Raw genomic sequence first — 144,179 nt, forward strand, 5'->3', positions numbered from 1 at the left:
AGTAAAAATTACAATTAAAACTGCTTTTAAATTTTGACACTTAAAAATTATTCATACTACACTTAACAATTTTAACGAAGTGTGTCTTTTAGTATGCTGCTTTTTTTCCTTACCACAATAGAGTTCCTCTCTTGACTCAAACACTCATTCTTTTCCATAGTGTGATTTTGAACTACTTCTTGATTTTTTGGTTTTGAGAAGAGAACAATCTTTTTATTTGCTCTCATTACACCTTTTGGTTCCACTGACATAAGATTTCTTTTTTCCAGAATACTTTTTTTCATTTTTACTACCAACTCTTAGGTAAGGGTATATTTATGAATTTAATCTGTTACTTTTTGTACTTTATCCTAATACTACATTTACTTTTTCAGAACAATTTCATTGAGGGAATGAGAAACCACTTTCATACATCTCGGACCCTAAACCTACCATCAATTCCCCAAATGAACTCCTTTAGTGCCATGAGAAGGAGGAGGGTTGAGAGAACTTGAGTTTTTGCAGATTTTGACATTTATGCTTCTTTTACTCCGTTTTTGGTTTTTGTCTGATTTGTATCACAGCAAACTTTCTGTAGGTCATGACTGCATTTTCTGGTTTCCCACTTGGGACTGCTTCTCAATTTCTACTTATCCACATGTTTCTGATCTAGGACAAGAGAATTCTCAGAAAGGGCTGTTTCTTCTCTGGTTAGTCCTCCACAGGAATAAAGACACAGATATGGTAGGTCTCAAGAGAAGTCCATCAAAGCTTTCAATTTGAGTTCACTTGTCTACCATGAGCAGCGGCTACAGAAAGGAGCCAACCCATATCTTTTCTGAATGAAAAGACACTCCGCAATCCGTGAACATCCACCCTTGCCAACAAGATGTAGAACCTCCCCCCACTTCAGGACACATCTTTCAACTTCATAGGTGATTATCTTCTTTTGAATTCTCTCAATTGGATTTAGAGACATTATTCAAAAGCTGAAGGAACCAAGTGGAAGAATACTTGCTTCTTGCAAACTTTCTTTCCTCAAAAAGGCTCTGGATTTCTTAACACAGCCAAGGGAGTCTAAGTTTTAATAGAAAGTTTTCAGAATTGCTACCCTTGGGATTGATTGGCTTTTCAAGGTCATTTCTTTGGATATAAAATAGAGCAGAGTCTACAGGAATCCTAGTACCTTCCCATGGGTTTAGAGTAAGTACAGTAACTCCAGGGGACCAACAAATCATTATTTACTGGTTTTCAGTATTTTTACTGAACAAATTTGAATGTGTATATTAAAAAAAAACCATTGAAGTTCCTAAACAGGAATTTCTTAAGGTGAGGATGCTGATGTTTATAAAAAATCTTTTTGCTTCCAAAATTATTCTTCTCTGGAATATTTATAAATGAGTACATACTCCTTTTGTAATTATAAAAATGAGTAAAGTTATTAAAATTTTAAATACATTTGGCCCAAATACATTTGGCCCTTCCTCTATTTACTGTCATTCAGGAGAATGTGTTCAGTCCTTGCTGGTCTAAAATATATGTTAAATGAACAGTACATCCTAACTAGACTGAAGAATGGAGAAAAGATTGATGTGTATACCCTTCACCTGCCCAAATGTCTTAAGTTCTCTTCTGTATGTTCTAATTTTTCTTATACCTTCTTTGCACCTAGTCACTCTGGTCAGCAACATAGTGGCACAAGGATTTTCTAACATGAAAATGAAATAACTTTCCAATACTGCTACAATAGGTGGTCAGAGCAGCAAAAGGATTACACAGATTACTTCAGTGGAGTGCACAGAACTAAAAATGGTTAAAATTCAGTAAAAGTTCAAATTTATATGTGATTTGAAACCATGCCATATGTGGGTTGCTGATGGACTGGAACAGACAGACCCCAGCCTCTCCCCGTGAGTCAGCACCATTTGCAGACTTGGGGTAGAGAAAACAAAGCCACACTAGCAAGCAAGCCCAGTCTGGGAATCAATGCTATGTGTGAGCTGCCACAAGACTGTAGTTGACAGACCCCAGCCCCGTCCAGCATGTTGGCTGGCAAACAAGAAGTACAAACCTTGCCCCCTCTGCCATAGTGACCAGCTTATCCAGAGAAACACAGGCTGTGATGATAACTATGGTGATGAAATGCAATTGGATGTCTGTAGTGCTTTAGTGCTTCACTAACATTGCAGATCTATGGTCAGTGGTCGGATCATAGGTTCAGAGGATAGTGGTACACAGTGTGACCTCTAGGGGGAATCTTCTTCTGAGTGTTGCAGTCATCGTTGAGTCCCTATGGTCTTATTTTGGAAGTCCTATATCATTTCCACTGTTTTTTGGGGGGAGTTGAGTTTTATTCTCTTTTGTTTTGTTTGATTAAGCCAAATCCAATGGCAGGAACAGCTATTTCAAAGATAGCAAGATATATTTGGTAGAAAATTTGGATTTATTATAGGTTTATTTTGAAATCTTTTATTAAATTCATTGTTTTGTTTTTGTTTCTATTCTATTCTGTTCTGTTTGATTTTTACTATGTTTGAAGTTATCTGCAGCTATTTTGAAGACATCAAAAAGCGATATGGTAACTATTGTTGATTTTTTAATCTTTTGAAGTTCTATATCTTTTTTTGTTGTTGTTGTTGTCTTTTTGAGACCAGGTCTCACTATGCAGTTCAGGCTGGTCTTGAGCTCATTTTGTAGCCTAGGCTGGTCTCACACTCCTGCTTCAGAGTGCTGCTCCAGAGAGCTGGGATTACAGGCATGTGCTACCATGTCTGGCAATAAAGTTGTGTATTTTTTACACTGGTTTGTTTTGATAGATTTTACTCTGCTTTATTTTCTTTAAAATAAAAAATTTTTTAAAAAGATATGGTCTTTAGTCTTTGTCTCCTTTCTAATCAAAATGTCTCCTATATGTGAAAAATTAAAAAGGATTTATTCTGTACCTCTTGAACTGTTCACTCAAACATACATTTAATAAATGGACTAGAGGGGAAGAAGGAAACTGATAAAATTTCTTTAGTGAGAATATGGCTGATCACCCCATCTCTATCCCCAAGGGATTTATGTGTTGGGGATAAGGGTGAAGTGGGGTTCTGGTCTCTTCCTCTCTCTGACTCTGAGCTTGCAGAGCAAACAGAAAGCCAAAACCTCACCCAACATTTGGAGGCAGATTTATTTATGTCATTGGGCTCTGCTAGGGATTCATTCCCCAAATACCAGGCCCAGAAGGTTCTGGGAGGGAGATTTTTATGCAGTAGCAGAGTGGATGTAGAAATGCAAAGTGCTTGTCAATTGGGATTTTGTTCTTACAGTGTACAGCATAGTGACCAGCTGTTCCTGGAAGTAACAGGAACTGTAACAGGAACTGAAGTAAACTGGTAGTTACTTGGGCAACTAACAGAAATATCTTGGTGGAGGAGGGCTTTTCTGCCACAAGCTGAACAGTTTTCCATTAGTATGTCTCACCACCGTGCACTGTGCTGCCACAGGCCAAAAGGACAAGGCCAATGACCACAGACTGAAGCCTCTGAAACTGAGAGCCGAGGTAAGACCTTGTGTAAGATACTTACCTCAGGTATTTTTTTTTTTAACAAAAAAGGCCCAAAAAGAATAATCTGGATAATCTGAACTATGGGTCTCAGATAAAATAGATGAATAGGTTAAAAACCAAAACACCATAACCAAAATTTGCACTTTTAAAAAGACTACAACTTCTGAGCCTCAGTTGAAGTTACTCAAGGTGATCCATATCAGCATTCCCTTGTTTAAATTTAGGTTCCTTTCCTTTCAGAACTACGGCTGTTTGTAGGGGACTGACTCCTTTGGGGACAGAAAGAAGGGCAAATTTCTTTGATGGCGGAGTTACTTGTTGGTACAAGGTTACATATGGCCATTTCTAATGAAGGAGATTTAACTTGTGGAGAGAATGGGAAGAAGTAGCCTATGCGTTGTCTTAGACTTTTTCTTCCAACTATGAGGGCTCAAGAAGAAGAATAGAAAACAAGCAGGAGGAGACAGAAGTATATCTCATTATTCCCTGGGTCTAGGAGAGGATTCTGATATAGGGGAAAGAAATTCGCAACATACCAGATGTCCCATAGGAGTTCATGTTCTCTAAAATCGAAGAATGAATTTTAGGAAAAATGGAGGTTAAGAGCAGGATATATTTATAGAGAGAAAGAAAATTTCTAAGAGAGAGCTGGAAGGGGTCCTGAGTGGCTTGCTGAGGACTCTGCCTTTTCTAGGAATTTTATAGAGCAAAGCCACGAGGTGAGGTGGGTCCACGGTGGGGAAAAATGGGAACTTGCAAAATGGCTACGAGGTAGAACAGAATTATGGTCAACCAATAAGATCACAAGTATAATTGCTCATGTAAAAGTGATTAAATCGGTATGAAATGGGAAAGAGTCACGAAGCACATTGGTATGAATACAGAAAAGAGCCTTTTCCTATAGGAGTTTGGGCTACTGCCTCCTTCTAGCTTCCTCAGAGTGATTGATACCTGTCAGCTCCTGATGTTTACCTTAGGAAGTATGTGGGTGCATTTTTTTATCTTTTGTCTGAGGCCTGGCCCACAGCTAAGGAGTCTGTCTCCCCTAGTTGCAAGTTATCGGGTCTTCTGAACCGGCTCCTTTGAGGGCCTAGCTCTGTGTGACTATCTATATATTTCCATGTAACTCAGTTACTTATAAGAATCCCTCTGTAACAGGTAGGATACTAGGAGGTGACAAATTGGCTAGGGAAGTGGCTGTGACCTGTCAATCACAGTTTCAGGGTACATTCAGAACAGTTCCCAAAACCCTACATCGGGAACCAATGAGTGCTTCCTTCAATTCTTGCAAGAATTAGAGTTTTTTGAGAGGATGTCCTAGACTTGATGTCAGCCTGAGGAGTGGGAGTCACAAAAGACCTCTTCCATTAAGCTAGTGGCAACTTTTATTCTTTCTTCGCGGCTCAAACTGTAGTTTGCAGGGTGTACTTCCTGTCCTACATTTAATTGGCTCGCACTTGCTCTGCAGAACATGTTTCTTTTCATGATTTTAATACATGTTAAATCCCTCTACATTTTACACTTGTCTTGACCAATTCTTTGTTCATGTTGGAAAGAATATAGAAGCCACCTTTAGATTTGAGCACTTCAAAATCCAAAAACAACAGGGAGGCAATTTCAAAATTTTTGGGTTTAGAGAGCTTGATAATAGTTAATGATGGTGAGGTAGGACAAAAGAAATTTTTAAAAAATAGGCAGAAAGGAGACCAAAAAATCATAATTTTAAAATTAAACTAAAAACTCTTTTCTCAAAGCCTGGGAAATTGCCTTTTGCTTACTACTGGGGCTGGCAATCCTTTCAGCAGTAAAATAAGCATGTCCCCAAGAATAAATCATTATCTTTCTTCCAATGGGCCATCCTCTCCCACCCACTGAATGAAGACCAGACACTGTAGACTGTCACATTTAACAAATTTCCAAAAAGACAAATATTCTCAACTTTGAACTCTCTCTCTCCTCACCCCACATTCCACTCGAGTGTGCATTTAAATTTCTGCCTAGCAAACTCTTCCTGTGCCTCTTGCTGACACATCCTGAAAATTCTTTTTCTTGATAGACGTCAACAAACCTCCAAACAGTCTGTGTATAGGGTAAATTCCTCATCTCTGTTTCAGAAATCTAGTTAGATCCAGTGTGGTGATAATGGCATCAGTTCACATTAAAAACTGAGTTCTCCGATTTTTTCTGTTCAGTTCTGGTGATATGAGGGAATGAAACTCCGGACTTACTGTATGTCCCATACAAGTTCATGTTCTCTAAAATCAAAAATGAATTTTCGGAACAATGGAGGTTAAGAGCAGAAATATTGAGAAAGAAAGCTTCTGTCTGAGAGAGACACAGAAGGGACCCTGAGTGGGTTGCCAAAGATTCTCTCTTTTCTAGGGACTTTTATAGAGTAAAACCATGAACTGAGGCGAGTCTAAGGTGGGGTAAAATTGGCAACTCGCAAGGCAGATGGGCATGAGGTGGGTCAGAACTATGGTTAATCAGTAAGTCTAATTGTTCAGGTAAAACTCACCAAGTCAGGGACAAATGAGGAAGCAAGTCACCTAGCAAACTAGCATTCTTACAGATCAGTGACTCTTCCGGTAGGCGTTGGAATGGTGACTTCTGGCTTCTCAAGATGATCCATACCTAATCCCTAGTGTTTGTACTTAGGGAGTGGTTGCATTTGTTTTGCCTTTTGTCTTAAGATCTGGCCCACAGCAAGAGGTGTGTGTCTCCTCCAAGGTCACAAGACAATTACTCTCTGTGCCAGCTTCCAAGGGCCTAGCCTTTGGAAGGCTATAATATTTGGAAAGCTATTAATATGACTGCCTATAATATTTTTAACTAGCTCCGCCAGCTGCCAGTAACACTAGCATAGATGACTAGTCTATCCTTTAACTACAGCAGGCTTCGAGCCAGGTTTGGGTCCTAAGTAAGGCATAATAACATCACTCCACAATAAACTGTAGAGACGTGATATTCATCATAAAATTATGTTTTTACTAACATCCACAAGCTATGCTAGATCAATTTGGAAGGTAGACAGGTTCCAACACTAGATTTAGGCAAGCCACTGCTTAATTTTCTCTTTGCTTCTCTCAATGCCTATAGAAGCATCTATTTTCTTTCTAGGCTGACTATTCCTAAGCTATTAAGAAGATTCACAGGCATAGATCTAAAACAAAGCCACATCACGTCCTGAACAGAGTCCAGGCAAGCAGTTCACAGGCCCCGGGCACCCGCACCAGTGAAAGAGACAAAGGTCCATTTTCCCTTGAACACTAGGAACAAACTATTCTGGGGAGGCGAAACCCCTAAAACTCCTGGATTTCTAGCCCATTAAGTTCCTTAGAAAAGAACTCCCTAAATCTCTGCACCCTCAACCGGCCCCGCCCGCGGAGCCCGCCGCGCCGAGTGCGCGCGCAGCGTGATGACGTCACGGAGTCCCGCCCCTCCCGGCTAGTCGCCAGGGGACGCTCGCGGGTCGGGTCTCCTGGGCAACCGTTCGCTCCGCCCCTCCGCCCCTTTAACCTTTAGGGTACTAGGGCTGCGCGGGCCTCGCTCTCTGCCCTCTCCCCTCCCCTGCCCGCCCTTTCCCCACCCCCGGCCTAGGTCCCGGCCCGACCGGAAGCGAAGATGGCGGCTGCGACCGCGGGCGCGGCTTCGGCCGAGCTGGTGATCGGCTGGTGCATCTTCGGCCTCCTCCTGCTGGTAGGGGAGGCGCTTGGAGAGTCCCCAGGGCTGGCCTGGTGCGCGGAGGCGGGTCGCTTGCCCTCCCGGGCCTCTTGGACCGGAGACCCTCGCGCCCCGCCTCTCCCGGCGGACGGGGCCTAGGTGCGGGGCGGTGGCGTCCTCGGCCCCGCGTGCTGGGGCCCGTGGTGTCCGCGAGCTTTCAGCTTGCCCGTGGGAAACTCGCTCGATCCTGACTGGGTTGGGGCCGAGAGACCCTCGCGGGGAACCAGGGCGTTGCGGCTGTGGACCCCGTGAAACTCTGGCTCGCCAAGGGGTGCGGCATGGGACTCTGCAGAGGGCCCGAGTGACGGACGCTTGTGCCTTGGGGCCCTGGCCGTGGGGTTGCTGTCAGTGGATGCCCACCCTCTGTGCCCCGGGGCCTGAGTCCGCCGTGACTGGAGCGGCTCCTTCGGGCACTGTGGCACCTTTCTTCCCAGTTCTTTCGCTAGGCATAGAAAAAGTGGAAGGCGGCGCTGTAAGGCGCCTCTTTCTGGTCGAGGTCAGGGGATGCTGGACTCTCCTGTCTACCTCGGCGCCACGTTGCCAGTTATCTTGCTTCTAGTGAGTGAACAAAACGTGGATTGTCATGACCCGGGGTAGCCTGGTCATTACTTCCCAACCCCTGATGTAAACAGTTTGTTTTCCTTTTTTATTTCTACCCCTCCACATTCTCAGAGGTGTTCCCTCATTCTCTTCATCCTCTTGTTACTCCGTGTTCCAAAGTATTTTGACTTCTTCACATTACAAACAAAAAAGAGCAAAAATCTTTAGTCCTGGTAATCAGATTATTAGTTTATCTCACATGGAGTGTATAACATCTGTGTAGTCTCCTTCTGCTAGTGAAATTCTGCAGCAGACAGCCTAGCACACAAAGATTGAAAAAATAGGGAAAGGATTCTCTTGCTACCTTCACTCGTCCAGATGCTTTTGCACTGGAACTGGAACCCCTAAAGGTCTCCAGAGCCATCTTGTTCTGTAATTGGAAAATTCCGTTGCTTTCTCAGTCTACCTGCTTGAGATAAGACTTTGGATGGGTGCAGAAGGAGAACTATTGTACTGAATTTACAGCAGCAACAAATGGAAAGAGTATTAAGGAGTTAAGAAACTTGGAGGTTGGAGTGGGAGAAAAATTAAGTAATAAGGGCTATTTCTGCAAATCTCTCTAATTCCTAGTTTATTAAAAGACAGCCGGATTGTCGTGTCTACTTTTTCATTCGGCCTTTTGAGATAAATTATTTCGGTTGAAGTGTATGAAGAGCCAACATAAGTTGAAAAGCAGAAGGGTACTTTTCAGATCCTTGGATGTTCTTTGCTACTTCATGAAAGCTTAACAAGTGAAAGTTTCTTAAACTTGCAATATGGAACTTAAACTTTTACCAATGAAATTTCATTCTGTTACATTAAAATCCATTTGCCCATCTCATACTTTAAAGTAGGCCTTTTACTTAAGGTTTTACAAAATGATGTGTTAGGTGTCTAGAACATGCTGGCTGAGTCATGCCTGGCTTTTTGAGCTGGGGACATATTACACAATTTAAAATGCTAATTTCATTAAATCATTGCGGAAAAGTGTCTAAAATTTTTTGGTTTTTTGTTTTGTTTGAGACAAAGTTGTTGAGAGACATAAAAGTGTCTTTATGTAGCTCAAGCTAGCTTTGAATTCATTTTGTGCCTCAGGCTGGCCTCCAATTGGCAGAGATCTTCCTGCCTCAGCCTCCCAAGTGCTGGGATTGGAGGTGTATACTGCTATATTGAGTTATTTATTTATTTATGGCACTGAGGATTGAATCCAAAGCCTTGTCCTTGAACTATATCTTCAACCTTTTGAAATTTCTTATCTTAAAAGCTCTAAGCTTTTAAGTTATTAAACTCACAATAGTGGGTACAAGTTTTCCAAAGTTTTAATTTTCATTTGAAAGATTGAATTTTATCATTGATGACAAAATATTGTTAGTTTTTCTTCAAGTAATAGTTTTGTTTTTCACTTGATAAAATCTGGTAACTACTCAACTGTGAGTCACTCTAGTTTCAGATGTATTTTATTAGTAAAGTGATGTTGATTTAAAAGAGTGGCTGATTTGGCTTTCAAGTTCCTGGTAATAGCTATTATACCTTGGTATGCAGCAGAAGAACTTTGTGTGTGCTTCATAGTTACTCGAGTATTTAAGAAATATATGGATCAATTTTTACTAAAATTATTTTTTAACTGCTTTGTCAACCATGCTCTTTAAGTTTCCTCCTTCCCTTTTTGTCTTCTCCCTCCTACCTTCTTTCTTCCCTCCCTTTCCCAGGCGCATTGACTTGGTGAGTTTGGTGCCATTGTCTTAATTCATGACGGTGCAACCGGCAGTTGTACCCATGGCTGTGAACCCACAAATGCAAATATCAGCTTGATGAAACATGCAGAAGACAGCATAGTGTTATCATGATGATAGCGTTCAATTTAGAATCTCCAGGAAAAGTTTCAGGGGCAGGCCCAAACCCCTGGAAGAGTTTTGGGGGCAAGCCAACTGGACTTCAGTTTCTTCTAAATAAAGAGTGATTAGATTTGGTTCCTCTTGCTTATAATCTGTCTTTACTCACTGCCTCAAATCCAAACTGTTCTACTGTTCCTGGTTACCAGTCATCAGTAATTTGGTTGACACCACTTTTCAGGTTTATTTTTCATTGTTACAGAGATAATCACCATTTCTATAAACCAAGTTAACCCTTTTCTCAAAATCTGGGCATCACCTGGGAACTTGTTAGAAATACAAACTTTAGGGCTTCTCTTAACTGAATCAGATTCTGCAGTTTAAAGTCATTTCAGGAAGTATGTATGCTTAAGCAGTTTATTAAGCACTTCATATTCACTTTGTCTTTTGATTCACTGGTTCTCAACCATGACCACTCATTTAAAACGACCTAGGAAGTTTTTAGAAGTCCAATGTCCAGACATTTCAAAATCTCTGCAGTGGGTTAGGGATTATTTAAAAACTTGTTAACAAAGTTATATGTTAGTTTTTTAATAAAATGCTCTATTATTTCATTCAACATTTAATAAGTTATTATTACTGTTTGTTAGGCAGTTACTATGGTGGAGCACTGTACTAGATCCTTATAACTTGCTTTCAAAGTGCTCCTATTCATACTTTATAAATGAAGAGATTTGTTTTATTTTCTGATACAGTTACTAATGTCCACTGAAGAATGACCTCTATAAAAAGCTCTGTGGAGCTGTCTTAAAACTAAAGAAATTCTAAGGGCAGAAAGTAAAAATTTGTGACTTAAGTGTTCTCCATGGTTGTCCTTTTTTTTTTTAGCTTGTCTGATGCTGATACACTTCTTTTGTGGTAATACACATTTCTTTGTTCTTTTTCTTGTCTTTTTTCTTTTGTGTCAGGAATCAAGCTCAAGACCTTGTGCTTGCCAGGCAGGCACTGTACCACTGAGCTATATCCCCAGCCCATGATAATACTGCTTTGAACTTTGTAAAAGTGTAGATACTTCATTTTGAAATTCAGCAAAATTTAATCAACACTGATACTACTAAGGATAGAAGGATAAGACTCAAAACTAATCTGAGGATTTTTTAAAATGTTAATTCAGTTTAAAAGAAACCCACAAAATGTTAATATGAACAACATTTTATGATTACTGTGTTTCTCAGTACACAATATTAGTAAACAGTAATATCAGAATTGTACCTAGGTAATGTTGTGCTTTTTTTGCTCCAACCTGTAAGTTCCAGTATTTTTCCTATTCTGACACCAGTTGAAATAACAATATGAAGGCATGACACAACAGCTCCGAAAGGAATTGCTTTTCAGATGCATTATTCCAAGTGAAAGAAGCCTGATTTAAAAAGACAATACTACAAGGGGTGATTAAAAAATGCAGTTGATGTTTACATTGAAAGTTTATTCCAGTGAAAAACATTGCCATGAATTCTCCTCAGAGTGCTTCCACTTGCCTTGAACACACTTATCACACCTCTTGCCCCTTTCTGGAGGTCCTCTTGTGTCTTTGCAAGGCGGTGAAGAGGAGTACAGTGACTGGGCTGCAGAGTGCTACCCAGTGGAAAGCAAACTTGCAGAAACATTAGTGTGTCCTCGTCCAGCTTTTCTATGGCACCTGGCACTGAAACTTCTGGCTCTTCCCCAAGGTCAAAGTGACCATGATAGGGAAGTGTTTTTGAATTGATTAAGGACTTAAGGCAGTCAGGAGAGCTCCACTAAAGACACTCAGAAAAGAGGACTTCTAGAAACTGCTTCAGAAAGCATCAAAATCCAGGGACAAGTATGTTCAAAGTAAGGAGTATTTTGAGGATGATTAATGTCTTTTAATACAATGCATTTTTAAAAGTTTAAGTCCACACCATGTTTTTTAAATCACCCCTCCTGTGGGTACATAATGACATTCTGGAAGAGACATATAAGGACAGATAACTAATAGAGGTTCAGAGGCTGGGGTGGAAGGGGCAAACTTCTTACATCTTGATTGTTGTAGGGCTGTTTGGAAACTATAAGACTACGTGCTACATGGACTTACTAGTTCCATTCAGGCTTTCTGCTCAGAAAAGAAGTACTGTAACATAAACCTTGAGAGTGACAGTATAAAACAGGACTTTATTTTTTATTTTTCAAAACAGGGCTTTAATTCCAAAGCTTATTTTAAAACGTGCATCTCAGGTTTGGGTCAGACTGAAATCCTCAGGCATTTGAGGTACTGTTTAATTGACTGACTTGATGGGGAGTAGGAGATGCACTGATGATGTATTTAAAAACTACCCAAGACTTGCTTCTAAGAACCACTGATTCATTGTCTGTTTGCAATTCCTATTATTGAGCAGAACAGAGTTTCTCAAAATATTGTCAGCATAGCTCAGACCTTTATCTGCAGCATCTGGCAGTCCATTATAAATGTAGGCTTCAGGCCCTTGTGCCTGAAATGTGAAATTCTGGGGGTGGGGCCCACACCTGCTTCAAGATCTCTACACCAGATTCTGATGCTCCCTAAGTTATGGAATCCCTAAAGGCCTGTCCTCTGTATTAGTCACTAGAAAGACCTGGATGAATAAGAGTTCCTTGTTGATTAGTAATGTCAACCTCAGTATATGTAGAAATACTTTTTTCACTGAAAAGCTCCATACTATATACATAAATCCATTTTTAGTTTTGACTTTTCTTAATTAACACACTCTAACACTTGAATTATAGTAATCATGTGTTAATTATTGACAGTTACCCTTCAGCTGATTGGTATTGAACCAGCTGGTCATAATGAGGCAAAAGTTAATTTCCATCTGAGTTATACTCTATGATGCTTCAGTAATTCGAGATAGAAAAACATGTGTCTTCCTTAATACAGATGTGAGGGGACAAGATTTGAAGTTAGTTATAGTTATGACGCTGTGTGGGACCGTTAATGTGTGGTTGCCTTTGGTATGATCATTAACATTGTGTTTGGCAAAAATGTATGTAAGTGAGCAGTGTTAATTAATAACAGATGTGTATTTGTACCTAAGTGGGGTTTTACTAGATTGACAAAAGAGACTTTTGTCAATCTTGAGAAAGTTTATGAGGAGTTTTGGGTTTTCTTTACATATGTAAAAGAAAAAAAGTCTTTTTTGCTTGATGGAACGTTTCCAGTTGGAACACATACTAAAATCAGTATTAGAGAATACTTCAGATAGTAACAACCATTTATTTTTGCTTTATTTCAGGCCATTTTGGCATTTTGCTGGATATATGTTCGTAAATACCAAAGTCACAGAGAGAGCGAAGTTGTCTCCACCATAACAGCAATTTTTTCTTTAGCAGTTGCACTTATCACATCTGCCCTTCTGCCAGTGGATATATTTCTGGTTTCGTACATGAAAAACCAAAATGGTACCTTTAAGGTAAGTTTTATTATCATGATTTTTTTCCCTTTTCAAATTGTTAGCAAATAAAAATTTAAGTTTAGCAGATCAGTGTGTCTTGTGTTATGTCTCTGGAAATAAAATGTAGCATAGGCTGAGAACGCAACAGGGTAGACTAGAAGCAGACTTTTAACTTTGATAACCCTGTGCATAAAGGTAATCTGGAAATGTTTTAAGTCATCATAGTAGGTTTTGTGCCTCTCATCACTTCCATGAAGATTGTTTGACTTGATTTGCATTAATGCAATAAATAAATAATTTACAAAGACCTTCGTTTGTGGCAGACATCTTTTATTTCATTTTCATATCGAGTACTTTGAAATCAATGCAGTATAGTGAGAAGACTGATAGACTGGGAATTACAAGACCTGAATTGTGGTTGTAGCTCTTAACTATCTAGATAATTTAACATTGGCCAAATCACTTACATTTTCTGGGCTATAGTTTCCTCATTTTAAAAGGTAAAGGACAGAGACTGGAAGATTGCCAAGTTCCCTTTTAATTGTGCACGTTAGTTCCTAGCTCACCTTTGTACAAGCAGGAGCTCTTATATCTTAGCTGTTGGTCATGCGGTACTTATTTGAACAAAGTAATATTTCAGTTAATCTCAGTAATGCCTTATACCTTGATAACTCTGAATTTGGTCCAAATGACGCAAGTAATTTGATAATAATTTTTGTAGTTGGATATGTTCTGACTGTTGTGAAAACTGTATCTTCAATAGGTCCTGTATTTTCGATAGGTCAGTCACCCTTTTAGCAAGTATGAATTGAGCACCCAGTATGTGCCAAACAGTATAGTGTTATGAAGATGATGCTTAGTATCTATTGAACATTTATTGTGTATCCATTCTATTGTAAGTGGCATATGGTACAATACTTCTTTGCTCTCTCAAACTACCCTGCAGACTTAGAAAGTACTAGCTGAGGTAGACAGGTTTAGATTGTAAGTGGTGTTGTGGAATTTGAAGCTCTGTAATATCTGGCTCCCAAGCTTTTTTTTTTTTTGATTCAGATAACTTCTTAACAAGTATAAGATACTTTTAAGTAGCTTGGTAAATAGATTGTCTACTGGTGAATATGTATTTCTTTGAGTTTTAAACTTAATTTGTATTTCATGGGTCAGGATGAAACATTTTAAGGGAAAGTGACTTTTTAGTCATACTAGATTTTCTGATTATTATTGGGCAAGAAGAAATATACCTTTAATAATACTAGATATGTTATTAATGTTTAATCTTAACATGATGAGATTATTTCCTTTGAGAAATTAAATTACATAAAAATATTTACTTCTCATGACTGTGTTTGTAGTGTTTTTTGGAAGGTTTTGGCATTTTAAGTGTGTTTGGCTATTCTTTTTATTCCAAATAGTATGGTGTAATACCCAGTGTATAATAGGTAATTATAATCTTTTAGGATATTTTTCTCTCTGAAAACTGTAAAATTTAACAAACTATGTATAAGGACTACTTTGATGTATAGCAATGTATTCATCCCTTGTGTTTATTTATAAATGGGAGGTTTTTTAGTTTTGAATTTAAAATGCTTGATTTGTTTAAATTTTGTGGTGAAAGGTTTTCATCTTGAAATTTCTAAAATAATATTTTCAAGAAATTATGAACATTCTTTTAGATTAAGTAGTTGTTTGATGCCCTGTTTGATGCCCATGCTTAAGTTGTAGTCACTTTCTTAGTCCTAGTTGTTTTTTTTTTTTTGTCTGTTTTTATTTTGTGAGATTGAGTTGTACTTGTTTGAGCAAAATTTTAAGAATTCATCCTTACAAAAAAATGGTGTTGCTTATGAAAAACTTTGGGTACTTTTCTTACTAAGTGGCCCCAAATAGAAAATAAACAAAACACATCTGTAAACAATATGGTTACTTTAGAAATAAACAAAATCCATGATAGTATTTTTTCTTTTGTTTTTTGAGACTTTAGTTATGTAGTTCAGCCTGTTTTTGAATTTACTGTGTAGCAAAGGCTGCCCTGGAACTCAGCAATCCACCTCCCTCAGCACTTTCTCCATAGTGCACGGACTACAGGCATGCAGGACCACACCAAGCATAATAAGATTATTCTACTTTATAAACAGCTTTTTGAAAATTATTACAAGATATTATTTAGCAGTTGTAGGTTCTTTTTGTTCTACTTTCATTTACTTTGTTTTTTATAGTTCTGTTTACTTTCAGCCTTTTCAATTTAGGTATTTATTTTAGACATTTTGGGGAGGTGTGTTTTGGAGACAGGGTCACACTGTGTAGCTGGAGCTGGCCTTGGACTCACTTTGGAGCCTTGGCTGGCCTTGAACAGGTGGCAGCCATCCTGTTTCAGCCTCCTGAGTGCTGGGAGTATAGGCATGTGCTACCACACAGGGCTGTTTGACACTTTTTTGATACATTGAAGCATTCTTGTGTGTGTCTCTTTTGCCAGCCTTTTCTCCCTGTACCCTTTCTCTTTGATTAATGAAATTCAGTTTCCACTTGAAGCTAGCCTATTTACTGTCAAAAACAGAACTGAAAAGACTTTTTGGTTAAACTCTTTTCTGTAGAAACTTAACTGCTGAATTGTTTACAGGTACTTAGTGAAAAACAAGTGCAAATACTTAACAGTTGCTTCTTCAGTGTTTGTCACAATGGTAAATCTAGTCATGCTAGAGTAAAGGTATGCCACCATGGCTTTAATCTAGTTCAGTTTTATTAGATGGTGTTACATGTACAAGTTGGCGTTGGTCTCTATATGATACTGTATGTACCTTTATTTCTAAACATGTCTGACTTTTGCCATTTCTGCATTAGCCATTGTGAAGCCCCTCAATTCCTACAAAGTGAAGTTCTTCGGAAGCTCCTTCAGTAATGTACCTGTCAGTCCTTGCTAGCGTTAAGCTTACGCACAGAAGGTGCCCAGCTTTCTGTGGGCAGTCAGTCAGCACTGCTTTCTTTTTTTTTTTTTTTTTTGCTCCTGGCTGTCTCTGCCTTCTTATGGGTGTATTGTTAAGGCTGATAGCACTTTCTATAACATGTCATTATTTAGTTAATTTCCTTGTTTCTAACTTTAAGTGAAATAATAAACATTATAGATAAAGTGAGAACCTTAAAACATAAGTGCCCCATTAAACAATCCTGTGTAGTTGACTAAAAACCTTGGATTGTGACAGACAGAAAACACACTGATAAATGTCATAGACTAACACAAATGTGAACAAATAATCTTTTTTGGTTTGTTTGTCTTTGTGCTTTACAACATGTAAGAATTTTTGAAAAGATATAGCACCAAGACATTTAGTGTCTCAGTGTTTTCTCATATCTTATCTGTCCCCTTTCCCTAGGGCTTGGTCTCTTTATGGCATTTATTATCAGGTCTTGGCTGAACTTCACTATGCCTCCTTCCTAGTTTCAAATGATAGTAATTATATCTTAGAGGATTTCATTCCTTACATACATTTATTTAACTAATACTAAGTACTAAGCATGTACCTGAACAAGGTAGGTGCTGAAAGGTGACGGTGGAAATGAATGAGGCTGCTCTTCTCATGCAGAGCTTACAGTATGTAAGGCGAGCCCAGTGGTGAACAAATAAATATACCAAGGTAACTTCATAGTGATAAATTCTACAGGGAAATGTCATAGATTAAAGGAGAGTCCCATTAGTTATGGTTAATTCAGAGATGGCTACACAGGCCAGATTGCTGAGGTTACTTAAACATGAAGGCTAAATGAAAACCAACTAGAAAGAGCCTGTGGAGGACCTTTCTGGGAGAAGCAGGTGCAAATGCAAATGCAGAAGCCCTCAGGCAAGACTGCATTTGGTTTGTTTGGCTGGAGTGTATGTAGAACTCAGTGCTCTGCCTTGGTGTAAGCTAGAAAGCAGGGCAAGGCAGGGGGCAGACTGTGTATGACTTGAGTTGTGTTCATGAGTTAGATTTTCTCCTAACTACATGGAGATTCAGGTGATAAAGAGTGGCACCTATGGAGAAAACTGATTACAGCAGACATACTTTTATGGTAGGACTGTTTGCATTTAGCAATGGGTTAGGTATGAAAAAAGGAAGGAAAAATACTTTGAGCACTAAAGCCCCAGGTTTTTCTACATCGTAAAGAAGTCAGGAAACCTAGAGGAAAACAAAACCACTGAAGGAGCAGAGATACCAGACAAGGAGCATTTTGAGCAAATTTCTTTCGAAGTGCCTATTACATATTTTCAAGTGAAAGTAACAAGTAGCAGCTGAAACTATGAAGAGAGCATCAGGTTGGAGAAATATGTTTTGCAGTAAACATGCAGATGGCGTTTAGAGCTTCAGACTGACTGGTAGCTGGGGGAAGGGGTCAGGCAGTCAAGACTGACGCTGGACTGAGGACTGAGTGCTGTACTATGTAGAGGCGAGCCAAAGAAAGGAACTGGTGACCCGAGTGGAAAGAAAAACAAGAGAAAATGAGAAGAATGTGTTTTAAAAGAGAACATTATTTTTTTTGAATCATGTTGAGAAGTGAAGTAAGAATGTAGAGAAGTGACTGCTGGCTGTGGTCATTGGTGACCATGAAGAGTACATTTAGCCTGCCAGGGGGACAGTCAGGTGTGAGTGGGTTAACGCGGGGTGCCCAGGGACAGTCATGTTGGAGTGGCTGACCCCGTAGTTTCCAGAGGACCATCGTGAAGACTAGGAAAGAGAATTTACATATGTGACCCACTACACAGAAATGCCCTTTTCCTTTTGTCTGAAATATTCTTTTGTAAGTGTGTAGTATTAGTTTTTGATTGTCTCACATTCCTTTGTGTCTTAAGTGTGTGGAGTTCTTTTCAGTTTGTACTTTGGAAAGCAGTAGTTTATAAAATACATTGAGAACATAGTTCTCAAATGTGGAAGGAGGAAACTTTCATAAAGTAAGCTCTCTTGACAGTTCATGAAATACTCTGCAGGCGAGACAGAGTATAAAAATACACTAATAGCACTTGAATGATTTTGTATATTTTACACATATCCGTAGCTTTAAAATAGTAACGGTTTTACTCTCCATTGCCTCGAGAGTTGAGTAGGCAAAAGAACCTTGTAGAATTCCAGGTGTTGAATTTTAATGCTTATTTGGCTTTAAGTTACCTTTAGACTTTCTGCTTTTAATTTGATGAAGCTCTTGTCTAACTTTATTTTTTATTTTATTTTTGTTACTGGGAATCGAACTCAACTTGCCAGGTTTTTTCTGACTTTAAAGGCAAACTTTTAAATGGTTCTCAGTGAGGCCATTACTGCCTCCTGGATCCTCTTGGAAACTCAAGAGGACTTTGGGAAATGTGTAACAAGTAAAAAGAGAGAGATACAGTAACACCAGAATTGTTTTTAAACTTATTTCGATTCATACACTGTCACTAAAGGACAGTTCTTATGATCTGAAACTTTATGTAAATAAGCATTTGGTTACTATTTGATAAAAAATTTCTAGTCATTGTGTAGAATTCTTCACATCCTTCTAGATAGTAAGCATTATTTACCTTTTCATTTTTCTGTGTGTGTTGGGCTGTTCCTGTCATTACATTTTTTTCTTTTAGTTTTAGTTTTAGTTTCTCAGACACAAGTTGGGAGTGTTAAAACACCTGGTTCCATCTTGTTCTGTTTGGCCCTGCGAAAGTTCTTGGATATTCATCCATGCCAGTGTTTGTAGGTCTTCCTTTACACCTAGTACTGGGGCCTTTGCACTGAACTGCATTCCCAGCTCTTTTTTGTTTTTATTTTGAGACAGGGTCTGACTAAATTGGTCTGATTGGGCTTGAACTTGTGATCCTTCTGCCTCAGCCTCACAGAGTGTTAGGATTACAGGTGTGCACGACTGAGCCTAGGTTAGATGTCACTGTACTAATGTCTGCATGGTATTTTATGTTATGAACCTGTGTTACTGTCTTTCCTCTGGACCCTTAGATTGTCTCTAGCTTCTTTTAAAACATATTTTAAACAGTACTACATTGAATAGCTTTGGGTGAAGAACTCGTAAGTAGAAACCAGCCCTTGCTGCTGAACTGTGAAGGTATAGGCCGGTCGGCACCCTAGGACATTCTGCCTGAGTGACCGCAGGTTTTGGGCTCCTTGGTCCAGTGAGAATAGAAGCTGAGTGCAGCTCCCTGTGTGTGGGAAACGGAGACCCTGTTTAGACTACCTGATTCCCAGGCAACTAGGGTCGTGCACTGAACAGTCAGTAGTACTTTCAAAATACCTGTGTACTGATTGCTGTCAACTTACACTAATACTGATTTTTAGGCTAGATCCAATAAAAAATGTGATCATAGATTGTCTTACTATTACTATGTAGGAGCTGGCTTTTCTTCTGTATTTTTTCACTATTACTGTTTTACATTATGTGAATTAGGTAGGTTAAAGGTCACTACAATGATAAGTTTCATGTTTTTTAAGTAAAGTATAGTAGTTGAAAGATTCCTTATTGTTAGTATTTTTCCTGGAAGTTGCCTGTTTCTTCAGATATCTTTTAGACTCAACATGTCAGTATTCCTTACCCTTAGTATAGCAGGATTTTTTTTTTTAAGAGACAGCATCTTGCTTTGTTGTCCAGGATGACCTGACCACAGATTTCTGGTCTCAAGCAGTTCTCCTGACTCAACCTCCCAAGTAGCTCAGATTGAAGGAACATTCTTACCGTGTCTGGCTCATTGCATTGAATTCTGATTGGCCATGTATATTTTATAGATTAATTTGGAAGGAATTTATATTCTTTTCATGTGGGAACATGTAGCTTTTCATTTACTTAGATTATTTTTGATATTTTATGTTAGAATGTGTTAGCACATTCTTTATTTGTCTTTTTTTCATATTCTTTATAGGTAGTGGAAAATTACTGTTGTACATTTTATGTCAAAATTTTGCATTTGTGCAAGTTTGGACTTTTTGCATTCTTATTTTATTAGCATCAAACTCATAAGTGCTAATCAAAGGTATTTGTAGACAGAAAGATCTCAATGTTTTAAAAGAGCTAAATATTGATTTTTTAAAGAGTTCTTAAATGTTCATGAAAATTAAGTTGGAGTAAGGCATCATTACATATGGCTGTAATCCTAGAACTCTGGAGGCAGAGGCAGGAGGATCACTATGAGTTCAAGGCCGGCCTGAGTTACACAGTGAGTTCAAGGCCTGACTGAACTACATTGTAAGACCCTGTCTCAAGAAGAAAAAAAAAAGGCTTGGATTCTAACTTAACAATTTTTGGTAGATTAATAGCAATTAATCATGATAGTTAGTAGCAGTGATCAGTTCTGTAGACTCTCCAGGTTTAATTTTTCATGTGCACAGAATGTATGCTATTAAACAAAATTCCCCACTACACCTCATTTCTGACTCAGTGTATAGATTGTTTTCTATTGAAAATATTAATTTGAATTATATTTTCTAAGTAAGTTTAAAGAACATTTTTTATGGGGTGCATGCAAAAGATTTTTGGTCAACTTTTAGATATTTTTTAGAAACTTGTAGTATTTTCAAGTCTTCTTTCTAAATTAGGTTTCTCAGTCTCTGCATAAATGTTCATTGCCTTGAGGATAAACCTTACTGTGACTCCCAAGTCTGGCAGACACTTATACTGTCCCTCCCGCTCCACCTGCTTTCTCAGAGCTCCACGGAATCTACATTTCACCTTTTGGCAGTGTTTTAGAACCTTCCATTTGTATTCCTTTCTGTTTTCCCTCAGTCCTTTTCTATCTTTCCTCCTTTTCCCCAAAAGTATTTTGTCTGATTTAAATGTTTTTTGGGAAACTGTCCCTGATCCTCAGCCTGAATTAGGAGCTGTTATCTTCATTTTCCCCCAGAACTGTGTTGTTAACTTATCTCAGCTTTTGGGTATTGAGTTTGTCTGCCCACCTCTTGTTTCTCTAAGACGTAGCCCATGCCTTATTTAATGATAGACTGGAAGTGACATTCAGCCATAGTAATCCTTAACTATATTTTTAGGCACATAGATGTTAAAATTAATATTTATATTGTTTCCTTTTTATCCCAGGACTGGGCTAATGCTAATGTCAGCAGACAGATTGAGGACACTGTATTATATGGGTACTATAGTAAGTATCTTTCACTTTCATTTCCTGTTTGAGCTGCTAACCAAAACAGAGGTTGAAGATACGCATAAACTTCAAGTTTTGATAATACGTATGAACTTAAAAGATTTTTTGTACCTGGAATAATAAATAACTTGCATTCATCCTCAGTATTCTAATTTGATTTTAACGTGCTTTGCTTCATTTAAGTTCTTTTCTGACATTGCTTTGTGGTGGTTCAGTCAAGTTACAGTGCATCAATCATGGGTAGCGCTACAATTCTCATACTTGTACTCTTGATTTAAAATCTCATTTTCTAGAAATTTTCCTCCAAATTCACAGTGTAGAGTGTACTTTCTGAGAGACTTTCACTGTCAGTTTTATTGTGCTCTCCAGAGCTATTTAATCTAAGAATTTTGGTCGATTGGCCTCTCCCTCTCTTTTCCCTTCCCTTTCATCCTGGTATTAGATTACGAAAGCTTTATAATAAGCATCTAAATGTTATTTAATCTTTGAATACTCGTGAGACTTGTGCTTTTATGAAAATGTATACTTACTGATTTTTTTTAATCAGTAAGGTGTTAAATAAGATTTCATGCCAGGCGTGGTGGTGCACACCTATAATTCCAGCACTCGGGAGGCCGAGGCAGGAGGATCACCATGAGTTCGAGCCAGAACTGCATAGAGAGACTGTCTCAAAAAAAGAAAAATAGTGTTAAATGTAAGATTTCATAGGACATTAAATTGAAACTGAAAAATTATACAAAATTTCTATTGATAAAATTATTTTTTAGAGGTTTCCTTGGATTTTAATGTAGCAGTTTTAGTTCTAATGTTTCCCTTTCCTCCTGTTTTAAAATCTATAAGACCTGGGAAATTTTTTTCTTTGATACAGGTTTTAGAAAGATTGTTATTAAATTTTAATACAGAATTTAATATTTCTAATTAATATATTAAGTTTAAATTCTAAAATACAATTTTGAAACTGTTGAAATGGTTCAGTATTAAGTAGAGTGTTACCGTTTAGTACTGTTATAAAAGGAATGGAAATACCACAAAAATTTTGTGGAAAGGTCTGTCATGTGCATAACCCTGAATGAACTGAGATTACCCCATAAAGCATGGGACAGGACAGGCCAGCTTATTCTTCAGTGAGGCTGACATTGAATGCAGAGCCCGCTAATCACTCATCACTAAAGACGTGGAAGCCAGAATATTACTGCGTCCAGTATTACAGCATTCACTTGGTTCCATGGAAGGAATTTTAGTGAGTACTTTTCTGAATTCTCTCTAGCATAGATTATTCGCATTCCTCATAAGGATAATGTGTTCTTAGTATAATTTTAAATATATGGGAAATAAATTAATGACTGCAAACAGTAGATGCCTTTGGGGCTTTGCATTTAATTTCATGTAGAGCTGAGATTGTGATGAAGACTATAACTGCTTTGGGATAGGATAATTGACATTTGTCCTAGAAGGAAATTTGTATAAAAAGCCAGATTATGAATAGATTTCTTGTTGAATATTAAGTAAACACAGAAAAAATTAATGGGTGTTAATGCCAACATAAAGTTAGCCATGTCCATAACAACTATGACTGCTAGGCCTTTTGTGTTGACTCATAATGACCTCCATCCAGATACCTGAAAGGACTGTGTAACTTCTATACAGTTACTATCCTCAAGGCCAACTCTTTCTCTTAAAATGTTGAGTACTCTAGTTTCCTGTTAGAAGTCTTCTCCAGGATTCTGAGAAAGAAAAATTCATAATGTTGTTTTGTCCATTGCCTCTGTCAGATCTTTTGGCTCTTTTGACTTCTGAACATGTCAGCTTTATACATATATATATATGCATAGATGTCTATATAAATGTGTGTGTGTGTATGATTTTACTGTCTAAATCAAGGTCTTTTTAATTTTCATGCATGTCCCTTCCTATGCTTCACTTTGTTTTTGTATTTTATCTTTTCCAGATGAGGAAATTGATGTTAAATTGGTGTTAAAGATCACCTGCTTAGGGGGTAGCAGAGGCTGAAATAGATTTTACTTCCTAAACTGGAGTTATTCATCCTCCAGTGAACTGCCTTTTAGCTAATGCTTCTAGGGATGTTTTCCTATGGGAATGATTAGCTTCCCAAACCATTTGGGGATCTTTTAAATAATCCAGAATGCTAGCTTGTGTCCAGAGAGATTCTGATCTCTCTTCATAGGCAGCTTGGTACTCTTACTAAAAAGTCGATGGTGCTGAGTCTGATTTCAGCAGAGGCAGATTTAGGAACCAGTGTCCAGGTTAGTGGTTTTCGTATGATGTATCTTTGGTGAGAGAGAGGTTTTGGGTGTAAGGGTAAGCATTCAATGCTTGAGGCCATGCTATGTTAATCATCATCTACATTGAGATCTCATGTGTGTGTTTTCAGGGGAAAAACTTTCTGCAAACAAATAAAAAAATTCTCTTAAAGTAGTTTTAGTTGTCTTCTTCATGAATGTTTAGGAGTATTAACTACCTTTGTATTATGGATTGGAATTTATGCTTTCACTGTATTTTTATTGCTCATTCCATTAAAATCCATTGATTTTTTTTAGGTTTTTTTGGTTTAAATAGGTCTTTTACCTGTGTATGATTTTTTGACATTATGCCTATTCATTGAGATTAAGATCTGAATCCACTGAACGACATAAATCTTTAAAATTTAACACATATCCTTATATATTGAAGAGACAATACTGTCACCACTATTTAAAATACAAAAGTCTTTATATATTGAAAGATTGTAAAACTCAAGGTAAATTCTATTTTTAAACATAGATACGTTATATTGTTTTTCAAATTCCTTTCATTTTGAACTACAAAAAAAGAATTTCAAAACACGTCAATCAGGGGACAACAGTGGTACATATATTGCTCATTGTCATCCCTAAATCATTCAGCCAGAGCACAAGACATCTACATTCAATTGTCTGAATAGTACCAGCACAAATGTTTCTCTTCATTGAACTCAGAAAAATAATAGTAAACTATCTTAACTAATATATGTATGTGTGCATTTCCTTCAGCTCATACCAGTGAGACAGTATGTTTACACATATATGTCTTATTTATTTCACTTACAACTATGATCTCAAGTTGCATCCATTTACTTATAGAAGTCTCCTGTTTATTCTTCTTTATGGCTGAGTAGTACTCCGTTGCATAAAAGTACCACATCTTTTTCATTCATTCCTCAGTTGATGGGCATTTTGGTTGTTTCTAAGATGTGGCTATTACAAATTGTGCTGCCACAAGCATGGGTGCACATAGATCACTGTGGTATGATGTTTTTAATTCTTCTGGGAAGATACCTACAAGAGGAATAGGGATCAAATAGGACCTCTAGTCCTGGGATTTTGAGGAATCTCCACACTGATTTTTACATTGCTTTCCACAGTGTACACTCCTACCAAAAGTGGAAAAGGGTTCCTTCCGCTACCCACACAGCCCTTCCAGCACTTGTTATTGGTTGATTTCTTGATTATAGCATTGTTTAGGTGGGATGGAATTTCAGTATTGTTTTAATTTGCATTTGAGTGACCATCGATGTTGAACATATGTATTACATATTTTATTTTCTATTTTGTTTCTACCTCTGAAAAGTGTGTCTTCATATCAGATGCCCATGTTTGGATTGGATCTTTGAATTTGGGGGTTCTGATTTTTTTCAATTCTTTGGATAGAAGTCCTTTGAGGGACAGCAGGCTATAGGTTTTTCATACTCTGGGTTATCTTTTCACTCTGTTGGTCATTTCTTTTGCTGTGCAAAAGCTTTTTAATAAGGTGAAATCCAGTTTGTTTATTCTTTGGAGTGTTTCTCCCGTGTCCTCTGGGTTTTGTTCATAAAGTATCTGCGTACACCTATGTCTTCAAGGTTCCTACCAATTTTCTCTTCTAGTAGATTTAGTGTTTCTATTTTAATACTTAGCTCTTTGATCCATTTGACTTTAGTTTAGTGCGTGGTGATAGACATGGGTCTAGTTTTAGTCATGTGGAAAGCCAGTTTTTCTAACACCACTTATTGAAGAGGCTATCCTTCTTCCAGTGAACATGTGTGGCTTTGTCAAATATAAGATGGCTAAATGTGTTTGTAGTTGTGTGTGCATCTTCTGTTCTCTACTACTGATCTTCAGGTCGGTTCCCCCCCCCATCCCATGTCAATTTTATCATAATAGCTTTGTATATTTTCAAGTCAGTATAATTTCAAGTCAGAAATTGGGATGCCCCGGACTTGCCTTTGTTGCCTAGAATTGCTTTTGCTATTCTAGCACTCTGTGGCTCCATGTGAATTTTAGGAATGCTTTCTATAATTTTGTGAGGTGTGCTAATTGCATTAAATCTGTACAATAATGTTGGGAATATGGCCATTTTCATTATGTTGGTTCTTCCTATCCATGAGCAATGGATATCTTTCCATTTTCTGATAGCCTCTTTAATCTCTTTTTTCAACTTAGTGTAATTTTCAGTATATAGATGTTCTACTTTCTTTGTTAGATTAATTCATAAATATTTCAGTTTTTGGATGCTATTATAAAGGATGTGGTGTCTTTAATTTCTCTCTCTGTGCCTTTGTTGCTTGTATACAGGAAGGCTATTGATTTCTGAGTATTGACTTTGTATCTATCTCCACTACTGAATTTGGTTATTAAATCTAGAAATTTTTTGGTGGAGTTTTTGGAGTCTTCTATGTAAAGTATAATGTCATCTGCAAATTATGATAATTTAACTTCTTCCTTCACTATTCTTGCTACTTTTATTTCTTCCTCTTACCTAATTGCTCTGGCTAACATTTCCATAACTGTTGAAGAAGGGTGGTGAAAGTGGACATTCTTGCCGTATTCCTGATTTTAGAGTGAAAGCTTTTAGTTTTTGTCCATTTAGTGTTAGCTGTTGGTTTGTTAGAGATGGCTTCTATCAGATTGAGATGAAACCTTGTATTCCAGTTTTCTATAAGGTTTTATTTATAGCATGAGTGGATGTTGGAATTTGTCACATGCTTTTTCTGTGTCTATTGAGATGATCGTGTGATTTTTTTGTCTTTGGCTCTGTTAATATAGTGTATTGTATTTATTGACTTGCTTATGTTGAACCATCCCTGCATCCTTGGGATGAATCCTACTTGATCATAGTGTATAATCTTGATGATTTGAAATATTCAGTTTGCCAGTATCTAATTAAAGATTTTTGTAGTTGTGTTCATTAGGGGCATTGGTCTGTAGCTTTCTTTTCTGGTTGGGTCTTTCTCTGGTTTAGGTATCAGAATAATACTTCCAGGAATGATTTTGGCAGTATTGCATTCTTTTTCAGTTTTATTAAAGAGTTTCAGTACTGTGGAATTAGGTCTTCTTTAAGTTTCTTGTGTAATTCGGAATTCAACAGTGAATTTGTCTGAGCCTGGGCTTTTCTTCATATGTAGGTTTTTAATTACATTTTCAGTTTCATTGACTGATATCAGGTTATTTAGAATAGTTATATCTTCTTGGACAAAGGTCAGCGCTTCCTGAGAATCAGCCCGGCTGGGACTGGGAGGATCCAACAAGAAGCCAACCAGCTAGCCTTTCCGGTAAGCCATGGAAGCTGCACAGCTTCCAGGAAGAAAAATCAGCGCCTCCTATGAGCTGGGCTGAGAACCCCCCCTCCACACACACACCGTGTTGCCCCCAGCAACCTACTGGTTCAGAGGACAGGCTGAGTTGATAGCCTCTAAGGTACATAAAGCTACTAAATGATTGTATTGTCTGGTTGACTTGAGCATCTCTTGGGAGGATGACACTGTGCAATTAGCAAATATGGGGGATTTCCTTCTATCTTGTCTTCGAAATCCAATATTGTTCTCAATGTTTTGGTTTGTTCTAATTGTTTTGCTTTATTCAATATTCTGTTTTGCTTGGTTTTATTCTGTTTTGTTTTGGTTTGATTTTTGCAATACCTGATGGAATGGACAACTGTTGTGAAGGCAATAAGATATACTATGGTAGCTATTGTTTTTCTAGTATCCTGCCTTGAGGTTCTGTACCAATTTTGCTACTTTGTTTTGATTAACTTTGTTGTGTTTTATTTTGTTGAATTTTACTATTTTTAAAATAAAAAGTGTTAACAAAGAATATTTGTATCTTCTTGATTAAGTTTCAGTAATTGTTATATGTTTGGGAATCTGTCTATTCTGTGTTTTCCATCTTATTGGAGTGTAGGTTCTTAAAGTAGGTATTGATGATCTTCTGGATTTCCACAAGATCTATTGTGATTTCACTCTTTTTATTCCTAATTGATTGAATTTGAGTCTTTTTCTTTCCTTTTGATAACATTAGCTTTATCAATTTTATTTAATCTTTCAAAGAACCAACTCTTCAATCTATTGGTTCTTTGTATTATTTTTTCATCTCTATTGCATTAATTTCTTCTGTGATCTTTGTAATTTCCTTTATTGTATGAGTTTTAGGTTTGATTTGTTCTTTCTTTTCTAGGAGTTTGAGGCTCAACATTAAGTTGTTTATTTGAGCTCATTCTATTTTCCTGATGCAAGAGTTTACCACTATAAATTTTCCTCTTACGACTGCTTTCATTGTGTTCCATAAATTCCTCTATGTTGTACTGGCATTTTCATTGAATTGTAGATTCTGTTTAGTTTCTTCTTTAATTTATTTTTTTTATTTTCTTTTCCTCTTGGATTGGTCCCTTTACAAGAATGTAGTTATCTTCTTTTTCTCTCAATCAGTTTGACTTGAAAATCACTTTGTCTGCGAGTAGAATAGTAGCCCTGCTTTTTTCTGGGATCCTGTTGTATGGACTATTGTTTATCATCCTTTGATTTTTAGTCTATGAGTTAAATGTGAATGTAGAATTGTTGAATCTTGCTTCTGAATCCATTCTGCCAGTCTGTCTTTTAATTGGTAAGTTGAGTTCATTTATATTGATGTTTACAACTGGTATGTATTGGCTTATTTCTCCATATTGTTTTCCTGTTAGTTCCCATTTTTCCCCTCTATTTAATTGCTTACCTTGCTTGGTAGCTTCTTTCTGTTAATGTTCTTATGGTTGAAGTCTTCATTTTCTCTTTGTAATATATGCTTCAGAGCAGTGTGAAGAGTGTTTTGTGGTCATGAATTTTCTCAGGTATTCTTTGTCATGGAAGTACCTATTTTTCCATCAATTTTGAAAGATAGCTTTGTGGGATATATCAACCTGGGTTGGTGATTGTTTCTTTATGGCTCAAAACACCTCACTTCCAGTTATCCTTGATTTGAGGATTTGTGCTGTGATTCTGATGTGCTTTGTTTTGTAGGTGATTTGTTTCTTTTCTTGAACTGCATTTAATATTTGGTTCTTGTTCTGAATTTCTGAAATCCTGGTTATTACATGTCTTGGTGTAGTTTTATTTTTGTCATGGTTCTTTGGAGTTCTAGCTGCTTTATTTGTATGTCAAATTCTTTATCCATCCTTGGCAAGTTTTCTGCCATTATTTCTGTGAAGAATTATTTTTAATGGCATTTGTGCTGTCTCCAACTTTCTAACTGACCCCAGTTAATCTTATGTTATTCTTTGCTTTATCTTGTAGCTGTTGGATTGATTTTTCATGGTCTCTTGTTATTTTCAAGATATCTTTTCATGGTAACTAGCTGCATTTATGTCTTCAAGATCTGATATTCTATCCTCTCCTTTGTTCAGTCTGTTTCATATATTTTTAATCTCTTGGATTTCTGTTTGGATCTGTTCCATGGGTTCCATTTATTTCTTACAATGGGCATTTGTGGTTTCCATCATTTTTTTCTAAGCTCATCTTTTATCTATGTCTACTCTAAATTTTGATTTTAAGCATCATTTCTTTTTGTATCTGAGATTATTTTCTCTATAGCCTTTTCCACTTGTTTTTTTTCACTTCTATTGCTGTCATTTCAGAAAGTTCCAGTGCTTGACTTCCAATTTTCTTTATCTTATTGTGTTCCAGGTTTGTCCTGGTTGGGCTGGTAATCTGGAGTTGCATTTTGCTTTTGAGTCTTGTCATTTTCTATATTGATGCTTGCTGATTTCTGATGGTAGGTAAATTTATCTCTAGTACTGATGCTTCCCTAGATGTCTCTTCTTTAGGGATGTCTTCTAGATGTAGGTTGTTCTTTGTATCTGTCCCAAGAATGTGCTTTCCCAATTTGTAAAGGATGTAAAGTTACTATTTGGCTCAGCACCCAATCTTTTGGTACTGGACTGTGCTGATGGTTATGACCCATGCAATCATAGTGTTGTCATAGAAGGGGGAAAAACTTACTGTAACATGTACAACCATCCTGGTTAAACTAGGACAGTTATTATTAATAACAATATTTATTATTAATAACAATATTTTCAAGTACAATTAAGCTCCTGACAAACTGTGGTGACTATTAACCTGATATCTTTAATTATAAAAGCAAATTCTAAAGTTGTGTAACAAAATCAAACATATACCCTGTATTTATGTGCCGTGATTTTCCCCATAGTGGAGTGATTTTACCCTGTTGTGGGGCAAGGGAGATTAAGGTGGGTGGGGGCCAAAATAAAGTGATGAATCAGGTCAAATACAGTAGAATCAGTGTTGGAGATCAAAGGATGCTCACCTGAGTTTTGGGAAACTGGAGGACACAGGAGAGAAAGAATGAAAGAGAAAGCAAAGGAGTAATCAGAAAGGAAAGAGACAGTAGTTACTCACTTGAAGGTATAAATTTAAGAGATAGTTGAGAATAGAGAGAAAGAGGATCAGTAGAAGAAAACAAAAAAGAAAAATAAACCTAAACAGTGGGGGGGGGGAAGAAAGAGAAGATAGAAAAAGAAAAGAAAAAAATGAGACTAGAAAAAAAGGAAAAAGCCTAAAACAAAACCACAAAATGCAAAACAAGACAAAATCCAACCAGACAGGAAAAGGATAGCCAGTCAGACAAACAAGGGAAAATAAAAGTAGTAAAATTCCTCTGGCATTCACAGTTCTGTGATAGTGTCCAAATCATGTCCCAGAAATGTGCTTTGTACTGCAGCCAAGTTTGCCGTGGAACTTGTCCATGGAGCTGACTTGTATGGAGCTGATCTTGGCCTCTGGATGTGGGGCCGGAACTGGTCTTCTCTTGGTGGAGTTCACCAGAGCCCAGCTGCTGGTTCCTCACTGCTGCTTCAGATACTTCCATGTTGCTGGTCTTGCTGATTACTTTGCCTGCCAAAGGTGTGTGTGCACAAGGAGCTATCTTCTAGGTGATTTGCCTAGTAGCCTCAGTGTTTATTTGTAAATGGAGACATTAGAGAAACAAATGGTCTTTTGGACTTACAACTAGTATGACTTGTGCATTGTGTCACTAATTTGTCACTTATATTCACTTATATTACGACCCTTTATACTTCAGAGTTTGGAAAAAACACATACTCTCAGGATTTTTTATACCTCCTTAGTGTACCTTTTGAGTTTGTTTTTCTGGTTCCTTTTCTTCTTAACCTCTCGGATCCTTAAATGCCCAGTGGCTTCATCTTTGAATCAATTCATGATTGTAATCCTTGGTTATTTTATACCGTCCCTTGATTGTAAATATCATTGATTTACCAAACTCCCAGATTCAGTTATTTCTAGAACTTCATATTCCTGTGTACAACTCTCACGGGAATTTCTACAAGTAAGTTGAAAACATTTCAGATTCATGTGTCCAAATCAGCTGACCCTCAGTCACCTGCACTCAGTACTCTTCTTACAGTAGAGAATAGCCAAAAGGAAATGTTACTCAGATCAGAAAGCTTGGAGGCATCCTTGGAAATTTATTTTTCACATTATATGTCAAACTTCTTTTAGGCTCGATTTTGAAAATTTAGAATTGACTACTTTCACTGCCTTTTGGCTATTGTCCTATTTAAGCCACCATTGTCTCTTTTTTCAGTTCTGTTAGGAGCCTCTTTTCACATATCTTTTCTTTAGTAAATTCATAACAGCCTTTGTAGTGATTCTTTAAATACATCACAAATGCTGCCATTTATCTGCTTAAAATCCAGTAATACCATTTTCCTCACGGTAGAAGACAAGATCACTGCTAGAACTCACAGAACCTCATGTGATCTGGAATTTTTCCTTGACCTCCCAAGCTTCTTGCACTGCGTTTTCTGCTATTCTCTCAGGGTAAACAGACTCTGAACTCCTTGTGTATTCGCCTTTTCTTGCATAGGTGCCTGGCCTAATAGTTTGCTTTTAACAAAGAGAATAAGGCAGAAAGGTTTGGTTGTCCCTTCAGACATGAGGTTATGAAACACTATGATTTTCACCTCGCTTGCACCCTCTGCCCGTGTTCTGTTGCTCACTCCTGTGGAGTGAGTTGCCATGTGTTATACAGCCTGTGGAGAGGCCTACATCACTAGCAAATGAAGGTGGCCTCCAGCCAGCAGCCAACAGTAAGGAACAGAATCTTGCTGGCAGCTGTGTGAATGACCTTGGAAGCAAGTTCTGCTCTAGGGGAAAGTTAAAGATAGCTGCGAGATAGCCATTGCCTTGATTGCAGCCTTGAGTGTATTCTGGTGGGTGGCTGATTACAACCATGGTTCATAGCTGTACTAATTTGATTATCAAATAGTTTTTCATTTTGGGGGAACACCAACCTTCAGTACACAACTGGGAATAATAAAGAACAGATGCTATCCAAGTGTTGACAGGAATGTAGAGAAAGTGGAATTTTAAGGTGCTACTCTGTGGGAACAGAAAATCATACCATTGTTTGGGAAAATAGTTTGTAACTTTCTCAAAAATCTTAAACTTACTAATGGCCCAGGAGTTTCCACTCTTAGAAATCTTCATAAGAGACATGAATACAATGTCCACACAAAGGGAAGTATGCAAATGTTCATAGTAGCATTTTTCATAACAGCCTCAAATTCATAGGAACCCAAAAATGTAATAACTGTGAAGATACATATATAAATGTAGATGTAGATATAGATATAACTTTTGAGACAGGGACTCATTCTATAGTTCTACCTGGTGTTAAACTCCCCGGTGCTGGACTTGAACCTGTGATGATCCTCCTGCTTTAGTCTCCCAAATGCTGGCATGACAGGTGTGTGCCACCATACCTGGACAATGAATCCCTGTATCCCTGGACAATGAAATATGTGCTTAGCAATCTAAATTAGAGATAAGCAGGTCATGGCAAGGAAAATGGTTCCACCTTAAATGTAGTCAAGCCCGTTTGTTTACCTTTTGCCAGTGACTGCTTTTGCTGTATAACAGTCCAGTTGAATGACTGTTAGAGAGTTGATAGACTGCAAAACAGAAGATTCATTATCTGATCCTTATAGAAAAAATTTCCACTGTTGAGATTAGTGAAAGCAACCAGAAGAAGACTGAATCTTGTGCAATTCCATGTATAGAAGTGTCCAGAAAGGGAGATTTCTGAACATGGAAAGCAAATTGTTGGCTGTCTAAAGTTGGGGCAGCAGTGGATTTTATTTGCCAGCTGGAAGAGGCCACCTTTAACGGGTAGTGTCAATGCTCTAAACCTGGATTATGGTGATGGTTACATGCCTAAATTTACTAAAAGTCATTCAATTTATAATTACAATGTTTTGCATTAGTAATTTATCATTTAAAGATTTTTTTTAAATTATTACTATTAAAAAATTTAAAGAATTTAAATTGCTATTTGAAAAATCTACAAAGTTGGGACGAAAGTATTGAATGAGCTAACTTGGAGAGCTCCTTGTGGATAGAGTGTAATAGTTCTGTGTAATATATAGTCAGTACAGAACAGGTTATTACCACAGCTTGAAATTCAGAGAACTTGTGCGGCAGCTTGCACCAAATATACCCCGGGGCACACGAATTAAGGGCTTGGTCCCAAAACTGCTGTTACTGGGCGGTGCTGTGGACACTCAGGAGGTGTGGACACTCAGCACTCAGGTCTGTGTACTGGAGGTCCTGAGGCCCCTGGGCTGTGCCCTTGAAGAGCGCTGTGGGTTGCTGGTTGGTGCCATCCCTTCTCCTCGGTTGCTCTGGGCTCTGAGGTAAGCAGTTGGTCCCCATGTACTCTTTGCCATTGCCGTCTTGTTCATCTGCTCCTCCACCAGTGCCCCAAGTGCTGGGTCCACTCCTCTGGGACTTGAGTGTCAAAACAGCTAGCCAAAATAAACTTTGTAGATTTCTTTGCAGTAAGAGGAACTTAACATAACTTAGGTTTTTATAAGTTCATTTAATTTTCTAGGGTTAGACTCTTACCCCACAACTACAGATGAAAAAATAAAAAGTGAGGCTAAGAAAACATGAAGACCAAAGCTTACAAATCAGAATGTGGTTCTTTACATACGTTACAGCCGGCCTACAAGAATAGTCAGCTTGCAGTGCTCCTTGCCTTTCATGTTTTCCGTCTTCTGGTACTTCTGTATTTCTGTATAGCTTTGGCTGGGGGGAGGGGTCAATGTTCTGGTCATCAATTGCAACTTTTATGAATTATGTAATCCTTTCTGTGGCCATTTAATTTAACAATTTATTGTTATAAAAATGGGATTGTAGCATTAACCTTGAAATGAGTACCACAAAGAAGGGCGACATCTACAAAATTTTGTAAATAAAGTAACCATTCTTCGGAATATAAATTCTAAGTTAAGTCTACAAACAGTTTTATTCTCCAAGTGGTATACTTTCACCATATAAATTCAGAACGTTTGAATCACCCTGTGGTATAATCAGAAGTTCTACTAGTTATCTATTGTCATGTAATAGACTTCCTCAATATTTAGCAGTTTAAAATGACACACATTATGTGGTAGTTTCAGTGGGTAGGAACCCAGATGCACCTTAGCCGATCTCCCGGTTCAGATTTCCTTGCAGTGAGGGTGTCTGTTGGGACAGCAGTTGTCCCCCATTCTGCTGGGGAACACTTTGCTTCCAGGCTTCCTCACAGGATATAAGCAAGCTTATTTGTTGACCAGCAGTGTCAGTATTGTACTACTTGAACTCATAATAGGGTGTTTCACCACCTGGCACCAGGGTCTCCCCGAGCAAGAAGGGGATCAAGTGATCAAGATGGAAGCCAGAGTGTTTTTGTCAACTAATCTTGGAGTGACATCCCAATATCTTTGTTACACTCTCTTCTTTAGCCGTGCGTCACTAAGCCCAGCCCATGCTCTAGGGAGGGGATTGCACAAGGGCATGAATACCACAGGTGGCACCAGCAGAAGTCACTATAGAAGCTGCCTGTCACAGCAGTCTTGCAGATGATAACAGCTTTGATGTACACTGAACATTTAATGCTTTACACTTACAAAATATTTATAGAAGGTGTGAAATTTGAGGTAGGTAGTTTGAAGTCCCTTGTGTACCATTGCTGATGCCATTTCAAGAGGATTGCTGTGAATTCAAGGCCAACTTGGGCCACACAGTGAGTTCAAGGGCATCCTGAATTACATAGTGAGACTCAAAAAGACCAAAAAAAAAAAAAAAAAGGCTTTCAGAGTTCCCAGAATATCTTTATACTCTGACCCTCTAAAGCACAATGTTTTATGATGACTATTCTTTCACAATAATGATTAGGATATTTTTTATTATAGTGTTTTGTTTTAAAAGTTCTTCTGATTAGTAGTTAGCAAGAATATGTTTTTTGAATCTTAATGATTCAGAAGCCTAATGTATATATGAGTTAATTTTCATGTGAATTGTAATGATATACAGTACTTAAAAGGTAGGTTTTTGCTTTTTGTATATATTAAAAATCAGGGATGTTAAGTATTCTTTGCAACAGTGTTTTATCATGTCCTTTTAAAAATTTATGGTTCTTTATTCACTTATTTTTGCTAGTTCTTGATAAGTTGTTTTTAAAAAGGAACTTAACTTTACAAGTTTAATCCTTTGTCTTTCCGGAGAAATGAGGTTTTTAAAAGTTTTCATAGTATGTTCTTGACTATAATAAGATCTGTTAAACTGAAAATCTGTGTATCTTTTATTTGCTAACAGCAGTATTTTAATAAAAACATAAGTAAAAGCATACTGTATAAAGAGGTTAGGATATGAATATGGCATGGCATTGGAATGAAGACTAATTTTCCTTTGAAAATAGCTGTGTGTTTGAGGTAGGACTTTAAAAGAAGCACGGTAGTAATAGTAGCAACTTTTTTTTTTAACCGTTATACCTCTTGTTATCTTCAAAATAGCTGCTCGTACTTTCAGACATAGTAAAATCAAACAAAACAGAAATAGAATAGAACCAATAAAACCAAAACAATTAATGCAGTGTAGAACTTCAAAACAAGGTAACAGCAAATCCAAAATGGCTACCGTAATATTCTTGTTATCTTCAAAATAGCTGCCCATGCTCTAAGATACAACAAGATGAAACCAGATAAAATGAAGAAAACCCAACCAAACAAAACAACGAGAATGATACAGAATTTTGAAACAAGATAATAGGGAATTAACAATGGCCACCACCTTCAGAAGGAGATCCCACATATATGCTACATTGCATATTGTTATACTATTAATAGGTGATCAAACTACTAGCTTGAGGCCTACAAAGTCAGTGAAACATTAAACACTACCGGTATTGAGTTGTCTTTTACCTTTTAAGCTAGTATAGCCTGTGTTTCTCCAAATCAGCCAGTCGCATATGGGGGCAGGGAGGGGAGTACAGGGGTATGCCATATTGGCTCTTGTCTCCCTGCCTGCATGCCAGAAGGGGCTTGCATCTGGCTGACCCCAGTCAGTCTGTGCATGGCGCTGACTCACAATTGGTCTTAACTTCTTATTGACTTCTTGTTCTCCCCTGCGGTCTGCAAGTGGTGCCAATTCATGGGAGAGGCCTGGCATCTGGTTCTCCCCCAGTCACCTGAGCATGGCCAATAGTAACATTTTTCTATTTACCGATTCATAAGCCCAACGTTGTATTAGAACTGTTCCCAGTCATATAGAAAAAGTTAATTAAATTCAATCTTTACAGTTTTTTACATTTATGAATAAAAGGAAGAAATTTTTATGAAGGGACACTGCCAAAAAAAAGCTCATCTGTGCTACATGTTTTTTATTGCACCATGCCAATCTTGTATGAATATATCATTCTGTTTGTGTCTTGTCTTGGTTACTTTTCTCTCATTGATGGGACAAAATACCCAGCACCCCAAATTAAGGAAGAAAAGGTTTAGCTTAGTTTTTGAAGGTTTCAGTCCATAATCAGTTGGCTGCAAGGCAGGGTGGCATGGCTTTGGAACAACACTTCAAGGCAGCAGCCAGAGCAAAACGGGGAGGTGGCTTGTGTACAATGTAAGGGAAGAGAAGAGGCTTGTTCTGCCTTTTTGGCTCTTGAACCACATGGTCAGGTATAGTTGCAACGACCCTACTCCTTTGGTACTAAAGTCTGTCTTTGAGAATGGCTTGTGGGAAGAGTTTGGAAAGATTCTGAGGTGGCACCTGAAAGATTGGCACTGGAACAGTTTAAGCTATTTTGTGTGGGAGATTCCAGTCAGGACTCAGGAGTCCAGAAGGCTGATAGAAAACTTGCCTGTAAAGACCAGACCTGGAAGGTTTCTGCTGGGAAAAAAGACTACATTGGTTGCTGGATTCCACACAATGTGTGTTATAGTTTTGCAGAAAGTGTCTGCATTTTGCTCCTGTCCAGAGACTTCGCCTATGTCTGAGACTAAGGGTGGTGAACTGATTAATTTGGCAGAAGAAATTTCAAGGCAATTGAATGTTGAGGCAGTGGCATGGCTTGTTCGGAGCTTTTAGCCAGATTTATGTTGTGAATCAAGAACAAAGAGCCCAGAAGATTGATTTAAAATGTGAATTTGACCAGAAAGGAAGTTTCAGGAAAACTGCAGACTGTAAAGATAGAGATCTCAATTGCTGAGAAAGAACCAAAAAAATAAATAAATAAATAAAATAGGAGCATCACAGGAAGAGACAGTGGATCACCACACCTTGCAGCCTCAAAACTGCAAAAGTGAGTCTTTACTTGGAGGACAAAGCAACAAAGCGCCATGTTCCAGAATAGTGGTGGCAGTTGCACCAAGTTCCAGAATGGCAGTGGCGTAGAAAATCTGTTCCTCAGACTCGGGTTCGGAGTGTTCAGTCTCTTGATTCCTGTAGCCAAGAGAGAGGAAACCCTGGCTATTGCTCCATCTAGCAGCAGACTTTGGCAGCTTCCATGTGTTGCTATTTTTAAGTGCATAGAGAATGCATGAGTTCTGAGGTTAAGGTTTCCACCAAGATTTCAGAGGACCTGGGAGGCCAGACAGTGTACCCCTGAGAGGGCAGTATGTGCTGTGAGTATGACTCTAAAGGTGCAGTGAAGACCCCAGAATTTTGGAAAATTTGGAAAATTTTGGGTCATCTAAGGAAAGTTGCAATGACAGGACAAAGCCAGCCCAAGAAAGAAACTGTGGGATTGACAGCTACCAAAAGTGCTGGGGTGGGGTGGGGGGGAGGTCTCACAAGCACTTTGGAGCTCACAGTTTGCCACATATTGGCTCAAATGTTACATATGGAACTACAGGATTTAATGTTTGCACTGCTGGATTTTGGACTTGCTTTTGTCCCAGTCCTTTGTATTCTCCTGTTTGTAACTTTGGGGATAAAAATGTTTATCTTGTGCCATTGTATGTGGGAAGTGTTTAACTTTGTTTTCGTTGGTACAGAGGTATGCATCTAAGAGTTTGTCTTTGTTGGAGTAGACTTGGGACTTGGACTTTTCAGTAATACTGAAACTGTTAGGACTTTGGCAGCTCTTGAAGATGGACTAAATGTCTTTTACATAAAAGAATGTGTATGAGTCTTTGGGAGGCCAGGGGCGAAATGTTATGTTCTAATGTAATACAGTATTGATAAATTCAATGCTGGTTCTTAAGGATTGTTAAGCTGTTGTTATGTTCAAGTTGCAAAACATTAAGAATAAGCAAGCCTTTGTATCTGGAGGCTGGTTTAAAGAAATATGTCTGGTTGCCAAGCTGACAAGGGGTGGATTGTTATGGTTGATACATTGTGTCAACTTGAGAAGTTTAGACCTTTAACTGAGAGACTCAGACAGGGAGCTAGGATCCTTACTTTGTAAAAATCCTCATCCTGTGCAAGAGGAAGACACAGAGAGTTAGTGAGTGCTACACGCCCTGGAGTGGGAGGCGGCCGGTGTTCAATATAAGGGGGGAGAAGAGGCTTGTTCCTCCCTTTTGCACCGTGGCTGTTGCCTTGAAGTGTTGCCCCAGTGCTGTGCCACCCTGCCTTGCAGCCAGCTGATTATGGACTGAAACCCCCCCAAACTATAAGCTAAATAAACCTTTCCTTCCCTAATTTTGGGCATCAAGTATTTTGTCTCAGCAACAAGAGAAAAGTAACCAAGACTCTTATTTTCTAGGTGATAGACATTTGGGTCACATCTGGTTTTTGATTATTGTATGAGGGTATGAGCATCCTGTTGGGAAAGATTTAATGCTGTCTCAACTCTTGGCTATTTTCAGGAGGACTTGCTTATATTGCTGATCCTTGACCAGCTCTTTTTATCTTGTAAAACTGAAACTGTGCCCAGGAAACTGCCCCATTCCTTTCTACCCCCCCCCCCCAAGCTTTTGATAACCACTGTTATGGCTTGTGTCTAGATGTCCCCCTAAAGCTACATGCAGTCATAAGTTGTTTTTTTTCAGAGGTGGCTAGTTCTAGGTTGTGTGCCAGGATTAAAGTTGCTGGGATTAAGGGTGTGTTACCTGTCCTTAGGGATAGCAGTGGATACAGTATAAGGGACAGAAAGAGACTTGCTGCTAGTTACTTGTGGTTTGTCACTTGCTTACTTTTGCTGTCTTCTGGCTGCCATGAACTTTTTCATCTGTACTGCTCTTCTGCTGTGCCACCCTGCCCTGGAGTCACCCAATTATGAGCTGAAACGTTTACAAACTGAGCCAAATAATAAACCTTTCCTTCTTTAACTTTGAGTGTCAGGCATTTTGTCTTAGCAAGAAAAGTAAAACAAACAACCACCTTTCTTTCTTAATGATTTTGATCTCAAGTATAATCAAACAATATTTGTCTTTTTGTAGCTGACATATTTGACTTAGCAAGATGGTCTCCAAGTTCATGCTACACCACCTGTCAGAATTTCCTTACTTTTTAGGCTGAATTCTGTTTAATTTTATGTATCATATTACATTTTGCTTCTTCATTTATCTATCAGTAGACATTTGGGTTACTTCTACATTTAACTATTGTGAATAATACAGCTATGAACATGAAACATTTTTTTTAGCTCTTTTGGATACATACTCAGAAATGGAATTATTGGTTTGTATGATAATTGCTTTTAATATTTTGAGGGAACATTATACTGTTTTCCACAGAAGCTATAGTGTTTTATTTTCCCACTGATAGTGAGCCTGTAGGATTGTTTCAGTTTCTTCTGCAAACACTTTTTTAAAAATCATCCTTATGAGTCCCTTTCTTGCTGTTGTTTGTTTCCTTTTTTTGTTGTATACTCATAGCTTTTCTCTTACACAGATCTCACAGAGTTGCCAAGTTGCCCAGGCTGGCCTTGAACTTGCAGGCCTGCTTCCAACTCTGAAGTCCTGGGATTACAGGCATGCGCCCCCATACTTTCTTCCTTTTACAAAGAAATACAATGATTATCATTTTATAATTGGTCAGTATATTTATACTGGTTCCATTATGTTTCATAAATTTTTGTATATGCAAGTAATGAAACCTAGATTTTAAAAACACATTTCTTGGCCTATTAAGGCCCCCCAAAAGTTGTTCACCTATTTTTACTGTTAAATACACTATACCTCTGGCTACTTTTGACTTTTTAATTTAACCTCTTATTCCACATTATTTTAAAACAGAAAAATAGTAATTCTTAACATTTGATCTTGAAATTAATGTTCTTGCTTTTTTAAGCCTTCATTTTGCGTTGTGTAACATCAGTTTCATAATACTGCATATTTTAAATTTAGCATGGGGAATTATTTATATCCAAAGGACCATATCATTTATGGCTGGCTCTTGAACTTACCAGAGTGGCTCGCAAATATTGGGTCATCTGTGTCAGTTTTAAGTTGTAATGAATAAGAAAGGTAATTTAAATTAGGTGATTCAGAGGAAGTTTAATATGTGCTGAGTTTAGTGCACAGCAAGGGCTCAGAGGGTAGCTGCCACAATATTATTGGCACACTTACTATCATCGTGTTTATTATAAATTCCCTATAGTTAACGTGTTATTCTAAAAGTGCTATCAATTTCTCTCCTATCAAGTAGGAGAGAGCCAAGTCTGTCTGAATATGACACAAACAGATAGGAATATAGGAAATTGGATGGGGAGTGAATTTGCCAAGTAAGTATATAAACATACATGTGTACATATAGGTAAATGACTATGGAAAATACATACATGATCAGTAGAACTCAGTGTATGATTTATTTCCACAGCTTTATATTCTGTTATACTGTTCTGTGTGTTCTTCTGGATCCCTTTTGTCTACTTCTACTATGAAGAAAAGGATGATGATGATTCTACCAAATGCACAGTAAGTTATCTATTTTAGAGATCCCATTTTAGTTGAAAAGAATTCTTTCCTTTTCAAAGAATAAGATTCTATTGGAGTTTATTTTAAATCAGTGTTGTCTAATAAAAATACAGTGCTATTCACATGTAAAATTTGAAATTTTCTAGTGGCCACACTAAATGAAAAACTATTGAAATTAATTTTAATTAACATATTTACTATCATGTTTAAGTACTATCATGTAAATTTTAGCCCAAACATACCAAGATATTACGTTTTTCACACAAGGCTTTTGAAATTTAGATTGTCTTTGACACTTAGCTATTAGAACCGCACATGTTTCAAGTTCTTGGTGGCCCTATAATGGGACTGTTGATTTAACAAAGGATTTGTAGAGCAGGCATCTGCAGACTTTTTCTATAGAAGGCTGTGTAGTCAGTCAGTGGTCTAAGTTGCCACCATTCAGCTGTCTTTATAGTGTTCAGGTATCCAAAGGTAGCACTGAAGTGAGCATTTGTGATGCAGTGAAATGGGAGCCATGCCAGATGGGGAACAGAGGGTGTGATTTACGGCCCCTTTTCTAGTGCATAAAGGAGGAACACTAGCATGCACTGTATTTTGTGCTAATGTGAGATAACACTGATACATACCCTGACATACACAGCATACAGAAGTGTTCAGAACTGCATGTCAGTATCAGTGAAGCATTGGCATAAAATTTTTGATTAAATATAAATGAATGTAATTGTGGGACACCTTAAAATATATCGGTGCTGTATGATCAAGTTGAGCCTGTCTCTGGGTAGTATACATGGTTGAAAATCAGGAAATTTATTAGTATACAATAATTAACAGGACAGAAGCAATTATTGAAAGGTCTTTGTCAAAGCAGAACATCTTTAAATGTGAAAAAAGCAGTATAACAGTAATGTCTTTTTATTGAGTTGCAGAAATTTATGTCTTGTTTATTATATAAATACAAAAATGCACTCATTTAGAAAATAGCATCGTTTGCACATGTGTAAAGCCTTACAAACATTTGCATCTTACTTATAGAGTTAGAATTTTGATTTTCAGATAGTGTATTAACTTTATATTTGGGAAGTGTGTAAGGTAAGGTTGCTGGTTGTGCATTTAATAAACTCTCAGGGAGGAGATACATGTTACTGCTTCCCCATTCTGCAATGTTTTGGGATCCTTGTTATTTTTCCTCAGACTGTCTTATTTCCTTCGTGGATAAGACCTTTTCATATGAAACATGGATTTAAATTTTAAAGGATGACTTTTTTAGGGGCTTGATTAGTCTGAGAAGATCAATGTTATTTATGACTAATTTGTCTTTGAGAACACTAACTTCTATCCATACTTTGTGTGTTTCGCTTTGGCTTGTTTTACCTCTGAATTACCTTACGGGCACAGAGCAAGTACAGCCTTTGAAGTCCCATGTTTCTGGTTTTAAGTGTTTATTTAATTATTTATGACCTATATGGTCACAATTTAGGACAAATTAGTTAACCTCTCTGGGCCTTGACTTCCTTATCTCTTAAAATAAGGATGATAGCATGTATCAGAGTGTTGTTATGAGAATTAACTAAATTAACATATGTAAAGTTTTGGGAAGGTGCCTGGCATGGTATATGTTAGGATATATTTAAAATAGATATCAAAGTATGTATATATATACAGGTATACAATTATTATCTATATATGTATATATTTATATGTAATATATATATATATATATATATATATATACACACATGGATTTTAAAGGTTTATTATCATAACCCATTTTGGTGAGCTAGTATTGTAGGCTTTGATTACTACTTTTGTGGGAGAATATTTCATTAAATATTCTGATAATTTATTAAAGATGACCATTAAATAGCTGTATCTCCAAACTACTACATATTGTAAGATGTTGACTATGGAAAAAGTTTTAAAAGCTTTTGTATTTTGTAAGGATACTTAAAATATAATGTACTGATTATTTCATTTTAAATTTTAATATTTTTCCAACAAATGAACCTACACTTTTCATTCTGTTATGTTTAATATAAAATATAAAAATATAAAAAATATAAAATTTTATAAAAATATAAAAATACTGTTACACTTTAGTAAGAATTTTTATGTAAGCATGTCTACTGATATACTTTTCTCCCTTGACATCTAGCAAATTAAAACTGCCCTCAAGTACACTTTGGGATTTGCTGTAATTTGTGCACTTCTTCTTTTAGTTGGGTAAGTCTTGATTTTTTTTTTTTTACTCTTATAATAGAAACAATTATTTAATAGTAAAAGGTTCATTCAGGCAGGATAAACAAAGTGGAGGTAAAAATACCAGAATTCCTTCGATATCATCACATAGCCACAACTGACATTTTGGTGTAATTGTTCTGTTTAGACATTTTTATGTGCTTAAATGAATGCGTAGTACCCTTCTTCCCATTGAATGCACCTTTATGCTTCAGTTTGTGCTAGTGTTTTTGTATATTTTCTAGTTCTTGGTAATCTGCTCATCGCAATATCATGGTCATCCCTTTAGCATAGTAAATGTACAATCTGTCAGTTGTATTATAGATCCTTCTTAGGTTTTGTGACAGCATGTTTGCAGTATTCTCACTATTATAAACAGTACTTAGATTTTAAAAAAAAATCCTCTGTCTCTATCTCTTTAGAGTTGATCCTCCACTGTAATTTTTGCCAATGAGTTCTTTCCTTAGATTTTCACTTTTATACTAATATCAATAAAGCTTTATATATTACACATCTAAAACTTGTCCTTACTAAAGAAGGTAATGTATTTGTCTGTTAAAAATATGGCTAGATTCTTTATGTTGGAATATATATTGTATGCTAATTTTTAATAATTTCTGTTTGTAATTTGGTATTATAAATTTCAATAAATAAATAAAACATTTCATTTATGCATTATAGTTTGTGTTAGTGAAATTGGTCAGTAACTTTTTATAGTTTCAGGAAGTAGAATGCAAATGTTTCATGGTCTAGTAAGGGTTCCAATTCCTACTGGCTGTCTTAAAATGTCATGAAAAAGAATATTTGTTGGGAGGGTATTTTAAAACTGTTTTTACTGTTTATTTTAGCTACCAAATACATTTTAAAATAGTTTTTGACTTTTAAAGAAAACTCATGTTGATTAGCGTTGATAATTTGGAGGTCCATTGTAAACCTAAAGTATCTAGAACAGGGATCAGCAAACTTCTTTTAGCAGGGAAGATAAATATTTTAGGTTTGCAGTATATTTGGTCCGAGTGGTTTAGCTGTCTCTTGAAACACTAAAGTAATCCTAGATGACAATATATACACAGAAAACTGTTACAAAAAACCTGGTAAATACCAGCAGCAGTAATTTGCCAATTCTCAATTTAGAACATGACTGACAACCATCACAAATACTATAGATTTTTGCTGCAATCAGAGTAAAAGAATAGTGTACTAAAGGCTACTTATGATTTGGTTATCCACTACACATAAACATTTGAATGAGGCAGAGTTAGATTAAATGGTTGTCTAAATAGCTTGACTTTTTTTGCTGGTACATACCTTAGTTTCTTTGATGTGAGGTATTTTTTTAATACTGGGCCCTGTTATAATGTCCAGGTTGCCCTAGAACTTGTCATCCTAATGCTTCAGACTGTTGAGTAGCTGAAATTATGAATGTGCACAACCATGCCCAGCTTCAGTGATTTTTTTTTTTTACTTTACAAAATTATGGATAATTTTAAGGCAAAAATAATGGTATAGATTTAATATTCACACATCTTACATATTTTGAAGCACGTGTAAATTAGGTACTCTGCTAAGTCTTGGGAACAGAAATGGGAGGTCTTAGGCTGTGTTCTCAAGGTTCACATAAGGAGACATGTAAATAAGTAAGTTATGAGTACAGTGTTTTATTGCTCCAATAGGAGATCTAGGTGTTGATGGTGGAGGAGTAAGTTCTTATTCTGCCTTGCAGAATTAAAAGGCCCAACAGGAAGTAATACTACCAAAGTACCAGTTAAACAACTTATTTTCTCACTATTCTGGAGCTAAGAAGCCTATGGTCAAGATACAGGAAACTTTGGTGTCTTCATTGGTGACAGATGGCCATTTCTCACTCTGTGCTCATGTGAACTTTCCTTTGTGCTTGTGTCTAGACAGAGCTCACTAGTGTCACTTCCTCTGCTGATGAAGAGATAGGATGAGGGTCCCTCTTATAAACATAGTCTTAATTACCTTCCTTAAGATACCTTAGCCAAATACCATCACACTGAGGGGTAAGGCTAAAATGTATGTTTTGAGAGCCTAGGAGATACAATTCAATTCATAAAACTATTAGCAGAGAGGCTGAACTTAGCATGAAATATTTGAAAAATGACATAAAAAGTATAATTAAATTTAAACCTTCCCTTCTCAAAAAAAACCTTAAAAATGATGTGCTGTTATAAGTAGTCACATGGTCCAGTGACAAGATTGAACATTAGCTAGGTAATGAGTTTTTACATGCAATGTTAAAGAACTTTTGAGTTTTATTCTATACAGCATCCAGAAGACTTCAAAGATACATGCATATTTCTACATAGGAATACAGCAAGTTAAGTATATATGACTTCTTCAAAAGTTACGGCATTGTAAAGAATGCATTGAAAAGGCAATTGGGGTACTGAGTAGGAAAAGTAATATATTAAATGATAGGTAAGGGATCAGTTGGATAGCTGTTGTAATAATTTGGATGAGAGATAAAAGTCAGAACTAGAATAGTTATGAAGACAGCAGAGAGAAAGAAACAGGCCATTTAGGAGATAAATATGACGAGTTGGTGATTGAGGATAGCAGGTGAAAAACTTATTTTCAGTTCTACTGAATTCATCATATCAATTTCATATCTCCTGGAATTCAGTACCCTTTTTTTTTGTCTCTTTCTGAGGAGATAATCTATTAAGGTAATTCAGTCAGTCAGACTGGTGTAAAATACTTTTACTAAGAAATTTTTCAGTTTTATTATTTTCAAGGGCTTACAGGAAAACTATAATCTCACTAGAATGAAATTCTTAATTTTGTCTAGTACCGTGTCTTTGGAAACTAAAGTTCTCTGTATTCTTTTTTTTTTTTTTTAGGACTGGGATTAAGAAAGTACATGTATGTTTTTGCTGTATTAATCCCAACATACTATAATTCTTGATATTGTGGTGTCATCATCATGTAGTGTCTGAGAATCTTATTAAGTGCTCCTTTCCTCTTCAACAATGTATCTGAAATCTTTTGCTGACTTCAGTTGCCTTTTTATTGCTTGCTAGGAGGTTTTCCTTTTCCTCTATACATCCTAGGCTTCGAGGCTGACATATGGTCAGTGAATAGTTGGTTTTTCCTTCTCTTGTTGGTCAAAGGTTGAAATGCTTCCCCCAGTCAACTGCTCTCTGCCTCCTCACTTTAGATGATATTCTGTAAACATACAAGTTTTACTTTTGCTATGCTCACAGATTAGTTCTTCCCAGCTAAAAAGTTCAAAATGCACTTTCTGGGAAAAGTGCAAAATGTACTTCCTCTCTCACCCTTGTCCCATTTAAAATGGAAAGCCTGGTTCTTGACAGTCCTCCAGAGTTAAGGCCAGCATGTGTTCATTGATAGGAACGTTCACTATGTCGGTGGTTAAATGTTTTGAATGTTATTGTTCAGGATTTATGGGTTTATTTAGTTGTAATTGTTCTGGGTTCTGCTTATGGACATTTCTGTTACTTTATGTGAAAATATTTGAGGTCTGCTTCTTAGATTATAAAGCATAGTGGATAAGATAATTAAGGAATGTGCTTTGAGTTTGTGCTCTGGTTTCTACCTAAAATAATAAATTCTCAAATATTAACTTTCTGATGGATTTCTTCAAAAGTATTTTCCTGAAGTCATTTCGATAATAATTTAAATTTAAATTTAAAAAAATTTTTTTAAAGTCAGATGTGATTTCCTCTGGTGTTGCTCTTTCTTTAATATTTGAATTGGTGAGTAGCACTGCTTAGAAATTTGAATTTGAAAGTATAATTACCAGCAATGGTTAGTTAATTTTCTTTTACTATTGCAGAATACCTTTAATCAGCTAAAACTGACATCGACAGTGAACTTTCTGAGTATGAATGCTACTTCTAGATATTTGCAATACTTATATTTTAATATTACTTTAGATGATATTCTAAACATAGAAGTTTCATTTTTGCTATACTCACAGATTAGTTCTTCCCAGCTAAAAAGTTCAAAATGTGCTTTCTGGGATATCCAGAAAAAATATGTCTAAATGTTCAACATTACTTAATTTTTAAAATTTTGTATATCACTTCTTTCATTTATTTGATTTTATTATAACTTGGTAACTATACATTTGATTAATCATATTTCTAAAAGCACTGAGAATTAAGTCTTTAAGACTTAAGAAGAATGGGCTAGGGAAATGGCTAAGTGGTATTCTTGCCTTGCATGAACAAGGCCCTAAGTTCGATCCCCAGCACCCCCCGCCCCACATACATACGACTAAGAGAGTAGTAAACTGAAATAAGATTTAAATAAGAAATTTAGATAACCTGCTGACATACTCTTGTAATTCATTGTTTTATAAATATATCAGTAGTACCAAACACAGCAAAAAATGCAGCTCCAGCCATTATACTTCAGTTACCCAGGTGATAGTTCCTGTTCCAGTTCTGCTTCTGTCTCTCAGAAACAACTGGTCACTGTGATGCTTACCTGGTCACTATCATGCATATTGTAAAAACCAATCCCTAATTGACAAGTCATTCTGCCTCTGTACTTCCTGCTTGCTTATCTCATATAACCCTTAGACCACTAAAGATCAAGACCTGATATTTTGGGAATGATCTTGATCAGTACCAGTAAACAATTCTGTAGATATCATTTCGGTGTTTCTGCTTGCCACAGCACAAGGAGTAATGGTTTTTAAAATTTAAAATGAAAATTTTACAATAATTACATCATTTTACTTGAAAACATTATCAGAACAGATACCTTTTTAGAATATTATTGAAGCCATTGAGCATTTCTATTTTGCAAAAGTGGTTGAGTCTTAACTGCTTTGTTTATAATTAAAATTGGGCTAGTAAGTCTTAACAGTTACTTGTTACCTTCCATTTTACTTTTCCACATACACAGTCTGAAGCCCTTTACCTTAATCTCCTAATTATCTTTTTGTTTATTGATCTGGATTAGATAGTAAAGTACCACTTATTTATTATCTTTTGTGTTTTCCCCAGTGTGATGTTAGAACAAATCCCTCTCTTTTCTTTTTTTTTGGTACTAAGGATCAAACTTACGATCCTGCACTTACCAGGCAAGCACTTAAGCCACTGACCTAAATCCCCAGCCCTGTTAAAGTGGATCTTAAGAAGCTAGCTCTCTCTTATTTCGACAGTCTCCCTTTAGTTGTCAACTAGAAAGTAGATATTATTTCTGGTACTGAGGATACCTCGCACTTGCCAGACAAGCACTGTACTGCTGAGCGTAGTCCCCAGCTATTTTCATTATTTATGTTGCATACATTTTGAAAGATACAGAAACATAGTAAGGAAAAATAAAAATCACCCATAAGTTCACAGTGTGACATTTTTTTACTGTTTATTATGATGTATTTACCCTCCATTCTTTTTAATGCATATAAAAATATTGAATTAGTTGCATATACTTGTATTGTTTTATGTATTTGACACATAATTCCCAAACCTTTTTTTGTGTCATCTTAGTCTTTTTAAGGATTATAAGAAAGGACTATAGGATTAAGATAGTCTTTTTGACTTTCTTAATCCTATAGTCCTTTCTCAAAATATTTACTTATTTTTGTTTTAATTTTCTCAACCTACTAAGGTGTAGTTGACAAAATGTAAAAATAAAATATATGGAGTTAGAAAGGATACAATCTTACTAAATGCAGTTATAAAACTAAATTTTTGATCAAGTGAGTATGTAGGTAAGAAATTTCTAACATCTCTTCTGTGTGCATGATGCAAATTATTCTTTTAAGGTAAAGTTGAGATTTATTTTAAAAATTCAGTTTCAGGTAATTTTCGTTCAGTCCAAATTATTTTGTAAAGCCATTAAGCCAAATTATTTTTTTCCATTTTAGTGCTTTTGTTCCACTGAATGTTCCCAGTAACAAAAATTCTACAGAGTGGGAAAAAGTAAAGTTCCTGTTTGAAGAACTTGGAAGTAGCCGTAAGTATTGTATACTAAACAAATTAGGAGCTTTGTGTTTATTGAGGCATCTTGTTCTTATAATGGCATGTTTCTGGAATTTTGTGTAAAGTCATTATGTTAAAAAGAATTTAAGTTTCAAAGTGCTTTGTCATCAAATATTTTTTCCTAATTTCTTTCTCAATGAGTTCATTATAGACCTTTCCTTGTTTAACGATTGAGTTCATCCAGTAACAAGGTTGTTAAATGAATTGTTTGCTAAATGCAGAATTGTATATAGTATGTACATTACAATATTCAGAACAAAGAAATGGTCAAAGGAAACTCCAACTTGATGACTTTACTTTTATTTATAAAACTCTTAACATGCAGTACCATAATGTATAACATAAAATTACAGTATTGTACTGTACAGAAGAATCAGAAAAATTACAGTTCTGTGTAAACAAAGTATACTGTGCAAAGACAGACATTGACGTCCTGTAAACAAGATGTACAGAACTCTAGAGAAAGAAACAAGGTGTTAAGTGTGAGTGGTAAGTTTGAACAGTTGTTAAACAGGTAGATCTTAAACAAGGAATATCTATTTATGTACAAGAATACTATTGCTTTCTGTGTTCTGATTTTGCATCCTGCTACATTACTGAATTTATTTTTCTTAGATTATTAATTCTAGGAGTATTTTGGTGGGTTTTTGGGGCCTTTATCTAGAGGATCTTGTCATATGTAAATCACTATAATTTGACTTCTTTCCTAACTATACATATCCTTTTTTAATGTGGTTTTTGTGTGTGTGTGTGTGTGTGTGTACTAGGAATCGAACTCATGACCTCACACTTGTCAGGCAGGCAGTTATGCTGCTGAGCTAAATCCCCGGTCCTCAAAAGTCTAGATTAGATGTTGATTTTTGTGTGTGTGTGTGAGTGTGTGTGTGTGTATCAGGGATCGAATTCAGGACCCTTTGCTTGCAAGGCAGATGCTCATGCTCCTGAGCTAAATCTCCGGCCCCTTTTTTTATTTCTAAAAGAATAAAACTAAACAAAATAAAACATAATAAAGCCAATTAAAACAAAACAGTGAAGTAATACAGAACTTCAAAACAAGATAATAAGGAACCAACAATAGTTGCCATAATGCCTCTTGTTATCCTCAAAATAGCTGCCCATACCATCAGACATATTAAAATCAAACCAAATAAAACAGAAGGAAACTAATCAAAACAAAACAGTGAAAGTGATACAAGATTTCAAAACAAAATAGGAAATTGGCAATGGCTACCATAATGCCTCTTGTTATCTTTAACATAGCTGCCCATACCATCAAACCTCATAAAATACAATAGAACAGAACAAAACCAATCAAAACAAAATAGGGAAATTGATACAGGATTTCAAAACAAGGTAATAGGAAATCAACAATGGCTACCATAATATATTTTGTTATCTTCAAAATAGCTGCCCATGCCATCAGATATAATAAAATCAAACCAAACAAAATAGAGTAAGACCAAAAACAAAACAATGAAAATGATGCAGGACTTTTAAAACAAAATACTAGGGAGTTAACAGTGGTTGCCACCTTCTTTTTTTAGATGTTTTCTCCCTTTCTTTTTTATAATATCTATTGTACATTTTTGGATCCCACTTATTTCTTCAGTTTTTATACTAGGGAGACAACATATGTTCACCTATGTGAGTCTGAACCATTTCACCCAAGAGCATGATCACAAGTTGCATCTATTTACCTACAAGAGCCTCATGATTATCCTTTATAGCTGAGTAGCTTTCCCTTACATAAAAATGCTGTATCTTTCTTATCTGTTCTGCAGTTGATGGGCAAGCTACCTTGTCTTTTTCTTTTTTATTGGTATCGGGGATCAAACTCACGACTCCCTGCTTGCAAGGCAGGTGCTTATGCCGCTGAGCTAAATCCCCAGCCCCAACCTTGCCTTTTTCTGGTCCCTATCACAAGGAGCATTGTTTTCTTCCCTTTGACTTTCAATCTGTAATTCAAGTTAATGTGTTTCTTGCCTACTCATGTTGTTGGATCTTGTTTCTTGACCCACTCTGCCAGTGTTTCCTTTTGTTGGTGAATCAAGGCCATGTACATTAATGATTATGACTAGCATGCACCTGTTTGTCTCTGCCATGCTTTTTACCTGCTATTGGTCTCCTTTTTTCCCCCTCCATTTGTCTGCCCTGCTTGGTGATCCCACTTTGCTGCTATTCTTGGGATTTTGGTCATTTTTATCTCTTCCTAGAATGTCCTTCAATACTCTTTGTAGGGTTGGTTTGGTGGTCATGAATTCCTTCAGTTCTTTGTCATGGAACTATCTTGTTTCTTTATCAGTTTTAAAAGATAGTTTTGCAGGGTGCATCAATCTGGGTTGGAAGTTGTTTTCTTTCAGTACTTTAAATACTTCACTCTGAGTTCTTAACTTGATGGATTGTATTGAGAAGTCTCTCATGAGTCTGGTGGCTTTTCCTTTATAGGGGATCTGTTTCTTTTTTCTAACAGATTTTAATATTCTGTTCTTGTGCTGAACTTTTGGAATCTTGATTATTATGTGGCTGGGTGCAGATTTATTTTAGTTATGGCTCTCTGGAGTTTTATATGCCTAACTTATCTGTATGTCAGGTCTTTGTCCCATGTTTTGGAAGTTCTCAGCTATTACTTCTGTAAATAGTCTATGTCATTTGTGTTCCTTCCTGCTTTTTTGCTGACATTTAACAGTCTTCAGTTATGTTTCTTTCTGTTGTCTTGCAGCCATTGAATTGTTATTTTCTGGTTCCTTGTTACTTTTAAAAAATCTTTCCTTTTACGTTCACTAGCTGCCATCTCTGTCTTCAAGGTCTGGAAGTCATATCTTCAGTTTCTTTCAAGCAGTTTTGCCAGTTTTCAGTGGAGTTTTTAATTTCCTGGATATCTCTTTAAGTCTGTTTCATGCATTCCAATTCTCTGTATTGTTCATTTAAAGTTTCCCTCATTCGCCTATGCTCATCTTTTTTTCTGTCTTTAAATATGCTCAGAAATCCTTTGATTATGTTGTAATTTCTTCTTTTACCTGAGATTCTGATCTGATTTCTTTTGCAGCGTCATGAAGTAGTTTCTTCACTTCAGTTGCTATCATCCCAAAAATTTTAGGTGTGTAACTTGTACTTTCTTCCATGTCTGGTTCACAGTATAGGGGCCATGGTTCAGGCACCTTGATTTCTCCTAACCCAGTTCCCCAGGAGGTAGTGGGATGCCGGTTGGTTGGACTTCTGTAGACACTTGGGGCTTCTTCAAGGCGTGGCTGGCTTGTTCTCCTGACTCACACTGGCTATCCCTTGGAGTTCCCAGTGGCAGCTGGTGTGCATGTGGGGGCTGGGCTGACTGTTTTGCCTTGCCTGTGCTGATTACCTGCAGGAGAGTCCCTATGGCAGCCACATGTGTGTGGAGCCTGGGCTGGCTCTACATATCCTTTTTATTACTTTTGACTTGCCCACACTGTTCTTGCTAGTGTTGTGAGTACTGTCTTGAAGAGGAATGATAATAGTAGACATCTTTGTCTTATTCTGGTTGTTGAAGGAAAAATACAGACAAGTTCAGTAGTTGGTTAACAAAGTTGCTTTGTCATTGAAAAACAGCTTTACCATTAGAAAGTATCAGATAAAAATTTGTGGATGGATGTGGTGATATGTTCTGTAATCTCAGCATTCAGGAGTACTCATGCCATGAGTACAAAGCCAGTTGTGGGCTGTGTGGTGAATTGAAGACCATGTGAACTATATACCAGGGCTCTGTCTCAAAGAAAAAAAAAAAAAAAAAGAATTTTCAGTATTTATGTTTCAGTACTCTACTGAAAAGTTTCATTGCTTTTGTGAATTTTTTTTTGTAATACATAGTATATATTCTTTGGTCAGTTTTCGTGTTTCTTGCTGAGATAATTTTCTTCCAAATTTTCTTGCTTTCTGGTAAGAATAAGGATAGCAGGACTGGTATCTACAGTTGATGTATTGTCAGGATTTGTATCACTGGATCCTGCTGAATAATAGATGCTTCCTTTCCTGTAGTTAACACCTTCAGATTTTCAAGTAACTATTGTTCTATCCTAAACAGTATTTCATAAGTTATATTAGGCCATCAGTATTACTTGATTTGAATCAGTGATTAGATAGGTAATAATTGATTTTTGTAGTCTCATTATCTTTAGCATTTATATATCTGTATCTATCCATCTACCCATAGTCTCAAGTTTTAAACACTATATTTCGCTCATCCCTCCAGATCTGCTTTTTATGTCCAAAAGCTATTTTTAATTTTTAGCCTTTTTGTCCTTTCTATCTGTTTACATTTTTTAGGCATCTAGTATGTTTAACTTTTAAAACTATAAAGTTTTTACACGAAGCAAAAGGTGTGCATCCTACATGTGCATGTATGTAATCAGTATGATTGCCGTAATGATATACAACATAGCCATGTATCCATCACTACAGAAATTTCTTCAGTATGCCTATTGGTTAATATTTTCCGTGAGAGATAGCACAGTTATAGTTTCTGCCAGTATATTTATAATTATATTTTTGAACATGTCTGGCTCCTTTCACTGAATGTTTTAAAACCTGGGTAAGTAGTTAGTTCCTTTTTATTGTAGCAAATGATGCATTTTAAGAATATATCACACCTTTCTTATCAATAGAATTTATTTAGATGTATTCCTAGATCATGGACCCCATCTTATTAAGAGAATTTATTTTTAGTGTCTTTTATGTCATGCTTTCAAAAAATACTGAAATAATCTTTAAAAACTAATGAATCTTTAGTCTTGTTGATTTTCACTGTTAATACTACTCTTTGGCTAAAATGTTAATGTAATTCTTCACTTTATCAATTCTAAGGCATAATTGTGTGTATTTTTATATATCTAATTTTCATATGTATTTTATAAGTGATAGTAACAAAATTGCTGTCAGCAACATCTTCCTGGTGTGAACATCATCTTTTGTTAAGACTTCTGTTAAGGTCAGAAAAGTAACAACATCAAAATTCCTTTGATTTTATAAAATACCCTTTTGCAATTTATTTTAAAAAACTTTTAACTATTATACACCTGCAACCCTAGCACTTAAAAGCAGTCACATCTCCGCCAATTCAAGGCCAGCCTAGACTACAGAGTGAGTTCAGAGACAGTCTGAACTACCTAGTGAGACTGTGTGTCAAAAAACAAGCAAACAAAAAAACCAGAACAGTTTAAAAATTTCTTTTGCAGTTGAGTGTGTTGGCACACACCTATAATCCCAGCACTTTGGAAGCTGAGACAGGAAGATCATTGCAAATTCAAGACCGGCCTGGGCTACAAAGTGAGCTCAAGGCCAGCTTGCACTGCAGAACAAGACCTTATCTCAAAAAGACCAAAAAGAAAAAAATTGTTTTGCACAATTTGTGAAATCGTTAGTATGCTCTTTTTGTCTTATATAAATCTGAAATATGAGTTTTAAAAAGATATATATTATGTAGTTTTATTAATATTCATAAAAATATTTGTTAATTTAATCAGAACATTGTGTTTGGTCTGACGGGAATATATCTACACTAGATCAGTAACATGGCCAACCAGGTCTGTATTAAGCCTAGAAAAATCATTACCTATTTAACAAATGTGCATGATATTTGCTTATATAATCTGATATATTTATATGCCACTTCAGTTTCTTACTCCTGGTTTTCTTTAAATAATGTTATAAATCCTACTTCTTAACAAAGTGTTCCGATTTTGTTGTTACTTTTGAAACTATTTTCTGTTTGTGTATGCTTTCATTTTTATATCAAATAGGCAAATTAATCCTTTCAATTAAAAAGTGAAGTAAGCACAAAGATTTTAGTTTCCTGCTGTATATTAAAGGTTTATCTAAAAATTTCAAAAAGGATATATCAGGATTGTGCAAAGAAAGAAGACTAAGAATCCACTTTCCTGTGTGTTGTTATTTACTAGACTTTGCCATGGGAGAAGTCCAGTCAGTTTAAATCACTTTTTGAACATCTGATGTTTCACTTAGTTCTTTTTTGGCCCAATAATCAAACAGTAATTTTCCTCTTAATTTTCAGCGGTGAAGGAAAGAAAATCTTAGCTAGTATGAAAGATCTCTCATAAATCTGTGAAAGAGCCCTTTAAAATCTCTACACTTGGATTGAACACTTCAAAGATATGGTTTTATATTTATTTTATTCCTTAAGAATGTGTAAGGAATATGAGCATTTGGGTAATACTCGCATCCCTTTAACAGTATTTCCTTTCTGGCAGATGGGCTGGCCGCACTGTCCTTCTCCATCAGTTCTCTCACCCTGATCGGGATGTTGGCAGCCATAACGTACACGGTAAGTGTAACGGTGGTAATTGAGTTAAAATTAAAGAATCACATTATAAAGCAACCCTTTTACCGTAACAATCTAGTTAACTTAATTCTGTTTTCCTTTTTAAAATGTCCTAGTTCTTTGTTAATTTTCCTTCAATTGTGTTTACTTTAGAGGATGGTAAAGGTTTAATTACTGAGTCACAATCATTTTATCTGTGTCTTAGTTACTTTTCTTGTTGCTGGGATAAAATACCAGACACCCAAAGTTTTAGGGGGAAAGGTTTATTTAGCTCACAGTTGGTGGAGGTTTTAGTCCATAACTGGCTGGCACCAAGGCAGAGTGGTACATAGCAGAAGGGCAACCGTTTATGACAACTGAAGACAGCAAAACCAACAACTGAATTTAACAGGGTCTTTCTGCCCCATTTATACTCTTACCTCGGCTGCTAGGATTAGGGCGGTGCCATACCAGTCAGTGAACTGATCATACATGTTTAATCACACTCTCTAGATTCCACCACTTCTGAACTGCCCCCCACAAGTGCATGAGGCTTCGGGAGGGACATCCAGACACAAATTGTGACCATCTGTATTTGTGAAGTTCAGTATTCAAAAACAGATTTGATGACTTGTAAATCTTGAAAGTGGTGTATATACTGTGTAGTGATAGATTTTGATGTCTATGCAACTGGAACTCTGAACAGTAAGTCAATATCTGTTACTGATTCAGTAGATTTATCTTACTTGGAGATGTGGGAAATGAGCCCCCAGATTAAAATTGTTGGTGCTGGGAAGAATGCTCTCAGACAGTAAGCAGGAGAACTCAACAAGGTGAAGTTTTCTTCTGCAGAAGGATGCAAGTGCACTTAGACACGAGGAAGCAGGCTGCCAAGCAGCAAGGAACCAGAATTTTTAAGCCTTCCTGCATGGGAAGCAGCTATCCTTTAAAGTCATTGGCTGAATTCAAATGCTTATACTCTGTTGTGGTTGGCTAGTTAAGTGACTACGTGAAGTGAGGGGAGGATCTCCAAAGGGTTGCTGAGCAGAAGGCAGAGCTGGAAGGGAAAGGGTGGCTGTTAATGAGCTGCCTTTGGTTTGCAGCTCTGTTCTCAGAATCTAAGCTGAACAGGTGTTTCTTGAACCTCGTGTGTAAGGGGTAGGGGTCAGCCTAGGGTGGACTAGAGTCTGAGATGGAGGCGCTTCAATTTATGTCGTTTGATAGAAAACACAGGGCCACATTTTCCTCCAGAGATACAAGACTTTTAATTTCAGGTATTTATTATCTAGTTTGATACTTTTCTAGTATATATAGTCGGATATTCTCTCACACTTTAGTTTTTGTATTTTTCCCCAGTTTTGTGGAATCACAAGATGTGAATTATAAACTACTAACAAATTCACAAAGGTTCTATGAGAATTTTGCTTATGAAAAGAGCAATGATAAATACTTCATTATCCCCCAGAACTGTACAAAAAAGCAAGGAAAACATTTTTAGCGATAGTTCCAGTATATCTTCCTTTTGGGTCATTGTCATAATAGCAGAACCTAGTTTTGTTCATGATCATTCATGTGTCATAATGTATACTAAAAGAAGCGTGAAGCGTGCACATTTTAAATAGGTGTTTATGAGTATTGTTTTGTTGGTCATGGCTGTGTTTTGTTTTTAATGTGTTAGCACATAACGAATTTGCCGTCTAATACTAGCGGTGATTTCTTTCCATCACAGAAAATAGATATACAGCATGTTAGTATTTGCCTTTTAGGAAGCACTTACATATAAGACACAAATTAAGGGTTAGACTTAGAACTGTAGTCACTATTCTGTGGCTGCTTTGTTTTGCTAATGTTTGGTTTGTCTTTTACCTTTCCTGAGTCAGTGTCTTTCTAATTAAGTAGGAATAAAAAATGCTTTCTAGGGAGTTTTGAAGGTCAAGAGATACTGTTTATAAAAGTGCTTTGATAGCTATAGGGCTATGAAGTAGCAGCAGATGAAAGATTAGTCAGGAGAAACAAACAGAAAAAGAGAAAAAAGTAGCTAGTGACTTTGTGGAGAATGATGGTCTGGAATTTTGTAGTTTGACACAGTTGTATGGATTGTGGCTAAAGCTGCATGGCTTCTGTGTCCAGGGCAGCTTCTTATTCTTAGCAGTGGCACTTGTGCTTATTTCCTTAGTCCTGGCTGTCATAGGGAGCTGTGAGTACAACTTGAAGGACCTGCACTTCGTGGCTGCATTGCCGAAGAGGAACTGTGAGCTTAGAGAAGCTGTGTTTTCATGTGGACCGCAAGTGTGCCTGCCCTGTGCTCTGGAGAAAGACTTCAGCATATACCATGACTATGTACTTATGGAGCTCCTTGAAAGATAGTACAGAAAAGAAAGGCCACTAGTACCTGGCTTACAAAATGCGTGGAAGTAAGAGGCCCAGGAAAACTGACTCCCAGTGGCTAAGTGGTAAATATAAAAAGCAAAACAAGATAGCATAGGAGATAGATAGTAGTGGAGATTGATGCTATGGTAGGTTCAGGAGTGGTTATCCTAACAGTTAAACAGACATGAGTAACAGAAAAGCAGGACAGGACAGAAGAGTCCAGAGATCCTGAGGTGAGCATTGTGTGCTATATTCAGATAGTTACAAGAAAGTAAAGCTGCTGTGGCAGGAGCTTGGTTAAGAGGGGCAAAATAAGGAAATGTGTATGTGAGAGGTAGTGAGAGTTCATGTTCTGTGGAAACTTAAAGACTTGACTAGGATTTCAGATTTTGTTGTGATTGAAATTATAGACACTTAGAAAGTTTTGAATGGAGAAATAATGAGATCTCATATTTTGAAGGTATTTTAATCTGGCTGTTCTGAATTATAAGCTATACAGCTGAAGAATGGGAATGGAAAAAAATCAATGAAGTTAATAAAACTAGTAAGAAGGAAGAGTATTATTGTAGAATAGATACTTTAAACTAATATAATATTTTATACTGTTCAAATTGAAGCTTTGAAAATTATCATTCAATCAATTAAAGCAAGTAAAATAAGCATGCTAAATCAGTTAAGATAGCTCACTTTTCCACAATACAGAAGGCTGCGCATGAGGACGTTGAGCAACCAGAGGACCTTATCTTAAGGCTGGGAACCAGCAAGACCCGGAGGTTGGCTGTATGGACAGGGGAGGGCCACTTATTAAGGCCTGAGGCCAAGGGAAGGAGCCCATGTAATGGTACATATCAGACTACTTCTGAGTTGTAAGCTTTCTTGAAGCAATATGCACAATAAAATCATGTACTTGGTGGAGAAACTTAAATACTGATCTCTAGGTCATGGAGCCTTTTTTTTTTTTTTTTTTTTTTTGGTCTTTGTTGTTTTTATCGGTACCAGGGATCGAACTCACGACTGCCTGCTTGCAAGGCAGGCGCTTATGTCGCTGAGCTAAATCCCCAGCCCCCTGGAGCCTTTGATCTACTTTACCACCTAATTTTTTTCACCTTTAATGAAGAAATAATATTTGATAATGCAATTGTGAAGATTTGATCAAACAACTAAATAATATAGCAAGTTAGACTCAAGTCACTATTAACTTAAATATTCATAGTTTCGTATAGATCAAATATAGTCTATTTCTTTTCTCTCTCAGTGAAGATAAACCAGATACTAAAGGTGATCATTTGCAATTTGAGTTATTCAAAGCTGAGTCAATGACAGAAGCATTCATAATTAAATAATGGATAGTTGGAGTTTGGAGGCTGTAGTTAAACAGATAAGTATCATTTAAATGGCACCATAAGTACACTCAAAGCTCAGTGCAAATGTTTTGCTGCTAAGCCATGGTTTAGAGAAGCTTTTCAATCTTTATTTTTTTTTTTAAGAACATATTTGCAGTACATGATGATTACACTCCTCTTGGGGCATTGGTTTGCACACTTGACACATCTCTATTCTTTTTTCATTCCTTGTCCGCTGGTCCCTACCTGCTCCCCCATCTCTTGGTCCCTTTCCCTTTTGTGAAGCCTTTGTCATCCTGTTTTCTGTTATCTGTCTTTATTCTGCTCTTTTATTTTTATTATCTTTTATTTGGGTTTCTCATATAAGAGAAGCCATGTGCTATTTAAGCTTGTGTGTTGGATTTATTAACATTGTGGCCTCATCCTGTTGAGTGTGAATCTTTGTATGAAATCTATTATCCTATCCCTAGCATCCCACCCATAAAAAGAGCAATATTATAAATTACTCCAGTATCAATAAAAATTAATTTCAAGCACTTACAATTAGGAGTTTTTATTGTAAATAGGTAGTTAACAGTACTAATTATATTTGTTGTTTCTCACAATGTATTATGGAAAAGCTTGAATAGTTGGGCTTTTCCTATGACTTAGCATTTAAGAGGGTATAGTACATCTTCATAAAGAGATCTAACCTTGACATAAGTAGCAGAGTGGTGATGTAAGTAACAAATAGAGTAATTTGACCCTGAATACAAATAACTAATTAAATACAAAATTATGTGTGTTGAGAATAATAAAGTGTTAAAACTAAATATTTACCTGTATATGTATGTCAGTAATACATGTATTACATGTATTATATATGTCAGTCAAGTGAGGCTATCTTAGATAAAATATTTTTATTTAATTTACAAACTAGTGGATTATTTAAATCTTACTAAGATTTTAGCCAAGGTACCAAGTCATTAGGAACAACCAAATAATTAAGGGTTCAGTTGTAGAATGTCAAATACTATGAGTTTGCCTATTCTTGAAACTTAAATTGAAAAGGAATCTAATATTTTTTTAAAAAGTGAAATCTCCAAATGTCTCTGTAGACAGAGGTACCCTCCAAATGTTGGTCTACAAATGTCTCTGTAGAAAATTTAATTTTTTGGTGATATCACTTGGGAAAATATTGAATAATGATATTTTTAATACAAAATGTATCATCTGGGCTACTGAAATAGAGGCAGCTATACTTTTTATTATTTTAAATGTTACCTCTAAGAAAAATTATAATGTGAACAATGAATATAAAATATAAACTAATAGATTAAAGAAAATTGAAGTGACAATTTGAAGATTCAAATACAGAAATAAAGCATTTAATGTTTTCTTCTTGTGCCTATTAAAAATTCATGTTGCTTTGGGCTGCTCTAAGAAAAAAATCATAGACTGGCTAGTTTAAAGGGTAAACATTTATATCTAATAGTCCTTATAGCTGAGAAGCTGAAATCTACCTTCCAGGTGCCAGCAAATTGGGTGGCTGATGAGGTCCCACTTCCTGTTAACTGTCCTCGCATTGTTTCCTCAAATATTAGAGGCCTGGGGTAGAAAGCAAGGTCTTATCTGTCATAGATATTACTCACGAGGGACTCACCAGAAAGTTCCGTCCAGAAGGTTCCACTACTAGATGCTATCATACTGGGAATAGCTTCAGCATGAATTAGGGTGAAGGAAATAGACATTCAGTCCACAGCATCTGATGAACTAGTGCAGAAGTCCTCAATATCTGGAGACAGAAGTAAAAGTAAAATTTCTCCTCTTCCATGTGGCATTGTATTGCTTTGAGTCTGTGCCACTGGTAGTGAAACGCCCTATTATTTTATGTGCAATATAGAGAAAAATGCTTGATCATGCTTTCCTATTGTTTACAAATCTGGCTTTATACTTAGTGGGAAAAACCTCTGGTCTTACATACTTTTTAAAAAATCATGTCACTCTTCTACATACCTAAGAAGCTATGTGTGAAATTAATTGGAAAAATATTTCTAAAAACTTAGATTTGTAGTGTGAGAATTCTGGGACATTTTTGGATTTTACTGTACGGTATTGCCTTTTATCATATGAGGACTGATGATACAACTTTTCTTGCCTTTTCTCTTATTTCTGGGATTTACTCCGAAGTTGTTAAGAAACTCATCTGCAAGTTTAATTTGTTTTGTTTCTTGTCTTCCAATGTGGAAGCCAACTCCTTTGCACACATCTAAGTAGAAGATTTGCAAAATAGCTTCCCTCAACTATCTCTTTAAGTCCATAAAGCCCTTGACTTGCTCTGCAAAGAAATACTGAATTATGCTCCTTGTTTCAGTACATATTTTGCCTATTTATACTTCCTTGTCATCTTTCTTCTTACAAAGTAATTTTTTATTTTAATGTCAGATCATAACATTATTTTACAAGACTCGAGTGGCAGTTAAAATCAGTATTTATTCCAAGGATGCATGTAATTTGACGAAAGGTAGCTATGTAATACAACCAAGTGTGACCAAATTTGTGATGTGCAGATAATTATAACTATGTTGTATCTTCTGCCTGGCTGGTGATTATATTACCTTTAATATCAAGATGCATCTAAAATTTGACCTCTCTAAAATGTGAGAAAATATGTATGAATATGTATTTTTCTTAGAACTGAACACTTAGTCTTGAGTGCTTACTAAATGAATTATTTCATTAGTCGTAACAGCATGCGTGTCCTTAAATAATAGATTTTACAAATATGTGGTAGATGTTTATGTCTATAGGTAATAATTAATGTTTACCCTTTAATCCAGTTTTATAGCTAGAAACTCATTCTAGATAAAGCAGAGATACATAGATATAAAGTGCCATTCTAAATTGAACAGTGCAAGAAGGTAGAAGAAATGTTTTTAGTTTGACTATGTTATTTTTAAAAGATTTGAGTGATGGTTTATTATTGGAAATATAATAAAATCGGAGGCAATTCTAGTCATTGTAGGAGCATTTTAAACTACTGTAAAATTTCTTCAGCTTTGCTGGTTTTCCTGAAATTCACTAGAGGGCAGTAATAAGCAATAAAATTTTTATTTCTGAAAAGGAGTTTTTGAACATTTTTTTCCCAAAGAAGTCTTAGGTTAAATGCAGAAGATTATTACTTAAAGACCTTACTACTTTGTAAAATTTTATTTCAAGCTTATTAAAAATTTAAATATTATAATCGAATTTTCTGATAATCCTTGAAATTTAAACTTGCAATCTAAAAAACTAAAAGCTTGAAAACCAAAGAGAGGTTACTTTTTTTCTATTTCAGATATTTAAAAATTTAGAAAAGAGTTTTATTTTGTTTTCACATTAGCAAAAGTTGTTACAAATAACGTTTATTTTCTAAGATCCTTTACATTAAGTTATTTAGTAGTTTGGTATAGCTCTTCTAGTAAATCATCAATTTAATTTAAGAAATGACTTAATGTGAATTAAGAGCTCTCTCTTCTTTAAAGATTTTTGGCCAAATATCATCTTAGACAAATTATAGTAAACATTTCTTCATGGAATAAATGCAGGAGGAAAGAAAGTTAGTCTCATACCATGGAGTCTCCTGCAATGTTTAGTAGCCTGGCTGGGAAATCTGATTAGCTAATTTTGGCAGATTAAGTAATAAAACAATTGTGAAGACCAAAAATGTTAAATATACATTGTTATATATCATAAGCAAGGCACATTTACAAATCAGGGAAAGCTTTTCAGATATGGCATGATTAAGCTAAGATCTGAGTGGCACCAGAATTTGGTAATGAGGTAGGGAAAGAAGGTAAGTGTTCTACATAAGAGCACTTCATGTATTAAGGTGTGGTTGTTGAACAGAGGAAGAAGTTGCACAAAATTAGAGTGCTTTTGGGAACTAAATAGCTGTGAGGCATGAGATAAGGTTAACAAGTTGGTGGTACACAGAACTATATTTTTTTGAGTCTCTTCATGATATGAGTAAATAATTATATCTCATTGAATAAAATGGTGGAACAGTGTTTTAAAATTATCATGGAATTTTGATATTCTCATATATATGTGTATCAAAAATACATATATAGAGATATATAAATGAATACAGTTGCTCTAGTTAAAATAGCAGCAGGGTATGGCTTGTAGTGGTCCTAGAGTCACCTTCCCAGAATCTTTGAACTCCTATCAGCACACTTTGAAAAATATCTAAGTCCAGGAACATCTTAAAGGATATTAATCAAGAGATTGAAAAAAATCTTCTAATCAGTTAGTACATTACAGGATTAAAGTCTACCCAATACAGAATGCAGTTAAGTCCAGAAGTGGCATTTTTCACTTCTTACCATATTCTTTATCGAGAACTCAGACTCATAGCCCTATCCATCTGCAGAGGAGACTGCGCAGAATAGTTTGGTTGTAAGCTCAGAAGGAAAATGACAAGGTTTAAAATTATAATTTCGTACTGCTTCTAAGTGTAATGTGTCAAGAGATGACAGTTACCAGTGTTTTTTGTTTTTTTCCTAAATGTCACCAATGGCTTGGTATGGTATTGCACACCTCTAATCCCAGCACTTGAGGGGACTGAACCAGATTTGCTGCAAGCTCAAGCTCAGCCTGGGCAACATAGTGAGTTTAAGGTCACGTTAAGCTGCATCATGAGTCATTGGCTCAACAAAAACAAACAGTTGATAATGTTTCTAAATATTGACTACATGCCAAATGCTATTGAATGTTATGTTGATGGCTATAATGAAAAATTATTTGGAAGAGGTTAAGTAGTACATAAAATTTATGCTTAAAATAAGAGGTTAAGTAGTACATAACATTTATGCTTAATGTTGAATAATACTTAAAATTACTAGTTGGAAAATATTTAAAATACTTAGGAAAAAGATTGGTTATGAATGTGTAGAACTGAATATAGATAATTGGTAGATTCATCAAATACCATGTATGCATTGAAACACTTGCCTTACTTTACAGTTTTTAGAGAAGATTGTATTTCTTTTAACAGAAAATAATTTTGTAGCTTGCTTTTACTTTTTCATACTACTCTAACTTAATAGCCTGAAGTTATAACACATTATTTTGATACAGTATTAGTTACTTTAAATTTACAGTTTGTGCTTTCAGCAATAGTATTATAAGCATAAATGTAAGTGCAAACAAAAGAGCTATGAAACTACAGTTGTAATTTCCTCCATGTACTGTATTCTTCAATGACACTGCTTTTTCACAGCTACTCACTTTCAAGTTACTACTATAACGTTTTAACCTGAAAATTGAGTATAACATGTTTAAAATAGTTTCATTCAAATGTTTCACGTTTTAGGCCTACGGTATGTCTGCATTACCTTTAAATCTGATAAAAGGCACTAGAAGTGCTGCATATGAGCGTTTAGAAAACACTGAAGACATTGAAGAAGTGGAGCAACACATTCAAGCGATTAAATCCAAAGTGAGTTGGTGTTCCGTTGTACTTGGAAAGCATAAAATTATCTGAGAGTTAGTTTCTGATATGACTTCAACATTGGCAAATGCATAATTTTTTACCTTCTTTTTTTAATAATGTATCTTTCAGGAACCTTATTCCTGTTTTTTAGAAAGTATCTTCTGGGTAATATAGGACATTGGCAATCTGAGAATTTTTTATTTTAAAGAAAAAACAAAACATAACAAAGCAGATCAGAACAAAACAATGCAAGCAATACAAGATTTCAAAACAAGACAACAGGAAATCAACAGTGTTTACCATAATGCCTCTTGTTTTCTTAGAAACAGTTGTCCATATCTTCACATACAATGAATTGAAACAAAACAAAATAGTATAAAACCAGTCAAAACAAAAGAATGAAAGCATTACAGGCTTTCACAAACAGACAGTAGGAAAATCAACAATGACTATCCATAATGTCTCTTGTTCTCTTCAAAGTAACTATCCATACCTTGACACATATTGAAATCAAATAATAGAAAACAGACTAAAACCAATCGAAACAAAGAATAAAAGCAAGATGATAGGAAATCAGCAGTGGCTACCATAATGTCTCATTTTCTTTTACATGTAATAAAATCAGTTCTTGTAAACTCTTTAGGAGAAAATCTAGGCATGTATAAGTTTATACATGTACATCTCTCCTTTCTGTATTAGAGGGAAAAATAAAACAAAATACAAGAAAACAAGGAACAAAGACAAATAACAATAACGAAGAGCCCAAAATAATAAAATACAGGCTTTCAAAACAAGGTGGTAGGAACATAACTAAGGTGAGCATTTCTATTAATGTTCTAACAACTAAAAATGAAATTTCTGCCTGTTTATGAACAAGACCTTAGTTATTTTGGTTATTCCGTTATGTAACACCATATTTTACCGCATAACCTATGTTCTACACTTTGCTTATGAGTTGAACAAGGTACAGATTACACACAATGACTTGCCAAATAGAGATAGCTTTAAAAACACAAATTTTTCTCCATTTTTGACTTTAAATAACATACAAATCTTATTTAAAGAACTTAGAAGAAAAACACTGTAAGTTGTTTTACTAAACTAGTATGGGCCAGTTAAAGAAATCAGTAGAAGATAAAAAAAAAATTACATACTATCTTTGATATGAGGGTAGAGGCAAACATTTTAATATAAACAAAAATATTAGCAATTCAAAACTTTAACTGTAATAAAAGAATATTTTGTAATAGTCTAGATTTAAGAAATACAAAGATGATAGATTAACAAATACATTAAAGTACTTGTTTAACATATTAAGATTAAATGGAAAATATAAACATCGTAACAGATCCCCAGGAGTATTTGGTAAAAGTGAATTTTGTATTTAATTGATAAATTATGATTTAAAAAAAAAACCAAAAATACTGAACCAAAGAAATATCATATTTTAACAGTGAAAGAAATATTCTCATTAAAGTTAGACATGGGATGGTGGTGTCAGTGTCCTTGCTGTTCCGTGTACTCGGGATCTTACTCAGATAGAAGGAATTTAAATGAAAACACTGGGAGGAGGGAAGAAAGGGAAGATATCTTTGCTGTCCACAGATATCATTTACCAAGACACTTCAGAGAAATAATTGACAAACTAGAAAAACTAATAAACTGATAAGGTATACTTGTAAAACAAATACATAAAAATCTTTAACCATTTAGACGGTAGCTAAAGAATTAGTCCTTTCACAGGAGCACCAGCTATAAAAATAATAAAGAATGTTAAGATGGAAATGAAAATTTACAAGAAGAGATATAGAAGACTCCAATAAATGAAGAAATTCATCAGTTCCTAGTTGAGAAGACTCAGTAGTCCACATACGAATGCTCTCAAGTTTAGGTGTAAATTCAGTATAATCAGTAAAATACAAAAAGTGAAATTCACGCAGAATCTCATGTTTATAAAACGGGGATCTAAATTCAGATTGTACTCTCTGGACCAAGAACTTTGGCATCTCTTGGGAGTTTGGTAGAAATGCAGATTCTAGGCCCACCCAAGAATTAAATGAGTGTTCTCTGGAGGCAGGATCTGGGAGACAGTTTAACCGGCTTTTCAGCTGATTTTTGTGACTGATAAAGTTTGAGAAGCTTTAAGATAAACAAGAAGATAGTTGGTTTCTGACTGCTAATGCAAATATGTAGAGATTTTTGTACTTTTGAGCATCTTATTGATAAAAGATTCTTGGGTAAAATCTTTGGATTATGATTTTAACTTGACCAGTATGCCGGGAAGCAATACATTGTGCATCTGCTAAGAATGCATTTAATCCTTGATTGGGAATGTTGTAGACATTCTCTTTTCTAACATCTTTGCATATTTCAGTGTCACATAAAAATATTTTTTTCTTGATCTTCTCAGTAGGAGCAAACATATTTACATTTCATCTTTTGTGTATTTAGAAATTACCTTATGCCTATGTTGCAGCACCCTGCAGGTGTTTGAATTGGACTGAGAGGCATGTGTCCAGAGGACACAGCCACAGAACTCAAGGGTGGGGATGGGCAGGACCACATAAAATAAAGCGAAAAGAAGCAGGGGAAATAATTAAAAGTGCATAATGGCTAATACTTCTCCTAAGCATACACCTCTATGGGTGTTTTTTTACAAATGATTATCTCCACATATTTTTGGAAAACAGGAAAGAATTATTGAATTTACACACATCTGCATTTTGGGGCTGACGTTCGTTTAGCTAAATTTATTGTCACATTGCAATTACCGTATTTTTCAGTTTGTAAATTTACTAAAGGAGTATCGAAGCTAAAAACAAATATTTATTATTTGAGCTACTAAATCTGCAGGTGTTTTATTAAGACCTTAACAGTGAAATACAAAACAAAATAAATCAAAACAAAACATCCTTTAATTTGTTCTGTTACTTGCAGAGCAAAGATGGTCGACCCTTGCCAGCAAGGGATAAACGGGCCTTGAAGCAGTTTGAAGAAAGGTTACGAACACTTAAGAAAAGAGAGAGGCACTTAGAATTCATTGAAAACAGCTGGTGGACAAAATTTTGTGGCGCTTTGCGTCCCCTGAAGGTAAGTAAAGGTTTAAAAAATTGTACTGTCACTTTTCTCTTGAGTTTATGTACTGCCTCTCAGAGAGATTGAGTTCTCCTTTTGAGGCATCCTACATGATACTTGAGTATATATTTAGAGTTTAAATAATTAGTTTTGAATCACTGTTCCCTGGAGTTCAGGCAAGGTATGTAACCATTCAGAGGTTCGTTTGCTCATGTTTAATGTAGGTATTATAACTGAGTTATTAAGAAACTTAAAGAAAAATAAAGATAATGTTAGGAAATCTGAGACCTGTACTAGACCTCAAGAATGCTAACTGAAAGTAACGGAATCTGCTTCATTGTTAGGTGATGCGTTTGAAAATATGTACAAAGGTATAAACTATTATTTTCTAATTTCGGGAAACCAATATTCACCAGCCTCCATTTCTTGGGACTGTCGTATCTGAGTTTAAGATTGAACTAAGGTTGTACATTATGGCTCAGACTAAAAAGTAAGTCTGTTGTCACAGATTTCTAAATTTGCCCATTCTGTATGTGGGAACATTCTAAACAGTTCCTATACAACAGTATGCAAGTTTATTTCTGAAAAGTACAGTGACTGTATTGATTTGAAATGAAATTAGGCATAATGAAGCTTGAAAGTGTGCTTTGACTAAATTTCAAAACAAATGCTTCAGAATACTCTGTCAGAGATGAGTCAGGTTAAATTCTGCTGTTGCTTTGTCTACCTTTTATAATTAGTAAGAAAAAGTATTAGCTGCTTAGTCTAAAAAGCTTCTCTTTTGAAAAAGTTTTTCAAAATGTATCATAACCAGTTAAATCATTTAATTTATAGTCTGATCACTCTTTGAACTTTCTGTGAGAATTTTTTATTTTACACAATGCTGAGGGTTGAACCTGGGGCCTCATGCATACTAGGCTGAATTATGCCTGCAGCCGAGAATAAATTTTTAAACACTTACCCCAGTCCTTTTTCCCAAGGTAAAGGTTTGTCTTCATAACACCAAAGGTATGTTGAACCCAACCCGCATTTTAATGCGAGTTCTTTATAATGTCTTATAAATATTTATAACTCAATCTCTGTCATCAGCTGCCTTTTAATCATGTATGTCTCATTTCAGTGAATATGCTTAGAGACATTTTTAAATGAACTTTAAGTATATAGATTGACATTACCAACTAAAGATATGTACATATGTAGAAAATCCACAGCCCCAAAATCTATTTTGTGCCTTGCCCTGTCCTTTAGATACCAGGTCACTACTGATACCCTCTCTTGATTAAGATTTAGTTTTAAGTATTTCCACATTTCACATAAATGGAACTAGAGAATATAAATTTTTTTTGTGTGGCTTCTTTGATATAACACAAGGCTTTTAAGATTCACCCATATTGTTCCATTTTTTAGTAGTTCATTTCATTTTAGTGCTGAGTAATACTCTGATATGTGTCTGTGTCACATTTTGTTTATCATTCACCAATGTATGGACATTTTTGGTTGTTTCTGGTTTTGCACAAATCTTTGTGTAAGTATATAATTTCATTTATTTCTCTGGGATAAATACCTAAGAGTAGAATTTCTGGGTATAATGTTTAATGTTTGTTTAATATCATAAAATACTGTCAAAGTATTTTTCAAAATGGTTCTAATATTTTGTATTCCCTTAGCAACATGAAATTTTCTAATTGCTTCATATCCTTGTCCATTCTTATGTAATATTTGTTAGAATTAACCTAATGAGATGCAGTAGTAGCTCATGGTTTTGCTAGTTCTCTGATTACCAATTTTGAGCACCTTTTTTGTATATTTATTGGCTGTTTGTATATCTTCTGTAAAGTATGTTTAATGTTACATTTTTCTTTTGTAAATAATGTATTTTGAATTGACACATAAGGCATACATATTTATTTGGTGACTTTCAGACATATATCCAGTGTGTAATGATTGAATTAGATTTTTCTATTCTGTGTGAATTTTAAGAGTTCTTTATTCTATATAACTTTGCAAATATATGTATTATTAATATCGTTTCCTATCTGGTGATTTTTTTTCCTTAACACTGTTGTTTAAGTGGGTAGTTGCTAAATTTTGAGAAACCTGAGTTTATTTTCGTTTTCTTTTTTTTTTTTTTTTTTACTTTTTATTGGAACCGGGGATCAGACTCACGACAGTGCGCTTGCAAGGCAGGCGCTTATGCCACCGAGCTAAATCCCCAACCCCCCAAAAAACCCCTGAGTTTATTTTTGGCTCATATTTTTTGTCTGTCCTCAGGACACACACATTTTCTACTGTTTTCTTCTAGAAGTACTCTTATGCTTAGGTTGGTGATCATTTCGTGTTAATTTTTATGACTCAAGGATTAAGGTTTATTTATTTTTTATTTATATCCCGTTGTCGGGCACCATTTCAAAGACTATCCTTTGCAATTTTTCTTGCATGCTTCATCAAAGCAATTCATTATGTCAGGACCTACTTCTGTACTCTTCCTCCCCCTGATCTGTATGTCTTTATGCTAGTACTTCATTATGAGAGCCTTATAATCAGCCGTGATTAGTATCAGCTTCCCAGTTTTATCTTCCTTTTTCAAAAGCATCCTAACTGCTAGATCCTTTGCATTGGTATTACAAGTTGGAATCAGTTCATAATCTATGAAATATCTACTGAGATTACTTTGAATCTATAGGTAAATTTGGGTAGAATTATTGTTATGATTTAGATTTAAAATGCATATCTCCCCGCGTTAAAGTTTCAAGTATTCAGAAGTGAGGCTTTGGGAAGTGATTGCTCTGACTTCATCAAGGGCATCAATCCAGCGATGAAATTACAATTGCTGACATTATTGGGAGGTGATTGAAACAGGAGGTGAGGCTTGGTTGAAAGAAGTGAGTGGATAACGGGAGTGTGGCCTCGGGGACTCTAGCAAGCCCTGTCTCTTCTTTTCTGCCTGTTTCTCACACTCTCTTGATTTCTGGCCACTGAAAGGGAACAACTTTCCTCTGCTACACTTTTCCACCATGTTTCTTTATTTCTTTCTTTCTTTTTTTTTTTTTGGTCTTTTTCATTTTTATTGGTACCAGGGATTGAACTCACGACTACCTGCTTGCAAGGCAGGCGCTTATGCCGCTGAGCTAAATCCCTAGCCCCTTCCACCATTTTTCTTTCCACAGTCCCAGAACAAACAGAACCAGATGACCATGGCTGAAACCTCTGAAACCATGAGCCCAAGTAAATTTTTCCTCCTCTAAACTTTTTCTCAGGTATTTGGTTGTAGTAATGAAAACCAATATTCAGTATTTCATTCAGTATTCAGGGTTATTTGCAGTGTTTGCACTTGGTGATAAATAGGTTTTGGATTGCAGTTTGGTTACTCGTTTCTGAAAGGTTCACCTTATGTGACAAAAGGGACTTTGTGAATGTAATTAAGTTTAAACTGCACATTATCCTGGGTTGTCCAAATCAGCCCAGTCTAATAACCTGGATCCTGAAAAATAACTTTCTTGATAGAGAAAGAAAGAAATGGAAAATCGTTTGGCAGAGACATTGCACTTGTGAGAACGACTGGTCAAGGACAACTCTGAGGCCCCCAGAGCAGCATATGCTTGGTTAGGGGTTCCAGCTCTGTGTGTCAGAGCCTCTCCGGGCCATGTGGCACACACAGCAGGCCTTCACATCCTGTGCACGTCTTTGTTTGTTGTACATACAGCACAGTTGGTTTTATATGATGTGCGGTAGAAACCAAAAAAGACTTTATAGAAAAAATGACACTACTTGTTGTTTCTAGTTTGAAGATGGAGAAAAGTAGCCTTAGGAATGGGGTGAGCCTCCCAGTTGAAAGCCAGGAAAGAAATGAAAACTGCAGCCCTGTAGCCTTGAGAGTCCGAATTCTATCAGTAATCTGTTCCTTCCCAGCTGGCAGAAGGGAACTCTACCCTGTTGCCATCTTGGTGTTGTGAGACCTTGAGCAGAGCATCAGCCTGAGCCACATTATGTCTCACCCATAAAACTGGGAGCTATAAGAGGTGAATGTTGTCTGCAACTAGGGTTGCAGTCATTGGTCGTGGCAACAATAGAAAGCTAATATATTTTTAAATATGAAAAGTCACATTTTGTAATAATAATGAATATCTGTTATAAATAACCAAATAACCCAGTAACCACGTCTTGTAAAGCAAAAACTATAGGAAATTCAAGAAAACACAGGCTGAGACAGTAATAATAGTAGATGAACATACACCACATCAAAGTAAGGCGTATCAAGTGCACAAAACAGTGAGAATATACAACACCCAAAAATAATCCACATTCTAAATCTTACAGTTTTACATATGGACAGTAGGAAAAGTTTGAAAGTCTTAACTTTGAGTATATCTCCCTACCCCTGAAAAAGTCGTGGACCTGTCCTTACCCTTTCTTCAATGTCAGGTTCTACAAGATCTTTCATTAGAGTGCTATTAGACCAAATAAGCTGCTTCTAATAGATAGTGAGAAAATTATAACTGTGATAAAGAACTAAGTGGTGCTACCTTGCTAAATCTAGAATAGTAGCACATGTAAAGAAACCATGTATCTCTTCTCTTAACTCTTGTTTACAGAATTATGACTCCTGTTACATTGTATCAAGATTTGCTAATGAAAACCACATGGATTACCCTTTTAACAGGAAATATTTGAAAACTAATCAATTTAATACTTAATTTAATCAGAGGACTGGACCAATGCCATTCATAGTATACAACTGAATATGGAAAGTCAGATGATGGTAGAAGAGAATTTAGTTTGGGTTGAAACGTAATTGTCTTTTCAGACTCTTAACATGGATCAACTTGGCATCTTTTTTATTGTAATCATCTAGTATCTGGATGACTTTCCTGAGGCAGTGTTTCTCCAACTTTAATATGCGTAAAATTGCCAGGAAATCTCATTAGGACACAGACTCTGATTTAGTCAGCCTGGAGCGAGTCCCAAGATTCTGTGTTTACAGGAGGATTCCAAGTGACACTTGCTCCCGGGCCATGTGCAGCCTTGAATGACAAGATTTTGAGTGCTTTTATGACTTCTGGTTTTCGTCCTCATTGTTAAAGATTTGTGACACTAGACAGAGACTTCCCCTTCCCCAGACCCACATGAAAAGTACATTTTTTAAGGGGAAAAAAGAGAAGAAACAGACTTCAAAACAACCATTACTCTTAGCAAAAAGGGAAAGCAATGCAAGTATTTTATGTAAGGCAATATTAGTAATAAACTATGACAATAATCACCTTTTATTTTGCATTTATAACTTTGGTTTGGGTCTCCAGGTATGATTACTTTCTATTTTTATTGGATTTCTGGTTATAAAAACTGTTTTATGAATATATGCACTTTGTTCATGAAACCTGTTAAGAGGTGTGTTGTAAAAAAAAACAAAAAACAAAAAACACTAGCCCTGGATTATTTCTTTTCATACTTTAAAGTTTTGTTTCACTTTTATCACACAGCTTGAATTTTAGCAGTTGAAATTCATTTGAGTTAATGAATTTAAACACAGTCAATTTTGAGAAATTGGTCAAAAAGTTTACTTTGCTACAGTGTTATCGCTCTGCTTCCTGGCCACTGAAGTACAGTTTTGCTCCTCACCATAATGGTTTTTTCCTACTACAGGCCATAGCAATTGCGCCAGCTGACCATGGACTGAAGCCTCTGCAACCACGAGACACAGTAAATCTCAGGTATTTTGTCACAGCAACAAAAAACTAGCATATAACTTGTCTTACTTCCTTGTTGCTGAGATAAAACACCCGATAACTACAGAAGGTTTATTTTTGCTCACAGTTGTGTAAGTTTTAGTTCATAGTCAGCCAGCTGCAAGCAGAATAGCATGGCTGAGAGCCGTTGAAGAGGCAGATTAGCCCATGGCAAAGCAGGCTGGGCAGCAAGCAGCAAGCAGCAAGCAACAGTGGCCGCAGAAGCTGCAACAGCTTCTCTCTTCTGTCCCATTATATTCTTCCCAGGGTGTAAGCACAAAACAGGGCACCCTTAATCCCAAGACCACACGTCCTAGATCCAGCCACCTCTGAAAAGCCCCGCCTATGACATGAGGCTTTGGGGGGCATCCAGATACAAGCCATAGCACAACTTAATTTTTAAAAAGATGTGGTTCCAATAGACACTATAAAAGGTGTTCTGATAGTAAACATATGAAAAGGTATTCTGCATCATATGCCATTAGGGAGTTACAGATGAAAATACCAAAGATACACCGTTTCACATCTGTCATTAGCATGGATAAAGTACATAAAGAAATCTGACACTATGAAATATTAGCAAAAATGTAGAGCAAAAGGAACTCATTCATTACTAATGAGAATGCAAACCAGCACTGTCATTTTAGAAGACAATGTGACAGTTTTTTAACAGAGCTAAATGTAGTAGTTCTTCAGAATTCAGCAATCATAGCCCTGCCTGTTTACCCAACTGGCTGAAAGCTCTGACTGTACAAAAAGTTGTACACAGTTGTTTATGTGTAACTGTCAAAATGTAGAAGCAATCAAAATGTCCTTCAGTAGGTGAGTGGATAAACTGTAGCCCCTCCATATAGTGGAGTGTTAGGTAGTGATAAAGAGAAGAGAGCTTCAATTCACAGACATTGAGGGATCCCAAAGACATAGTGCTAAACAAAGAAACCAGTCTGAAAAGGTTACATACTGCATGATTTCAACTCTGTGCTATTTGGAAAAGGAACAAGTATGGAGACAATTGAAGGCTCAGTGGCTTTCAGGACTTTAGGATGAGGTGGAATAAGTAGGGGTAGCCTAGGGGACTTTAGGCCAGTGAATCTATTCTGCCTGATGCTCTAAGAGGACAGAGGGATGGATACATGACAGTATCCATTTGTCAAAGACCATAGAAATATGCAGCACAAAGACCGAATCTTAGTGTAAATTAAGATTTTAGTTAATAATAATGCATCAGTACTGTTTCATCACCTATGACAAAGATACCACCCTAAGGCAAGATGGTAAGAGTAGAAGAAATTATGTGGGGCAAAGGTTAGATAATAGCTTCTGTAGGCACCTTAAATTTTTCTATATACCTAAACATGTGTTAAACATAAAATCTGTAACAGTTTTAGAAATCACTTTTTCTCACACTATTGCTTCCAATAACTACATAGTGTAAATTGCCATTGTCAGTCAGTAGGGGATTGGCTTAGTGAATTACAACCTCCACACTAGGAAGTACTGTGTTATACAGCCATTAAAATGAATGCAAGCACTGTCTGTATTGTTAAATCATATCTTGAAAAAGTGTTTACAATATTGTTCAGGCTGTTATGTTTAATGGACACTAACATCCATGTTGCAGATACTGCCTGGGGTAGAAACAGTGTTCTCGTTAATTATTACATATGTCTGAAGCCCTTCCCCGGGCACAGTAGCATACGTCATTGCTGGAGGGAGTCACAGGATGTGAAGTGAAACTAATGATTAATGAGTAGAAGTGAGACTGTGAGACGTCTCAGTCTTACAATTTTTAGCACAGCTTTATTCTTTATTATTTTTTTTCTTCTTGAGCCAGACTCTTGTATGTAGTTTAGGCTGCCATTGAACTTGCTACGATTTTTCTGCCTTAGCTTCTGGGTGGGTATGTGCCACTATGCCCAGCTAGCCAAGCTCTATACTTAGTTTTAAATGGTAGTTGTTTTTTAAAATATCCTTCTGCTTCCATTGATTTTTATTCCTTGAGTTCTGTACCCCAACTTCTGTTTCCTGTCTCCTTTGTATCCCTTTGTATTTGACTTGGGTTAGTTTCATTCCACCTCACTTCAGTGCACACAGAGTTTAATGTACTTTCTAACCCAGATTATTAAATTATGTTAGACTGGGTGTCTTAAACAACAGATATGTATTTCTCAGACTTCTGGAGACTGGGAAGTCCAAGATCAAGTTGCTGCTGGATTCAGGCCTAGTGAGCTCCCTGGCCCTCTCGCTGGGTTGTTTGTGGCTGCCTTCCTGCTGGGTCCTTGCATGGTGGAAAGCAAACAGGCTCTGGTCTCTATCCTTCTTTCTGTAAGGATACTAATGCCATCACGGGGGCCATATCCTCATAACCTCTCACCTAATTAACTGCTGAAAGCTCTTCCAACGCCATTGCATTGGTAGTTAGGGTTTTAACATAAGAAATTAAGGACATATTCATTCCCTAATAATAGTATGTCTAGATACTCATAGAAAAATGCTTGGTCCAAGAAAAACTCAGAATTTTTGTATTTTAGAATTAATATTTATACACACCCTGCAGGATCTTACTTGTTATAGCTCTCTGTTGATTTGTTGTTGTCTTGAGTTAGTTTTGGCAGTGTGTCTAAGAATATATCCATTTTACCTAATTTTTTCTTCTTCTTTTGGTGCTGGCATGCTGAACGCATATTCTACCATGGAGCTACTCACCACGCTTCATTGCACCTCATTTTATCCCATTTGTTTCCCCACTGTCTTCCCATTTCAGTGGCTCTTGAAGGAATGAAGATCACTTTTACATGATGAATCTTTTCCCACTGTGGTTTGGTGGGATTTTTTTTTTCTTTCTTTTCAGTTTTCTACGTGTATGTCTTGGAGTTTTTCTATATGGAGTTTGAGCTTCTTGGGTATAGAAATTAATGTTTTTCTTCAAGTTTGGAAGGCATTGACCATTCTGTCTTCTCTTTTTTGTTGTTTGTGTGTTCATTTGTTTTCTTACTGTTTTCTTCAGATTCCATTAAACTTACAATGGTCTGCTTGATGGTATCCCATGTGTCTCTAAGGCTCTTCTTTCTTTCTTTCTTTCTTTCTTTTTTTTTTGAGACAAGGTCTCTCTATATAGTTCAGGCTGGCTTTGAGCTCACTTTGTAGCCCAGGCTGGTCTCAAACTTGCATTGATCCTCCTGCCTCAGCCTCCCGAGTGCTGGGATTACAGACGTGAGCCACCACGCCCAGCTCTCTTTACTGTTTCTTGGGTTATGCAGGTTGGGTCATCTCCATTTATTTTCATATCACTAAGTTTCCTTTTGTTCAAATCTGTTGCTTTGTATTCTAATGAACTTTTTATAGCCTTTTTAATGTTTTCTTTCCCAGGATTTCAGTTAATTTTTAAGAAAGTTTTTACCTAGTCATTAGTATTTGCTATTTGCTGATACATGGGTTTTTTTTTTAAGTTCTTTGAACATATTTAAAACAGTGGTTAAAGTTTTTAGTAAATCCAATGTCTAGTAAATCCAATGCCTGTGTTTCCTAAAAAGTGCCTATTGATTATTTTCCCTGCTCTGTTAGCTATTTCAGCCATCCTGTTTTGGTTGGTTGTTTCTTTTGTTTTATTTATTTATTTATTTATTTATTTATTTATTTATTTATTTGGTCTGTCTCAATGTTTTGATGTTGTTATTAAAACCTGGAAATTTTTAATCATGTGGTAATTTGTTATGTTATTATTTATTTGTTTAGTGCCTTTATGAACTGATTTTGTAGTCTGTACTCCTTGTATGTGGTCACTGTAGTCCCTGCCCAGTTGGTTTGTTAACGATTGGCCAGAGATTTTTTAACACCTGGAACTTCTAAGCTTCCCAGGCTTTTTCTACTTTTCTGGGTGTGTTGGTTCACTTCTTTCTTGTGCTGAGTTGCAGTGTTAGGCAGAGTTGGGACTGTAGGCCTTCTTAGACCTTTGTCGATCATGCACACAGCCCTGAGCATTCATGAGATTTTCCTTGTTTCCCAAAATATGTCAGAACTTTTCACAACCTCTGTGGATACCTCATTCCATAGACTTTTGTTTTAAGCTTTTGCTTTGTTTAATTTGGTCTGTTGTCCAGTGGGTCTTGAGAACATGAAGTTCATACTACTTTTTTTCTGGACAAAAGTCTTGGGGAAAAGGCTTTGGTGCAGTGTGAATGCCATGCGGGTCAAATACAGACTTGCAGGAGAGCCTGCTGAGAACCGTTAGGCAAGTGCAATAATGGCAGTTCTCTGGGCAAGTGCTCCTCACGTGACTCCTAAGGGGATGGCTTTTGTCACCGTTTTTCAAGGCTGCCACAAGATTAGGGAGGCAGAATTTGGACCAGAGCATGTTAGGATGCCTCAGTGCCTAGTGTTCAGAAACTCATTTAATTTTCTTGAGTAAGTGCTACTAGATTATTGTGTGTCTTTGGTTGATTTTCAGTGTTGAAAATTTGATTGTGACCAGTCTTCTTACTGTTCTTTTTGGAAGAGAATTTTTTTCAGAGGTTTTTATTTCACTATTTTTACTGATGTCATCTTTTTGACATCATCACTGGAGATATGCTAATTTCAGAGTGCTTGCCTAGCATGTATCAGGCTCTGGGTTCATTTCCCAGTATCGTTAAAAATAATATAAAGTAACCTGCGAAACTGAAATAGTAACTAGACTTAGGATCACCATTGGCACGATTCTAGAAGTGCTAATTTAAATTCTTATATTTAAATATGCGAGGTTTTCTGGATCTTTATAAAGTATTTATATTATTTACAGTTATTCTGTGTCTTTATAAGTAACTAAGCAAGCAGTCTAACTCTGGGTCACTCATGTCAACCGTTGGAAAGCTAGCCGAAGGTCTTTTGTAATTTTTGCTTTTTGCCAAATTAGACAATCAAGGGAAGAGAATCTTAACTTCAAGTGCTATTTCATAATCCTCACCTATTACTTACAGTTTGGCAATTATACTGCTTAATGATACAAGCTATTAGGTATTTTTAAGAAAACAATCCGGAAGTAATGTTTCACTTGTTGATCCTTAATATGAGGCTATTGCCTTCTATTTTACCTAAATGTCAAATATAATTACCTAACTCTCATGGAAAAGAATCTTTAACTCCCTTATACCCTCTCTACTAATCAACACTTACTACTATAAAGAAGTCATTTCAAATTTATTGTTAAAACAATTTTTCAATGATGAAGTCTCATAGAATCTCAGTATATAAAAGTAGATAATATAGTATTACTGATTGCTATGTTCTTACTGTAAATGCTGTTTCAAGAGATGGCAGTAGACTCCTTCGTCCTACTTCTTACCTGCTCTATTTGGGCCTTCCCAATAAGGCCCAAAATTACAAATATTTAACATCACTTTCAAAAATCACCTTTATACGCCAGGTAGGATGCAAGGTAGTTGTTTTACTACTTTTGTTCCCTTAACATTTGAAATATACTTCAGCAATTGTGTGAAGATAAGCCAGGTGTGGTGTCGCACATCTGTAATCCCAGGCTGAGGCAGGAGAATCCTTGTGAGTTTGAGGCCACCCTGGGCTTCAAAGTGAGTTAAGGGCCAACCTGAACTGCATAGTGAGACCCTGTCTTAAAAAGATCCTCCCCCACCCCCCAAAAATTGTGTGAAGATAGAAACCTCCCTAACATTCAGGATTTTATTCATCTAGTTCTGTTCTTTCCAGTCAAGGGAGAAGCCGAAAGCACGTAACCTGTGTGCAGTATGCCTCTCTTTTTCCTTTCACTCACCTGTCACGTAGCCCTTGTGTCCCTGGAACTTGGTAAAGTCATCAGGGGACTAAGAATTCTGAACTGTTGCTACGTAAACTTTGCCTCTTTTGGAGGGGGGCATAGTTTCTAGAAACTCATTTCTGGTGTCTTTTTTCTTATATCCCTAATAAAAAGTTGAAAAAATAGGAAAATGCAGCTTACACATTTTCCTACAGAAACATTGTTTTACTTGGCAGTTACTTCAGTGCTTTAGGAATAGTGTCACTTATGTAGACTTTTCTAGGTGAAGATACAATTTAACCACTATATACAGTGTTACTTCAATGGAAAAATGTTCCCTATTTCCTATTTCCCTATTTATTTAACAGAGAAATAATAATTGGTTGGTTTCTTGGTGTGTGGGGCATGTGTGTGTAGGTGTGTAGGAGGTTAGTCTTAAATACTTTTATTTTTTTGGTACCAGGGATTGAACTCATGACTGCGTGCTTGCAAGGCAGGTGCTTATGCCACTGAGCTAAATCCCCAATATTAAATACTTTTCTTGAATATTGAAATTTATATTTGAGTGTAGTGGAAAAACATCTTTATAGTCATGAAAAAGTTTGTTTATTAGTGAAAACATTAGAACTGCTTTGTCTCTTTTGTATGTTGATTCTTAAACAGTCTCAATTCATATTGAAATTTAGGTGCAAATGGTAGGGACTGTATTCTAAATTAAAGTGTGTCTTGAATCACTTTAGTTAGAAAATTGTTATATGCTAGCAATTCATATTGAACCTAATAGGTTTTGTGCTTTCAATATCAGCTTTTAGTACTATGTTGTAATAAATGTATTTTTGCTTTTAGATCATTTGGGGAATATTTTTCATCTTAGTTGCATTGCTGTTTGTAATTTCTCTCTTCCTGTCAAAGTAAGTACAACAGACACATTTTCTAAAGCACTTACACAAATTCTGTGTAATAGTACATGTTTTTGGTGCCCTGGTCCATTAACCAGTTCATTCTAAGTAGCTATTCTACCCAAAGTGTTCTCCAGCATCAACAAAAGAATGACTAAAAGTCCAATAATAATTTTTCTTCTTACTGCATTTGAACAATATCTCTGAGGTTCAATTGGTTTTCTTTGATCAGCTGCAGTTGTATGCTCCTTGATATTATTTCTAAATATCTGGAAATGTAATAGTGTAGCATTGATTCACTCTTGTATGTTTTTGTTTTAGTTTAGATAAAGCTCTCCATTCAGCTGGAATTGATTCTGGTTTCATAATTTTTGGAGCTAATCTGACTAATCCACTGAATATGCTTTTGCCTATACTGCAGACAGTGAGTAAAATATTCGTCATTTTATACTGCAGCAAGCATTCAGACTCTTCCATTTCAAATACTTCATTCTGCAAGCTTTCCACTCCTTTGACATGTGCTTTTGCTGTTTGCTAATGTGACTTTTGACCTACACATGATTTCTACATTTATGTTACTTTACAGATGATTATATCAATATTGCGAGACTTTTAAACATAATTTGATTTCATATATACAGTGAAATTTGCCATATATAAATGTAATTTGTAGTTGAGTTTGTTTTAGGATTTCTTACGAGATAATTATACTATATGATTTGATAATAGTTCAAGGAATTTTGAGGATTTCTCTATTTTTAATGGTGTTACCACAAAAGTCTAATTTAAATCAGGGTTATTTTAAACATTTATCAAATACAAGTAATGAATTTTCAACTAATTTTACATTACTTGTTGAGCTTTCATAATTTATGTATTATATTAAATTTGATTTTATCTTTTTCTAGGTTTTCCCTCTTGATTATATTCTTATAACAATAATTATTATGTACTTCATTTTTACTTCAATGGCAGGAATTCGAAATATTGGCATATGGTTCTTTTGGGTTAGAGTAAGTATATATTGCATTATTATTTTGACTTTTCTCATTACTTTGTGTATGATCTCCTTTATTGCATATTATCTTATATTCAGCAATATATGTTAGGTTTTGATACCAGGCATGATAAGGAATATTAGCTTTTTCACATCATGAAAAACACACGAGTACTTTTTGAACAGCACTGGTTTTGTCCTCTGTTCTGAGACATTTTTTGTTGTCACAATGGGAGTGCTACTGGCATCTCCTGAAAAGGGGCCCGAAATGCTATAGAATTCTGTAGTGCACAAGGCAAGAGACTCAATGTGCCTCACATGTCAACTGTGTCAAGGTTAATAAAACCTTATCTAAAAGGCATATTATTTCCTTCAGTTATGACTGCATGAGAGCACCTTGAACCACAGTAGACGTACTGAATCTCAAAAGAAAGCCCTCCCTTTTAGGAGGAAATGATTACTACAGTCAGCCTTCTATATCTGTAGACTCCACATCTGTAGATTTAATGACCCATGGACAGAAAAATATTTGAAAAAAATTGCAGTGGGACTGAACATGTGCAGACTTTTTTCCTTTTCATTACTGTCTAAACAAGATAGCCTAACAACTACTTACCAGCATTTATGTTAATTAGTGCAATAATCTAGAGATGATGTAAATCACACAGTAGGATATGTATAGGTTATATGCAGATACAGCACTATTCTCATAAAGTCTGAAGACATGAGCATTTTCAGGTTTTGGCATCACAGTGAGTACTAGAATCAGTCCTCTATAAATACCAAAGGCCAGCTTTGAATGGGCATCTCTCCTGTTGTTGGAGCAAGATACCAGCACCTACAGTTTAAAGAAGGAGATATTTAATTTGGCTCACAGTTTTCAGGGCAGTTCCATCCGTGGCTGGCTAGCTTCAAGGCAGAAGCAGCATGGTGAAGGGCCTGGGGTAGGAGAGGTAGTCACTTTGTTGCAGCCAAGAAGCAAAGAGAGACAGACAGACAGACAGACATACAGACAGACAGACAGACAGATGAGGGGAGTTGGAGAGAGGCTATAGCCCTTCCAAAGACACACCCCAGTGACACCCTTTTTCTAACAGCACATTTTGCTATGCAGCAAGCTGTGGATCTCTCCAGTGATAAATTTAGTACCCTCTTGGTCCAGGCATCTTCCAAACATGAGACTTTTGCAGGATATTTTAAGATGTAAGTGCTAACAATATGACTGGTTATTTTTTTCTTATACTCATTTTAAGAGAATTTAACAATTAAAATGAAGCCAAATTATGTAGACACTACTTCTAGCTGTGAATAAGTGAAAACTAAATTAAGTAGTAGTTGGAACTAATGAAAGATTTCTTGCTATGAAGGAGGAAATCTAAAATTGTTTTAATAGCTCAGAAGTGTTAGGTTCAACATCTACCCTGCTTTAATTTGCACGTTAATAATAGTAAGATTGGGTATAACTCATTATATGCTAGTTTTTGGGTGGTTAGCAGTGAATGGCTTATTCAAAAAGTTTACATTATGTATAATATTGTGTATGTAGTACACCCATTTCATTTTGACGATTGCTAATACATTATCTACTTTTAAAAAATGATTATTTTTAAGCATGTAACATTACTTTTTCCTTGGTAGAAATGTATTATAAAATGATAAATACACTACTAATATGGTTTAAACTCATAACCCATTGATAGAAATAGGGGTAGTTCAGAATTCAGCTCTGGGAGCTTCTAACAGATGCTATTACACAGTAAGTTTTGAAGATTTTTCTGAAACCTTGTGATCATGTGAACAGTAATAAATTCTCTGGGTCCTTGATTTTGAATGTGTCATTTGTAGAATAGTTTGAATACAGCTGCTGTGCCATTATTTTTAAACATAAAGTTAAATCTAAAAGCTTTATGTGGGAAGAATTATCTTTTTCGTTCTTATAATGTTTTGAAATGGTGAAGAATTCTTAGTACTTATTTTGCATCAAAGGAATCATTGATTGAACTGTATAAATCATTCCCCATAATACAAAAACAGACATAATGCTTTGCAAATATAACATATTGCTGAAGTTTTATCCTTTTCTTCTTTGCAGTTATATAAAATCCGAAGAGGTAGAACCAGACCTCAGGCACTCTTATTTCTCTGCATGATACTTCTGCTGATTGTCCTTCATACTAGCTACATGATTTATAGTCTTGCTCCCCAGTATGTTATGTATGGAAGTCAAAATTACTTAATAGAGGTAAGTGCTATATTTAAAATTTGATTATTTTAAATTTGATATTTTAAAGATAGTGAAAAAGGTAAATTTTAATTTGATGACCAGCATATTAACTCATCAGATTAAATTTAATATTGCTGAAACTGGGTTTTTGTTCCATTTTTGAACATATTTAATATTTGCTTCGTACTTTTTAAAAATAGCGCACAGAATTTCATTATAATTTTTTCTTAAATGGATTCTCTGGCGGTAAGCTGCTGGGCTTTATTTTAGCTCTTTATTAAAACTCATAATGCCTCTTCTAAAATCCTATTTCAAGTAATTTTAACAGTATGACTTCCAAAAAATGTTTTGTTGGGCAGTTATATGTATTCACTGCTACTATGAATCCCTTAGGATAATAGATATTTTTTGTATTGGGTGTGTGTGTGTTATAGTGGGCTTTGTTTTTTAGCATGACTGTTATCTGTTCCACTCACTTTTTAATGTTGATTGCTCAAAAAAACCAATTGTGGTATTTAATTTTATTTGGCTTTTGACAGTTTGTAATATACATATCTGATTTAACCTTTGATTAGTTTGTTTCCTTTTCTTCAATATTTCTTGCTGTACTTTTCAACAATTTATATCCTATTCATGTTTCAGATCCTTGTTCACGTATTAGTTTAACTGAATTCCAGTCTGCCCAGGCTACTCCATCTGTCCTGTACTTCCTTTATTTTTTATTAACATGTAATTAGAAAAAAGTAGCAGTCACACCAACCCCTTACTCAAAATCACAGTATTGCTAACTGTTAAAAAGCTAGCTTCTTGAAGAATATTAGGTAGTTAATAGTGTAGATGGAGCAGATAAAGCACTGGTCCTGGTGGAGGTTAATGAATGACCAGAGCTTGGGAAGCACCCTGCTGGGTCACGGGACTTTGTATGTCACTTCCAGAAACTTTGAATTCTCTCCCTGCTTCTTCCATTGTACCTAGCTTGCTGTGTCATACTTAATAAACATTTTTCTATAAATAGATTTTGCTTTTACATAGATAAGGAATACTCTTTGTCAGTTCATAGTGTAAAAATAAGTACTCCATTTCTTTTTAGATGCTATGTTTGGACCAGAAGTGTGTTGTAGGAAAGACTTCTGTTACTTGAACCTAAAGGACTGAACCTAAACGATTATTCCAAAGGCCTTTATATTAAATTTACCTTAATTCATTTTCTTCTGATCATGATTTGCATTAAATTTACCTTTTAGGATATTACTATTAGAATATGGCTAATGGAAAACAGTATAAAGTTCATAATGTAAATATTTTAATCCAAATATATTTACTAATGTAACATTTACAATTTACCTATATTTTCATCATTCAGAGCAATGTAACTTCTGATGACCATAAAAACAATTCAACCCTTTCTGTGCCAAAGAGATGTGATGCAGATGCCCCTGAAGGTAAAATGACCTTTATCCAGCTGTCTTAGAATTTATAATTTTGTTAGGAAAGAATTAATGGACATTTGGCTGTGTTAATCATTGGGTGCATTTGTTTTAATGTGTGGTAACAAAGGAGCTTTTAGCAAGTACAAGTTGGCAAGTTTCTAACAGAATTTCTTGGTGATGGCATAATTCTGATTAAGGAATGAACCATTACCAGTTACATAGTTACTTCAAAAGTAACAAAAGATCGTTATTATATGTCACATTTATTGGTATAATAAATTATTCTTAAATGATTTTTCTTTAAAAAAACTTGAACATTGGGGCGGAGGATTTAGGTCAATGGTACAGGCAGCTGCTAGGCAAGTGCGAGGTCATGAGTTCAATTCCGGTACCAAAAAAAAAAAAAAAAACAAAAAACCCCAACTTTAGTTTAGTACTGAGACCAAAATGACCTATGACCTAGAACAGCTTTTAATCCATGCAAGTCTGTTCACAATCACAGTTAACTGTTGTCTTTTTTAACTTTTTTTTTTTTTTTTTTTTTTGGTAAGGTGATCAAACTCACGACCTCATGCTTGCAAGACAGGCACTTACGCCTCTGAGCTAAATCCCTGACCCATCTTTTTTAACTTTTAATTGATTTATTTGTTCATATTTGCAACATATAATCACTACATTCATTGTGGTTATTTACTACATTTACATGGCACATCGTCTATTTTTCTTTCTTCTTCTTTTGTTTTGGTATGTCCTTCTATCCCTCTCCTCCCTCCCCTTCCTCCTAGTCCCCTTTCCCATTTGTCTCCGTGTTTCCCTTTATCTTTTATTTTGATCTTTAACTATATTTTTGATTTCATATGAGAGAAACTATGTAATATTAAAGCTTCTGTGTCTGATTTATTTCACTTAAAGTTATGTTTTTAAGGTGCATCTATTTTCCTCCCAAATGTTTTCTTTATTCTTCTTTATAGCAAGGTAGTATTCCATTGTGTATGATACCACAGTTTCTTACTCCATTTTTCAGTTGATAGACATTTGGGCTGATGAAAGATTTGGCTATTGTAAATAGGACTGCTATGAAAACATTGGTATGCATGTATCACTGTAACGGGATGCCTGTAACTGTTAAGATATGTCTTAGTGGAATAGCTGGGTCAAGGGAATTTCTAGTTTCAATTTTTTGAAGACTTTCCGCACGGATTTTTATGTTGCTTGTAGTTCACAGTTCCATCAACCATGTGGGACAGTTTCTCTCTCATCACAGCCTTGCCAGCGCTTATTATTGTGTATTTCCTGATGGTTCTATTCTCTCTGAAGTAATGTGAAATCTCAGTGTTGTAATTTGCATTTCTTTATGGCCAGAGATGTTGAACAGTTTTTCATGTATTTATTGGCCATATGTACTTCTTCTAAGAGTGTCTTCATTTTTAATTGAATCTTGTTTTGAGGAGGTTAATTTTTTTTTTTAAGTTCTTTAGTCTAGATACTAGCCGTCTGTCTGAGGTACAACTGGCAAGAATTTTTTCCCAATGTGTAGGTTGTCTCCTCACTCCAATGTTTGTTTCCTCTGCTATACAGAGCTTTTAAATTTTATATGCTCTCAATTGGTGACTTACAGTGTTATTTCTTCATATTTGGGTTTGTTCAAAAAGTCATCGCCTATGCCTATGTGTTCAAGAATTTTACCTACCTTCAATCAAGCTAAGCATTTTTGTTTTAATGTTCAGGTCTTTGATTTATTTTGATTTTAGTTTAGTACATGAAGTAAATAAGAGTCTAGCTTCACTTTTCTGGTTTTCCCAGCACTGTTGTCTAACTGGGCTTGTCTTTTCTCCATTCTGTGTTTCGGAACCCTCTGTGAAAGGCCACTGTTTCTGCAGTTATTTGTACATCCTGTGCGCTAGTCCATTAATCCACATACCTGTTTTGTGCTGATACCATATTGTTTTTATCTATCTTTTACAAAAGTAGCTTTGTAAGAAAGCTTGATACCTGGATGCAGTGTCTCCTGTTTTACTCTTTCTGCTCTCGCTGTTGCTCTTCTGGTTTCATCTGAATTTTAGGATCGTTTTCTACAGTTATGTGAGGTTGCTGCTAGTACTTTGAATTTAATCAGATTAAATCTATGTAAGTTTTGAGAATATGGTCATTTTCACAATATTGCTGTTGATTCTGCCTATCTAGTAAGACAAGCTGTCTTTCTGCTTTGATATTCTCTTTTATCTCCTTTTTCAGAGTACTGTAGTTTTCAGTTTAGAGATCGTTCACTTTCTTGATTAGATTAATTTCAAAGTATTTTAATTTTTCTTGATGCTTTTGTAAATGGTATTCTTTTCCTAATTTCTTTTTCAGTAAATTTATTATTAGTGTACAAGGACACTATTGAGTTTTGTGTGTGGATTTTGTATCCTGATACATTACTGAATTTTGTTATTGATTTCAGGGAGTCTTTGATGAAGTGTTTTGGCTCTTCCATGGATTGTGTCATCTGCAAATAATCATTTGAATTCTTCGTTTTCTGTACATATCTTTTTTATTTCTCTTTCCTGATTGCTCTGGCTAATATTTTGAGTACTTTATTGAACAGGAGTGGTGCCAGTGGACATCCTTGTCTTGTTTCTGATTGTATAAGGAAAACTTCCAACTTCTCCCCATTTAATATGATGTTAGCCATTGGTTTGTCAAAAATGGTTTTTGCCAGATTGACGTAAGATTCTTCAATACTTATTTTCTTCACGGTTTTTATCATGAATGGCTGTTTTGTTGTATCAAAATTATTTTGTATCTATTGGTACGATCATGTGATTTATGTCCTTTTGTTTATGTGGTATGTTATGTTTATTGATTTGCATGCGTCAAACTGTCCTTGCATCCATGGGATGAAACCTGCTTGGTCAAGGTGTATGATCTTTTCTGGTGATTCATTTAATTCTATTTGCAGTATCTTCCTGAGGATTTTTATGTGTGTGTTCATTAAATAAATTAGTGTGTAGTTTAAATTTTTTTTTTTCTTTTTGTCTTTTTCCTTTTTATCGGTACCAGGGATCGAACTCACGACGGCCTGCTTACAATGCAGACGCTTATGCCACTGAGCTAAATCCCCAGCCCCGGTGTGTAGTTTAATTTTTAGTTGAGTCCTTATCTGTTTTTGGAATAAGTGACTAGAAATACTGATAGAGAACTAATTGCATAAAAAGGAATACAAAGTATTCTGAGATTATATTGGTCTTTACTAAAATTTTTAATATAGACTGAAAAAACTGAGTGGAAACTGGAGAAGGCACGCATACAGAGTCCAGGACTTTTTAAATATTAGGAGAGACTGTGGGTTGATAGGTAGAACTGGCAGAGCAGTTGAAGAACACTGTCAGAAAGGATAAATAATGGGACAGTATCATCCACTTGTAGAATTGTTGTTAAAAATATTCAAGATAGAATGTTTTAGAAAGGAACATAGATGCTTTTAGATTTCAAGTAAGGAAGAAAAGATGTGGACTCAGAATGATTTCTTACTGTCTGGAAGTGGGCAGGAAGTGGCATTTTTTGTGATTGTCTTAATTTTCTGTGAAGTATAAATTGAAATCTGAGACTTAGGTAGAACATGAGGTACACAATTGGAGAAAGTATCAAAGTTTTTGATAGCCTAAAAAAGGGTGTAAAAGAAGGATCTGAGTGAAGATAAGATAATGACAGGTAAATATGTAAAGGGACAGAGATGCAGTTGTTATATGTTTGTTGAACAAATCTGCATAATTGATACAATTGTGCTTCATCCAGGATTAGATTGTTTGGGAAAGGGAGATAGGATTGGGATGGAAAGCACAATGCAAGTTGAGTGCTAAAGAATGAATTGATCAAAAATTCCAAATGTATAGGATGTAAGGGAAGAGACTAAAACTCAAAAGAAAAGTAAAATCGAGATAAGCAAATACAGTGGTGATAACTCTATTTCGTATGAAGAAATAATAGCTAAAATATTGTTCATGTGGATAAATACTACATTTAATTTTCCCAATCTACTTTATTACTGATATAGTCCCAAATTTTTCTTTATTTTGCAGTGTTTAAACATATTACAAATACAGTTAACAGTTAATGCTTTGGATTGTTATATTTAGCTTGATGAGCATTGAATGAAAAGTGTTGTTTGTATTTTCTTCTAAACAAAGAAGGCAGTGACCCTGAAGATCTAATGTAGATTCTGTTCCTCAAATTATTAAAGTAATATTGAAACCTTAGCAGAAAAACAAAAATAAACTATGGTTTCAAAATCATGTTGTGCTGGTAAAATTAACTTTAAAATGTTTCTATGTTGCCAAACTGAATGAATTTGTATATTACAAGTCAGCAAGCCTTAGTCATATGATACTTGTCTATACAATTTTTTTAAGAGTCAAAGTTTGATATTTTTCTTTTTCGGTCTGATCTAATTTTCCATGGTTTAAAATGACTCTTTTTGAACTACTGAATATTTTAAACAATTCAGTTGACTCGTCCTTTGACATGTTATTTTGCAGTACAAAAACATGCCCTTTAGCTGTATAGATTGGATTTATTTCTCCAAACCTTTTTTTATTATTCTGTAGTACCTGTCTAAATATTAAATTTGCAATTACATACTTAGAAGAATATGACAGAGGGCATTTCAGTTTAGGTAGCACAAAGATTTAGGAATCTTATGAAAACTATCTTACTGTATTTATAAAATTCCATTAAGATGATGAGTATTTAATTATTCTGGCAAATATCCTACAGAGTTTTTATGCTTAAAATGAGTCAATAGCAAATTAAGAATCAGATTTGGTATATGAAGAGTGACCTTTACATTTCTGTTTGCTCTTTAATTACTACTTAATAAGTGTTAGTATATAGATAATTGACATGTACATTGAATATGATAGTTTTAAATAAACAGAGTTATTAAAAAGAATATGTACATTTGGGAGCTATAAACATTTGAGTGAAAATAGGAAACTTAAAGACCATGTCCTAATGAACAAACATGATATACATTTTAAGTTCTGGGTTATATTTTTGAGAAAATGTCAGAGAAAACACTTATAGAAGCCCAGCCTTCGAAAAAGCATATGGCCTAATAGGAATCAGATATGAAAACAAATTGTTGTAATAGAAGAGGAGATAACAGGTCAGCTCTAATGAAATTATGATCAAATGCTGTGGGAATACAGAGGAGCATAATGATTTACCCAGGTGACAGTATAATATTTCACTTGGGCTCCAAAGAATAAGTTAAATCAAAATGAACAAACCGAACAATCTGTAGATACTCTGAGCAAAGAGAAACATGAATTAACAAGGCACAAAAACATAAACTTGATGTGTTAATGTAACAATAAATTGTGGCAGGAGCACTGAATATTTGAATAGTGAGGCATAGAGGAAGACACTATGTTCCCAAATGACTATGTTTTTAAATCCAAGAACCCAAAGTCTTACTCCTGCTGCCTCATTGAATTATTTTTATCTCTTCTTGAAGTAGATTTTTATTGTCTGCTTTGGACATTAAGATAACATAATGAAACACTGTCTATAAGTCAGACTTTATTTTCACAGGTTTATGCTGATTAAATATATTTGTTAACATACAAAGAGAAGAACCTTTAACTTGAGGATATGATGTTACTAGTAAGGTAGTCAAATTAGGTAAAAAGAAACTGATAATGTTATAACAAACTACATGAATCATAAGAAAATTAAAAACCCAAGAAGACAAAATTAAAAGCTAAAGCAGAATTATTACACATATGAAGTACAAACAAAAGTTAAAAATATTTTGATTAACAAACATGTGAAGGAAAATTAATAAAGTAAAATATGTATTGGCGTTTGACTTTATATGTTAGCCTTATAAGATAGAATCTTCTTACATCCCCAGATTTTTACATGGAACCCAAGAAATTGGGATAAAGGCCATAAAAGTTGTAAATAAGTTTTAAAACATGAATTAAATTACCAAAGAGAAAACACTAAGAAAACCGTCTAAGTAGATAACCTCCATCTTTTTTACAAATGCAGAAACTAGGGCTCTAAGATATAAGTGTTAAACATTGCAAAGATAGTGTGAGACTTGCTCTTCAATGCAAGTATTTGGATTACAAATTTATCTTTCCTTTAACCTTTATTTTCTTTTACATTTCTAGAAATGTAATGATAGAATGATAGAAAATGTAACACTACTATATCTTCTGCACTTTAAAGTTTTAAAATAAAGCAGTGTTAGTGCTTTTTAAATAGGTGGAAAAGCTGGGTGTGGTGGCACATGCCTGTAATCCCAGCACTGGGGAGGCGGAGGTGGAGGCAGCAAATTCAATACCAGCCTGGGCTACAAAGTGAGCTCAAGGTCAGTGTAAGCTGCTGAGCAAGACCTTGTCTCAAAAAGATTTAAAAAAAAAAAAAAAAGTGGAAATTGTGGTTTGGAGCTACAGGGAATGAAAGTCACAGACAATGGAAAGAAAGACCAGAAGCCAAAAGGCTAAAACTAGGTTATTGGATAAGACATAACATTTGGAAAAATGAGAGATGAACTCAAAGACTATAGCACTTTAATACCCAAGTATATGTCATGTCCAGTGGCCAGTCATGTTAATGCTTTGGAGATAGAGTTAAGTATCAAATCCTAGGCCTCTGAGAATAAATTCACTAAGTTAGGATGAGTTTAAGTAACTGAAAATTAAGTAAAGAAATTTTTAAGTGAGGAAAATTCCTTATCTTACTGTGGTTTTAGTTTGGATTTTTTTTTTTTAGCCTCACTTTTTCAGCAGCCTTTTAAAATCCTACATACTGATAATCACATGAACTAAAAGCATGCGGGAATTACTAATAGATATTTCTATCTCTTGATCTCTATTTTATATATATTTAAAATGCAGAATTGTACTAAAAGACATTGAGGAACTTACAGTTTGTCTAATTCCTCTTAAGATATTTTGCAAAATGAATGTATTATTAATTTCATATCTCAGTTTCGTGGTTAATTCATTGAGAATGTTTAGTTTTGACCATTTTTGTATGTTACTATTAAAAATTCACATGGAGATCTTGATTTGGACCTAAAGTTCTGGAGAAAGTTCACGCTGGATTAGTTAGGAATGGATGGAAAGTGAAGCTATGAGGCTAGAAGAAAGATTCTTGTCTTACTTTTCTCCTTCCTGAGACAAAATACTCAATGTCCAAAGTCAAAGGAGAAAAATCATGAGTTTGTTGAACTCATGATTTGTAGGCATTTCAGCTGATTCCAAAGCAGGGTGAATGGTAGGCAGGCATCACAGGAGAAACAGTTCATGGCAGACACCAGATAGAAAAGCAAGCGAGGGAGGACCACAGTTCTTTCCATCCTTTGTACTTTATCCAGGCTGTTAAGGGTAGGTAGCAGTCACACCCTTAATCCTAGTGCCCTTGACCCTAGAATTGCACTGTGAGTCAATTCCAGTATCACATACTGTAGATCCAGTCACCTCTGAAAAGCCTCACCTCCAATCACATGACTTGAGTGGGACATCTGGAGACAAGTCATAATAATCATCAAGAGACTGAGTACAAATAGAGACTTGGAAAGACCTGAATTGGAATTATCAATATGGATTATAGAACAGCTAACTAAAGGAAAGGAATTAAAACAGTTCAAAATACTAGGCATTAATACAAAACTTTTTTCAATGATTAAATGAAACCCTGTCAGATTTGTAAATAACACAAGTACAGTGTTTGGAGATTAATATAACAGTACTAATTGAAATTAAATTTAACATAGGGAGCTACAGATTAAAGCCATGAAGAGTTCTTTCCATACGTTGTTTATTATTTTAAACAATGAGAGGGGTAGTAGCTATACCCCAGAGAAGCTGGGGAATATCTATAGCAAGTGATCAAAATTAACATCGTGTAGTAAATGTGCTATGTGTGCCTTACGAAATGCCACCCCTGAAAGAATGAATAACACGAATTAAATTGTGAAGAAATGTCAGACAAACTGAAGGTGAAGAATATGCAATAAGGTAGTTGTTTTGTGTAATTCAGAAGTGTCCGTGGTAAACCAGGACTGGGGGCTGACTATAATCCCAGCACTCCAGGGGGCGAGGCCAACCTGGGAACAGTGAGTGTCTATCTCAGCCCCTACCCCGAAAGTAGTGTCATAAAAGACAAGCTGAGAAACTTTACAGATGAAAGGCTGTTAAAGAGACAAGATAACCAAATGCAGTGCATGATCCTGGATTGGATCCTGTACCAGAAGATAATACTATGAAGAATATTACTAAAATAAATCTCAGAGTTGGAAAATAGGCTGTAAACAGTAGCAACGTTAAATTTCATGAATTTGATGCCTATAATACAGCTATGTAAGAGAATCTCCTCTTTTAAAATTATTAAATATTAAGAGATAATGTCATAATAAATGTACATTTTGAGAGAATAAAAGAGAAACAAAACACAACATGAGACATTTATACCACCCAAATTACTTTTGTTTCTAAACACTTTTACTGTCTTAGTCACTTTTGCATCAATAGCTGACACTGACAACTTAAAAGAAGGCCCCAAGATTCAGAAGTATAGGCTATGGTCATCAGGTCCTGAGGGATAAACAGCGTGGCAAAAGATCCTGGGATTGGAAGACTGCCCTCATCATGGTGGTGGGAGGCAGAGAGAGGAGAGGAGCAGGCAGAGATATGCACCCTCCGGCTTGTGACCGGCCTCCTTCCAGTGGGCCTCCCCTCCCGGAAGGGCAAGCAAACTGCTGTCCGAGCCCAGGACCATGGGAGCCATGCCTGGTCTGAGCCATCACAAATACCAGCTGTTAGGATGTCAAGATAGGAAATTGACAGAGAAGAGACTTCTAAAACACTACTGTGGTGGTACTAGACACTGTTATTTATACCCTGATATGCATTTAATATTGACATTTATGTATTTTTTTAAATTCTGTAAATTTAAGTTTATAATCTCAGTGATTCAACGTGCTGTATTTTGCCCTACAAAATCACAATTTATTTTTAACAAAAAAGCACATTGCTACTGCCGATTCCCTAAACGATTTTAGATTAAATGACAACTTTAGAATAAAGTGAATTAATGTTTACTTTTTATTTTTGAATCTGCTGCAAAATAATTCTCTATATTTTCCTATCATTTCTGGAACAATTTTTTAGCATCATATAAACTTTGATTTAATTGCATCGTCATGTAAAATGAGCCATTCTTTGACTAGCCTTACAGGATACATTTCTTTGAGGCTGTTATACAAAAGGACAGTTTAAATCCACAAAGAACATATTAAAATTTCAGAAATTAAACCTCTCCTCTAATGGCATATTGTAATTTAAAAGATATTGAAGGATCTTTCATATTTTTAAATAACTCACCAATTTAAATGCAAACAGGATAGAGAAACTTATATTTTCTCATGTGAAGCCTTTGCTTTGAAAGCTATGAGCAGAAACAAATTCTCTAATTAAAACAGTGTTTGTGATAGCACCAGAAATCTAGCATTCATATTTCTGGTAGTTTTCCAAATTCACTTTGTCAAATTCAGCATATTGTCCATTCAAAATGCTATATTTAATTCTAACAATTCATTATGAAATCTAAACCATTTCTCAACTGCTGTACAATACATTTTAAAAACGTTTTAGCCTGTGCAATCTAGTTAGCTGACACCAACGTAATGGTGCTATGCTGAATAATTCTGCGTGCAGATTAAACAGTATTTAGAGGAAAAAACATGATTGTTTATGTTAAACAATTATGATTAACTATGTTAAACAATATTTAGAGGAAAAAACATGATTTATTTTCTTACTCTAGGAAATATTTACCCCGACCATAAAATGATTAAAATAGCTTATTTTTCAAGATCATTTGAATTTGGTAGGAGACTTTCCCTTTTATTCTTCTAATCCAAAACTGGTTTTAAACTTAGTCCTGCTCTGATAACAGGTTTTAGGGAGGAATTTTGTTCTTTCCAGTAGGAATGGGAAAGGAAGTTACTGAGACTTTTTTAAAATGTGTTTCTTAAATTCTTTGTGCTGTCTTTTCTCAGAACATAGAATATTGCTTTCTTCTCGACTTTCTGATTTTTCCTAGAAATTTTATTTCCAAGTCTAGGTAACTTAGCAATACTTACGTTTAAGCAGTTACTGTGCCTTGTCACATCCAGTGCATTCAGGTGACTTTTTAAAATCCCCTTTCCCTCAAACTTTGGCCTATAAGCAAAGGAAACGGAGTTTTACACGTTCTACTTCTGTTTAAAACCCGTGTTTCTGTGATGACTTGTGTCCTCAGCAAAGCCTCCTGCAATCTGGGGCTTCTCACGTGGCTGGCTCTGAAATGTGTGATGCTGGGACCAAGTCTGTGTGATTACTGAATTGGTCCATGGATTGGTTTGAGTGCTATGCACCCTAAGGGTGGGGAGTCTGGATAAAATACCAGGGGCAGAAAGAAGGCTAGTATTCTCACTTGTCACTTGGGGTTGCAGCCTGCTGCTTGCTTGCTGCCTTTTGCCTTCTGCCTGCCATGAGTTGTTTCTGCTCTGCACCAAGCATTGGAGATGAGCTGAAGCCTCTATAGATCATGAGCCAAATAAACCTTTTTTCCTTTAACTTTATGTATTGGGTATTTTATTTTGTCCCAGCAACCAGAAAAGTAACTAAATTACTAGAAGAGTTACTACACTAGCCAATACTTAATATTTGACCTTTGGATATAAGTAAAATGTTCATTCTAAGGGAAGCTCATGTTAACAGACCGAAGATGAGATCCCTACAGGCATCATAGGAGCCACTGTTCCAGAGTATTCTGATTACTCCAGCTTGCCAGTAAAAACCCTGAGTCCTCTACACGTCATCATCTGATAAATTCAGCCTAGGATTTAAGGATTAGCATTATTTAATCCATCTTGCAAGTTTCTAGGTTTTTAAGATGCAGTTTCTAGACAAGGACATCTTTTTCACATTTGATTTTTCAGTTATTGTCTTGATATGTCACAAGCAATCTTTATACCACTTTTCTCATTTTCATTAATTGAAATCCTGACTGTCTTACAAGTTCTAAGTCAGTCCTTGTTTTAAAATATTTTCAAACAGATAAACATTCTTTATTTTTCCTTTGAATTCCCAGTGCATTTCTGTTTCTTACATTTTTCTTTTGATTTATAGTCATTTATATATTCTTATTATCCTATCTTTTTATATGATTATAAGTGAGCACCCTGAGCATAAAAAGTATAATGAAATCTTTGTTTCCTTCAAAGACAACTTTATAAATTGAACCACATTTTATTTTGTTTTGTCTTTCTTTTTAAATAGTGTCATTAAAGTAAGAAAATATTAATATATTCAATCTCATCTGGCTTTTTAGTTTTGTTTGTTAGATGAAACCCAATGTGTTGACCAAAGACTACATAGTGAGTTATACAGTGAGACCCTGTATGGAAAAAAACAACAAAAAATATTTATGTGTCCTTTATAAATATTCAGTAGCAATTGGATCCTAGTTAGTACAGTCCTGGCCAATAATGAAATATGAAGTAACATTCCAAATAATTCCATTTTCTACCAGATTTGTTGTTTTGTTTGTTGTCACTGGTGAAACAAAGATACTTGCCTTAATATTCTCCATGGAACATGCATGAGTTTTCTCAAATGTCTTCTCTATGCATAGGTAGTATAAATATTTGTTTAATAAATAAGTACAAATATATACTGTAATTATGTATGAAGTTATGTCAAGTGAGGGTTTAACATTATAGTGGCTCATGATTTAAATCAACACTAAATACTATTTATTTACTTATACCGAGAATCAAACTTGGGACCTTGCACTTGCCAGGCAGGCACTTACGCCTCAGAGCTATCTCCCTGGCCCTGTTATGAAAACTTAAAAGAACGTTCAAAGTAAAAGGTGCTAATTGTTATAGTTGATAACTGTAGTTACCTTAGTGGCAGTCAGCATAGATTAAAAATAAGGGGTCTAAAAAGAAATATATAACATACAAGTTATCAGGTAAATCAACAAAGACTGCTAATTATGACAAAAAGTTTTAATTATATTTCTCAATTTCTCTGATATGTGGGAGGAGTTGGAGGAAAGGTAGTAATAGTGGAGTTGAAAAGACTGTCAGTTTTATTCATGTAGCTCAGATCTTACTTACACTTTCTATTTTGATCTTTTTGGTATAACCACTTATCAAAAAGCAAAAGGAATTATGTTTTATTTTTCACTGTTAACATGTAGTCTTTTGTTTAATTGGAACCTTTATATGTCCTTATGAGTGGCAACAGTCAGATGTCTCCTGAACACTTCTGATTTTAAGATAGACCCCTAAATGGAACATCTATCGATTTAAATTTACTTTGAAGGTAAAAGCAAGTGCAAAATATTAATGTTATTTTCTCAGATAAATGTCAAAAGAAATCCATAGATATCAGGTGAACAGTTGGAAGTCAGCAAATGATGACAGAGCAACCTCCTCTCCGTTTATTCAGTGTGTAATCCCCCCCCCACTAGGAGAAGTGGCATGAAGCTTAGCAGAAGGGTGTTCTGTGGGTGTGTGCCACCCTGTATAGGTAAATACAGTATATAAAGCTAACTATAAAAGCCATGTTTACTTGGATGTATATATTTTTATTTTAGCGTATTTTCAGCAAAGCAGAGCACCAACAGTGATTTTTACCTTTGTATTATTTTAGAAATCTTGTGTCAAAGACCTTTAAAGGTGGTATACATGTAAGCAGTATGATGAGGAAAATATTTACAGATTTTGGTGATGGGCTGATGAATCAAAGTATAAGCCAATTTGAAATGTCACTGAGTGGATTATTAGACCTCTGGGGGAAAATCATTTGATTTTATTTGATTCTACCAGCTCAGCCTCTCTTATAATCCCTGTTCCTAAATTTCTAGTTCACTGAAGTTTTGATTTTCAAAATATCTTTAAACATGGAAATAAATAAAGAATTTCTGTTTTTAAATTTTGCACATTAGTAGTATTGACAAGGTTGAGTGGCTTTTTTAAAAAACAGATTTATACTTGTGCAGTGGAGTTCAGGCAATACTCAGGCCATGGAAAATACTCGTTATTTTTAATGTGAACAAGCATTTTTTGCATAGTTCCCAGCCTAGATATCTCTTCATTTTTGAAATATATATTTTAAAAATCCAATTATTTAAAGAACATATACTTGTTAGCAGTGTACCCTGTAAGTGCATACATTTGAATTTCACTTGGTCTACTTGTGTCTGTTTGAATTATGTGTAAAGAAAAAGAACAAATATGTACAAGTAGTCAAAATACTTCTCCCTGAATAATTATTTTCCTGCTATTATTGGACATGTACTTTTTTGTTTAAATTTTATTTTAACTTTTATTAATATATATTTGTCATACAATTCGTCATAGGGAATTTGTACTTCTACATAATATATTTCAATTTTTCCCCAGTCTCCTTTCCTTTTATCAAAGCTTCGTTCCCACTTTTTTCCTCCCATTCTTTTTTTATTAATTCCTTTTCGCTCGCTTCCCTTCCCCCTCACCTGTCCTTTTTCCCTTCTCATTTGAACAGGTTGGAGGGTAGATACCGAGAAGTTGGACATGTACTTCCATGTTCTTTATCGTGTATTTGCTTATAATTAAGAAAAAGTGAAAGGAAATTAGTTTGAACTCTGGTTTTCCTGGGCTTTCGATGTGCTTTGAGTGGTCCTCACAGTGGTCCTGGGAGGAGAGCGAGTGATGCTCCCGCGTTAGAAGCATGCGGGCTCCAGCGGTTGAGATGCGTTGTCCTGGTATGCATGGATCCCGTGACAGTCACCTCCAAGTCTGTCAGACTAAAAAGCCTGGACTTTGCTTTTACAGTAGTGGGCAGTTTTGTCTGTACTTTGCTTTTAAAATTGTCTCGTTTTGATATCCATGGAATCTTGTCAGATTTTAATGATTTAGAAAATGTGTTAACAATGTGAATTTTTTAACAGTCATATTGAATATGAGTGATTGTGAGTACTCTTCTTTAATATAGTCAGGGTTATCTAATGGAAGAATAGAAAGTGAAATTACTCTCACCCTAAACTAAGTTCTGCAGTTGGAATCAGAATAAACCATGGCAGCAGCAGAGACCCGTGAGGCCGGCATTACCTGTGCGGGTGCTGCTCTGGGCTCTCAGGAGCTGGGCGCTGTTTGGGGGCTGGGGAAGGGTTTAGCCACTGCTGCTTGATAACATTCCAGTTTTCTTCAAGAATTGTGAATATTTCTTCTAGATTTTTCTGTTTGTTGAGAAAAAGCATATAAAGAAGCCCTTGGGCATCCACGGAATTAGACTGATGATTCATACCGACGGAAACAAGAGGGTGCTTCTCTGTCCGATTACATGTTTTCTTGCCAGAAAAAGAGAGCTTTGTCTGATTCACTCCAAAGGACGTGTGGAAGGGCCTCAAGTAGATGAGATTATCTAAATCTTTATGTAGCCATGTGGCAAGTCTTATATCTTGGGAAAATAAAACCAAATTGCTGCATTTCACAAAACCATGTGTCAGCCACAAAAATTTAAAAAGTTTAGTAGATACCTGGACAACCACAAGCTGGACTAACTGAAAATCTCCCAGCTAAATTTTGCTGTAAAAAAATATCCCTTATTGAAGCTGAGAAGATAGTTCATAAAAATAAAAGGTGTATTTTCTTAATCAACTATATGTAGAATGTGATGTTGGTCTCCTAGTTGCATAGAGGATGTTGTGTCATTGCCTGCTTTTGGTCAACTTACGCAGAAATCAGAAATCACCATCTTTCATAATTAATCAACTGAAAAGGCCTTGTAACATGAGGCTTTTGTAAAGAATAAAGACTCTCTGAAATTTGTGAAATCGTGTAGTAAATGTAATTTTTCAGTTACATCTTACTGTGCTACCTAGGCCTTTCCAAGTGCTTTGAATAAGCAAATATTTCCTTAGATATCATTTTCTATATCTGTGCCAATATATATAAATGACTTTGCTTTTCAACAGCTACTTTCTGGGGGGAGGTATTTTTGAGTCTCACTGCATAGTTTAGGCTGGCTTTGGACTGTGTTGCACAGGCTGTGCTCAAAATTCATGGTAATCCACCTGCCTAAACCTCCCAAGTGCTGGAACTACAGGGATGCACCACCATGCCTGGCATAACAATTGTATTTTTTTTAAGAAAATGTGTAATTTATGTTAACTATGTGCTTTATGTCACTGCTATCTAGAGCTTGAAAAAGAAGCCTAACAGTAATGATTTGTGTATTTCTTTACAAGTAACTGTCTTTTTGTAGCATTCTTTAAAAAGAAAAAAAAGATTTTAAAAACCTCTCAAGTTTGATGTGTCCTGAGAACTTAGAAAATTGTAACTTAGTACTAACCATCTCTGATTACTTTGTCCATTGTTTCTTGATAGCTATTTATAAATTTTACTTTTGTTTTGTTTTAGGATATTCCTGATACTCGAGTTGAAATTTTTCCATTTCAATTAATTTACACTAGCTAATATAACATTTTTAATACTGATGATCCAGATTACAGTGCTGGCATTCATTTTTTAAAAATATACCCTAATATTGAGTGGTTAATATGGTAACTGAGAGTGGGCCTTCAGAAAAACTAAATTTCAGTCCTGTCTCTTGTCACTCATTGGCAGTATAATCTTGGTAACAAGCTTTGGTTGATAACATTCTTAGTGCAAAGTAACTTGTCAGTTCTAAGAAAGTTTCTTACCATAGTCTTTCATTTGCTTTTTTAGATCAATGTACTGTTACCCGGACGTACCTCTTTCTTCACAAGTTCTGGTTCTTTAGTGCTGCATACTATTTTGGTAACTGGGCATTTCTTGGGGTAAGTACAGCTATTGCAGGTACCGTCTGACCTTCCTTTTTGAAGTTAAATGTTTAGCAAGCCCCTTGTGTATCTTCACTGCCTACTAGTATCGCAGTGCTGCCATTGAACTCTAAATGCATACTTCTGAATGATTTTAGATTTGAGAAATAACCCAAGGGCATTTAATTTTACAGGTGTTCGTGATCGGATTAATTGTATCCTGTTGTAAAGGGAAGAAGTCTGTCATTGAAGGAGTAGATGAAGACTCAGACCTAAGTGATGAGGAGCCTTCTGCCTATTCTGTTTGACAGCCCTGTCTTAAAGGTTTTATAAAGCTGACTGGATTCCTGTTACCCATTTCTGCAGTTTTAAAGTAATTTTAGGATAAGTGCGCTTTCATCAAAAATGAGAGCATGACCATTAAAAAGAAATATATTTTTATGTTTTCTGAAGTAACATAATTGTATCATAGATTAACATTTAAAATTGTAATACTACTATGTAAATATAAAAACTACATGCGTTGTGAGGAAACATTTGTGGAAAACTTTAATGAATAATAGTGTTAAATTGATTAAAATCTTCCAGAATATTTCTCTTTGTTGCTTTTTAAAAACATAATAATAAATCACTTGTATCCATGCTTTAGTATATACAGAGCAATGTGGAATTTTGAAGTATCGATCTCTGATTGTGTAAAAACAGTATTAACAGAGCTGATAAATAAATGTTAACTCCCATATGCAACTTGTTTTCTTTTTCTTTTTCTTTTTTTTTTTTTTGCATAAAATCATTAGGTACATCAGTAGATCTCATTTTAAAAATTTCAAACTGCTTTAGACTGGCATCCTAAGTTATATGTTATATTGTTCAAATAGTAATCCATTAGATATCCCTCTACAGGAGCATTTTAGGTATATACACGCCTGTAGGTATCTTTTTGTCTTTTGGAGACAGGGCTCACTTTGTAATTTGGGCTGGGCTCAGGCTCACTGAGTAGCCCAGGCTGGCCTCAGCCCCCAAGTACGAGGAGCACAAGTGTGTGCCCCATACCTGCCAGGTATCATTTATTTTATAGATGACCTTGAAATTTATATTCCAGTATAAGTAAAAGTGTCAACAATAATCCTAAAAATTGGTTTGCTAATTGCTTTAAGATAATATGACGTTACATTAGAAATGGTTCATCCTAAAGATTTGAAATTTTAAAATGATACAGTGAAAGCTATATAATATCAATAGAATATTTTCAACACATTCTGGATAATGAAATAAAATCACATTACTATTGTAACTTAGTTCATAAATTAGACCTCATATAGAAAACATATAGCCATTCAAGTTAAATATCATTAAATTTCTGGAAAATAAGAATTAGCAGCAATCTGTAACTGAAATTTTTGGGCTCAATTTTTCAAACCACTTTTTTTTCATTCTGAGTCTTTACTTCTCTTGTGTTTGTGCTTGGCTTCTGCTTTTTTTTTGCCTGGCCCTTAATGTTATTTAACAGGATTTCATACTCTTCTGTTGTTATTTTACATTTTCTTTGTGGACAGTCTAAGGGACATTTGACCTCCGTCTAAATTTTGTTTTCCCAGGCTCTGAATTTTTACTTATTACTGCTTTAGTTGTTGCATGTTCAAAATTGAATCTTCATTATTCTGGGCATACTAAGGCTCCTTCTGTATTTTTTTTTCTTTTTACAAATTGCCTAATGTGTCACGATGAGGCCTACTTGATTGCCTACATCAAAACTCAGGCAGACCTCATCTTTTGTTATTTATCACACAACCAAATCACGTTAGTTTCTACTTCCCAACTCTCCTTCAGTTTGTCTCCTTCTTAATACCACTGGCTATACTGTAGGTTTCATAACGCCTCCCCCCAGATCTGTACATTGAAGTTCTCCAATCCCTTAAATTATGAGTGTATTTGGAGACAGGGTCTTTAAAAAGATGGATGATAAAATGAGGCTGCTGAGTCCAGTCTGACTGATGTCCTTAACAGAGCGGTCTGGAATGTACATGCATAAAAAGGAAGCCACAGGAGGAAGCAGTGGACAGTCCATAAGCCAAGAAAGAGACCGTAAGAGAGAGAGCACTGCCCTTGGTCTCGGAAGGTCCAGGGTCTTCCTGTGGAAAAAATAGATTTCTATTGTACAAGGCAGCCAGTCGGTGGCATTTTGTTACAGCAACTCAAACATTCTAATGCACACTTTCTCATAGGGCATCCTGCCAAGTCCTGACTCCTTTTAGCCTGTTCTTAATATTTAAAATACAAATAATCTGACTACAATGTTTCTGTGGTGTGAATATTTTTCAAATATTTTGGAATGGAATTCATGAGCCCCCTTGTGACCTGTCTGGTGCATTTCTTTCCTGTCTCCAGATTCTCTCATCCTCACATCATTTGTGTGAGCTGGACTAGCAGATGATCCCCTTGACTCGGCTGTCCCTTGTCCTGGCTGTTGACACATTCCTCCTGGAGCCCTTTCTTCCTCTTGTCTCCTGAGAATATCCTAGTTCTTAAGGTCTCAGTGTCGGCATTCTCTCTTTATGCTCCTGCTCTGTTAAGTCTTTAGTGATAGGTCCCCCCCCCACATTCACATAATACCCTGTATCACACCTACACCCCCATGACTGGTCACCTTCAGAGCTGCCACCTCTGGGCTGAAATCCTTGACTACACCTCCAGAATTTTCAATTTTTATTGCCTATTAGAGCTTTTTCACATGGAAGGTACTTAGCTGACAAGTTAATGTGCTAGCTAGAAGCTGTAAAACCTATCTTTATTTAAGCCTACATAAAACATACTTTGACTAGGGAAAGTGCTTATTTACTATATTTTTGAGGTTTATTTTCATATCCAGAGTTAAAATTTTTATCATCTTTAGTAGTCCCATATGTTCATCACTACTAGGAGTTACCTTTTGTCACATCATCGTCTTAGCTTTTTATGTTGTCAGCTGTATTTTTAAAACATTTTTTCCTTTAGTTTCTAAAAATTTGGTTTCTACTTATTTGGAAGTCTTAATTTTATTCAAGTGTGAGGTTTTCCCCCCTGCTGGTGATATGGAATCTCTTTATATTTTCATGAAGCTGATTTATGTATTAAAATTTCAACTAATGAACAGATTTCTTTTGAAGTCTTTCTGAAAAATGCCAAAATTAGTAGTCATCTAGAGTTAAGAGTTTCCAAAGACCAAGGCCCTTATATTCCATGCAGACTTCAAAGTAATTAATATATGCAGTCATATAGACAACTGCTGGCAAAGGAGAAAGCTGGGATGATTTGGGCTCAATGGTACTCTACCAGAGGATTACAGTGCATACTGTATAGAAAAAGCAAAGCCCTTAGGAGCTCCAGGAGAACAAAAAGCAGTATAAGAGCATTTTCAGAGAATCCTACCATTCTCTTAGACAAATGTGACATACAGAATCATATAATATCCTGTTTTAGAACCAGTCTACAAGAAGCACAGTACATATCAGTTAGAACACTTGGATCTTGACCACTAAGTCTCTGTCACCATAATAAAATCAACTTAAAAGGGGGAAAGATTTATTTTGACTCACAGTTTCAGGGCTTTCGGTCCATGGTCATCTGGCTCTGTTGCTTTGGGCCTGGGGCAGGCATTGTGTTTTGCAGAGTACGTGGAGATGGGAAGCTGCTCATACCGTGGTGTGCAGGAAGCAAAGCGGGGATTCTCAAAGACTGGGGTAGAGTAGTATGAGTTCAGGACGTAAAATCTGCCATCTGGAGTACTCCATTTTAGCATAACGGTTATTTTGAGCTAAAGATACTTAAAAATTGGCAAGGACCTGTGGTGCATGCCTGTAACTAGGTACTCAGGAGATCGAGGCAAATGCATAACAAGTTGGTGGCCAGGCAGTTGAATGTGCAAGGCCTCATCTCACAAAAGTGAAAAGGCTGGGAATGCAGCTGGGCATGCTTAGGACGCCAGGCCCTGGGTTCAGTCCCTAGTTCCCCCACCCCAAAGTGCAAAGTCACTCTGACCTTCCCTTTTTCTTCTTAAAAGCAGAAATTAAACCCTTGTATTAAAAGTGCCCTCCCCATACTAGAAGAACGGTTACATTCTTCCCATCAGGACCAAAAATATTCTGTACCAAAAAGTGTTAAACTAACCCTTATCTTCCTGATGACTGTTTCATCATTAACTGCCCGAGCCCAAGCTTTTTGGATCTAATGGCATTTTCCTAATTTACTACTCTTTGTACAATATATTAGCACTCAACTCTTAAGCCCTTCTTTGAGTCTTTTTGTTTATTTTTATTCTTGAGACATGATCTTATGTGCCACATAGCTGGCCTTGAATTAGTTTCTGTAGTCCATTCTGGCCTTGAACTCACCAGGTGATCTTCTTGCCTCAGTCTCCAGAGTGCTGGCATTAAAGGAGTGCACCACCGTGCTGAGCAAGACTTCATTTTCTTACAAAGCCTCTGTGTTATATGCTTTCTCCTATTAATCTGTCTTTCATTACAGAGCCCCAGATATAGTCCTAAAATGTTTTTTAAAGTTTATTTTCTTGCACTATACTTTATTAAAAATTCTGCAAATAATGATAACCAGTGGAGCATCTGAAGTGGTAATATAAGAACATGAGATGGCAGAACAGTGGGAAAGAAAGCAAAATTATTGTATCATAGGAAATCAGTAGATAATATTTAAAATGGGTAAATTTAAAAGTAATATATTAAAATCTATAACCATCAAAATCATAATTTAAAGGAGAAATGTTATCAAGAGATAAGATTATCATTGCAGTTATATATAAATGATATCCTTGAATTTATTAGCAGCCATGACAAAAGGGAGATGATAAATGGTGATTTTTTTACACTTGATACCTCAGTTTGCCTGTGGAAAATGTTTCTTGACACTGAAATTTAGAAGGAAGTTACATTCTGAATTCTTACGAAAAGGGAGTCAATGAGCAAATGCCTTCGCAAAAGTTTAAATAGGAATATTCAAGGAGACAGAGTTTGGGATCTCCAGAAGAAGTTGGGTTGACTATCAGGAATTCTGAACAAGGGTTAGTTTTGTGTGTACGTTATTTATTATACTCAATGAATAACGAAGCTTCAACATAGCCCAGGTACTGAATGGTGGCTACCGAGTTTCTAGGATTGTAGTAGTCACCTCTCAGCCTTTTAGAGCTTTCTGGGAATTCATAGCTGTCATAGTTTATGTCAGTGGTCCTCAAGCCTCATGCAATTATGCGTTTGTGATTGGTTTAGTGTCTAGTGTTCAGACTGGTGGTATGAATGCTACATCTGCCTAGGGGTGGAGCCAGGATACGATGTAATGACGGGAAGGTGTGTCTCCCTCTCTTGCCGGTTTCTGTCTTGCTGTTTATGGCTGCCATGCCATCTTGCCTTGGAGTCTACTGAGTGTGGACTGAAACTTCCAAGAACTGTAAGAAATAAGCCTTTCCTTCCCTAATTTGGGGTGTTGGGTATTTTGTCCCAGCAACGAGTAAAAACTAACTACTATAATTTGGTATCAGAGGAGTGGGCTTGTTGTTGTAACTATATCTGACCATGTGGTTTGAGAGTCTTTGGGAATGGCTTGTAAGCAGAGTTTGCAAAAGTGCAGAGATGTCACCTGCATGCATAGAGCTGGAACAGCTTTGTCTGTTCAGAGGAGATTCTGGTTAGAGCTCAAGAGACCAGAAGGTGGATAAAAAGCCTGCCGGTAAAGACCAGGCTCAGGGGATTTCTGCTGTAAAGAAGGACTGTATTGATTGTTGGACTCCAGTTGATGTATGTTATGGCTTAGCACAAGGTTTTTGTGCATTTTGCTCATGTCCAGAGGCTTTGCCTGAGACTAAGATTAAGGGCAGTGGACTTAATCTGGGAGAAGAAATTTCAAGGAGCTGAATGTTGAGGCTGTGGCATGGTTATTGTTGGGGGCTTTTAGCCAGATTTATGTTGCTGTCCTGCTAGGCTACACTAAAAGATGGCTTGGGACACTCTTTGCCTCCCAAGCCTTGTTTTTCTGGTTACTTCATAAATAGAGCAAAAGAGTTCTCTTTAACTCCTGAGAGGAACATTGTGAATTCAAAACTCTAACCTTTGTAAAGGTTTTTTTCTGCTTTGGAATGAATAAAAAATTGCACATGTACCATTATTGTAGAGTCCAAACACAAGGACTGGCTATCACTCTACTAGTTGGACTTTGCAGTTAGTGCACACACTTCTTTTTTCACACACCTCGACACCCTTGCTGCGATCCATAGTGTGGAAAGCAGCGTGGGAGGACCAGCCTGGCTTGAAATCTGACCTGGGTTGCTTAGTAACTGAGTAATTTTAGGCAAGTTATTTTAATCCTGTAAAACTGTTTGTGTTGTAAAGTGGACTCAGGTTGTTTACTCTGTTAACTCTGCAAGTGTTTCACAGCACTCAGAAAGAACCTCACAGGCACTTAGCTATTGTCGTCAAGAGCCAGTCTCCATGCACACAGCTTGGGAAAGTGCAAAGTTTCAAGCCTAAAGGGAATTAGATGCTCCACTTGGCCCCACTTCCTATCAAACAGCGTCACACATTCTCAAATACACACTCCACTTGTTTCAAGTTGGTTGCTGAGCCCTAGGTTTTGTCCTCTTCTCAAAGCAGTGGTTAAGCCAAAAAGCCAAAAACACCTCTGAGGTGCAATATAATACAAACCATAACAATTATTTCCTCCCATTCATGTAATAACATTGTCTATGGTGGACTGAATGGAAGAGGAGATACCTACAGCATAGTTCTTGATCCAAAACAGAAGCTCTTGCATTTACTTTTTTCTATTACAATTACATGCATAGTATAGAGCTCATAAAAACAGTACAAGGATGATTACCAGGAGCCAGGGGATGAAGGAAATAGGTGAGTGTTGATCAAAGCTCACAAATGTTTACTTAAAATTTGAGTAAACGTGTGTGTGTGTGTGTACCGCTATAATATGAATAAATTCTGGAGTCCTAATGACTATGTTTAACAAGGTATAGTTAAAATTTGTGATGAGAATAGGTTATGAACATTCTCCCCCACACACAAACACTCACACAAAATTTGCTATAAGGAAGACATACGTTAATTGGTTCGATTGTGGTAGTCATAGTCATACAGTGTTTGACATACAGTCACAATAGCACATCATTTTACACATTATATATAACTTTTATCAGTTATAACTCAATAAAGCTGGAAAATATTAATTAAAAAGTACATATTATGGCCACAGCAAATTTAAAGGCATTTAAATATCAAAAACCATATATATTACCTTATTATTTTTCTATTGTTATATTGCCCAGGGTGACCTCAAATTCCTGGACTCAAATAATATGCCGCCTCAGCGTACTGAGTGGTTGGGCTCACAGTCCAGTGACACTGCACCCAGTTTTATTTTCTGTCTTACTTTAATTCTTCTCAGTCATAATCTTTTTCCTCTTTCTGCCATTGCGTAAAAGCTGAACTCTAATTTTTGATCTGTGCTACTCCAGGTATCAATTTTCTGGGGAAAAAGTGTGGTTTCTGCTGTATCAAAGATGAACTACCCCCAGTAGCTTTTCACAACATGGTAGCTGCCTGTTATCATAACCTCTCCCTATTTAGTTAGTGAAGGAATTTCTCCAGGGGATTTCCCCCACCCTTTCCAAACTATCTTTCTCTTTCCTTTCATGTGACAGAGAAATAAAGAAATTTCAGCTATGGAGGCCCCACATTCTCAGCATGACTCTATCTTTCTACTCAGTAAAAATAATTTCTCACATTTTCTAAGCCACAACCCTCTCTCCAGGATTTCTTTATGACACAAATTTTTGCCTTGATTGAAGTTTGTCATATTTAAAAGGGCCATCTTTTCCCTGTAATGTATATGTCACAATAATTTAGGTGCTTTGGTACATTTAGATGCTAGATGAATATACCTGTCTATAATAAATTTTAAGTATAACAATAAAAATGATTAAAAGACAAAATAGTTTGTTTTTGCTGCACAAAAAACAGCAACTTCAAAGTTAGTCTCTATAGGATGTTCTTTTGAAATAGGTGTATAAGTATTATTCACAATATTTATAAGATTATGTACTTTTAGAATGATTAAGAAAAAAAATCCATAGACATTTCCAGAAGTTTCCATAGCTGAGAACCAGTGGAGATGTCGTGGCTGTAACCTCAGGAGCCCACAGGAGTTCTTACCAGTTCTGTCTCAGCAACACTGTCCCAGGAACTTGATTGATTTTCAGCAACTGCCTTGGGCAAGCCTGCTGTCATCTCTCCTTCTCAGTCTGTATTTTTCTTATTTCCTGCCTGTTCTTGCACATAACCTCCTGCCTCCATTTCTTTGCAGTTTCTCCGCAGCCTCACTAGATTCTCTCTGCATCTTGGCTTTATCAGAACAACCCAAGAAATGTCCACCCGTCTGGTTCACCAAGGACTCAAGCAGAGGTGGGCCTGTGTTTGGCCCAGAAGCTAAGTGACTATGACCTCGGGCAACTCGCTGTGGAATTAGCTATGATTGTGTGACACAGAGGCAGATGGTGGCAAAGCTGGTTGGGAGAGTATACCAGATCCTAGGACACGTGTGCCAAATACTTCTCAGGACCTGGTCTATAGACTGCACTCAAGAATCCAGGCGGTGTGGACAGGACAGAAGGACCCAGATGCCGTGAAGGGCTCGTCGCCCTGGCTCTACTCATGGGAGCCTGTCTTGTGTTCCTCAGGGTGTAGTTTTACTTTGAATGTATTTCCTCCTTTTATCTGGTCTAAGTCATACTATAGAGCCACTTTCTCCCTTATCTTTTTTTCACTTTTCAAGTAAGCTTTGCCTTCTGTTTGCTTCTCTTATTCATTTCCTTGTGTGAGATGAGGAGAACCTGGGAACCCAGAGGTGAGCCCCCTGGAAACTCAGCAACCATTATTTGGGATAATCAGGAGAATCAGGGAGGCCCCGTGCTGGCTATATTTTTTGCTTCCCTCTCTCTCCCCTAAGCCTGGAATTCAGGGGCCCCCTCTCATGGTATGCAGAGAACCCTTTGCTGCTTTTCCTCTCGTGGGTGTGGGGCAGGGAATATGTACCTTGCTGTTCATGTATTTGCTGGTCTTTTGGAAATTGGTCCCTGCTTACCCTGGTTTGTAAATGGCTATTCTTTCCTTGGTTTTGTCTGTTTTGGTCCGTGGCGCCATGCTGCCATGTCACTTGGCTACCTGCTCTCTTTTTCTGTCACGTCCCCAAATGTGGGTTTGCATCAGCTGCTGCCATCTTTGCCCCTTCTTTCTTTTTTTGCTAACTGGCCTCATTTTGAGAACATGTGGGCTTGTGGAGAAGAACAGGGAGGAACCATTTCCTTTTGAATTATTTGAACTGGCACAGCATCTCCTCGCATAGAGAAAAGTGTCTGCTTTAAAAAACTCCTGTGCGTCTTGGCAGGTGAGCATGGTGGGGGGGCAGTGAGGAGAGAGGCCTGCTCCCCAGGGATGCAAACTGCCATGTGCAACCTCCTCTCATTCCCCCCTCCACTTCCCCTTGGCCCAGGTGACCCAGCCAAGGTGACAGGCACACAGAGCTGCCTGACCAGGACCGAAGTTGAGGGAGATCTGAGAGAATGGGATGGGCCAAGTGTGCTGACATACTGCAGCTGGTGATGCTTTAAACTCATCCAAAATGTGTAAGGGACAGCCCAGGGACAGCTGATGTCCCCATTACAGGTGTGAGATTTCAGCAACTGCCTTGGGCAAGCCTGCTGTCCAAGCAGCAAACTGCACCAACCGCTGCCTGGAACCTGCTCCAAACATGAGGCAGTTAATGTGCCTGACTCATGGCATCAGAAGTTTGAGGGTTCCTGCCTCCAGAGTGGGGCTGGACTAGCCAAAACTCTTTAACAGTTGAACTGGCCCAGGGGAACCTGCATTGCCCCTGTCCATATACACTACCATCTCCTCAGGGGACCCCTGGGGGACCCTGGACGTCATGCGTGAGGCAGTTTAATTTCTACATTCTGTTTTGACTTTCTTCTCTGGAAATCCCTCCTCCAGGTCTACAGCCACAGCCACGGGGGTTAAGGGGACCCTGACTCAGAGATTCTCTACTAAACGCAGCAGGCCCTTACTCAGGCTCTTATGCTACATGCGCATGCAGCAATTTGAAAAAACAAAAAAGAGACCGACTGACTAATAAGCAATCATCTATGAAGCACAGGCAGCAAATGCAACAACTAGAGGCAGTTCATCCCAAGAAGGCTGCAGAAATGCAAAAAGACATGTCTGAGGGTGCCTTGGGAAATTGAGAGACTGATAGGGAGCCAAGAAGGAGAGCCCTGCCACAGCTCAAGGCCTAGCCTTGTCCCCAGTTCCAGAGGACCAGAAAGGTCCTTTCTTAAGAGACATAGTGAGGAGCTATAAAAATCCCACATGATCCCTAATCTCCTGAAAGGTAAAAAAGAGTCAACCAGACTTTAAAGTGAGCTGTGGTGAGTCTGTGCCAAGTGATGGCTGAGTCCTGGTTCTGCTTCCTGTCAGTACCACTCGAGGGTTCATAACATGCCCCAAAATAGACTGTTTGAGCCCATCTGAGATGTTCTATGTGCGGTCATTTGTATTATCTGATGTGATAATAGACCCAGAAGCCATGAGGCTCTTAAAACATCTGGTTAAACTGGGTCAAACACAACAGGCTGTCCTGTACGGGATGTACGGGAATTTACGGGAACAGGGTCCTTCCAGGTTCTGGCCCAGGCAGACCACCTACTGTCTGCCTAGAGATCAGATGGGTATATAAACTTGGAGATGGAACACCTATTGGCCAATTAAAGCCAAAAGAAAAGCCTCTTCTCAGTAACCCTGGACACACCTACTGCACCAAAAGTGGCAGAGATAGGTAATCAGATGTATTGTTCTAGAAAAAAGCCACTCCTGCCTGAACTGTCTGTAAAACAAGATCACCCCAAAGAAAAAACTTACTCTGTGAGCCTCTGGAAGGCTTGAGAGTTTTCTTTAACTAGCAAGATGACAGTGCTGCTACACATGAGTAGACAGGATCTTGCTAAGGCCAAGGCTTTCAGGATCTTGATAATTTTTATGACATCTCCCTCTGACATACACTCTCCTGTACAGGAAGTGTGGAAATCTGACCTGCTCCTCATATTTAGATTAACAGTAAAGTTTCTTTCTTCCATCAAACAGGTAGCTCAATGTTCACTAATTCTTTTCTTATCTTCAAACAGGTTTTTCTTTCTTCAGTCCAGCCAGTAAGCCAGAGCTCCCCAGGGAGTTGCACAGCACATACTCCTCACTGTATAGGGTCTGCAGCCCCTTCAGCTTGAAGAAGCTATGAAGGGAGAGACCTCCACCGCTTCACCATTCCATAAAGAACGACAGGAACTTCGGGTCTCATAGTGGGAAAGGAGGCAGGAAGGTAGGGTTTGACAAAGCAGATTAGAGAAGCAAGTGTGCCCAGATTCCAGGACACATGTGTCAAATAACTCCCAGGACCTGGCATGAGACTGCACTGCGGAACCTGTGTGGTATGGACTGTATAACAGGACACAGGCCATTAAAGCTGCCTACCCTGGCTTTGCTCACGGTACCCCACCTTGTATTCCCACAATGCGTTCTTATTTAGATTTTTTTCCCTTCTTTTATTTGGTCCAAGTTCACATTACAGGCCAGTTTATCCCTCGCCCTTCACTTTTCAAATCAACTTTGTCATCATTTTTGCTTGTCTTAGTCAATTCTTTGAGACAAGAAGAACCTGGAAACCAAGAGGTATGCACCCCCAAAACTTGATAACAGTTATATATAAAACACCTAATAAGATGCCTTGGCTTTAGCAGGCATTCAATAAAAGGTGGTTACTATTATTTTACAAACTGGTTTTTCTGCAAACAGAATTGTATGCCAATTATCTCTGGCATAGCATTTGGAATAATGGTTTGCTCATTGATTTCTCTATCACTTCCATTACCTGCCTTCCTTGGATAAAAATTATTTTTGTTAAGAATATCTAAGCATTTGTACAACAAATATTTTCCATGAAAAGCAACTGCAGATGTTGCAAGAGTGGTACGATGTTTGACAGCATGTAGACCTTACCTACACGGGCTCTTGTTCCATCTTTTGGGTGCGTGGTCCAGCTGTGGCTTTCTAACCATGTCAGGATAAACGTTACTCTCTATTACAGCAGTGGACCTTGACTTGTCATCTGAGAGCAACATTATTACTGGTTGTCATTATTTTCCAAATACAGAGCTATCCTTTAGTCAGAAACATGGGCAGGTTGACCGTTGGCAGAGTATGGGTGATAGGTGAAGTCACAGCTTTAGGGAAGGCGCATTTCATTAAACAGACTCAGATTCTCAAAGATCAGACCTGCTGGCTGAATGAGGGTGAGGCTTCCCTATCTGTGCTCATTACCAAGTATCCTCCCAACCTTTTTTGGGGTATCAAAGGTCAGCAGGCATCGTGAGCACACACAACCCCCCTGTTTAAACTCAGAGCTGTGCACCACAAGCCAGCAATCACGACCCTTGATAATTTTTTCTGACCACAAGAGACTGTTTATTAGTTCACTCCACAGATAAGCATGAGAAAAGTTAGTGTTTTACAAAGAAATTGAAAGCAAGGATCTTAAGTAGAAAAAGCTTACAGTAAATACTGTCAAAAAGAAAGGATTAGTAAATATTAACAGTGTGTTTGGCCTAAGATGAGAGGATTTTAAGAAATAAATATTTCTAAGCAAGGAATAGCTTTTCTCCTTCCAGAGAGAGGCCTCCTGCTCCATCAGCCAACCTGGGGGCGTGGCAATCAGGATGCCACTGTTCCTCACCATCCTCCAACCCGAGGGCTCCGAGGTTTGGGGACGGTGCACTTTATACTTTACTATAAACAGTGCTAAAAGAAAATTAATTCATTTTTCAGAAACATACTTTTTTGTCTAAATATTTAATCTTACACTTCTGTTTTTATTATGACTTGGAATCAACATTTTTAAAAGGGAAGCATCTCCAGTTAAAAGTTGAGTCCAGTGGAGACAATATGTCATCGTTTTTGGGAATTTTGTATGGAATCACTTTCTGAAAATTTACTTTAAGCTGTTAGGGAACTATGTTAGAATATACGTGAGCATCAGGTCTCATGCTTGATTTAGAAAGAAGTAGCATCTTGGCCAACTGTACATGATTTTCCTGCCATACTTCTTGTTCTGTGTCCTCAGTTTGGGAACAAAAGGGTAAGTTGGTTGGTAGGGTGAAATTTGGTAGTTCAGTGATCTTTCTCATCTTAAATATCTTCAAATTTCAGATATGGAGAATTTTGTTATTAAAAACTCAGTAATATTTGCAAAACAAAAGAGGCAGTCGCGTGGTGGCTGTTTTGGCACAGTGACATCTGTAGCCTCATGGTTCCCCCCACGCCCGCAGCACAGGAAAAGTGATGAACGGGGAAACTCATGCAGTTGATTTATCCCGCTTGCTCCTGAAAGGGCCTCACACACTGCTAGTTGTTAGTGGCCTTCCTTTTGTCCTTTTTGTCCTCGTCAGGCATTTTTAGTAATGGCCTCAGATTTGGGCTATGTTTTATTTCCCAGACTAGGACAACTATTCTGTATTATGGCCAAATTCTAAGTTTGTCTATTGAAAATTTTAATTATTTATTAGACATAAATTGTTTAATTATGTGTTTAATTAAATTTTAATTCAGTGATTATATATTAGAGTTTTAATTAAATGAGTGTATGGTAAATGTATTAAAATTAGTTAATTAAATTTTTATACACAATGTTTTCAGGAGTGTATTTTGTGTTCTAATTTCATCTCTCTTAGATTTGTTTTTGATTTCTTTGTGTCTTCACTCCTTCCTCAAGGAGACTGTTTGGTTCAGAGTGTTCTTAAATCCAGGTTACCTCCCCACCCACGCCGAAAGCTCCTTATTCAATATGGTCAATTTGGCCTTTCTTCGTTGGATGGATGTTTTTGTTCCCTTGTAATGTATTCTGATTTTCCGTGCTTGCTCAAGTGCTCATTCAGGTTGTTTTGGGTGGGATGTTACTGTCAGTAGTGAGTACCTGTGCTTGTGCTAGTGCTGAATGAACAGGCCAGTCACTGGGAGAGCAAACCTCTTTACCGACTGATGGTGGTAAGCAGCCTTCCTGAGGTTTATTTGCCATTAGAAATGTCATTGTGTAAGTAGGTACAAGTCCTTTGTGTGGTTGGCAAATCCACCAATCTGTGTCTTAATTTTTCATTTTCTTATCAGTGCTTTTTAAATAGTAATATGTCCCACTTTTGATGAAATTTTATTTGTTAATCTATCCTTCTATGTGTTTTATCTAAAAAAAACTTTGAGTATTTTTCACAAAAATGTTTCATAAGTTTTCATCTAAAACGTTTTGTTTTGTTTGTTTTGTTTGTACTGGGAATTAAACTCATGACCTCATGTCTGTCAAGAAGGTGCATCTTTTTTAAGTGCAGTTTTATATTCAAGCCTATGATCCATTTTAAGAAGATGTTTTATGAGCAATGTTTTATGAGCAATATAATGAGTTGAGGCTCATTATATCGCATCGGTGTATTCCATTGTCTCATATTGATTGGAAAGATTATCTTGTAGACACAGAGTTGACGTTGCCACTTTGCAGAAAACCAGTTGTCCATATACATTTTTATGTGTTTCTGTGCTCTGTCCTTTTCTACCGAACCATTTTTCTGTCTTTATGCCATTACTACACTGTTTGGATTGCAATGTTTTGAGGTAGATGCTATAATTCCAACATACTTATTCTTATTTGTAAAGTTTAGGTCCTTTGTGTTTGCATAAATATTTTGAATCAGCTTGTTAATTTCTTTTTTCCTCTTTTTTCTACTACATATGTTTTGCAGTATATAATAAATCCATTCATTGTTGGTATATACACATATCGTATCTTGGTCCTTTTGACTTTCCCTCCCTCCTCCCCTCCCTCTTCCCCTCCCTCATTGCCCAGTCCCAGTTCCTGTCTCCACAAGGTCTACCTCCCTGTTTCCTGGTGTTTAACTTCTGCTTTGCTCCTAAGCCATTTATATGGTTTCGCACTATGTTTAGTATCAAATCAACTAAGATATATACCAGAGAACTGATTTTTTAAAAATTTCTTTTCAGTCTTTTATTTGCTCATGAAGATTCACATAATTACACATATATGAGATTTTTAAAAAATTGTACTACCTATTAATGCCAGGTTTTCTAGTTCATTGAGATGCAGCTAATAAGTTATCTACTGGAGGTCTTTCCACCTTTTGGATATAGGCTATAAATTTCTTTTGGATACTGCTTTTGTAGAATCCCTTAGGCTTTTGTATATTGTATTTCCATTTTCAATTGTTTCAAGGAGTTTTGAAATTTTCTTCTTGATTTTTGCCCTTGACACATTGGTTGTTCAAAATAAGTTGTTTAACTTCCATGCATTTGTATAGTTTCAAAAGTTTTTCTGGTTCTAGTTTTATTGTATCAAGGTCAGGAAGATATGCAATATGCTTTCAATTTTTAAAAAATTGTTGCAACTTGTTTTGTGGCCTGTAATGTGATTTATCCTGGAGAACGTGCCACGTGTTGAGAAAAACTTGTGTCAAAGCTGACATTCATTGGGTCCCTTTGCTCTAAGATGTAATTTACCTCTACTCTTTCCGTGTTAACTTTCTGCCTAGATGATCTCTCTCCATTGGCGACAGTCAGTTGTTTTATTTTTCAACTATATATTGATGCGGAGTCTTAACTTTCCCTTTTGATCTATTAGTATTTGCTTTGGGTGTTCTGATTTGGGGTGCATATTATGTAGAGCTGTTTTCCTGTTGCTGAATTGACCCCTTTATGGTTATACAGTAACCTCTTTTCAAATTTCTTCCATTTAAAGCTTATTTTGTTTGACATAAATATGGCTACTTTCACTTTCTTTTGAATTCTATTTGTGTGGAATATCTTATTCCATCACTTCACTTTCAGTGTACAGGTGTGTCTGTGTTAGTGAATCTTAATAGTCAACCTAATTGGGTTAAGAATCTCCTGGAGGGCTGACTGGAGCATGAGGACACTGCTCGTCAGTCGATGAGGTTCATAGCTGAACACGTGGTGAGGCGGGGGGACCCCAGTGGAGAAGTGGACGCTGGTGGGGTGCATCTTTCAGTGTTGCTCTTTCCTGTGCTGTGCTTCCTGGCTACCATGAGGTGAGAAAGCTTTTTCCATCATTCTCTTCAATGGTGATGCTCCCACCTTAGAGTCAGCCAACTATAGACTTAAAATTGTGAAACTGTGAGCCAAAATAAGCCTCCCTTTGGTTAAAGTGTGGGTTTCAGGTATTTCATCCTTGCAATGGAAAAGCGGACCAATAGTGTCTTCATAGGGGAAATGAGCTCCTTGTGAGCAATACAGAGAGAAGTCTTGTGTTTTTAAAATCCATTTAGTTACTCTAGGTTCTTTAATTGGAGAATTTAATCACTTGTGTTTAAGGTAATTATTTATAGATACTACTGCTATTTTGTTAGTTTTTCCTAGTTCTGTTGTATTTCTTTCCTTTCCTTCTCCTCAGTCTGTTGGTTAAATGATTTTTTTTCTAGTAATATGTTTTGATTCTTTTCTATTTATTTTTGGTGCATCTATTATAATCATTTACATGCAGTTATCGTAAGGGTTACATAAAAACATCCTTTGATTGTAAGAAGCTATTTGGAAAAATAGCAATCAAACATTGATTGATTACTAAAAGAGAAAACAAGACATGAATGAAAACCTCTAGTGACCAGGGACATAAAGAACAGAACGTTGGTCTGCTATGTGCAGTTTCAATCTTCAGCACTGCACAATACTATCGCTGTTACTAGTCACCTGTGTTTGCAGTACTTTGATGTCCATATTTTGAATTTTTGATGTCACATTTTATATTAGTATTACTTATTAATATATTAATATTTTACTTGTTTTGTGTTTACTTCATACTAACTTTGTGAATGGTTTATGCCGTGTGTTCATATTATTATATCATTCTGAAATTACTCTGACCAGTGAGGTTTTCAACATCTCTCTTTGCAGTTGGAAGCCTTTTTGATGTGACTGGTATGCTGGTGATAATTGTTCTTTGTCTAGGAATGTCTTTATCATGTGTATATTTCTAAGGAAAAACTTTGCTGGAGAGTATTCATGGTTGGCAAATTCCTATTTTTTCCTTCGTATTGTGAAAGTCTCTTGCCTTCCCTCCTATTCTGTGAAATCTCTGCCAAGAGGTCCGTTGTCAGGTGATTGGGAATACCCTTATGTGTTATTTTCTCTTGTTGCTTTGAAAAATCTCTCTTAATCTTCAAAATTTGAGGGTTTGATTATAATGCATCTTGGAATAGACTGACTGAAAGTTTGATTTGGTAACCTTGGTCCTTCCTGCTCCTGGGTATTTATATCCTTCTCTAGGTTTTAGAATTTTTCTGTTGTTCTATTTAATGGTATCATCTCTTTAAGTTTTCTACTTGACATCCTCACAGCCCTTTTGAACATCAATTACCTAAATATTTACGTTACTGAGTGTTGCTCCAAAGTTTTTGTAAACCTGATTCATTTCCTTTCATTTTCTTTTCCTCCTCCTTCTCTAAATTTGTACTTCAAGTAGATTGTCTTTAAGCTAGTTTTTTCTTCTGTTTGATCGGTCGTGCTACTTTTTAATAGTGGTTTTAATTTTGCATTCAGTTTAGAGATTTCTGGTTTTACTTCTATTAATTCAATATAAGTGTCTGGTAAGTGCCTCTGATGCAGCACTGACTTGTTCCTTTGTATTTCATGAATCTCACTGACTTTCTTTAAAGCAATTAATCTCAGCTCTCTAGAAGGCAGGAGGATTGCAAGTTCAAGCTCAGCCTGGTCAGTTTCGTGACTTAGCAAGAACTTGTCTCACGTATAAAATACAAAGAACTGGAGAATATAGCTCAGTATGAAGGCTCTGAGTTTAGTCCTCAACAGTACACACACACACACACACACACACACACACACACACACACACATGCTATTTTGAATTATCTGTTGAAGAGTTTGCATATATGTTACAATATGTATGATTTCCAATGAGTTATTTTGTTAGTTTGATGTGTTCTTGGATTTATGCAAGTTCTTTGTCCTTGGCATACAACATAATATGTACATTAAAAGATCATGTATTTTGGAAAAGATATTGCAAAGTCTTCATAATCTGGCTTTGTTTGTGCCTATCCTTCCACAAATTTTAAGCAGATTTTAAAAAAATTGTCGCCAAGCTTATAATCACTTTTGCTATTTCAACACTAGATGGCAGCCTAACCCCTGTTGTGTTATAATTGGTATGTTGTCACTATTTCAGCATCAGAGGGTGGCCCAATCCAGAGTTCACCCAAATCTGCAGTTGATGTAATGAACTGGGAGATGCCTAAGAAGGATTGCCTACTCCTGCAGCCATGGCTTGGTGATGAAGTTTAGCTCACTTGCCTCATTTACTGTCACCAGTCTGTGGTCAGATGTCAAGAGACTCTCCTCAGTTCTGTTTCTCATTGTGGAGGAACTGGCTCCAGGTTCTTACACAATGACTTTGTGCCTGCTTTTTCTCTTCTCGGTTATAGTTTAGATCTAAAAATTTACCCAAAAATCCCATTTGGAAAGTGGCTGGACCATAGAATTTCTATACTCACCAGTAGATAATCCACTGATGAGTTCAAAGCTGATTGTGTTAGGAGGTAGGGCCTGGTTGAAGGAGGTGAATCAGTGTGGAAGCATGACCTAAAAGAGCGTGTTCTTGCCCCTGGCTCCTTCCTCTCTGTTCCCAAACTACCACCAAATAAGAATCTTTCTTTCACTGTGCCCTTGTACAATGCCATTTTGCTTCAGAGCCTTTTACCATGGACTTGAACCCATGGAAACGATGAACTAAATAAACCTCCTCTTTTAAATGGCATATGTTAAGTATTTTGTCCTAGTGACAGGAAAGCTATGTATCCTCCAAACCAATTTTTCTCTATGTTATGCTCTTTAGTATTGCGGAAGGAATAAATTGCGCAGTTCTGTGACCACAAATACAACAATGTTGAGTTATACCCTGAGTCTCAAAATCCTGAGATCAGTAAAGCAGAGGGATAGGACTCAAGTCCATGCTTTTGTGGCTTTCCTGCTTCTGTGATATTCTTATGATTCAAGATCACTACAACTAAACACTAGTGACCCTGACTGGAAAAGAAGTCCATCAACTGGGTCTGTGGGTCTCCACTTGTCACTTGAGTGACAAGTTCTTTCAATACTGGTGGAGTTCCACTCTTCAGTGTGTTATCTGAGGCTGGAGGAAGGTGGTGAAGGCAATCCTTCTGGCCATCGCTGGTCCAGAGTTTCCTTCTATGAGCACTTGCCTGAACGCAGGTGTTTCACTGTTGCTGGCTGAAAACTTTCCTTCATGCCTTACTACCTTCTTAAATGCATCTTTTAAAGAAAGTACATCTTTTCTTATTACTAAACTCTATCCAGATCTTACGGTCTCTCACCTGGTTTCCTTAGCAGTGCTGAGGGTACTTTGGTGCATGACTAGTTGTGAAAAATCGTATTCCTGTGGGAAGATAATCACTAGAGGATCTTGCTCAGCTGACATCTTGCTTTACTTCCCTGAAATTTCTGAAATTTTAACAATTTTTAAAATTCTCCTGTTTATTCCATATTGAGTTTATTCAATATAAAAGTGCCTTCATAGTTTAGGGAATGTTTGGATTTTCTTTGTTTTTTTACTTTAGAACTCTTTTTTTACTTCTAGAACTCCTTACATTTTAAAATTTTAAATAATTATTTGCTACCTACCTTTTAAAAATTCATATTAATTCTAGATTATTTTTATACAATCTCTTGTTTCTAGGTATACTAAGCATATAGTCTTACTTCATCATGTGTTGATTACTTATTATTTTATTACTCTTATTTGAACTCCTAAGACTATGTTGATCAACACAAGTGATAGTAGGACTTCCTACTTGTCTTAGTTACTTTTATTGTTGCTGAGACAAAATATCCAAAATCCAAATTACAGGAAGAAAGATTTATTTAGCTTACAATTTTTAGAGGTTTCAGTCTATAATCAGCTGACTCCAAGGCAGAGTGGCAGGGCAGACAGGCATTGTGGAGGAGAAAGCATTCATGGAAGGCAGAAGATAATGAAACGACAAGGAATAGGCACAGCTCTTTCTATCCCTTATATTTTATTCAGGCTACTTAGGGTGGGTAGCACTCATACTCTTAATCTACTGCCCTTGATGTTAGCGTTGCACCATGAATTGGTTCCAGTGCCACATACTTGAGATCTAGCTGCTTCTAAAAACCCCGCCTATGACTGCCTGAGGCTTTGGGGGAACATCTAGACACAAACCATAACACTACTTTCTCATTTTAACTGAAAGATTTTTATTACTTTGACATACTGTGCACTTTGGGCTCTAGGAAATGATATTCATTGTATTTAAATGTTCATTCCTTTCCATTTTCACTGCACTTAGAATTTTATTTAGAAATTGTTATTTACTGTCAATACAATTTCCAGATTTTCTACATTATGTTGTTTACAAAGTTCATTCTCAACAAACTACTATTTAAAAATGCAAGTAAACAAGAAAATATATAGTAAAAAATATCAGTAATAACTGTTCTCAAGAAAACCCAGTCATGGACCTTTTTAAACTAAAACTTTAAATCAACAATTTAATATATGATCAAGAATTAATGAAATCATATCTAAAGGACTACAGTGCACTAATAAAGTCCAATCAAGTACAGAATACCAAAGAGAGGTACATTGTAAAAGAGAAAAGAAAATATATTCTAGAGCTGGCAAGCAGAATAAATGAACAAATAATTCACAGAGCACCTGAACTGCCCACTTTTTAAAGAAAAGAAAGAATCAATATCTTGAAGATGTAGCAATTATGATCTTGGGAGAGGAAGAAAAATGAAAAAATGAATAACACCTCAGAAACTTATCAAATATCATCAAACGTACTAAATACACATATTGGGGGTTCCAGACATGGGCAGGGAGAAAATGATGAGAAATGCAAGAGGCACAACAAATTCAAAAGGAAAGACAGGACACACTCAAAAGATCTACATTTATATATACATCAGATCAAACTGCCAAAAGACAAAGTCTTGAGAACAACAAGAATAAAATATTATCACATGCAAGAAATCAAAATTAATTGATTTATTATCAGAAAGCATGTTCTTTCCTTTTGAGCAGTTTATTTTCCTTTCACAACATTAATTGTACATCTTATTTATTCTTTGAGTTTTTTATGCTAAGGAGAAAATACGATGTTCATACATGCAGGTCTGATTTATTTCACTTATGAGTATGGTGTCAAGTTGCATCCATTTACCTATAAAGGCTTTGTGATTATCTTTCTTTATAGCTGAGTAGTATTCCATTGTATAAAAATACCACATCCTTTTTATCCATTCCTCAGTTAATGGGCATTTGGTTTGTTTCTGAGATTTAGCTATTACAAATTGTACTGCTGTAAACATGGGTGTACATACAATTGTTGTGATATGTTTTTAATTATTTTGGGAAAATACCCAGAAAGGGAAGAACTGGGTCAAGTGTGACCTCTAATCCTAGTTTTTTGAGGAATCTTAATACTGATTTCCAAACTTTATTTCTTAACATGACTTCATAATATATCCCTTCTAATTGAAAATTTAAGTTCATTTATATATAAAATGATCATTCCTATATATATATGGATTTTTTCTGCATGTTTTTTATTTACCCTGTTTGTATTTTAAGTTTCTCTTTTTGTCCTTGCCTTCTTTGATCTCTCCTTTTCTTCTCCCCTTCATTTTTTCCTTTTGAATTAACCAGGTTCTCTATTGCACTGGGAATTATAGTTTCCAGTCCTACTGTCTTACTTCCTACTATAGAAATTTAAAGTTTGAGAATGTTACCTTTAAATCAGTGATTGGTAAACTTGTTTTACAAAAAGTCAGAAAGTAAATATTTCAGGGCTTTTAAGCCAAAGGGTCTGTTCACAGTTATAGGACATAAAATACCAATGGCAGTGCATTAGTTACGTTCTCATTGTTGAGGAAAAAATACTCAATGCCAAAAGTTAAAGGAGGAAAGGTTTATTTGGCTTACACTTTGTAGAGGTTTCAATATGTAATTAGATGGCTCCAAGCAGCATGGCATGACAGACAAGTATCACAGAGGAGAAATAGTTCATGGTTGGTAGAAGGCAGCAAAGCAAGCAAGGGACAAGATGAACCTCTTTCGGTCTGTTATTTTGTATCCTGGCTACTGGGATTAGAGTGGTGCCAAACCAATCAGTGGATTGATTTAATAATTATCCACCCTGAATCCTAGTGCACCTAATCCTAGCATCGCACCATGAATCAATCACCCACTCTAGATTCAGCCACCCCTGGAAAAGCCCCATCATGACTGCATGAGGCTTTGGGGAACATGTAGACACAACTTATATGAGGCAGTATCCCAATAATTTTTAATTCTAAAAATAGATGATGTTAATTACCACAAAAGGTCTGTAGAGTGTGTCCTCCACCACTGCTGTAAGGCTGCAGGGTGAAGTAGAGAGAGTTGGACTAATGTAAACAGAATTGTATTCCACAAGGCTTACTGAATTCCTAAGTTCCAATATTTGTGATTGCATCCTTGCGTAAATAAAAGTAGGATAGTTGGAGAGATAATGATCAAGTTAAAGTGATGTTGTACTAAGGTGGGCCCTAAATCCAATGGCTGGTGTTTCTATGGAAGGCCGTGGAGAGACACCAACAGACACACTTAGAGAAGATGACCGTAGACAGAGGCAGACAGAAATTGAAGTGACACAGCCACGTCACACAAGGCTTTCTGGCAGTCATTGAAGTATTAGAAGCCTGGAAACAGTTTTCCTAAAAACTTCAGTGGGACCATGATCCTGCCAACAACTTGAGTTTGGACTTTTAGCCTCCAGAAGAGTGAAAGAATAAATTTCTGTTGCCTAAAAATTCAAGTGATAAAGGTTCACCCAAGTCCTGTAGTTTTCCAACATCTATCTTAAAGATCAAGGATCTTAGAATGTTTCTCTTTGGCTATATGAGAAGCATAATTAAAACAATAGTGAGATTATAGCCCATTACAGAAAGAATGACTCAATGAAAAGCCAAAAACATCAAATGCTTGTGAGGTTGTGGAGAGAAAAAGGCTATAGTACTGTTGGAAATGTAATATAGTACAATTACTATGGAAATTTTCTTTAAAAACTAAAACTAAAAATTCCATTTGGCCCAGATATACCTCTTCTGGTCATCTTCCTGAAAAAGTTAAAAACATTGTATGGTCTTACAGTGATACATGCATACATATGTTTACAGCAGCACAATTCATAATAGCTAATTGAAGTGGATAATATATATATATATACTTTGTTATAAAGGAGGATAAACTTGAGTCATTTGCAAGAAAACCGATGCAGCTGGAGACCACAATTCCAAGTGAAATAAATCAGACACAAAATATTAAATATCACATAGTTTATCTTACCTGAGCAGAGTAAAAAATATACGATAGGCAACAGGAAGATAGAAACTGCAGATATGGGAATGGGATTTGGGAAGTGAAGTAGGCTCAGGGGAGGGGAGAAGGAAGTAAAAAGGATCAAGATGCAGCATGTACACAGTTCTCCACAATGAATGCATTTGTTATGAGCCCCAAGCATACACTAAATAAACAAACAGGATTTTAGAATGCTTCAACTTTAGACACCATCTTTTACTGATATTTCAGATGGTTCCAGTCAGTGCAGTTAGAATATCTGCTTAAAACTTTATACAAGTTGAACATAATTTTATTGTGGCTATTTATTATTTATTAATTTATTTTACAATTTACTTAGATTTACCCACAATTTGTATTTTTGTTCACAATTCTTTAGCACAACTGAAACATTTTTTCTTTATCATGAATTACAGGCTTCAGGTTTTTTGTTACTATCTCTTTATGAAAACTCATGTCATCTGAAAATGTTTTTATTTTACTATCTTTAGTAGAAAGTAATTTCATGAGAGTATGAAATTGTAAGTTAGAAGTTGGCCATCACCCCACTAACTCTGGTTTCTTTTGTTGCTTTTGAGAACTCAAATGTTTGTTGGTGCCTTTTTGTCTAGATGATTAAAATATCATCAACAGTTTTCATAGATGGTCTTGATATGGGTTGTACTCATTTAACAAACATGCACTGAATACATAGTCTGTGATGGACATCGTCTTAGAAATTTGAGACATATCGAGAAGGAAAAAACACAGTATCTTGCAAAGAGTTTACATTCTGTGAGTCTAGGGGAAGACATAAAAACCCAGCATCATGAATAGGATAACAGATAAATGCGATGGAGAGGGAAATGCTGTGTTAAAGGATATCTGGTGTCGAGACCAGAGAACATGGCGGACAGACAACAGCAACTACCAGAGGCTCTCTGAAAGGTTCGGCTCAGAGGCCAGAAATAATGCGGACTAGGGAGACACGAATCAGTAGAGATATGCTCTTCTGACTCAGGAACGAACTGGGCTGAGAGAATCCAACTTGGAATACAGTCCTGGCGCTAAAATAGGAACAGAAAAATCTCGGTGTGGAGGCTCGACTCCGCGCCATCGGAAACCGGTTTGGATTTCCCGCCGTGCGGCGGCCGGCTATCTCCACAGCGGCTCAGCAAGGAGAGACGCGACCCCCGAGCTCTGGGAGCGCCGAGCTCTGGGAACGGGAGAACGGAGTCGAAAAAAAAAAGGACGGACAGAGGTGTACACGAAAACTGACTGGTGGCGAGGTGAGTGAGAATCTGACCCCCCACCACAGTTTGACTCTAGCGGAGATCTCTCTGGGCGCCATTCCCCTCTCGGACGGGATTGGAGAAAAGTGCCTGGCCTGAGTGACGCTGCTGGCGGACTCTCTAGGCTAGACTAGCCTAACCCAGATCCCAGAGCCGGACGATGGCCCGGAGGAGCGACTGACTTCCTCGTAGGCTGCCTCCTCCGACTCCCTGGTGCGCAGCGGTGGGCGGGAACAACTAGCCAGCGCAATTTGATCAGGCTGTGGCTGACAGGCAGGGAAGCCGGGCCTCCTTTGTAAGATTGCATTTTATAAGGAACAAAAAATATGGGGAAGGGAAGCAACAAAAAAAGCTCCTCGGCCCCCAATCCTGAGAAACAGGCAATAATGGACGCCGCACCAGTATACATTAAGCACCATATTGAGAGCCTCATAGACCAATTCAGGAATGAAGTTATCAATGATCTGAAGCTAGAAGTATGCAGAATAGTTAGAGAAATGCTAAACACCACCCAGGAAAAAACAGATGGTGGAATGGAAGAACAGAAAAAGAGGGGAGAATTGCTTGATGGAGAAAACAGAGAAAGCATTGAGTATGTGAAGCAGGTTCAAAGGGACTATCAAGAAATTAATAAGTCTATACAAGACTGGCATAACAGCTTGAAAGAAACTAAGGACAGACTATCTGAACTGGAGGGCAGACTTGAAATATGGGAGAATGAAATGAAAAACTTCTTAAAAATAACAAAGAAACAAACAGCAATAATACAAAGACAAGAAGATGATAAGAGGAGCCACCACTTAAGGATTAAGAACATAGAAGAAGAAGTAGGGACACAAACAAATGAATTACAAAAGCTACTCACAGAAATAATCCAGGAGAATTTTCCTAATTTAGCAAAAGGTAAAGATACTCAGCTGTATGAGGCATACAGGACCCCAGCTACCTACAACCCTAACAGAGAAACACCCAGGCATATAATAATAAAAATCCCAGAAATTCAATACAAGAACAGAATATTAAAAGCTGTAAGAGACAAGAAACAGATCACTTACAAAGGAACACCCATCAGAATTACAGCAGATTTCTCTTCACAAACCATCAAATCACGAAGAGCATGGGGGGAAATAATTCAAGCTTTGAAAGATAATAATCTCCAGCCAAGATTGAGATATCCTGCACAACTGTCCCTGGAAATTGATGGAAAAACGAGGTGCTTCCAGGATAAAGAGGAACTGGGGGAATTTGCAACCACCAATTCAACTCTACAGAAAGTATTGCAGGATATTCTAAAAAAAGAAAAATACAAAGAACCCAGAAATAGTGGCAGGGAGGCCACAACGAATGGAGCAGAGAACAAAATGAAGAAGACAAACTGACAGCTACTGACAGAAAAAGAGCTCAACAGAAATGAGACAGAGAAGATTGGATGATAGGAACAGCTATTTTTGAGAAAATGACATCTTAATAGGTAATGCTGATTCAGTACCATCTTGTTTTGAAGTCTCATCTAGCTTTTGTTCTTCTGTCTCCAATGGTCTAACCAGGTTGTATCTTATTGGATTTTGTTATGTACGTTAGTATAAGCAAAAACCTTTTAAAGACAAGGAGATTATACAGAGACCATTGTTCATTTTCTGTTAGTCAATTCCAAATACTCTATAATGCTGTCATTCTCTTAAATGGTTTTACATTGTTTTGATATACTTAATGCTACAGTATATGAAGTTGTACTCAAGGACTTCAGGGAGGGAGTCAATATGGTAACTATTTTTAAGTCGGAAATATCTGGTGGTGAAACACTATTCTGCTTAAAAGGTTATGTTTTGATCTGCCCTGTTTCGCTGTTATGCCCTCTTTTTCTTTTTCTCAATCTCCACTCCATTATATACTTTTTTATTGTTATCCATTTAATTAAAGGGAAAAATATAGCAGGATATAATATAGTAACCCACTTTGACTTTCTATTTTCTCGATTTGAAGCCCTGTATTACTCTCACCATCTTGTTTTTGACTGAGGTTCCTCTATTCTGTTTTGCTGAATAGTATCAGGTTCGAAAGTTTAGGCATCAGCTGAGAAGATAATGAGATTCATTATAACGCCCATTCTCGTTGACTTCTATCTACTTTTGAAGACCTACAATATCTCCAATGTTTTGGTTTTGTCGGTTTTATCCTTTACGGTTTTGTTCAATAGTATTACAACTAACGATATAGGCAATTCTATTAGAAATAGCGGGAGGCATTAGGGTAACCATTGTTGATCACCTTGTATTATGTTTTTATATTATCTATTATATCCACCCTTTTGACTTGACCGATTCTGTTCTGTCATGTCACATTTGGTTTTACTCTCTTCCAAAAAAGCAATAAGAACAGTGGGAGCAATGAAACCCAAAATGTGTAATAGTCACTGTACAAAAGAGAGGAAAAGAAAATGCTCTAAACTATATAACTGCATGTATATTTAAATGTATAAGACAGAAAATGATATCACAGAGTTCTAATGGATCATTGAACAGAACTGTTTGCAGTATCATTGCTGGAATGTCCACTCTACAAACTTTAATTCTGTGACTTGAACAATTATTTCTAAGATGGCAATATGTAATCTATTAACTAGTGATTTCCTACTGCGCATTTTTTTTCTTCTGTAAATCTGTATAACTTGTACCCTTCACTGTTTTTTTTTCTTTTCTTTTCTCCTTAAATAAAAATTTAAAAAAAAAAAAAAAAAAAAAAAAAAAAAAAAAGGATATCTGGTGTCTAAGAGGAAGGGTCAGACTGTAATTGATAGCAGAGTGGTCACCATGTTCCTCACTGAGAAGGTAATGGGTGATGAGGGAAGATGAGAATGAAGGACTGGCTAACTGAACAAGAAGGGCAATGCAGTCTAGGGAGAAGGGAGAATGAAACTAAAGTCCCAGGCCGTTGGAATAACAAGGAGGGCAGTGTGGCTGCGTTTCAGCAGTCGTGGGACAGCACCCAAAGAAACTGGTTTGGAGAAACCGAGAACAGACCATTGTGAGGATTTGATACATTTTCAAGGTTCTGAAGAAAGGAATGACATCAAGTGACCTGCGAATAAAGGATCACCCTTACTGTGCATTGAACATAAATATTAGGAGGTGACAGTAGAAAAAAACAAAGCAAGCAAACCCATAGTAATTTACTGCAGAACTCAGGTGAGGGATGATCCTAGCTGGGACTGTGGGGTAGCGGTGGTGGTGCTAAGATGTGGTCAGACTCTGGATCTGTTTTAAGGGCAGGGCGGATAGTGTTTCTACCACATTGGATGTGGAGTGTGACAGGAAGAGAGCTGTGTAATGGGGAGAAGGAGGGAGCAGTGTTTTTCACCATTGGACCTCACGGACCAACTCTTTGAACTGAGAGTTGATCGTAAAACACTTCTGGTAGCTCCTGAGGCATTACATTATTTCCCTTTCTGTCACTGCAACAGAAGGCATTTTAGAACTTTCTAACTGTTCTCTGTGTTTTTGTATCTCTCTGTCCATCACTTTTTCTCCTGGGCATCACTATACACGTATTTTTCAGACTCATTATTTACTTTCATAATGGTTCTTCAGTGACGTTTAACCCATTATGTTACCTATATGTGAAGATTTAATTTTATTTTAAAAATTTTGTTCCACTGCCTGGAACTCTGTCAAGGAAAAGAGCTGGGGTCTTCCTCATTTTTTCAGTTCTCAGGAATCATTGTCCTGCATTGTCTTATGCCCACCATCTTTTAAAAAGATTATTTATTACTGGTCTTAGTAGGAGGGCAAACCTGGTCTCAGTTACTACAACTTAGCATAGAGGCTAAGATGACATTGAACCTGCCCTTTAAGCCCATTTTGTTATTTATTTATTTATTTTTGTTCACACCTAGTTTTGCTTCTCAACCAAATCTGCCAACCAATTTGTTTTTAAATGCAGAATTTATTTGATTACCTTTTCTCTGAGCACTGACATAGTCTGATGACACAGTAATTTGATGATTTTTGCTTGGTGTTTTCCCTAAATGTTTTCTTTTATTTTTGCATTTTGAACCAATTTACCAATTTACCAATAGGGCCAATAGTGTTTCTACCACATTATCTCATTTTTTCTTTGTCAAATTGAAATATCAATTTTTCCATTCCGTCAGTTGTTACCTCACTTTTCTCTACAATCATGCATAATCTGTCATGTACTTCTCTGTTATTTTTAAAAGAAAACAAATAAATTATTTTGTCTATTGAGATGTTGTTCTTCCTCACCCCTCAAAGTCTTCTATTTCCCTACTCTTAACTCTTATTAGAAGAGAATTTTGGGGTTTTTTTGGGGGGGGGGTGCTGGGAATTGAACGCAGGGCCTTGTGCATGCAAAGCTAGAACTCTACTACCGAGCCACATCCCCAGTCCCAGAATATTTTAATTTCTAGATGATCACATTTAATTTCTATCTACCTCATTCTCTTGACAGAATATTCACTTCTAATTCCATATGCCACTTGGAAAAATTTAACATGTTTCATCCACTTTCTACTTTATCAATTTGTAGATTTTGCTAAATTAATTTAGTAGAATTTATGGTTTCAGTGCTGGGAGTTGAACCCAGAGTGTCACATGCCAGGCAAACACTTTGCCACTCATCTATGTTTCCAGCCCTTAACGTAGCATTTTTAATTTTAGACCATTATTATGCTTTGTATGTAATTCATTTCCAGGAATTATTATTTTGGGGACATCTTTTATATTTAAATAATACTAATATAAATCAGGTCATTATTTCACATAATATAAACAACATGTAGCATATTTCCTGCTTTTAAACACTTTCTCAGAAAGTGTAAGAATTCCTTTAGACCCATCTCCCCTATATTCTTCATGGTTTCTCATCTTAAGGTCTCTGTTTTGCATGATATTTCAATTTGAAAGTCTTTTCCGAAGTATTTTTTTCAGTTGAGATATGTGATCTGTTCTCCAAATTCTTGCATATGCCTGAATATTTGGCAAAGCATTTTTTGGTTAGATAATTGGGTAGATATCTTTGTACTGCAATATTTTTCTCTACTAATCTCTCATAGTCTATTTAGAACTCAGTTTAGTACTGGGGTTCACATAAGCAACACTAAAGACATTGAAAATGTGGGCAGTTAAGAATCTAGATTTATTTTGCATCCTTTTCCCACCATACCATATCAGTGGTATGTAGAAGTTTGATGCTAATGTTTAGCTTTTTTTCTTCTAACTAATTTACTATTTTGTCTAAATGTTTGACATTTTTCTTGGTCCTAGTAGTTTAAAAATTATACCAGAATACAGTTTAGTGTGTGTTTTTTTCTGTCTGAATTCATCAAGCCATTAGAATCCAGAGGTTCAAGAATTTCTGTTTAGAACATTATTTTTTCATTGTATCTTCATGTAATTTCTTATCCTCAATGCATTTTCTTGCCTATAGGCAACTTCTATGATTTTCATATTACAATATATATCTTGACTCTATCATCCAATGTTCTAAGGTATATTTTTCCTGCATTCTCTCTGTGCTAGGCTGAAAAATGCCCTCTCACCAAAGATATTCCTATCCTAATCTGGAGCACAAAAACATTCCATTGCAGGTGCAATTGAGCTAAGGATTTTGAGAAGGGGAGAGTAGCTTGTATTGTCCAGTGGGTTGAGGGTCCTTTGGGAGGACTTTCTGTAAGGGAAGCAGGGTGTCAGACAGGAAGAAAAATTCTGAGCTACTGACTTGGAAGATAGAAAAGGGGCCATGAGCCGAGGAGCACAGATGGCCTCTACAGACAGCAAGGGGCAAGGAAATACATTCCCCCTCATAGTTCCAGGAGAAATGGAGCCCTCAAATTCATCTGATGCTTTGAATCTACAGAACCATGAGATTTGTTTGGTTTTAAGCCCTAGGTTTTCCATAATTCATGATAGCCCCAATAAGAAATCAGTACCTCATTTTTTATGTTTTTTAATGTGGTGTGAGGTATTTCTTAAATGGATCGCCCACCCATACCTCCACCTCAGTTGTCAGAAATACTAAGCTGCCCGTCACTTGTCCTCAAAAAATTAGCTAAAATGTTGTTTTTATTTTAAGCTCCAGAATGTCCTTGTGTATTTGCATCTCATTTGGTGTGCTTATGATTGTTTCATTTACACTGCTGTACAATTCCTTTACCATCTGGTATTCCTTCCTACCTGCTATTTCCCTTTTTGTTTGCTGGGTTCTAGGTGACGCCATATTGGTTTTCACTGACAGTCCCTTGGGAAGTCCGCAGATAGGGAAAGTGGAGCCATCTCTACTGTTGGTCCCAGCATTCAGATGCAGAAAGATTGTCAGAGTCCCAGCCAAGACACCTAGAGGAAGCTGCCCTGCTTCAGTCCCCTTATGCTCCCCAAACTCTAGAGAAAGAAAACGCCATCCCATTCAGATGCCCCTTGGCCTCTTTGGGGCCAGCATCTCCAGATGCTCACTAAGGGTTGAGCATAAAAACTGCTTCGATTCTCCTTAGGTCTTTCTGACGCTGGTTTCCAGGAGCTCACGCACCCTCCAGTGATCGCCCTCAAGCCCTTTGTTTTCCCAAGGATCCATGACCATGGTACACCAGGCTTCCCCTGAATTTGGTTGACTGTTGGCACCAGCAGCTATGGGACTCATGAGGACCAAAAGACTGAATTTATACTTGAGAAGAAACATGTTGCTTCCACATCATTCTCTTTCTGGATTCCCAGGGCCCATGGTTTTCTGTAGTGCTTTTAAATAACTATTTTATCATGTACCACATTTTCTTGAAATGTTCCTGTCAGATTGTGAATGTACAAAATGATGTTTACTTGAAGTCAATTGTTTTTTAAACCAGATTCATAGTGATGCTTGTTTTTAATCTTAGTTGTCATTTTTCTTATGTTTGTAAATTGTCTTAATTTACATTCTACTAGTGATGCAAAAGTCCATTCATCCTGTGTGCTGTGGAACTTGCTGTCATTACTAGGTAGATATTCATGCTATTTGTGATTATCATGCTTTGCAAAACTTTTAATATTTACATTTATTTGTCAGTGGCCAGGTTATAGTGCCTACTTCCCTGTGGTATTTTGCCAGTTCCTCATTTTGTCATGGGGTGCTCATTTTAATGATTTCAGGTGAAATTCATGTGTTTGAAGTGCCTACTGCGTGCTAGGAAGAGGTCCAATAACAGATATTTTTTCACAGTAAGATTCAGCCCGTTATGTCCTGCAACTCAAAGGCATTACCTCCTTTCTGTTCCACAGAGTTTGGTGATGGAATGTTTTAGTCCAGCTCATTTTGCATAAGAAGATTCAGAGAGACTGACTGATATTTCTACTGACCACATAGTGAATTAAAAAAAAAAACAATTTTAATCCAAGTATTTCCAGCTCTAACTTTCATACACTTTCCTCTCCATGCAGCAGCAGCTTTTTATAATAACCAGCTCATAGCTGCTTCCAACAGCAATTTTGTTTGGTCTGTTGCAGATTTCATCTTGTTTTTATTTATCCTGCACTCCTCTTGTTTCATATATGTCTTGTCCCTTTTTATCTCCTTGAGAATACATTTTATCCTCACTCTAAAACCTTTTTGCAGGCAATCTATTTCAGGTTATGTTTATATTGAGCTCCCACAGATTTCTTCTACTTTAGTGCAGACCAAACAGTACTGAAAAAGTTTTCAAATGATCCAGGTTCCTTTTCTCTGTTTACTTTACTGCCTTGAATTTTGCCCACAGAGTTGAGTGTTTCTATTGAAAATGGTCTTTATGTCAGCAATTTCCTAGTCATATGAATTCATTTAAGACAGGAACTGTGGTAGAGCTGAGATGCTTATTTGTCTATTAATTGAATTTTGAGAAAATCACACCTGCAAAATATGACAATTCCCTAGGATGATAGTATTTTAATGTTTTTGAAAAGGATGAGTGACCTTCAAAATAAAATTCTTTTTGTTGCCCATGAAATCATCGAACTCCACAAGCAGTCAGGCTACTTTCCGATGTGACAGCACCTTACCATTTGTAATAAGTTGTTTCTATTATTCTCATATTTTGAATTCTACATTGTAAAAGATCATCTGCAAATAATGAATGTGGACTTATTTTGGAAACTAGATTATTCTCAATCATTGTTCTCAAGTGGACATGAATGAAAACTCAGTACTTGCAAATGTTCACTTATCTGACATCTCTTCAAAATGGAGATAGGCTTCTTTATTAAATTTCCTGTTCATCTAACAATAAACAGGGAAATATTACATCTTGTCATTTGAACCCCTATGTTTTTGAAGTGTTTAGCTTGGAGCAAGACAGAGTCAAATGTTCCCATGCAGTGAGTTATAGGCCTTGTTTTATTCCATATACCATTCATATTGCCATGAAAATAAACTCCAGTTATCAAAATTCACTTTGGGCTTGGGGTATAGCTCTGGTGAGATGCTTGCCTAGTATTTGTAGGACCCTTGATTGGATTCCTAGCAAAACACACACAGTCACTATTAGTACCATCTCCAACAATCCAAATATATAAAGAAACTAAATATATAAGGGCAGAGAAACACTTGCCTGTTTTTCTCAAACCCAGATTGGTTTCTATGGTATCTTTTGTCATCAAATTATTCTGACTAAAAACAGTTCAAAGCAACATCTTTATTTTTTTCATTTGTAATTGTTGTAGCTTGGCAAAACTGACACCATCTTGTTCCCTCTATTTGACCCAGAAGACTGAAAAATTACTCAGGGTACAAGTCCCATGAGAAAAGCAGAATGAACTGCACCCACAAGAGAAAAAAAATTAACCTGCTCAACAAAGAAGCAATACAGGTGTCAAACAAAATTAATGTAAGATTCTAGCTAAATTGTTTCCAACAGAATGTCTTGTTTTGCTATTTTCTGCTTTAAATTCCCTGTAACCCTCCAGTTCTTGGTTGGCCACTGATACAGCGGTCTATGCGAGTGGTCACTGAGCTCAACTAATAGAATCCCAAAATTTACCAACTTGGCTGCTTGGATTCCTAAATTGTTTATGAACCCACCTCAAAAATATGTTACATTTACTTCATTGATGAGTAAAGGGATTGAATACAAGGAGTGAATAATTTTCAAACAAAGTAATTCTACACTTATCAAGCCCTTTCTAATTATGTTTACACCTTCAAACAATATTCCAGTAATTCATTTAAATAAGTTTTTAACTAAGTCCAGTTTTGGTGTTTAGATTCCTTGCAGTAACACTGCTGATATAGCTGTGAAATATAGGCTCACTGAATCTCCTCAGCTACATTAACTGCTACCTGCATGAAGCAGGTCACCTAAAAATGTCAACTAGTTTGGCAGGCATGACAGGAATCTTGAGCAGATCAGTTCAAAGATGTGACCAGAAGTAAAGGCAGACTAGAAAAAGAGGAGTAGAGAGCTGGGAGATAAAGTGTGACAGATCTCATGGTGGGAATGAAGTGACTGATAAAGTGGTCATTAATAACAGCACCTGAGACAGTTGTTCCTGTCTCAGCGTTAACTATGCTGCCTGTTATGTCACTGCATCAAGCTTAGCAAATGAACCTTGTAGACATCAGTGTGCACCATGTCCACTAAATCAAACATCTGGAAGTTATTAGGAAGCCTCTTACACTTACATGACTTACTGAGGATGGCTTCAATGGGTTGGGAAGACTGAATGGAACAGAGGAATTCTTGAACATGGAATTGACTGGTAAAACTTTTTTCCCAAGAAGTTATTTAAAGTAATTAAAAGTACCTTCCCCATAGTAGTAGGTTTCCTTATACCAAATTCCAGTGTGTGACGCTTCATGAAACTCTGTCCTTCCTTTAATGGTAAGGGCTATTATTCATCACTCATTGTAGATAAACAGAAATAGAGAAATTTCAATTTGTGCATAGGAAGTGAAGGGAAAGGAAATGGTAGAGAGGAAAAAATATTCCTAGAATAAAGTCTTGATGAAATGAAGGACACTGAAATGCTAGAACTAAATTAAGATTTATCAGGACTGCTGGGGTGTTTGCAGGCAAAAAGGGATTTGCAGAGCTACATATGCATGCGGCTTGGAGAGGTTCTGTGAAAAATAATTCTTAAAATATTCTCAAAATCTGAGAAATACTCCAATCATCTCAAAATTTTTCATTTCCCATATGTACCTAAATTTGACCACTGGGACAAATTTACTATACCCCTAAAGATATCAGTGAATTAAAATTTTAATAAAGGTAGAAAAATTCCTACAGGCTTTTTTTTTTTTTTAAGCTTATGATCACTATTCTCTTGCTTTTCTAGGGCATTAGGATTTGGTTAAGTATTTTTGATTTTAGCTATATCCTTATTCCTCTACACTAGAATTTCTGACATTTCCTCTAGAATTCCTTCCTCTTTCTGATCGGTTTGTAAGTTACCCTACATTTTTTCATCTTAGATGCTATGTTTGGGTGCAGAAGTGAGTCTACCAGAGAGGCATCAAGTTAGATAGGACTTGTAGATTTGTACCTATGACCAGACGAAGAAAAAATATCTCTCAGAATACATTTCATCTTAAAAAAAGAATCATGAGCTGTAGAACAGCAGTGCTGTCTCCTAGAAGGCTGGAAGCCCCATATGAAACTCAGGGCCATAGGACAATACTATTGGAGAAAATCATTCTCTTAGCCTTACTAACACTTGGACTATAAAAACTGAAACACATCTGTGCTGCTTTTGGGGGAAAAATAAAAGGTCAGTTCTTTCTGCTTAGTCTTCTGACTCTTTCCTGGACTGCTCACCTTGGCAGGACTCTCTCTCCATGTGTGTCTTGTCTATAATTGGTGGTAGACAATCCCAAAGTTTGCTTTGAGTCAAGCACTTAACAGTCGCTACAGAACTAGAAAGCCCCGCATGATTTTGCTCTTTCCTACCTCTCTCACTCTCCAGTTCATGTTTGGGCTGCATTAACCTCTTTCTTTTCCCTGTGAGTGTCGTATTTACTCAATTCTTTGTTTTTTCTGTTTCTTTTGCTTAAAATGCTGTCTGCAAATCTGTACATGACCAGGTCCTTCCCACCATATTGCATTTAAAGTTCACCCCTTCAAAAAGACTTCCTGACCAGCTTATCAAAAATAATGTAACTTATCCGTTTCCTCCTATATCACCATTTTATTTTCTTCATAGCAATCACCAAGTTATTAGGTGTGGTGATTGTTTTCTGTTTCTGCCCAGGGAACTGCAAGCTAAAGAAAAACAACTCTCTAACCTATCCTGTTATGGCTTATCTCCAGCCTAGTGCCCAATGCCTAGCATACATGAAGTGTTCAGCAAATAGTTTTGAATGAATAAATAAATACATGGGGATGTCCCACATAAGCCTTATATGTTGGGACACCCAACTGATCCCTACGTCCTGGAGAAACAGTCGAAGAATGGCATCACTGTGGCTCTTCAGAGCCAGTGAGTTCACAGCAGTGCTGTTTTCCTCCCCGCTACTGTCTCTGGATAGCAACCACCCAAGGTAGAGGCTGCTGGCATCCTCCAATCCACATACCTATGCTGGAGTCCAGTGAGGAGAGATTAATATAGGAACTCTCCACAGCAGTGGGGCAGCATGTGAGAGAAGTAACAGCAGTATCATGGTGTCTTGGGGATTCCTATTCCCAGCACCCCATGAAGACGCAGGGGAAGAGTGGCCCTTGGCATCTGAGTCTTTCAGCAGAGAGACACAGCTCTCCTCCCACAGCCTGGCAGAGAACAAGGAGGTGGGCGAGTTACTCACCTTTCTTCTCTTCCTGCCTTCTAGGTTCTGGAGGACTGCAGGGGGCCTGCTGAGGGCCTCAAGCAGGGGAAAGTGGATCCAGAAGAGCTATCAGAAGACCAGCAAGGCATACCTTGCTCGGCTTATCAGTGAAAGCCATGAACTCAGACATGCTGCTGCAGAGTATCTGGATTCCCCACCAGATACATATGTTTTATATCTGGCCAAAACTAGAGAAGCACTCTGTATTAATTAGAGTTAGATGCTAGAGATGAGCACCTGCTCAATGATGGTTGCTTCATGAACTAGTTGGGTAACTGAATGTATTAATTGTTTCACAGATGAAGAGAATTAAGCTACTGAAGTAAGTTAACATGTTTGTAAGTAAGTTAAATGTATTGTAAAAGTTAAAGTATTGTAAAAGTCCAGAGTCCTCGTGTTTATTCTCATTAAAGGCTCCTTGACTTCAATGGTGTGATCTGGTCTAGTCTCTAAGCTCTCAGAAATAACACCAGCATACATAATAAAATGTTTTGCTGGAATAGAAACTTATTTACAGGATTTCAGCTGAGCCATTATCAAGAGCTTGTGTTTGGGGTTTTATTTCAGAGTTTCTTATTTCCTAACATTGCCCCTGTTTTATACTGGATCTAATCTCATTAGATCGCAAACATTTGTTATAACTTCCTGTAAAACACTATACCCAGGATTAACTTATATTATCTGTGAGTAATGGGATGGGCTCTATATTTTAAGAATTGCAGCTCATTTCCTGTCTGAGGACTAGCATGGACATTTGTAAAAGGAGAAATCATAGGGAGCCCAGGGTCTTGAGGGGAGGATGATCAGGTTTTTCCATGGTCTTAAGGACAATGATGCCACCTAAGTTAATAACTGACCCCATGAAACTCTTGATTAAGGTCTCTTTTTTCCATCATCAGCTGGAAAGTAACATGGTCCTTTGAGGCATTCTATTGTATTCTCTACAGAGGTGTTAAAAACTGTCTTTTCTATGCCTCTGACTCTAGGCATTTGCTAGGGCAAACACTAAACCCATTTACCCTCTAGTAATGCAGGGGACATTGCAGAATGTCACCTGAGAGATCAGTGATGCACACACAGTCAGATCTTTTTCAGTTTTCTCCATTATACAAAAAAGCTCTTGTGAATATGAATTATAGAAACAATAGATTCTGGTAATTATGTTTGAGTGGATAAGTCTACACTGCAGCAGGAATCCAAAATACCTTTTTACATAATGTCTCATTGAAAGAATAGGTACAATAAAGGCCAACGCAAATTGGGCTTTCTTGGATTCACTTTCAAAATCGGTCCTTTGAACTCTAACACCTTAAGCGTCTGTTTTCTAATTTAAGGGTTTTAAGGAACCTGTTTGGGGACCAGGGCTACTGTATTTTCACTGGATACACATAAAAAGCACTGTAACTCTAAGTGATGGCTACAGCAAAAGGATCAGTGAGGACGTAACTGTAGAAGCTGAGAAGCAGGTGTTGGTTGAGGTCTGAGACCACATGAGGTCAGGGTAGGATGGGACAGAGGAAGCATGGTCAAGTGAGCCTTAGACTCACAGACTGAGAAGAAAACCCAAGTTAGTGATTCCTCGAATTCCAAAAGGTAGAATCAAACATTGACTTGTCAAGGGATTGATTATAATTTAAAATGAATAGAATGAAAAATCTTAGAAAACAACAATAAAAAAGCAATAAACAAATGAAATTTTAGTATAAGTATACTCAGTATTTGCTGCATCCACAGAACTCACAGTTGTTATGGTAAGCTGAGGCACATCTGAACCAGACAGAGTTAAACAAGTGAGAAGTTTATTTCAGACTGGGTATGGCCAGCCCATGGGCGAAAAGACCATTGGCTCAGAACAAGGAGCGAGAGCCTGTTTTTATAGGGGAGTTTAAGTATGGGAGGTGGGCATTGCTGAGGGGGTACAAAAGTTGGGTCTCCGTTTAGGGAGTCTGAGGCTGGCTGATAGACAGGGCAGCGTTGGGTACAGAAAGTGCTGAGACACAGTATGTCTCCTTTGTTTTTTCATAAAATCTGCTCTCTGCAGGTTGAGCTGTGCGGGGCAGCTGCTAGTTTCCTGGTAAATGCAGGTGCGAATAACAGATCTGCTTGGGGAGTTTTCTCTCCTGACTGGACAGGATCTAGTTCAGAAACCTGACAACAATGTGCATGAGAGTTTTGAAATGACACATCAATACATTTCCTGCCCCAATTACAAAGATCATAGCTCAACAAATACAAAATTACATGCTATTCTACTTGCAGTTTGTATATAATACATATTTTTAAATGGCAGCCTACAATTTGACTCAGTTTTCTTTTTAAAATTTACAACTGTGCAAACGGTAAGTACATGTAATTCTACATAATTATAATGTGAAAACACTTTTGGAAAAATACAAAATTCATTTTTATTATATAGGATACACACACACACACACACACACACACACAAGGGTGCTTTAGTATTTAAAGTATAAACCCACAATTTGTTAATACAAGTATCAGGCTCTAGTTTTGAAAGTTACTCTGTTGTCTGAAAGCATATAAAAATCTCCAATTTAATGAGATGTTTAACAGAGATTTTAATATTCTTAAAGTCTCAAAAAGCTACTTTTCTGTGATACAAAAGTATTATTTTGGTAGATTCAGAGCAAATAAGCAGATAGAGATTAAAAGCTGAGTAGTCTTTAGTCCCAGGTTTTCCTCTTTGCTGAGCAGCTGCTGAAAGGGACAAGAACTTTGGGAAAACCACATTTTGCTTTACATCTCTTTTCATTATCTACACTTTTCAGAATTGTTTAGTCATTGGAAATTCTTTTTTTTGGTAAGGATTTATCATCTATTATGTTGTTAGCATATATACACATCCACTCTTTTCTTGTTAATTATGGAGCTATTTTATAGCAAGTCTTTTCAGCGGGGCCCTAGAGCAGTGAATAAGACACAGTTCATTGTTATCTCATTCCTCAGCTGAAAATTAAAGTGTGGGTCTGGTTGCTCTTGTTTGGACTCCCTCCTATACTTTGCCTGTAAAGAGAGAATTCATTAATTTTCCTCTTTTGAACCAAGGACTTGGCTTTTCCAACAGGGGCAATTATTTTTATGTGCTCTGATTGCTAGGGTATGCGAGTGTGGGCCCATTTAATGCATCTTATTATTCTAATTGCTGAACTGGGGTGCATCCAAAGTGGTGAGCCTCTATAAAATTAGTCAGAAGGAGTCTAAGCTTAGAGCCCCATATTGGAGAAGGGGAAACTCAAGATGACATTGGCGTCACCACTTGAGGATTTGGGTTCTGCATTTGTGAGTCCTCCCTACATTGTGATCTTCCTCATGCCTGGCCCCTGACAGCCCTCTCCTTATCTTCTTTAGGATGAGAAATTAGTACAGAGGAGTCTTAGTGAGTGCCCCTGTGTTAAGGAAAGCAACCTCCTCTGGGTGAATAAACTGTTTCCTTCTTGAGTTAATTTGGTGTTCAGAATGGGAAAAAAAAGATTTCTTAGCAATTTAGTGACCATGGGATGTGGGCGATTTGCTTGATTTCTCTAAACCTCAATTTCCTGATCTATAAGATAGAGATCATCAGATCAGCCATGACATTGGGTTGTTCTTGGGATCGGGTGAAATAATTTCAGGGCTTAGCAAGGGCCTCACGGAGTGTAAGGGAGGTGGATGCTAAAATTTTCAGGGTGCTTTATCCCAGTGTGCACCGAGCAGTCGGTAAGGTGAGGTCATCATCTGCAGTATTTCTTTACTGTGCTTGACAACACTACTTCCTTCATCTTGCACCGATGAGATGTGATTCTCATTTTGTGGGAAAATCTTTAGGAGACATTTCTTAAGAAACTTACATATACAGACCTATTTATACTGCAAAGAGAAAATAACATCACATAAATAAAACAAAAACCTAAGTTTTAAAACAAGTAAACTTTGCACTATGCACTTTTTCAAGTCTACTCCAAACCATTTTAAATGCTGAAAATACAGCCCTTAGATCTCATATTAATATTTCCTTGCTAAATCACTAGACACATTCCTGCTTGGCTTGATATCATGTGGCTCCTTTTTGCCCCAGCTCTCTGTCACCCACTGCTTTCCATTCTTGGCCTCTTCCAGAACTTTCAGAGGGCCTCTTCTTCAGGAAGTTCTGCAAAGTTAGACTGTTTTTGACATTACCCCAAGATCGTTTAGACAGCTGCTATGATTTTGTGGGCATGTTTGTCAAAGGCATTCATTTGTCCTTCATAAAACCTTTAGCTAATTCTGCTTCGTGTTTTTCCAGTTTAGACCGCGTTAGAGGACGGAGTGTGACCTCTCGCCAGCTCCACCCTGTAGAGCTGTACCCTCCCGTCCTCCTGACACCAGTGAGGACGCCAGCATCCTCGTGAGCTCTGGGGGCTCCAGTACCGGCCCTGCTTGTCTTTACTCTTTTTTCTTCTTCTTTCACTTCCCCCTTTAGGATTAAATCACTGGGTGAATACAGAGCCTCTGTTCGCCCTCTTTCTGCATTTACCACAGTGGCCAGGCCAGTTTAACCTCCTCTGCAGCTCCTCATCTGCAGCTCCTCTCTGCTTTCCTTGTCTAGGCTTTTCCTATTCTTAACCCTTACCGTGCTGCTAGAATGCTTGGAAACCATCTGTGGCTCCCTACTCACTCCAAAATTAAAACCGTATAACAAAGTGAAAACTCCCCTAATTCATCATAAATAGTTTGTCTCACGTATCCACATATTGAAAAATGTCATCCCTGATAGGTTTTTTCCCATGTGTGGGTTAACAAGGGCTGGACAGAACCTCCTAGCGTTCTTCTCAGGAACCCAACAGTTAAATCTCCCGCTTTTCACGTGACCGCCGATGTTCCTCCAATCAACTGTCAATACGTCATTAACCCTTTAACTCCACCTCCGTCACATTTATGTGTGTCTGACATGTGGATGTACACACACATAAATCTTGGCTATCACCATTTTGAGTGTGAGCACATGTCAAAGCATTTTTGGTCTCTTCCACAGGCAGGCATGAGACAAAGTCCACACAAGTCACTACGCTAAGGAGGAAAGGAGAAAGACAGGCCAGGGAGAGAGCACTAGACAGCTGCATTTGACTGAAGGAAAAGATGTGAATGTATTACTTCTTTTCAATGCTATCAATGTAGACGGTAATATTGCAGAGAAAATGTTTCATGCTTGTTTTTTTTCCCACAAATTTCTCTTTAATGATTCTGCATACTTAAAAGCTCCAAATCTGTGGGTAAACAGATTAAATGCTTCCTGTATCTATTTGAGGCAAAGATTCTGAACCTCCAAATTGGGTTTAGTCAGTTCCCTTCACTGTAGGGACTTTACACTTCGAATTCTACTTACTTCACAGATGAGGAATCCAGGGACCAAACTAAACCAAGGTCAAAGACCTGTTAGATCGTGTATCTGGAGCCAATATCTCCTGTTTCAGTGGTAGAAGCTGTCTCCTTTGGACTGGATTTGGCCCATCCTTTGTGTGTAAAGCCAGTTTTGAAACTTGGGTCTCATCTTGAAGTTCCTATTGAACGTGCTAGTTCTTTATAAGAATGACACTTGTCCCTTGACTGGGCAAAACTGTATTCTTTTTTTGATTGAAGTTGGTTTATTCTCTAAGGAGTTAAGGGTTAGGTAAGAAATTACATGGGAGAAAAACTTAAGACATAACCATAGTCTTAATTATAGCACCAAAGAAAAATTAGAGAAGTTAGACTAAAAGATTTTATTTTAGCTACACGAGGAAAGGAAGACTATTTAGTCTACATGGTAACTGGCCAGCTCTGCTTTAATTATGAATTTTGAATCACCTTCCATGCCAGCCCAACCTTTGATTTATGAGCTAAATGGTCTAAAATAAATTAGCCTGTATCAAACAGAGCTTAATGAGATTTCTTTACATAAAAAGACATTATTGGCTATTATTGGCCTCACTCTTCCAAGACTTTAAAGAATATCTCAAAGTCCTATGATCAGAGGCATCTATTTTTTGTTTAGGAAAAACTGTCTTTTAAATAGTTTTTATAATTTATTGAGCACCTACTATGTAATCTGTTGCTCTTCAAAGAAACATACTTCATATTTTTCCTCAAAACTATTGCCAAAAAACTACATTCAAGTTGACATTTTTTATCTATTGACAAACAATTAAAAACAATCATGTCCCTTCAAAGCTGACTACCCTTTCTGAGCTCCCACTGGCTGACACAAATAAGAACCTCTCTCCTCTCTCTATTGCAGCTTGTTTGTATGGTCTGTTGTCTTTTTGTCTGTGTCTTTTGCTTCTGTTTGTAGCAGACCCTTCTGTCCTAAGACAAAGTTTCAGACTTGCTTCTATCAGCAGAGAAAAGGATGCCTACAGGCTAGCCAGACTGTTGGGAACTCAGGATTTTTAATTTAAAGCTTGACCAGGTAACCCTGCCAAAGAGAAGTGGGCTTTTTGCTTGTTTGTTTCCTACATTGTTTTCCATTGGTTTCTAAAAAGGAGGTGGGCCAGGCAGTTCCTGGAAAGAAAGAACAATGAAACTGCAACAATCGCACACCTGGTCAGAATGGCAAAACCTCACCTTGAGGAGCAGACTAGACCCGAGCTGCAGGAGTTCACGTTTCCTTCCGGGGTCACGCTGGTGCTGAGGCCGCAAATGTGTGCAGTGATCAGTGAGTACAGTGAAACCTGAGTCACTGCTCTTCCCATTTCTGCCCGCCTTTCCACAGGCTGGGCTTGTGCTCTGTCTTAGTAAGGATTTAGTCACTTCCTTCTCTTCTAAATGGTGCCTCAGGGGCAGGGTTGAAAAGGGAAATGACGCAAGGGGCACTACCCTGAAGGCCGTCCCTTGGCCAGGAGCCCCAGGCTGCAGTGAGAGTCATGGGAACCAAGGGAGGAAGAGGACCCTGCAAGTGGGAAATGATACACATCCGGGGAACAGTGCGCAGTGAGACGGGAGGCAAACCTGCTGCACACATTAGCGTACTTCGAGTTGCCTCAGTAAATCAACTCACAAAATCCAAATGTTTAATCCAAGGGAAATGTGTCTAACTCAGAGGAAGACGTGTTGCTCACAAGTGTATCTGATGGACAAGCAGCTGTTTTCCCAGGTTAGGATTCAAGGACTTGGATCCTTTCCCCCTTTTTGGCTCTGCCATCTTTTACATCTGGCTTTTAAGCTTCTGTATATCAAGACAGGAAGAAGAGATGAGAAGCCAAAGGATCAATGGTTAGGGCTTCTGTGGTCCAGCTAGAAAAGCTACCCAGCGCTTTT

At 36.7% G+C, this 144,179-nt stretch overlaps 1 protein-coding gene across 1 annotated transcript; it reads left to right on the plus strand.

Moving 5' to 3' along the window:
- Positions 1 to 6,961: 6,961 nt before the first annotated feature.
- Lmbrd1 (LMBR1 domain containing 1) lies at positions 6,962 to 101,037 on the plus strand. The gene is made up of 16 exons (XM_063227041.1): positions 6,962 to 7,228; positions 12,954 to 13,130; positions 21,141 to 21,201; positions 40,592 to 40,689; positions 42,845 to 42,912; positions 48,794 to 48,882; positions 55,145 to 55,218; positions 64,243 to 64,368; positions 67,300 to 67,452; positions 79,750 to 79,814; positions 80,124 to 80,226; positions 80,711 to 80,815; positions 82,892 to 83,041; positions 84,387 to 84,465; positions 100,217 to 100,308; positions 100,485 to 101,037. Exons 1-16 carry the CDS (start codon positions 7,154 to 7,156, stop codon positions 100,596 to 100,598), a joined length of 1,629 nt encoding a protein of 542 aa, XP_063083111.1. The 5' UTR covers positions 6,962 to 7,153; the 3' UTR covers positions 100,599 to 101,037.
- The last annotated feature ends 43,142 nt before the right edge of the window (positions 101,038 to 144,179 follow it).

Source organism: Cavia porcellus, unplaced genomic scaffold (assembly GCF_034190915.1).
Source record: "Cavia porcellus strain 051 isolate PalLab524CR breed Dunkin Hartley unplaced genomic scaffold, mCavPor4.1 scaffold_16, whole genome shotgun sequence".
In the NCBI taxonomy this organism is placed as follows: Eukaryota; Metazoa; Chordata; class Mammalia; order Rodentia; family Caviidae; genus Cavia; species Cavia porcellus.

Excerpts from the sequence above, each read along its gene's own strand:
- Lmbrd1 (XM_063227041.1), top strand. The coding sequence starts at position 7,154 with ATGGCGGCTGCGACCGCGGGCGCGGCTTCGGCCGAGCTGGTGATCGGC. Across the intron at positions 7,229-12,953 it reads TCTTCGGCCTCCTCCTGCTG|GCCATTTTGGCATTTTGCTG; the intron begins GTAGGGGAGGCG and ends GCTTTATTTCAG. Across the intron at positions 42,913-48,793 it reads GCACTTCTTCTTTTAGTTGG|TGCTTTTGTTCCACTGAATG; the intron begins GTAAGTCTTGAT and ends TTTCCATTTTAG.